The sequence below is a fragment of the Cydia splendana genome, chromosome 10 (assembly GCF_910591565.1).
Source record: "Cydia splendana chromosome 10, ilCydSple1.2, whole genome shotgun sequence".
In the NCBI taxonomy this organism is placed as follows: Eukaryota; Metazoa; Arthropoda; class Insecta; order Lepidoptera; family Tortricidae; genus Cydia; species Cydia splendana.
In genome coordinates, this window is record NC_085969.1 from 14,846,825 (window position 1) to 14,991,003 (window position 144,179).

The window sequence follows — 144,179 nt, forward strand, 5'->3', positions numbered from 1 at the left end:
GTCACGGGCTCGTCTAATTACGGCGTGACCAAAAACAACCGCGCGCCGGCCGCCTAGCGCGCGAATGCGGACTGTGATTCATTCTAGGGAAAAAAGTTTATTTAATCTGTACTAGCAAACTTTGTACGCAACTTTTTCAGTAGTGAAGTTGCCTCGTTGTTGTAGTATGAAGTAGTCGCGTCAGCTACGGGCAGCATGGCGCTACGTCACACGCGCACGATCAGCCGACGCGGCGAGCCTCCGCGCCCACGTGCTGGCACCCACGCGCCTCCGCCGGTGCTCAACCATCACTACACTTGTGCGCCGCGCGCTTTTCGCGCGCCTCCCTTCATCGTCGCGACGCCGCGCCATTTCTGCGCACGTGGGCGACGACGGCTGAGCGAGGGCGCCTGGCCCGCTCGCCATTAACGCAGCCGTCGTGAATGAACGCCGACCTCGACCGGGTGGCTGTCCATTGAACAGTACTCGCGGCCGACGACCGGCCGGCGCTCCGGGGGCGGCAGCACGCCCTCGCCGCGATCACGCCTCAGTCGAGGATGTGGCGTTGACGACGACTCTCTCTCACTGCGAAATCTGTGTTCATTTACCAGTAGATTCTGACTAAAGTGATTATCGTGCCGCATATTCGTAGTTTCCTAAATGTTCTGTGATCGCGTCAATTTCGTTAGGACGTAGGTAGAGATAATATATTAGTGAAGTGTCGTGCGAGTTGATGCCGGCAGGTGCCGGTGGTGAGTGAGTGCGCGCGAGTGCATGTTGTGTTGTGAGTCGAGCGGGGATGCGCGCGTGCGATGCTCTCGGTGATCGCGATGCGTCGGCCCGAGGACGAGGAGCTGGGGCGCGGCGACGGCGACGAGTTCGTGGACATCTCGCAAATGCAGCTGCTGGTGGAGGCGGGCCCGAGCGGGCTGCACTACGGCGGGCCCGCGCCGCCGCTGGCGCAGCCGCAGCCCTACGCGCAGCCCCCGCACCCCGCGCCCGTCACCTCCACTACCTCCGTCGATGATCTCTTTGCGCTATACTTCACTCCGGCGCAGCATGGTAAGCTAAACCTTCATGTATTCAAATCTCGCCGCCATGACACCGTCCATGTAAAACCGGTTATAATAAGGTTAGGTTAGACTATATCTCTTGAACTACATGTGCGCAAACGGAACTCGTTTGGCGATAGGAAGCATTTATCACTGTACTAATAATATCGTCGACTTGGACATACTTGACTACAATGGGAGTTTTACATACATTTTGCGGTCACTACTTCTACAGTGGAGCATTTCAAATGATATGGAAGTACCTCCTTCAAATCGACTTTTTTTTTCGGAACGACAAATACAATGACAGATTATTGAAAGTAACAAGTTAAAAAATTATAATTAAAGTTATAGTATTAGAACTTTATAGTAGGTATAAGTAGGTGATGAACTCCTGAGAACTACCCTCTTTCAAGACTGAAATAATAATCTACAAGATCCAAAACTGGCTAAAAAGTCGTGTGTAGCGATTCAAGTTATCAACAGTTTTTACAAAGTTTTCAGAGTTTATTTAGAAGTATATTTAGAAATTTAAAATTTTGCATGTTTGCATAGGTTAAGGCACTCAAGCTGACCTGGTGATGGACTCCAAAAATGCCATAGCGACTCTTTATAAAACACTGTTTCGGCTCGTAAGTATTGTTTTTAAGGTGTCGTGGGTTCAGCTTAGCTAGCAGAGTTTTTGAAAAATCGTAGCGCTTTTTTTATATCACGGTTACACTGTTGCCAAAAAACATGAATAGGCATCTGCTTTTCACTAGTAACTTCATCGATTCGAAATCTGATTAAACAACTTTCGCTCGATAGAAAAAAATCACGAGCATTAGGTCTAAAACGCACCATAAAAAAATTATAACTATAGCTGGTCAAGCAGATCTTGTCAGTAGAAAAAGGCGGCAAATTTGAAAAATGTACCTAGGCGCGAAGGGATATCGTCCCATAGAAAATTTGAATTTCGCGCCTTTTTTGCTTGACCAGCTATATTCCAAATTTTATATTAAAGGAAAAAATGGAAAAATTTACGCTTCCGGCAGGACTTGAACAAGGAAAACAATCAATCAATCAAGAAATCAGAAATCAATCAAGGAATCAGTCAATTGGTTAAGAGCAACACACGGATTGTGGAGGATGCGGGTTCAAGTCCTGCCGAAGCGTAAATTTTTCCATTTTTTCCTTTAATATAAAATTTGGAATATCGCTCGCAGACGTATCTGCTTGTTAAAAAATTGATTTTTGACCAGCTATATTTGCTCAAAAGCGATTAACTTCAAACTTGCTTATCGATTACTTTTTCTTTGTTAAAAATAACTAAAAACAACAATGATATCCGCTATATTATACCTAGACTTCTTTTTATACGAGTTTGGGAACCTTCGGTGAACTGGAGAGTGGTGACCAACCTTCAGACCTTGAAAAATATTGTTTCTACTCGTCGACTGTAATTCTTGAATTAAGATTTCTTATACCAAACTGCAATTGGGTATTTTTAATGTATGGGCTCCCAACTCAACTATAATATTCATTTCGATACAGTTTAGTCAACTATAATGAAATTGACCAATCACCAGCTCGCCGCGATCAAGAGGACGAAACAAAACCATAGCTCAAATTTATTATTCATTTTAGATTGTATAGTAGAAACAATTGCTTCATAAGTCAGAAACACGCATGTGACACCCTTAATATAGCAACATCCATAGACTACGAAAACCACTTAGCGTTGCTTGTTAGTCTCCATAGGCTACGATGGCCAAAATCGAGAAAACCACTGTCTAAAAATTGAATTTAGCGCGGAGCAAGTACCAGGGCCTCATGAGTTACGAGAAGGTGTCGTTGACCAACCCGCCCCGGGGTGAGGCAGCCGGGGCGCGTACCAGTATGAAGGTATTCGCGGCTGCTCGCGTATCTTAGCTGTATACTTTTGGTTTGTTTGTATGATTCTACTAGTTAAAAGTATTATTTTTGTTGACTCGTTGAAAAAGTATTGTATACAATAGTGATATAATCAAGCTTTTCAATCTCGTACCTGACTTAGGCACTGAAAAGCTCTCTATTATATCACGATTGTATAAAATACTAATATTTTAGAGAAATTCTTCTTTTAAATACTCTAAATCTACGCACTCTATGAAAATATATTCTAGCTAGGTCTTAGAGCATTTAGTAACTGGAGATGTCATCGCTGTCATTTTCTTTACGAAACAGTCTGCCGATTTTTGCGAGGGGGGGGACGTCAAATGTATTGCTATTTTTACATGATTTGTACGTAACGTCCAAATAGCCATGTCAGTCCATACAAAAGTTTTCACAATTGTGCAAGTTTTTCGGCAGAGCGGTAAGCTCTCAATGGCCACTCCAGTTATTAAATGCTCTAAGAGCTAGGTACTATACATAAGTCAATCCGAACCCCAGGAAAGGAAATTTGAATTTATGTAGGTACATTATTTAGCCGCGTTATGGATCCTGGCCCGACCACGACATGATAATAAGATTTAATAATTGCACAAAATCAAGTGCCACCATCACATGAATTTGTGCCGCTTAGTTTTCAAGATATCGCGGTACAATAGGGAATATTACGCAAAACTCTGCGTAGAGGGCGTCACTAACTCAATCACATGGCCTACCGTGAAACACGACAATCGAAAGGATGATGTTCCGCTCCCATACAAGTTTGGCCCAACACTCGCTAAACATGGGTGGTATATTGTTAGGCTCCAAACATGAAATGAAAGTCCCGATAGTTATTAGAAATTCACGGACACTTCACAGAACAATATAAAAGCGGAATTTCTCTACGATTTTGAGGTTAGGAATTCTGCCTAGTATCGGGCCATGTTAAATATTATTATGCCTTATTACAAGGAAATAAGGTTCCGTAAATAGTGTAAACATATCGATGATATTGGGCGTTTAAGGGCTGTCAAGGAACAAAAATCGAATGAGTTGGTATTAGGTTAATACATTTTTTTTAATAATATACTTAATACGACTTCCTTAAATGAATAAGACATAGCATGCGAACCGGAATAGACTATAACAACTAGAGCTGTTTTATAGTATAAATTGTTATAGCATCAAATGTAAAACCAATCACATACTAAGTAAACATATTTACTTCAATTCCAGAGAGAGAAGAAATACAGTAACAATCACAGGATTGTTATAATGAATTCGATAAGTAACTCATTCCAAAAAAGAATTTTTCAAAAACCAATGTTTGCCTAAAAGGCACTTAATAATAAACTTAATTTATTTCAAAGAAGTTAGAATTCCTATTTTGTAGGTTTATCATATAGGTAATTTATAAAATAAAGTTAGATATATATTTTTCCCTTTATTTTAATGTATTTTTAAGTTTTAACCTATTTTCGTGTTATTCATATTCATACCCTGATATCAAATAAGGTTTTATGAAAAAAAAATAATCAATTTTAAAGAAGTAAAAAACGACTTCATTGGGGAAAACCGGTGAAAGCTAATTGTAAATTGGTGTATTTCTAGATTTCATACAATACTATCAGATAAATATGTAATAATTAATATGAAAACACAATCCATAGGACTCTATTCGTTCCATATTCGTTCGCTATTCACTTTTGACGTAAGTCATTTGGGTATGTTACAATTTAAGTCATTTGGAATAAAAAGTTTTTACTGTATCGCAGTTCTTTTTGCAATTTTGATACTTAGTGCTTAAAACAGTATATCGTTAGTGGTATGAATGTTTTTCTTTGAAGTGAGCGTTATTAGCATCAACAGAAACATCGTAGAAGAGTATTTTGCTGCCATACTTTTTTGTTTGGCTCCGGACGTCCATTTATGAAATGTCATTGATTTTATCTAATGGCGTGGGATGTGTTTATTTGGTTTAATTACTCTTTAACTTATTTTCTTTACTAAGAAGTGTCCGTTGGAATCTAATATATGTATGAGATTGTAAGAAATATGATTAAATTTATCGTATATATAGCATGCTTATCGAATCGTAGGCCAAATTCGGCATGATCCTTTGGTTTCTGCCTCTCTATCACTCTTGCTTATTTGATCGATAGAGAGGCAGATAACGAAATTTCGATTTTCGCGTTTCGCGGTAGACCACCTGTAAACAAACCGACTTGATGGATCAATGTCATAGTAAAAACTAGTCAAAAAACCCTGTTTAATGCGTATTAGTAGATACCTATGTATAAGTTACTCTATGGTTTACTAAACAAATTAGTGCTGCTCTCTGGCGGCAGAACATTGCAGTAATACTCCCTATTGTAGTCGGCAGGGTATACCGGGATGCTGGCCCGACCACACCACCCTAACAAGATTTGGTGAATGCACATATTCATTATGTTTTAGGTCCTATTTATTACGTACACAGATTACGTTGATTTAGACGCTGTCACAGTATAATAAATAGTACTAACGTACAGTATGGACACTCTCTGCCTCCCGTTGAAAGTGCCGCCCACCGTCCGCTCTCGGTTACCTCACAGTTACCGGCTGGCAAGGACGCGACGACGCGGTGCGCAGAGCGGAGGCCACGTAAAATATTCAAATATTAAACAAATATTTACAAAACCTATCAGATCACACTGAAAACAACAAAATATCTATATGACCAAAAAATCATGTTTTCAACTTACGTAATATTTTTGTGGCCTGAATTTCCTTACAAAAATTTTGTTACTTCGTTTAAACTGATTCAAAATAGGAAACTATTGTATAAATCGAGCTTAGATACCCACCTTACAGCATAATACGATTCTTATTTCTTCCTAATACGCGCAATGAGTTTTGAGTCATTGATGTCATCGAACTTGACAACAAAATGGCGGGAACCCTAGCACGTCTTATCTCACTCACACAACACAAGCAAGGTACGCGTTCACCTACATGAGCTTAGACTGTGTGCGTAGGAACGAGTTTGTTTCATACATTTGATCGCCAGTGTCCGAGGTGTGCCGGTGTCGCCGGTGCCAGATTGCCAAGTCATTATATGTATTACTGGCACTGATTAAAATAACCGACTTGGTTTCACATTACATCACATTACATTATATATATATATATATTGTTTGTATTTTTCTATGTATTTATATATGTATGTGATATATATTAAACTATTTGGTTGTACCTATTGGTACATATTTATTTTTATATAATTGTATATGATCGAATGTGTAATCTTCTTATTCCTGTAATTTATTTCGTGCACTACCTGTTTTAAAAGTTTTCTATTCTTTATATCCTGCTACCCCAAGGTTGTCTGGAAGAGATCGCTTACAGCGATAAGACCGCCTGTTGCTACCTTTATTTACACTGTAAATCTGGTTTTGTATTTTTTTTTTCTTTGTGGTGCAATAAAGTGTATTTACTTACTTACTTACTTACATCTCAAAACTTTTTTGTAGTAGAAGTGTTGCGAGACTTGCACCTTTTTACATGTAATGTTTTTGATGGGATCTCGTCTCTTTTTGTAAGCAGTCATTGTTTTCGGGTACTCACACCTATACTATGTATACACATATCATAACTAAACACATCTTCATTCATACTCACATCGTACATCGTAGTGTACCTTTACCTACTATTTGTATTAACTGCAACAGTAACTTTGTAATAGCATATATTTATATGGAATTACAAACTTACTTATACAGTTCTTAGATCTTTAAAACGTGACTGATATTGCAATATTTTTAGGTTTTCTATGGCTTGATACACTGAAAACTACCTATGTTTAAATTTTAAAGCTTGTGGGTATGCTAGAAGTACCTTAGAATTATGATGATCGGTGAGTATGTCAGTGTCGAAATTAAGGAACTTTGACGTAAAATAATTTTTAAACTACAAGTTCAAATTGAATGTTTTTGAGATTATATGCAAAGCATGTTAACCCCTATATGTCACTGTAAATTCAGGGATCTAGCTTTAGCCAGCACAAAATTACAGGACGTCGAAAATGGCCTGAATTGCTTCGAGAAAAGGATGGTACGGCCGTCCCTCTTTGTATTGCTCGACTTGGCGGGGGCACTGCCGTGCCCCCAGATTAAAGGTCCCTTTTTTTAGTTTTTCGTAAATAACTCCTAAACGGTGGCGCATAGCAAAAAATGTTCTATTACATAAGTAATCTGCATAAAATTGTCTACAAGAAAGATTCCGTACAATTTTTCGCTAGGATCTATTGATATTACTTATTATTTGTTATTTATTATTCGAGATTATTATTTATTATTACTTATTATTTATTATTCGAGAGATATTAACGCGGGAAATTTAATTATAATCACTTCTAAGGCCCCTTTTTTTACTTTTTCTTAAATAACTCGTAAACGGTGGCTAATATTAAAATAATCTTGTTAAACGTTAATAATCTACACAAAATGTTCTAAAAAAAAGATTGTGTACACTTTTCGCAGGGATCAATATTTAAAAAGATAATAAAGAGGGAAAGTTAATTGTAATAAATTCTAAGATTCCTTGTTTTTACTTTTTCGTTAATAATTTGAAAAGTATGACTCAAAGCAAAAATAAATCTTGCACATAAATAATAAACATAAAATTTCCTACAAGAAACATGTAGAACACATTTCGCTAGGATCAATATTTAAAAAGACAAAGCAGCGAGTAAGTTCATTATAATCAATTTTAAAGTCTTGATTTAGTTTTTTTTAAATAACTCGTAACCGGTGCCCCATAGCAAAATAGGTTTTATGAATAAATTATCTACATAAAATTTTCTCCAAAAAACATTCTGAACACTTTTCTCTAGGATCAATATTTGAAACGATATTAAAGGAAGAAAGTTAATTACAATCAGTTCACATGTCACTTTTTTAGTTTTTTGTAAATAACTCGTAAACGGTGGCCCGTTGCAAAAGAATATTATACATAAATATTGAACATAAAATTTTCCATAAAAAGACAAAGCAGCGTGAAAATTTATTATAATCAATTTTAAAGTCTTTATTTAGTTTTTTGTAAATAACTCGTAAACGGTGTCCCATTGCAAAATAGGTTTTTAAGAATAAATTATCTACATATAATTTCCTCCAAGAAACATCTTGAACACTTTTCTCTAGGATCAATATTTAAAACGATATTAAAGGAAGAAAGTTAATTACAATCAGTTCACAGGTCACTTTTTTTTAGTTTTTCGTAAATAACTCCTAAACGGTGGCCCGTTGCAAAACAATATTATACATAAATATTGAACATAAAATTGTCCGCAAAAAAGGTTCTGTACACTTTTTCACCACGATCAATATTTAATGAGGTATTAAAGGGGGTAAATTAATAATAATCAATTACTAGGTCCCTATTTTTAGTTTTTCGTAAATGACTCGTAAACGGTGGCCCATAGCAAAATAGGTTCTTAATGTTCTTGTAAATAAATAATCGACATAAAAAAAGCTATTAAAGCGGGAAAGTTAAATAATGTGTAGAGTTGATTATAACTAACTTTCCCCCTTTAATACCTCATTAAATATTGATCCTAGCGAAAAAGTGTAGAGGACCCTTCGGTACACGGCGGGAAGAAGTTGATAACTCGAGATATTTTATTCATAAGAACATTAAGAACCTATTTTGCTATGGGCCACCATTTACGAGTCATTTACGGATAACTAAAAAAAGGGACCTGGAATTGATTATAATAATTAACTTACCCCCTTTAATACCTCATTTAAATATTGATCGTAGCGAAAAAGTGTACAGAACCTTTTTTGCGGACAATTTTATGTTCAATATTTATGTATAATATTGTTTTGCAACGGGCCACCGTTTAGGAGTTATTTACGAAAAACTAAAAAAAGTAACCTGTGAACTGATTGTAATTAACTTTCTTCCTTTAATATCGTTTTAAATATTGATCCTAGAGAAAAGTGTTCAAGATGTTTCTTGGAGGAAATTATATGTAGATAATTTATTCTTAAAAACCTATTTTGCAATGGGACACCGTTTACGAGTTATTTACAAAAAACTAAATAAAGACTTTAAAATTGATTATAAATAATAAATTTTCCCGCTGCTTTGTCTTTTTAAATATTGATCCTAGCGAAAAGTGTTCTGCATGTTTCTTGTAGGAAATTTTATGTTTATTATTTAAGTATAAGATTTTTTTTGCTATGAGTCATACTTTACAAATTATTAACGAAAAAATAAAAACAAGGAACCTTAGAATTTATTATTATTAACTTTCCCTCTTTATTATCTTTTTAAACATTGCTCCTTGCGAAAAAGTGTATACCGGGGGTGGCCTGTAATATGAGCAAAAAATTAAACTGTAGGCTGTACTCCTCATACCGACCAGCATTTGTTCAGCGACTTTTAAAAATAACTTGTGGTTTGATTTTTAATACACTTTAAAGTTTATTCTAAGACGCAATGTATTGCGAATTTTGTTATGTTTAAGGCGTGACAAGCAACGTCAATCACAATGATATAGCGTGGCGATGGCGTCCATTGAAGATAATATTTATTTTGTATGAAAAATAGGAAGTCTAAATACTTCATAATTTTTAAAAGTCGTTGAACAAAAGTGTTACCGTTTGAGGAGTACAATCTATGTTTTAATTATTTGCTCGTGTTACAGGTCACACCCGGTAGAATCTTTTTGTACTAAATTTTGTGTAGGGTCAGTTGTGGTACATTGAAACAATCGGACACAGTGTAACTTTGCGATATCTCGGAAACTAGGTGCTACCAGCTAGTGCCGTCTGTCAAGCAAGGGCAGGCTCAGGGACCCCCAGCACCTCCCCAAAACACGAGCGCGCCTCGGAGTAGGAGCACGTTGCTACGAGCATTATTGTGAATTCGTGCAAGAAAAGTTTTTTTTTTTTCATTTTAGTTTCGCAATTTTTTACCAAGATATAGACTAGAGTTTGGCGTTTTTTAAGTTTTTGTTATGTTCTATGTGTATCAAAGTTTATTTGGAGCTAAATATTTTTAAATTTCTTTCACTTTTTGGTGCAGTTTTTATTAATTGATTCAAAAAACACCCCCTAGTCTCACAATGAAACATTTTTATGTAGTATACAATGAAACATGATGATCACTGAACACCGCTACCAGCACACAATGAAACAAACTCATTCTTTTTTTTTAATAATTAAAGACTATGTGCAAAATTTGCGAAACTAAAATACCATGAAAATTGGTAATAATTTGTCTATCATATGACAAAATATAAGATACTTAACTTTAGGAATGGCTGAGATAGGATGGTTTATATGTTGAATGTTTCATTGATGGCAAGGTTAAGGACACATGTCTCACATTGAAACAGTCGTTTATAAACACTATGTTGCAAGAAAGTGTATGGAATCAAGCATGGAGATGCTCAAAACCCTCCCGTGTCTACCTAGTTGGCAATCATGCTCCGTGGACATAAAAGGCGCCTTTTTCGCAGCATGCCGTACGTGCCGACCAGATTTTCAATTCACAATGAAACTCAGGTGTGTGTACAATGAAACAAGTCTTTCGCTTTTAGATATTTCAGCAATCTTATAATGATTCCATATCTCGGAAACCTTTTAAATAACTAATTTCAGCCTACCACTATTTTCTCCTTTCCTTTCTCATTAATTGAGTGAAAGCATATATGTATTAATGTCATTTATTTATTACACCGTTTCAATGTTTATTAACGATGTTTCATGGTAGACTATAATTATTACATTTGTTTCACTGTAAAAATCAGAGTGTTTCATAGAAAACATGCACAAGTACACAATGAAACAAAACTCATTTTGATGGCAAAGGCTTATAACACAGGAGCTGTTACAGATAAGTAGAAACCAAGAATGCCATATGATAGCCAACGAAATTGTTTATCTTCATACGAAATCTCACACTCATAACTTTAAAAACACCAGAGATAGAAAGGCTTGAACTTTTAGTGTTTCATTGATCAAAAAGTTACCCTAGATTATTAACGTTTAACAACATTTTTTGATATTGGCCACCGTTTACGAGTTATTTACGAAAAACTATAAAAAGGGACCTTAGAAGTGATTATAATTAACTTTCCCGCGTTAATATCTCTTTAAATATTGTTCCTAGCGATAAATTTTACGGAATTTTCTTGTAGGCAATTTTATGCAGATTACTTATCTAGTTGAACATTTTTGGCTATGAGCCACCGTTTAAGAGTTATTTACGAAAATCTAATATCTCACTTCCGGTCAAGAATTCGATCAAGCAACCGGCAAAATCGGATTCAGCGGGGTCTAATTAGGTTAAAAAACCCGGTTGCCAAAAAGTAATATGATTTGCCAGTCGAAATCGAATTTTACAAAAATAAGACCAGTCTATACTTCAAAGTTAACAAATATGAAATATAAATGGGATCTCTTTATATTCAATACTTAAGAGGGGGTAAAGCCAGGAAATTAGAAAGGAACAAAAGACGTGGCGCGGCGCGCGAAACTTGCAACGGAAGATTTGGCGATCGCGCGGATTTCAACATTTTACCTCAATAACTCTGAAAGTATATTTCGGTTTAAAATTTTGCTGGTCAAATCCCTGTGATTTTTTTCATGGCTTTTGGCTTTATGAAAACTACAATTTTTCATCAGCACACTCTTAAGTGAATATTCAATAAAAAAATGCAGCAAATTTAATAAATATTAACACAAAAGGTCGATATTCCATGCAAGATTATAATTTTATGCCTTTTTCTATTGACAATTTGATTTGCCACGAACACCTACATATAAGTAGATACCAAATATCATGTCTGATCTCGAGATATCAACCTTTGTCTTATCTCGATTATAATCGTATTAAGTATGTATATAAAACAAAGAAAATATCGACTAATATTGTGTCAGTATCGGATCCATAATTCTAACAGGTAGTTGCCGTAAAAGCCCCAAACAATAGTTTAGGAACTTTAGGAGAACAACTACGAACCAAAAATACTTTGAATGTAAATACACACTTTCTTTAACTTTTGCGCCTTCATTCAACTAAGGGGCTGTCCATAAATTACGTCATCGATTTTTGACGATTTTTGACCCCCCCCCCCCCCTATAATCATCCAAAAATCATGCTTCAAATGACCCCATTTCCTCCTACTTCATGCTACCGTCATCCGATGTCCAGACCCCCCCCCCTCATTTGAAATGACGTAATTTATGAATAGCCCCTAATATCAACAAGTAGGTAGTTTTAATTTTAGCACTGTTAAACATTTATATTTAAGTTTATGTTGCTAGGTAATTATAAAGTTTATTTTCATTGATTCATTATTATATTCATAGTAGTATTAATAAAATTATTCTTGTAATAACTAATATCATACATAACTAAGAAAACAAAGGTACAGCAAGCTGCAAAATTGTCTGAACATATTTTATTATCAATGAAATAATTCATAAAGTGATGGCTGAGTGTAGTTATTAGTAGGGTGACTGCTAGAGTCAGACCAAGAATAGTCTGCAGCGGATTTGATAGCCCACGCAGTGAAAGTGTTATTTTAAACGTCAAACTTCTATGAAATTATGACGTATAAATGACACTGCAGACCGCTGCAGACTTTTTTTGGTCCGACTCTATATAGTTATTGGCCACTACATAGTAATTGGCCACTCCTTACAAATCAGAAAGAAACAAGCTAAAAGTCTTATTGTTAAAGATTAGTTATTGGCCTATTACTATATAGTGGCCATCCCTATTAAGAGTCAAAAATATCATTTTTGAACCATACGAGCAGAGTAGGTAGTTGAGAGCCTTTGGATAAATTGGACTAAGTATCTATAGTTGGGAGGTTTTGCGGTACCTAAGTAATGACGCACCTTGTAAAGCTTGTAATACAGAACATACAGTTATACAGAAGGCGTTGTTGCTCGAATGTCCTAACAACGTAGGAAGAGATTAAATCATAAACGTTAGAGTGTGTTAGAGAGCGCGGCCGGCGCACTGATAATTAGACCTAATTGGAGTGAACCCGAAAATGATAGCTCAGATTTAAAAAATCCTTTAAATTTAAGATCTAAAGGTGGCCACTGGACGAGCCTTCCAACAGTCCAAATAGCGTGGCTGCAATCCAAAATCGGTCCGTGAATGTCAAAAACGTACAATGTTTAATATTAGAATGCCGTCCATTTGGATGAATCCATTGTAACGGCATCCATTTGGAAGGCTCGTCAGTGGCCTGCTTAAGGGCCACTAGTGGCTAACCCTAGATGGTGCAAGTGAAGTGGCCTTTTTTATATTAAGTTTTAAGCTTTTTGGCAGATAAGACCACACTTGAACATTTATATTATAATAGTTCCTACTTTTATAAAAACATTGAGAAAAAAACGTCATCAAGGAAAAATAATTTTAAGAAAAGAATCGATAGATGTCCTTCTTTTCGAATATTATCATCTTGATCTGAGAGACTGTTATATGCATACAAATTGCATTCGTGTAAGGAATTAATTCAGATCAGCGTTCTGCAAAATGTTATCTGAACTGAACCGGACGGCGCTAATCGGCGTCAGCGCAGCCTTATCAACTTAGACACATTATTATCGCTTTGTTTACAGCTCTAAAGTCCCCCCTCCCCCCCTTATATCAACGGCACAGAATAAGAGGCCAATTCAAACTTACATTGTGATATCAAAATGATATCTAAATGATGTCAGTGCAGTGCGTCTTGGTCGCGCCTATACGGTACGGTAATTTAGGTAAAGTCGGTCTTGACGACCGGTCTGGTCTAGTGGATAGTGACCCTGTCTGCTAAGCCGATGGTCCTGGGTTCGAATCCCAGTAAGGGCATTTATTTGTGTGATGAACACTAATATTTGTTCCTGAGTCATGGTTGTTTTCTATGTATATAAGTATGTATTTATCTATACAAGTATGTATATCGTCGCCTAGTACCCATAGTACAAGCCTTGCTTAGTTTGGGGCTAGGTTTGATCTGTGTAAGATGTCCCCAATATTTATTATTTATTATTTATTTATTAAGTACTATAATAAGAGACAAGTAGGCATTTCAGAGGTAAAATAAACTTTATGTTATACAATCTACATAGGTACTATTCATAAATACTTCATATTAAACGTATGCCAAATCATTTCGAGATTTTAAAGTAAACTAACTAAATAAATGTCCGGACGACAGCGAACCCAAATTAAAACTGATAGTCATTTGGGCCGAATTAAGTAGTTACTTAATCTAGTTAGATTAAATTAGACTAAGGGCCAGTTGCACCAACCATAGTTAACAGACTGATCAACGTCACGCAGCTGACGCAGCAGAGATATATGAAATATATATTCCCATACAATAAATATTTAGCGAACGCTTTAACGGTGACAGATGGTTTGGTGCAACCGACCCTTAAGAATCAGTAAACAAAACGAAAGTTGATCTGTAATAAAGGCCGAGTTAGAAAGGTCATAAATTGACGTTATCTAAGATACAGAGCGCTGAATAAGAATTAGCCGAACTCATTGAGTAATTCAAAAAATATCTGTACTTAATTACTAGGGTAATTCGCCAGTAACTGGCCAGCTGTTAGTAACTGGCCACCCTAAACTAAAAATGAATTCTATTCACCTTCTTCTTCCTCGCGTTTTCCCGGCATTTTGCCACGCCTCATGGGAGCCTGGGGTCCGCTTGACAACTAAACCCAAGAATTGACGTAGACGTAGACTTAGAAGGTGGCTAGTTACTCGTATTGAAGGCTGGCCAGTTATTGAAACCTTATACTATAATGAATTCTGTTTATAGGTGAATAGAATTTATCTTTAGTTTAGGGTGGCCAGTCATTAGCCGGTGGCCAGTTACTGGCGAATTACCTCATCATCATCATTGCCTCTGACTTAATGATACGTTCTTAATAGCACTAAATATTATCGTTATTTCGATGGTTACCAAATTGATTGTATAAACACTGAATTCATTTTAGTATAAGGTGGCTAGTTATTGAATTGAAGGCTGGCCAGTTATTGAATCCTTATACTAAAATGAATTATGTTTAAAGGTGAATAGAATCCATTTTTAGTTTAGGGTGGTGGTTATTGGCCGGTGGCCAGTTACTGGCGAATTACCCTAGTTCCCGAGTTATGGGTGCTTTGTATGTATTTAAGTATTTATACATTATAATGTATCTGTATGTGCCTATACATACATATCGTTGTCTAAGTACCCACAACACAAGCCAAGGAACTTGCCGTGGGACTTAGCTAAGTCAATTTGTGTGGTAATGTCCTATAATATTTATTTTAAAATCATTTATTTACATACAATATATATACAGTGGTACTACTAAACTAATAACTAGCTTAAATCTAAAATAGGCCCTTGAGGCATTGTACCAAGGATGCTGGCGGCATTTCCTCGCTGTATCGCAATGCTGATACGTTGTGCGAGGTAGCCGCCAGCTCTTCGGTCACCAGTTAAGTCAACCAGACGCTTCGCGATTTCTGCGAACAACTTATGCGCGCTGGGACCCCATGGACCTAGAGTTTCAACTCCAAATGGTACAAAATGGTACTCTCTACCGAGGCTCTTATATTGGTTACGTTATATTTATTTAATTATTTTATTTATTGAACCCGTCGAACGTCCACCATACAAATTTCTAATAAGTGATGCAAAGCAATTTGACCTATATTGATCTGTGGTAACACATGTCTGATACTGAGTCGCTACGACCCAAATTGAGTTAGTGTCACACGTGTGATACTAGGGCGCTCCACAGGTTAAGTACGACTAGGTACGGTTGATACAGCTCAAATAGTTACGAATAGAATAGAATAAAATAGATAAAAAAAAAGAATGTTTATTTGCCAGAATACGTTACAATTAGGTCTTAATACAGTTTTAGTTTCAGTGTTCAGTCGACATAAAGTCGAAATCGAATCTTTTAAGTGAGCTTTTCAAGAGGAAAGAGAAGCGGTGCGCAGCCTATAAAGATGATTGTCTGCGATGCTGCGCCCTTGAGCAGATACGGGTACATTGTATTTTTTGCATCAAAAGTAGTTTATTTTGTCATATTCTTTCAAATAACATACAAAAAGTTTGCACTTTTGAATCATTGTGAAAAATAAACCTATACAAGATATTCCTAATTTCATTTATTCTTTCTAACAACAAATTGGTGCATTCTTTTGCAGATGCATATTTAATGCAGATCTTAATTATTTCCTATAACATATACCTAATTCAAAGATTTTATAGGTATTCGTAAACATACCAGAGATTTATCAATTACTAATTTTAGTGTAGGCTGTTTTGTTTCTAACGTGGTTCTTTTTTATTGGTAAACCAGGGGTTGGGTACGTACGGTTGTAAAAGAAATAATTTAATAATAAATTGTTGTCTGCTAACGTGAAACAAATCGTCACATCAAGCGCTGTAGCAATCTGATGAAATGGAGTTAAGTTAAGACTACATATAATGCAGGCCCTATAACTTAAAGTGATATAAAGAACTCTAAACATCGGTGTTTAAATTTAAATAATATGTCCGATTTATTTAAATGAGATAATAAATAAAAAAAAGGTTGTTCGTCAGACATTGTGATGCAATTAAGGTTTAATTTAATTGTCAGGCTGTAACAAATGTAATGTGTCCTACCCGGGCTCGGTGGAGCGTTGAGCCTGCCATTGTTTCCGAAGGAGCCAAATTGTCGCACCAAGGCGCTCCGTTCCCATCGCTTGAACGGCGGTGCCAGTATTTAACTCAGATAAACTGGAATAAGTCCTTGTCTCTGGTTGACGTTGCATAAAAGATGGCAACATTTTTATTGAAAGTGATGATGTACGCGTCGTATGGCATCAAACGGAGACCAAGGCTTGTAACAACCAACTTTAGACATTTACTCGTACCAGTAGGTACATACGTCTACCGACGGTAACCTTTGACCACGTCGACATGTCGCGATTCGACGTGTCTCAAAACAGTTCTGTTTAACCTCACCAATCATACTTATCATCTCTAAGGCAAACATGCGAGATCTGGAAGGCAGAATTAGATCTGACCTTACCAAAATGAAGCATACGACCACGACCTCGGATCGGTTAATCGGTGTAATTCTACTGTAACTTAGTGTCATGTATTTACTTATGTCGCCATGTTGTATCTCTTTTCTGTATTAGCTGTGTTAACTGTGTGTAATTTATTTTTCGGCTTAAGTATTTTATGCTTCTTTCCTTTATGTCTCTTCTCTTTTTTTTGTTGTCTGTTACCTTCCGTGATTATTTCTCACTTAATGGTCTCATCGGAAGATCAGCGCTGGAAGTCGCCAGCAACATGCTGAGATGGGGCCATTTCGTGACACTTTATTTTTCACTATGTTTTTTATATGTATGTCTATTGTCTGTGTATTTACGAATAAAAAACTATTCTATTTTATTCTACCATAGCCCTAAGCCATCACCTAGGCAAGGGTGCCAGTGTAAACAGAAAATGAAACCAACACACGACAACCAAACCTAACACCCGCCACCACACCTGAAAACGAAAAAAGAAGAAATTAATAGGTGTGTGAAATCTCCAATCATATTACGGATTACCAAAACCCTCTTGTCTTGTATAATGAGGGGAATTTGTGTCCAGCAATACATCAAACATCATACATCAACATTTATTCAGCAAATAGGCCACAAGGGCACTTTTACACGTCAACATTGAATTTACATCCAAGCAAAAATAATAACAATACATCAACATTTTTATAAAATACAACTAACAATTCAAACTAACGTATTACAATTACTTAGAGATGTATATGGTCTCTTAATGTCGAATTACATAAAAAAACCTATAATATTAATATAAAAAAATACAGATACAAAAACACAAAAAAACTATAATATTTAGAGGTGTAAATGTCTCTAGGTGTCAGAACTATAAGATTATATAGTTTATCAAATTATCCTTAGAGATGTATAGGGTCTCCAAGAGTCAAAATCCTGTATAATTAACACATTCATTAAGAGAAAAGAAACATACGAGAGCAGAATGAGGCGTCTCACTGTAATTAATTAATAAAAATAAAGTTACTAAGTATAATAGCTCGTGTTAGCTTAAACAGACCAGTCTCCACAAACAGCACCTGTTCACGAGTATGACGCGTATCTCGTCAGCCATCGCCTCCCTCAACCTTCATTCGGGAAAGTGGCGACCCGATCAACGACGCCACCGTAAGCAAAGACTTTTAAGCGAGCACGACATGTTCAAACTACCGGCCTATATTAATATTAAAATAGTAATGACATGTACCTGTAAGACAAAGCATTTTGTGCTCGTATGTTACATAAAAAGATAGTATAGCTTCACATAATTACTAGCCTAAATTGACTTAGAGATGTAAAGGTCTCTGTGTCAGAAACATTAGAAATATAGGTATGTACAATCAAAAATAAAAATAAAATAAATAAATACTTAGAGATGTATAAGGTCTCCAAGTGTCGAAAACGAAAATTAAATTAAACAATATAATCAAGCGAGAACATCATTGTCTCATGTGTCAATTCTACTGGACACTAGCATATTTAATTCACAATTAAAAAAATATATATATTTAACTCTTATTATACTAATGAAATCAAGCTACCGGCTTAAAGGCGTCTCTATCGTTTATAAAATCTTTTACAGTGTAGTACGCCTTACTTAACAAGGAGCGCTTAATGTGCGACTTAAATTTGTGAATTGGTAAATTCACTATATCAGTGGGGACTTTGTTATAAAAACGTGTACAGTTCCCGACGAAAGACGTACTAAAACCTTACGGAGGCGGTGGGCGGGCACGGCAAGCTTATGTTTGTTTCTAGTGTTATAGTTATGGATATCACTGTTAACCTTGAATTCGTGGATGTTTTTCCGAACATACATAATATTCTCTAGTATGTATTGAAATGCAACGGTAAAAATGTTAACTTCTTTGATGACTTAGGGATACTCGAGCGCCCAGTCCATAGATGGAACGTACAGCTCGTTTTTGCAGCACTAATATTGTCTGAATGTCTGCCGCTTTTCCCCACAACAGAATTCCATACGACATAACACTATGGAAGTAACTAAAGTATACCAGCCTGGCCGTCTCTACGTTTGTTAGCTGTTTGATTCTCCTCACTACATAAGATGCATGCCATTGCAGTTTGGAGTCTAGAGTGGAGTTCAATGGGACATAAATCTGGTCAATATCTCAGGGAACTTTTAGACAGCTTTCACAGCCACAGTTCGCAAAAATGTGCAGGAAGCCCCGCCGCGCCGTTAGCCCTACAAAACATTAAATTCAGGGTTGTTGTTGGATAAATCTATCTTAACCGTAACATGAATTCTGTACGACACTTTAAAAACTCTGAAAATATGATATGTAGGAAAATGCACATTATTATTCGCATAAATTACCTATATGCGCTTCGTATAGATTAGTGTAAAATAATTTATATTGTAATTTCATGTTATGAATTAAATAAATCGAAATCTTATGTAAATCTATTAAATTATGATTACTACAGAAATTTTGATCAACGGGAATATCTGCTGATTATGTTATCCTGTATTGCTTTGCCATACAGGCGTAGATACCGCGATACAGGCGTAGCCTAGTGCGGAGACCCCTGCCATACTCTGTTATGTGTTCTTTTGATAATAAATTTATTCTTATTCTTATTCTTATACAAACCAGAAAATATGGCTTTGCATCAGGAAAGAGTCCTTGTGCTTCATGCGCAATAAGGACCATTCTATCAAAATTTCTATTGGAATTTCAGATTAATTGGACCTTATTGTACTTGAAGCATAAGGATCCTTCTGTGATGGAAAGCCACAAATATTCTCGTAAGATTCTTAGCGCCACTTGCACCATCCCACTAACCCGGGGTTAAGCGGATAACCGTTAACCCAGTGTCAAATTGATTGACCGGTTAACCCCGGGTTAGTGAGATGGTGCGAGTGGTGCTAAGAAACAAAATGCATAAACTAGGCTAGGTTACGAATCTAGTTTGTGAATTTATCCTAAACAACCGTGGGAAATTAGAGTCTTACTTCGTATTAGGTATAGTACATACCTTTTACAGCTCATCAAATAGATAATCTATGAGATGACTACAGCTGCTGACGACAAAAGCTCGGTAAGCGATTAGAACAACATCCAAGGGGCTGTCCATAAATTACGTCATCGATTTTTGACGATTTTGGACCCCCCCCCCTATAATCATCCAAAAATCATGCTTCAAATGACCCCATTTCCTCCTACTTCATGCTACCGTCATCCGATGTCCAGACCCCCCCCCCCCCCTAATTTGAAATGACGTAATTTATGAATAGCCCCCAAGGTCTTATGGTACTCGCATGGCAATCGCCCAATTCCCCGTTTAGGGTCGGTTATTTTGAATACAGCCAATTAATGTAAATAAATTCTTTTCTTGCCTTGTTCGTGTCAAGGTACCTACTCGCAGCTTTGGACGTATTCGAAGCAAACTGGAGCTCCGTGTAAAACATAGATTAAATAACTTTAACTGATACGCCAACAGTAATTTCCACTCTTAGGCTAATGCGTCATCATCATCATCCTTAGATTTCCTCAAGCTTCTATAACTAGATTAATAAGGATAGTTAATGTTTTGAAAATGTCCAGTAGGTATAAACCAGATTAAAAAAATTAAAACTTCATGACAGCCATTTTGAGAATCAAATAATTCTAAAGTCTGTTTTCGATTTAGTCTCATTTGGCGGTATGACGGTACAGCCTCACAGACAGGTGTACATCGATTGAGTGAATTGCATAAAAGTGTACTTTCCACAATCAGAAATGTCCTCAACAATTAAATATCTGTAAAAAAAAAATATTGCACATACAATCATTTTAAACACTCTTACATATAGTGTAACTCAAATGCTAACAGGAATTTTACACTTTTACAGTAAAAAATAACGAAAATGTTGTATTTTTTTCTCCAATACAATATACTTATGTCCTCGCAACACTCCACTTTGAATAAGAATTCATAACTTTTGTGTAAATTGGCTCAGCGTGTTTTTTTGTGCGCGTTTGAAGGAAAAATATAAACGCATGCGTTAATTATTTTATACTAGCCTATTGAGGTGTCCCACTGCTGGGCAAAGGCCTCTCCCCTTGTCTTCCACGACTCCCGACATAGCTCCTGCTCTGGCCAGTTACTGAGAAAGGTGTCTAGGTCGTCCCGCCATCTCCGTCTAGGCCTGCCGCCTCCGCGCTCTCCTTTTGGCATCCACTTGGTAACTACACTAGCCCATCTGTGTGGATGCATGCGGCAGACGTGACCGGCCCAGTCCCATTTGAGCCTAGCAGTCTTCTCGCCGACGTCAGCAATACGGGTTTTTGCGCGCAGCGCGGTGTTCCGGATAAGATCAGTCCTCTTTACACCTAAAATGCTGCGCTCAATAGCCCGTTGGCAAACCTTCAATTTGGCCTTCTGACTCTCTGTGAGTGACCATGTTTGAGCACCGTAGGTTAGGACGGGCAGGAAACACATGTCGACGAGTTTTCGCTTCAGTGACAATAGAAGGCTACCCTTCATCAGCGCGTTAATTATTTCTTCTTAAAAAATTTAAACCTACGCCGGCGCAAACCCACGTGTCGTCAGATTGTTGGTTTTCGAGCAAAATATGTGTTTTAGTATTTTGTCGCAAAAAAATTGGAAATTTGGATAGCAGTTAAAACTGATAAGCTAACCATTTTCTACTACTGTTTTCACATTGTTCTATAGATAAATTACTTGGCTATCGGCATGGTATTTGCGGATTCCTGAATTCGACGCCACTTTTATTCTACACGCGGTGAAACATATTGCGGCGTCGATTTTGGCTTCCTTTAAGATAAGATAAGATAATCATTTATTGCATAATTATAGGTGTTACAGAAAGGTGGATTACATAATATGTATTTTAGTGGACTCACTATAATTTGCCTGTCAGGCGTACAATATTTGTTTACTTAAAATCTATACTAACTAATAACTATACCTACTTAATCTATATTAACTATTTACAATGTTTGTAATTGCCATATTTTTCCTTTTTAGCCTAGTTTTACCTAAGAAGAAAAAATAAGGCAGTGCTATCAACTATCCTATTATATAGTGGTTGAGAAATCTATATCAAAAAAATCATTAATATTGTAAGGCATCTTCTTTTTCAATATGTATACTAAAGATTTTTTAAACGCCTTTGCATCCTGATCTTTAATTGAGTCAGGTAATTTATTAAATAATTTGGCAGCCATTACGTATAAGCTTTTATTATAATAGGCGGTTTTTACAGGGATTTTTGGGAGTATCTCATACTTATTTTGATAATTTCGGGGCAAGTTTTTTTCTATTTTTCTAAAGAGATTTATATTATCTTTGACAAATATGCACGCTTCCAATATAAACATAGAGGGGAGAGTTAGGATATCAAGTTTATTGAACAGAGGCTTGCAACTATCATTATATCTGGCTCTTGCAATAGATCGAACACATTTTTTTTGTAGAATAAACACGTCATTTTTATTACAAGAATTTCCCCAGTGCAGTAAACCATATCTCAAGATAGAAGATACTTGGCCATGATACGCACAGAGCGCAGTTTTTTGGGAAGACATAGTTGAGATTTTCCTAAGAGCATAAACATATTTACTTAGGTTTTTACAAAGATTATTTGTATGTGCTTCCATGACAGTCTAACGTCAATCCAAGAAATTTAATTTCTGTTACTTCTTGTAATGGAAGATTCTCATATTTTAGTACAATCTCTTTTGGCTTTGACTGTGGCAGGTAGAACTGCATAAATTTTGTTTTGCTTAAGTTAACAATGAGTTGATTCATAGTGAACCATTTCATAACATTGTTTAATGCCAAGTTTAGTCTGTCCTGATAGGTATCGCTGTCATTTCCTGTAACTAAGATAGTTGTATCATCAGCAAAGAGAACCGTACGATTTTTAGTAACGTTGGGCAAGTCGTTGATAAATAATAAAAACAACAAAGGCCCCAATATACTACCCTGCGGTACACCTCGTTCTACTGTTCTATTTATCGAGTTCGAGATAAGTTCTGTTTTGCTTTTTTTATCAATGCGAGTTATAACGGTGTACTGCTTCCTATTTTCTAAATAAGATTTGATGAGGTCGAAAGCAGTCCCTCGTACTCCGTATTGATATATTTTATTTAGTAACAACTTATGGGATACAAAATCGAACGCTTTAGTCATGTCCATGAAAATAGCTGTGACAGGTTGACGGGTATTTAAGCATTCTGAGATTGTGTTCATTAATTCGACGATAGCTAAAGTGACTTTCTGTGACGTAACATAAAAAATCACATACATACATTTTCTTCATATTTGTGTTACATTTTTGTGAACATTCCATTGTTTTACCTACGCTTTTTTTGCAATTCACTCAGTTACACATTGAAATCTAGTATAGAATAATTTGTCCCAGTATTTAGCAAAAGTTCTCAGTGTAAACAGACTGTTTATTCTTTCATTATCATTTCCTCAAACACTGAAAATCAGCGTCATTGAGTGTGTCCTACGACTCATTTGGGGATAAGACCTTTTAGCACAATTCTCTATGTCCCATTAAATATTAATCTGTATGTAACTTTTCCGTGCTAACGAATATTTCTTATATTATCCTATCTTCTTATCAAATGAAAGATTTCTTCTTTTACGATATTTATAAATAAGTCTAGCCCAGTCAGTATCAAAAACTATATTAAGAATAAGAACCAAGAATAGAGGAGACTATAGATAGATATTTACGTACCTAAATGAATCGAATCGTGCTCGAGTTTATTTATAGTCTGTGTCTGTAAGTACCTATCACATAAAATAAAACGTCGCTGTACAAACAAAAGGCAAACTTAATCCCAAGGGCATTCAGCCTGTCAAACTTATGTTGTAGACACTAAGACCTAGGGCAACGTACACACTTTAGTAGGGCATTTCGCCAGTAACTGGCCACCTGTTAGTAACTGGCCTCCTTAAACTAAAAATGAATTCTATTCACCTTCTTCCTCGCGTTTTCCCGGCATTTTGCCACGGCTCATGGGAGCCTGGGGTCCGCTTGACAACTAAACCCAAGAATTGACGTAGACGTAGACTTAGAAGGTGGCTAGTTGCTCGTATTGAAGGCTGGCCAGTTATTGAAACCTTATACTATAATGAATTCTGTTTATAGGTGAATAGAATTTATTTTCAGTTTAGGGTGGCCAGTCATTAGCCGGTGGCCAGTTACTGGCGAATTACGTACTCTGACTTAATGATACGTTCTTAATAGCACTAAATATTATCGTTATTTCGATGGTTACCAAATTGATAATGTAGTTACCTGAGGTGAAACTTTTAAAGCACCCATAGCTCATAAGTAATTAATAATCTACTTATACATTTATGAAAAAAATGGTCCAAATGCATTATAGCAACCTTTAGACGTGCCATCTTTCATCAAGTAAATTGGCTGTGTTAGACTGACAGAGTGGTAAGTAAAATCTGAATAGAATAAGAGGGTGCGAATTATAAACATAATAATATAGCAGTATTCAATTCTAGGTATATCATAAAATATAACGACAATAGATATGCAACAAAATATTGCGGTACTTTTCACCGTAAAAATAGGCGGAGCCAGTATATTTTGCTTGTCGCCGATTGGTTGCGTGAGCCACGTTGAGCGAAATAGACGTTTAATACTTCTCTCTAAAAACTTCCGAATGGTAACTCTTCCCACTCGACGTAGACATAAATCAGAGGGTCTACCGCGAACCACGTTCAACGTGTTGTCTCCCCGTCACACTTACTTACGAATGTACAAGTGCGACAGAGAGGCAACACGTCAAACATGGTTCGCGGTAGGCCCTCAGAAGCCCGATTCTGATTTTATTTCTTGTTCTGAAACTGGGCTATAACCGCGAAAATCGAAGTTCGCAAATTGCGGGCATTTTTCTCTGTCACTCTAATTATGCCTTCATTGGAGTAAAAGAGAAAGATCCCCGCAATTTGCGAATTTCGGTTTTCGCAGTAGCCCCTCTGTTGCGGATTTGATCTGTCATCTGTCGAAAGTTACATTTCTGGACCAAAATTGTCAATGGCTCCAGGCACAATGGCTAATACTACACTACGTAAAGTCAACTGTAAAAATATGGGTGTAGCAAACTTATTCAAAAATATGTCCCATAGTTCTTAATTCGCTGACATAAGAGCTATGGCACATATTTTTGAGATGATTTGTGCACCCATATTTTTACAGTTGACTGTACTACTGTATTAGGTTATGTTTTAATACTTATACCGGGTGTGGCCTGTAACATGAGCAAAAAATTAAACTGTAGGTTGTACTCCTCATACTGACCAACATTTGTTCAGCGACTTTTAAAAATAACTTGTGGTTTGATTTTTAATACACTTTAAAGTTTATTCTAAGATGCAATGTATTGCGAATTTTGTTATGTTTAAGGCGTGACAAGCAACGTCAATCACAATGATATGGCGTGGCGATGGCGTCCATTGAAGATAATATTTATTTTGTATGAAAAATAGAGAGTCTAAATACTTCATAATTTTTAAAAGTTGTTGAACAAAAGTGTCACCGTTTGAGGAGTACAATCTATGTTTTAATTCTTTGCTTGTGTTACAGGCCACACCCGGTATAAGTAGTATGTAATATGTGTTAGTGTTTAGTAGTCTCCATATTTAGATCCTTGCACTACCTGTTGACTTTTGTATGAGTCCTACATTTCCTGCTACCCAAAGGTTGTCTGGAAGAGATAGCTTTTTAGCGATAAGACCGCCTGTTGTTACCTGGTTCTATTTTCCTTTAAAAATTCTTTGTAGTTTTGCATGTATGTAAAATATATAATTATTGGTGCAAAAAAGAATATTTACTTACTTATTACTAATACTGTAATACTGTTAAATTCCAGTATCAATCTTTAGGTTTTCAGATGTTAGAGGTACTTATAGAAAACTTATCCCGAATATAAAGAGGGTCATAAAATATTACATCCAATATAATATTAATACTTTACTATGTTGACTACAAGTACGATAAGATATATGTACATATGTATTGATTGACAATTGGCCACAAAAGCAAACTGAAATCATAACCAATATGGTTCTTTCCCGTAATCGTGTAAAATTAAATAATATATATATTTACAAGGGCAAGGACTAAGAGCAAAAGAGGCTTCGTTATCAATACTACTGAAGAATATAAATAAAAGTCTATCTGATATTTCTATTTCGATACTCGTGTGGTCCCATTAGAAGCAGAATAATTAATAGGCAGGGACACCTTCCGTATTCAGGTAAAATAAACATATGACCTTTTGAACTTTCTGGACCTTTGACCGGGCCGGATAGAGATATGAGGCTGGCAACGGCAACTATGGTAAGCCTTTTTCACGCCGAAGCATGTACATATAGAGCTTTTCTCAAACATGCAATGAAATAAAGAAAAACAAAGCAAAATCGAATTATAAAAACAAAAATCAATCAAATCAAAATGAATAACGTTGTGCATTATATTAAAATTTCAGGCCTAGGTGACCTAGCTCTAACCTTCAACTTTGTACACTTTTTAGTATTTTTATTACATCTAATATAACGGTAGACATATATGTAAAGGAATGTCAAACAAATCCTACCCAAGATTAAAAAGCATAGACGCCTAGAGTTCCGAGTATATTTTGGCCAAATTTGCATCTTGCCGCTATGGATCCAAGGCTTTGCAGTTGTATGAAGAGAAAAAATATACCTACTTTGTATTATATAGGTATTATTTGTTAATGTTATGACTGACGCAGCATTCTGTAGGGCTCGTTCCTGTCTGGCCAAACAGTCATGAGACTAAAAAGTTTTGCACTTCGGGTACACTTACCATGTATGGCTATGACATACAGACAGACAGATGCACATGACGAAATTGTAAGGGCTCTATTTTTGCCATTTTGAACTGACTGTTAATTGTAAAATACGTACCTATCTTTGCCAGATCAGGTTATCTTATCTTACAATAACATCGCTTGTACCTTTGCTTGGCATCATGAGACAAATTAGTGATAATATCTGACATCGGCATGTTACATAATAAAAGCCATATTTATGGTACAGTCAACGCACACAGCGCCAAGATCTAAAACAAATGCCGTAGATATCTGTTCATCTTAGCCAAGACGTGGCGCCGCTGATGTCGATTTGTCAAAAAGCTTCTGGTTAACCGCTGATACTGTCACAAAGGTGGGCATCCCACGCCTCGGAACCACAGAAAAGGCGGCTTGTCAGAGGTGCCCACATACCGGGCCATAACACCTTCAAGTGACTCTCGTGAAAGACGGAAGTGTATTTAGCTTTCTATATATACATATGCTCTTTTAAGTAGGTTTGTTACTTCTGGACGTTACTAGATGCTTGATAGGCGCTCTCTTTGTGGCGGGACATGCCGCCTCGCGTCACCGCACATAAATTGACAATCTAGCCTTCGCCAGACGAATACCAGCAAGTTCCCGCGCTACCGAATGTATGAAATCATACGTACGATCTCGTGAATTGCAAAACACTTCCGAAACAACTTAGGAGAGTTGCTTAGAGCTTTTTTATGACCTCTACATTTTTTGGCATGAGATTTAGGTAAATTAAATTGTCAGCACAATACTTTCAATCTTTGACTTTGGCCAGAATTCCATTTCTATGGAAATCCTCACCGCCAAGCTCTATTATTATAATTTTTTTTTTTGTCAACATGTTTGCCAATTTGAATGTAATGTTTTTCAGAATATAGAATAAATGGTCTAAATTATCTATTTTTTTTATGAAGTAAAAATCGGTATACTCTTGGGTCGTCCCATTAGTTTTTTGTCAAGTTCTTAAATTAGTCCCATTCTACTTTCGTCACCCATTCTACATTCGTCGAGTTCATCGGTGGTCTTTTTCATATTTGGTTATACTTGGTTGTTTGCCTTTTTCTTATTTCGGCTTATTCCGGTATTCGTCATCATCTTCTTTGGGCATGTACGATGTTAGTCAATTTCTTTTTTTAGTCTCATTCGTTATTCGTCCTATCGTCTTTGGTCTTATTCTAATTTCGTATTTTTATTATTTAGGATCTTTTGAAATTTGGACACATTCTCTATTTGTCCCGTTAAATATTCGTCCCGTTCGATATTCGTCCCATTCGATATTCGTCCAATTTACTATTTGTCTTGTTTTTTGTTTTGATTCCATAAACAATAATCCTTATACTTAAATATTAATTAAATGTATCCTAAACAATACACATGTAGGGAAGATTAGTCCAAAACGGGGACACAGGGCTTACTACGTCGTGCCGTGCCTGGTCTTAGACCAGGGCACAGTGCTATGGCTACTTAGATAGTTTCAGACTGATTAAAGCTTTGGTAACTGCTGTCAACCTTCTTCAGGGCGACTTCTATGACACCCACGGGAACGAAGGGATGATGAAATTGATAACCACACTGGGAAAAAGACAATCAACAAATATGGCCAAAGATGACAAAGACTACCAGCGAAAGTGACGAATGAAGAATATGACAGAATACAGAATAAGACAAATTAAGAACTTGTTAATAACCGAATGGGACCAATAACGAACGTGTCGAAGAAAAAATTACGAATAATGTATGAGACTGAAAACGAGATAGACTAACATCGAACATGGCCAAACAAGATAATGAAGAATACCGGAATGGGTCGGAATAAGAAAAACCGGGCAAGTGCGAGTCGGACTCGCGCACGAAGGGTTCCGTACCATAATGAAATAAAAACGGGAAAAAAATGTAAAAAAAAAACGGTCACCCATCCAAGTACTGACCACGCCCGACGTTGCTTAACTTTGGTCAAAAATCACGTTTGTTGTATGGGAGCCCCATTTAAATCTTTATTTTATTCTGTTTTTAGTATTTTTTGTTATAGCGGCAACAGAAATACATCATCTGTGAAAATTTCAACTATCTATCACGGTTCGTGAGATACAGCCTGGTGACAGACAGACGGACGGACGGACGGACGGACAGCGAAGTCTTAGTAATAGGGTCCCGTTTTACCTTTTGGGTACGGAACCCTAAAAAGGCAAACAACAAATATACCAAAGGTGAGAAAGCCCACCGACGAACGTGACGAATGTAGAATGGGTGACGAAAGCAGAATAGGACTAATTTAAGAACTTGGCAAAAAACGAATGGGAGGACCTAAGAGCCCAAGACGATACCTAAAAATCGCTACACTGTGATTGTAAAAGCCAAAATTGTTGAAAAAATTACGTTATTTTTTATGCACTAAAATCATATTTTGTAAGAAAAGGTAAAACAATTATTACAAAAATGAATTCCTCGTAAATTATACGAAAATGATACATAACTTGCCCTAGTTGCTAACAGCTGGGGAGCTACCCTTTCCCCCCTATTGTGTGTGTGTGTGTGTGTGTGTGCTTTTTTGACCTAAGGAACAATCGTGCCAAGCGGCATCGCCTAAGAAAATCGTGTCAGATACACGATCTTATTAGTATATAGAGCCATAAGAGCGTGTCACATATTTTTGCGGCCTTCGAATAGTAACATATTATTGCAGGTGACTGTACAACGAATCCCTGTATCTATATAACCGCACGGTGCATAGAGTACTAAGCGCCGAAAAACCAAGGTTTCTGCTTCCAAACACGTAAACCGTACGCTTATTTTTAACTATTCCAACATAAAGACTAAACTTGTGTGTAGTATGTATGTAGTAAGAGTTAACTCTAGCTTGTGTATGTATAACCAGGAATTAACTCGAAAATAAATGCTAAAGAAAATTATATCATCACGTTTCTCACCTTAAGACACAGTCAAATATTTCCTCTCCCCCGGTTCACGTCACCATATTGAACAAAAAACCTTTTTACGTAAGTAAGTAATGAAATTCAACTCCTTAGAAATTCTAACAAATGAACTTTTAACTTTTCCTTAAGTAATTATGGTTTCACGCTTTGATAATCAATTAATTTTACGGAAATTAGGTACCACTGTTACGTAGAGCGCCTAAAGTAAATCTTGTTATTAACTTTTCAAAAGATTAAGAGACTTACTAAAAGGACTTCTAATTATGAACTTAAAACGTAGTAGAATTGGTCCTACTTTGCTCCCCTGTGAGTTAATATGCTCCATATGTAAAAAATGATTTAATGTCTAATATTAACTAATATATTCAAATATGATTCTATTTTTTATTATTCGTATACCAGACGATTTGTGGGCCAAGTTAACCACTGAGTGGGAGCCCCACGAGTCTAACCGGGGCTCCGACAGACCTCATCGGCGATGGCGGGATAACTTGGACTCCTTTTTGAGAAGCTTGCCAGATATATAGCACAAAACAGAGACGAGTGGAAAAAGAGGGGGGATGCCTTTGCCCAGCAGTGGGACACAGTGTGCTCTGAATAATATATATTATGTATATACGCGTCGAACGTTTAATATGTATGTACATATTTTGAATTACTACATTGGCCATAATCTAATCTCTTTTTTGGCGTGCGCCTATTGATTTGGCACAACATGTAACTGGGAAAAATTAAGTAAAAGTATCTAAGACATATATATGTAATATAGGTAGGAACAAAGTTACCCCAATGGGTACCTATATTTTGCTCCTTGTTCGTTGCTTCAGGTGTATGATGAGATATTCCATAATTTGACTTACCGATAAAAATATGTTTCTGATAAGATGTTCTTCTTAATATCAATTTATCTGAATTTATTTATTTAATGAATAGGTACTTAAAAATAAACTAAATTTCCTTGATTTGAAGCAAATATTGAAGCAAAATAGAACCATTTTACGGCTACAAAAATTTATACACTTTTCGAATTATCTCTTCTCCCTCGCGTTTGCGGGTTTGCTTGACTACTAATCCCAAGAATTGACGTAGGCACTCGTTTTTACGAAAGCGACTGTCCTGCCATCTGGCCTTCCAACCCAGAGGGGAAATTAGGCATTATTGGGATTAGTCCGGTTTCCTCACGACGTGTTCCTTCACCGAAAAGCAACTGGTAAATATCAAATGATATTTCGTACAGTATAATAAGTTCCGAAAAAATCATTGGTATGAGCCGGGGTTTGAACCCGCGACCTCCGGATTGCAAGTTGCACGCTCTTACTGCTAGGCCACCACCGGTTTTTTACTACACTTATACATATTACACAAATATACTTTTCGGCGTATTGTATGAAATAATATGCAAAAGTGTAAGGCAAAGAAGTTTCTGAAGACGTAAATTTTACATATTTCCCTTACGTCCGAGGCGCACCTGCGCGCGTCCAATGATGGAGAACAATTGCTATCATTAGGGACCATCGCCCCGCGAGCCCACACACTAGTTACATATTTAAATAATGCCAACTACAATGCGAGTTTATTCCAAACCCAATAAATTATCGCTAATGCCCAATTTGCGTCGACCGGTTAACAATAGTAGTTCCCGCAATTACTTAAACGCGTGTAACTGCATACGATACGATCTGGCCGTGTGTTTCCATTACAGAGTGCAGGGGAGTCGATCGTTCATGCTAGCAACTTCTAGGCGTCTTATCAATCAAAGCATTTATTTTCAGTCAACTAAGGCCCACATACCTTACAAATATATACAATATTACAATAACAAAAATCTTAAATACTAAAAAATCATTTTCGTGACGCAGTTTTCTGTTGCGGCGTCACCTGCTCAGCCGGCCTAGCCAAGGTTACAATCGCTATCGCTTCGACAACGAAAAGCATTATGTCTCTCTATCACTCTTCCATATTAGTGCGACAGTGACAGTTGCGTTTCGATCGCTACGAACACGTCTGATCATCACTATACGTCGAGAACGGGCCGGACCCGTGTGTAATTAATATCCGTGGATCCGGACATACGGGTAACACGGGTACATGGATCTTAATTACACGGATCCTAATTACCCGTTCCGAACGGGCCACAAATCCGGTTTCGTGTAGCACGAGAACGGGGCCCCGGCAACGGGTACCCGAAACCCGGACCCGACCGCGAGCCCTACCAGAAACCCGTGCTCGCGATGGCTTCCAACAGCAGCCGCGGCACGCGCACCACAAACGAGGTGAAGTGTAGGTACGTAATGACGCGATCACGTGTCAATGTCGCGTTGTATGTGTACCCCATAGGCATTGCTCACGTATGTGAGTCGTAGAATTTTGGCATTATGCGAACTAAATACATGAACAAACCATGGCTCTCGAGCCGCATGCGACTCTTTCGTTGTAGGAATAATTTTGGCTTCAAATTTATCGAAAAAAGACATTTAAACAGGCTTTCTTTCTCATCATCGTTGTTATTTATTTAGCAGTGCGCTTAATTTTGCGGGTATTAATGCTCCGAACAACGCGGAGCATTTAATGTAATCTCTATACACGGGGAGTGCCCCGTACTATAACGAGTAAAGTCAGTAAAATAATCACTCCAAGATAATAAGAACCCTACATTACCTTTAGCAAGGTCCTGGCGAATTGCGATCTTCAGATAATACGGATATGAGCTGTATGAACGCAGTAGGTACCTTCTATTGTTGCATTTATGGTAGACTATACAAGGTATCTATGGTCCTCTGTTACCTGAAAATAACGATATTTGATTATTTCTTTATCTATTCGCCACACACATGTAGTCACACTAGTCTACCTTTCCGTTCGACTCCATATACAATGAGAACAAAATGGCCCGCGCTCGGCTGCGACGTCATTGTCTCTCGATACATGCTCCGCAATTACACTGTATCGATTACAGCTGACTCAACCGATTGAACCGATGGACTGCGCTATAAAACATACTTTTTAGTATCTGTAATTAGTCCGGGTAACAAGATTAGCCTTCTACGTCCACGATCCTCCTTTTGAATCTCGAATAAGCCTTTTGTTGGCCGCCGTCTTTTGTTTGGTGAGTCACGCTTGATTTTATTCAGAAAACGTAGCTTTATCTTTAAGGCTACCGTGTGTCAAAATCTTGTTAGGACAGATGATTCAAGCTATTTTGTTATCCTTTTGATCGCCGGATGTCATTTACTTATACATTAAGATTCTTGTGCTGAATCGTGTATAAATATAAATATAACGGCACTTGTAGATGGCAATGATGGAAGTTTAAGAAGCAAGTAAATCCCTACAACAAAGCAGTCACATGCCACCCGGCTACGGACTACCACTGCGATAATTAATTATTGAATAGACTTACCTAAAATACAATCACTCTAATCAATACACACAACATACTAATTAATTGTTTTGTTCATGATAGTGTCATTGTTTTTGTTCATGATAGTTCTTACTATCATGAACAAAAACAATTACCTTGGGTTGCATATTGCATATGATACCAGCAATAAAACCATCAAAGGAAGCGAATGCCAGGGCTACCGAGGTATTCCATTGAATAAAACACTTTAATATGTAACGGCCAAGTAAATGGAGAGACATACTCCGTAACAACCAGGAAGATGAAAGATAATCTGGCACTGAATTCCTTTAAGTGCGAGAACTGTGGACGACGTGACATCTCGACGGGACCATTCACCACGCACCGTATCATTCAGCCACAAAAATATATACCTACCTCTAAACACCTCGCCCTGTTTTCCGAAATATTTGTATTTTATCTCTTTCTTACCCAGTGTGTGGCAGTCTGGCAGTCATATTCGCAAATGCTAGATTAATAGCAAAATACGAAATAAATTATAACTTCAACGACGCACACGTTTGACGTTACTTTTTTACCCGACTACGGTAAATCAAAAGTTTTTTTTTGTCAAAAGTGTAATTTTTTCAACAAATTGAGATTTATTTCTTGTTTCATACTTTTTAAAATGCGAGCAGATATGTCAGCCACATCACATGATATATATACATCTAGAGATTATAAAGTCGTATAAGGAACATAATTAGATCATCAGGATGACTAGCTAATGGAAATGCAGCAATTGTTTTTGAAATATTTGTCATAATTTAAAGTTGTAAACACTAATTATATGAATCTGATTTCTGCAATACCGGTATGGGGACCTACTTAAATATTAATTTTATGGTGAATATTTTCTTAATAGAGCTATGATAGGGAGGTCCCGGATTCGTTTATTTTAGCTGATAAGTGTTTTGGAATAGCTGAATTTCTAGTAGTTATACTTACTTCTCTTATTATGATACAATACATTACAAATTTGTTATTTTTTTAACAAAATATATAGTTCTATGTACGTCATAACTTATTTATTTTACACTATTCTATTAGGTAAGTAAACACGGACATTAATTTGTCGTAGAGAAACAATATTGTGCACCACTGAAAACAAATTTATCTACGCATAAAATGTATGTCTCCGCGATTTCCTGAGCTATTTCGTGTGTGCTCGACAAACGAGATGAGGACAATTTAGTATTATCAGTGTGCCGACTGGACGGGAGCCAAGCTGTTTTGTGCAATCGCCCTATTTTTCTAAACCGAAACAGTTGCACGCGACACGGTGTTCACGAAATGGGGCCCACTTTCGTTATTACACAGACGAATGTTACATTTTCACAATTTCTACGATCTTAAACACGATGATACGATAACGAACATGTTTATGTTAAAAGTATTTAACGGAAGAATGGACACAAATTATTGCATGTCACGCCATATTAGACGTGTGCATATACGCCAAAAAAGAGTAAACATTAGTAATTCGCACTTTAGAGGGCCTCGAAAAACGTTATCTGCCTCTATCGCTCTTGCCCAGCTGAGCGATGGAGAGGCAGATAAAGAAGTTTCGAATTTCGTTATTCACTCAGGTTCCTACGTTTGCAAGTCAATCATGGACTGATTGATTACCGCATTAATTTTAGTATTATTGACTTCAATTGACCTAGACAATTGAAAAATTTAATTAAATTTTAGCTGATTATTTATTTGTGAATGGCGCTCAGATAACGCTAACGAGTGTGCACAAATCAATCTTACACCGTTACATTAATTTATTTCGAAATCATAATATGTGTATTAGACATTCGTCAAGTCGATATAAAATACAACTTTATACCGACTTGGTAGAATATCATACAAATTGATACATTTTAAATTGGTTATATTATGTTATGGGTATTAAGTACCGTTTACCTCCCACATCGCCCGTCTTGCGAACCTAAACAGTGGCGTAATTAGTACATGCATAATAAAATTGTTGATTTATAGTTTGAAATCAACTACTATTTACCAGTTTCTAACTACTATTTACCTTATAATTAATTATACATAGAAGTAAGCTAACTTTTATAAATTCTAAGTTAGATGAAAGTGAGCATTAAGTAGGTAGGCCCTTCATACGTAGAATTTCGTTTCGTTGAATGTTTTATCACCCATGCAGAATTTTTATTTTGATGAATTCTTTTTTTCTGTTAACTTTTCAGAATTTATTAAAACAAACATAACTGACTTGACTGGTTAGAGAGTGCTTTTAAGCATTACATTGACTTTCATCTACCTACTTACGTAAGGCAACATTTTACTACAAAGGTGTTGTTCTCAACTTTAATTTGCAAAGATTTAGTAAGAAAAATGTCCAAAGGTTTTACATAGGTAACTACGTAAGGCAAAGGCTCTGTTCCCCGGTTATTTATGTAAGCGCTGGGTCACGCTGGATACATAATCAGCTCGTATACGAAGACAGCAACGTATAAAAGCATGAGACGTAACCTTAGCATTTTTTTTAAATGCGAATGCCCGCAATCGTTAACCGACGGGAATGCACGAATGCGTTAAACTAATTATCGTTGTCGCGTGCCCTCGCGTTTGACTCACCAGCGTCCTCGAGGAGCACTAATGTAATAAACGGCCTAATAGAAAAAAAGCGGATACTCTAATTGATGGGCAAGCGCAAGGCCCCGACGGACTACAGACAAGTGACAATAGACATGTCTAAGCACAGACAAGACATCCTCCAGACTGAGCATAGTAGCGCTCTGCTCTGCCAAAAATATACGGTAGTTTTACTCCATTTTCGAGTCAGTGTCTTTGTGTGACGTCCGTGTCTTTGAACGGACCAATTACCATAAATCTATAAAATGTGCTTTGCAGAGCACGCGAAGATTGATAGAGTTAGACCAAAATAACTCTACAGCGAATTTGATAGCACAGAGCGTGAAAGTGCTATCATAAAAGCCAAATGTCTATGAAATTATGACGTTTAAATAACACTTCCACAGTCTATGCTACCAAACGTGCTGTAGAGTTATCTTGGTCTAACTGTATGCGTTGTCTACCGGCACACACGTCTGGTCGTCTGTGCAAATAACTAACCTTGAAAGCAAAAAAAAACTAAAGCATAGTGTAGGTATGCTCCGTTTGAACTGTCACCTTGTCAAATAGATAATGACTGAAGAGAAATGACTTGTTTATATACCTACTCCGAGATGACAAGTCATCAGTCACAAGCTATTACGCTGACCGCCACAGACTTCCCAGTATTTCGTAAGTGTTGCAGACTAATTTTGAACAATACTGATTAATTAGTACGAACGTAAGCATGCTACAATGTGACAAGGTATGAAATGTCATGGACGCGAGATATGTTTTGGTTAAGTGCCTATTTTGCAAATCTCATTCATACAGTAGGTACTTACGTAATGTTACAATGTATAATATGTATGCTCGATGAGCATATGCATGCATCGAGTGCGTCAGTCAAACTTTGTTCGAATACCTAGTTAAGGACTGTATCGTTTATTATGGGTACAGATTGAACCTGGTCTAACTGTTGACGTGTGTATTATTTTGTATTACTATGTTCTTAAGGTATAATCTGAGGGTATTTTTAGGCCATATCTGATATAAGAAGGTTTTACATTTATTTTATTTTAGGGACTTTATGATGATTTTAATACCGTCTAGCAAATATAATTTGGACAAGCCTATCGAGCTTAATTTGAGACTATTTCACCGATTCCTTGGTACGATTTAAAGAAAAAAAAGGTTAATATGCTGCCAAAATATGCCACCAAAGTGTCCTTTTCATGATTGCTCAATTGAACATCCACATAATAAATGTGGTGAATTTTTATCTTTACATGAAAACGACTTTTTATGCAACAATTTGGATTCCCGTCAATTCCTGACACAAGCGAAATGAGGGAAACAGCTAAAAGAATCTACCGAAATCCAAAGCCTAACGGACATTCATGGCGTTGAACCATGGCTAGAACAGGTCGATAGAAACGCTCCATGATGGTTATATTGTATACCAAAGTCGGGGTTGTCGTAAGTAACATGCCATATTCTCTAAAAGGCCACCATGCACAGATCCAAAACTTTTTTTCCAACTAAAAGAAATGATTAGAGTATGCCCAGATGTTTCGCTTTACGAATCATATGTAATTGCTGTTTACATAGCACGATTTTTTTTGTGTAATATCTCGTCTTGTTCGCAAACCGCAAATTTTCTTGTAGTATTTGTCCAAAATCGTTGTAGTTACTCGGGAGGATTAGGTAAATATTGTCCAAACCATATGCTTTACGTGATCTCCCAGGACGAAATGTTACTTATTATTAAAGCACTAATTAAACTATATGTGTAAGTTTTTAATAAAAATATAATACCAGAAAAAACGGCTAAGTAAAGTTGTACGCATAATAAACGATACAGTCCTTATATATGCGTGTTTTCGTCTAGCAAACTTGATTAGACATTATAAACTGAAATAGATGTCAAATACCAAAGAAAAAGTGACCAAGCCCTTCAGTGGCGGAGGCCGCGCGGAGGATATGTGTGATGGTCACATGAGAGATAGTCATATCGACTTAAAAAACACAAATCAAAGCATATCGGAACAGAACGAGGGACTTTTATGCAAACGGGTAATTGTTTGGGCTACGTACTTTATTTTTCACTTATTATTATTAATCACGTTAATATTTCTAAAACCGTTTTTGAGATCCAGTTTGTTGTTATCAACAATGTTTAAACATTAGTGCAAAAATCTGTACATTTCAACCCTAGCAAGATTATCCTATTAATGACATGATATGTGTCAATTTAAAATGTAAATAACTTTGTAGGGTTGTCACTGATATAAAGATTTTGTTTTACTATTTAATTAAATAATTTAATAATCGTAAAGCTTTTCGATTATTATAGCTCGATTGCAGATCACTTAGACAACACTATCCTTTCAGCTCAGTCCCTGGAAATGTTCTACCCTTTGTGTATACATAGAGAGTAACTACCCGGTAATTAAGGGATAACCTTCTAACCAACGAGCCTAGGGCACCGGGGTGCACGATTATCTCGAAAACCACGAAACTTTTACTAGACCTATAAGTCCACTTTCTGGACCAGCTTAAGATGCCCTGTCGGTGGTTAGAAGGCTATCCATGAATTACTAAAGACCCGGTACAATAAAATAATTTGATTCGTTCCCAAAGTAATGATGAGAAATGCTTTGTGAATTAGATGGCAGGACTGCGCCATGTGACATGAGTCAGAGTCAGTGCGTCCTATATCGTTGATGTACGGGCCGTGGCTGTCGTGTCGTAATTGCGGTCCCGACCCCGCGACTTACGGCTCGTTTATCTAATTAGCGAGAGCGGGCGAGTCTACCGACACGTCTGCTTATTCCACTGTAACTGTAGAGAATCCCGACAAGTTTCGAGCGGACCTGCCGCGCCGACGTAAATGTTCCTTTATTTATGACATAATATCTATTTGCAAATAGTAGTAGTAGTAGGTAGCGTGTAATTAGCGAATTCTAATTAAGATATGTTTTAGGTCATCATCATCTCAGCCATAAGACGTCCACTGCTGAACATAGGCCTCCCCCTTGGACCTCCATTCGTCTATATATATTTCTATCTATGTCTATGTATATGTATACTTTAGGTACTTTGACTTTAAATCGTATGGAATTACATAAGTACTTACTTACTCCCAATGTGTATTCCAATAGCAGCCAATGCGTATTTCAAATACATAGGTACACGCACCGTTGGATAATGAAAGAATAATTACTCGTAGGTAGGTATTTTAGCAGTCACCTTCTAATGAAAATGATGTAGGTGTTACCTGCTTAGTTCATCGATACTGGTAATTTTGATATTAATACAAGTACCTATCTACTTCAACAAAAATAATTGGAAGCACATACGACTTGAATAAAGTGAAGCTATAGTTTGCTATACATAATACCGCGGTGATGTCACATGATTACCACCTTTATTGCTATTAGCAAATCGGTTATTCCAAATAAATCCTGTCAAGTCAACAAATACAAAACAAGTTAGATGAGTAGGTATAGCCTCTCCAGCCTAACAATAGTTGCTCGTTTGACTCACAATCCTGATATTCCTGATAGGTACAATTTACTTTGCATCCGGGCAACTGTAATGGCAATGATCTCTCGGCCCATTTGTTACAAAGTTGAGATCGCAACACTAAGTTGGCTTATCAGGACACCGGGCCGAGCGGCCGCGAATCATTTCAACTTAGAACGAGGGACAAATGTAGAAGTAATACATACGAGTACCTGCTAAAGTAAGGTTTGTTTGATAGGTATCATAGGCCTCGCCTCTTTTAATGATTGCTAACCTGGGGACCTTGACCAGATCATATATTTGATGCTTGTGTGGAAACATAAATCTATTGTTCCTTGTAACCTATTTGGTGAATTGTATATTTGTATTGATTTCATTTTTCCGCTTGCTAGACATTTGTGGTAGTATAATTTCTACATAAGTGATTGCCATTGACATGGACGGTTTCCGGGCAGATGGCAACAAGTGTGTTGGCGGAGACAATGCTCTAATCTGTGCGTGGAACCTGCAGGCCTTACCTTGACTCCTACGCCCAATACCTCCTTTTACCGGTCGACCGAACCTTGTCTGCAAGCGCTTAGATTACGCACTATTAACTTAATCCAAGGCTGAATTCAGTTGGTTAAATTCAAGACAAGTTAGATGCGAATATCTTAATTATAACATAGCTTAATTGTAGGAGCTATGCTTGGACGAACGTGTTCAGATTTTCATTAGGCATCGCAATTCTCGCAATGTTACCAAAATTGGCATGTTTGACCTTTTGTCGCAGACAATAAATACAAACACTCCTTCATTTAATTACAATGTACATATTCGGTTTTTATCCTAATAAAAGAAAGATGAACGGTGGAAATTTACAGGCTCAGTGATAATCATGGTGGAAACCGTGGGGTGGGGTATGAAATAATAAATAAATAAATGATAGAGCCTATACACGTCCCACTGCTGTTATTCCTCTCGTGAAATTATACTTTTGTAAAAAATACGCTAAACAAAACGATGTCATCCTAACATTCCAAACTGTGACTGCCGTCCCATAGCCGATACTGTTATGTCCCATTCTTATCTCTGATACAGAAGCTATAAACACGATCAGCTGCGTTCTACCTTTAGTGTTATCGTCAAGTTTGTTGTGCTATTATTTATAAGGAATGGCCTCGAAGCTAATGAATGGGCCACGCTTGCCGCCGCCCACGAGTTAGTTCATTCATACTTAGCCCTGCGTGGTCGCGCTCAATGCCGCCTTGCACTGTCGCACGACACACTATACACACGAAACACGTGGCGCCACAATTCAATCAAAGATTTCGTAATTTACTAAATCACCATTCTCGTAGCAAAGCGTTAACAACTGACAACGCAAGCCCACACACGATGGGGTACGACTAACAGGACGAGCGCCCGCGAGCGGTAGCAGCGGAAAATATTCGGTTAACTTTAAATGTCAAAGCTTGCGAATGATAAAAGACTCCCTAAAGCTTTTAAATGATAAACGACTCCCTAATGCAACCCATTTACCATTCTGCTGGTCGTCCCGTAAAGGTCAAAATCTTTAAGACAGAAATATCAAAGTTCGAGATAATATAGGTGAAACGTTTACCGGCAGCGCAGAGCAGCGGGCATCACCCCAAATGGCTAGCATGATCGATGCGCTTGCTTCCGAAGGCGAGTAGAAGGATGGGAGATCGTAAAGATTTGTCTCGTTTGGATGTGATGCTAGGCGGGTGGATGGGCGGGTGGCTCCGATGAATGGGGCTCAGAGGATGGGTGTCCTCCCTGGTTGTGTTTGGGTGTGGGGGGGCGGCACGTGTTTGGTGGCCATGGTCACGGGATGACGTCTGACATTCAACGGCGCGTGCGCGCGAGCGACAGCGGCAGGGTTCAAGGACGGCGCATCGATCGCACTTAGTGGCGGGATGCTCGGGGCCACGGCCGGACGCCGCTCCGCGCCGGATCGATGCCTCTGTCGCCATTCACATAGACACACCGCCTTTCACTGGACATCCAAATATCCTTCTTCCTAGTTCAAAAACATTATGATCCGGTTGCATAGACCAATAAATGTAATAGGTTTATCTACTTCTTATGCTCTAGCTAGTTCAAAGCAAACGAACAAAACATATTGAAATGATCTCTATTGAAAGCAAATGTTTGTTTAATCCAACTGGAAAGAACTGTGCAATGTTTGTAATAAATGTAACATTTTACATAGGTACATATATGGGACTAGGGCCAACTCACCATGGCAATTTAAGAGTTTAAATCATGAGCAGGTAAAGAGAACTTGGTATAGTAGATAGGAACAGTAAAGTTATAGGTAGACAGGGTATTCCGTTAATAACTGCAAAGGAATACCTTATTCATAGACAAATTAACAAGTCTGATATTTGTTCCCACCCAAGTTATGTAATAGGAGATTCGACTGCAGAGTCGGATTCTCAGAATTCAAGATTATAAAATCTCTAGATGATATGAAATATCATAACCAATTCTTATGCACCGCTAGTCGCTACTAAAACTTGATTCCACAGTAATCTCGATGACATTATAGTTATAGCTGTCATCAAGCGGTGGTCTTAAAATTATATTATAATAAACAAACTTGCTCAATATTCAAGAATGTACCAGTTATACATAATGTGTAAGGGGCAATTCAACCAAAATGACAAATCGGTTACGTACCGCGTATGGGAACGAACTACTATATTAAATTAGGTGATAAGCTCGAAAATACACTCCACCGATAAAGGTAAGCCTCTCGGCTTCGTCACAAGTATTTTAAAAGTAACGTTACGGACGTGCCGATAATAAATTCTAGACTACATAATACATGTACCTACTTTAGAATACACACATACTTCATTCCGAAAAGCTCACTCCGGTTAACCGGGATTCAAACCTGCAGTTTGAAAGTTGCACGTCTGCGCGTCTGAACTAATGAGGAGTAACTGAGATGAGATTAGATATATTTTCATTTAGATACAGTTACAATCATGCATTGTTTATAAAGGAATAACGTCATTAGGGACTATCGATTTTGGATTAGCAAACAAGTAGATAATTATTGGTAGGTATTGGTTGACGCAATTGGGGTTTACCGCTACTCTGAGTGCTTAGCAATGTAGTGAACAATATGGAATGGGCTTAGTCTAAAAGTTAGTTTCGCTTTGCTGATTTAAGATTCAGGCAATTCTTTTCCATAGGTTACATCCCCGCCCAGTAAGTTCCAGAACAAAACGTATGAGATAAGAACTAAAAGTGAATCGTTATTACAACATCTTCATTAAAGTCTGATGTCAAAAGCACTGATAGTAGATCAGTTTGTATTGAATTTGAGTGTACTTTTCAAGCACTTGTTGTAGGACCTGAATGGCTGAAAGGCAAACCTACTTACATGATCTCGATAACGATGAAATCACAGACAATACGTATTAATAAGGTAAAAGAAAATGCTTCATAGTATTCCGTGGATGAAATTACATAGGTCTCTGCAGCACAGAATAAGTAACATCATCTTGGTATAATTAAATGGAAAAGCGATCAGATTAACTCCCGAAACTAACTCCTAAATCATACATGATAAATCCATCATGGTTTGACTTGTCCAAACCCATTGGTTTAATCAAATTCCGCCTGCAACTTCAATTTCATCCTGAATCGGAACATCAAAATGGCACTCCGATGTCCGCAGATGAATTCACAGATCAAAAGTAACGACACATTGTGCGCGGTGTCACACGGTTTGTATTTTTGCGGGAGCGGGCTGATTGCGCGCGCATAATCCGCCGTAAATAAGAGACGCGTGCGCCGTTGATTACACTCAAGGACAAGGATGCCGAGAGTCGCACTTTAGAATACTTAAATTAAAATATAGCAGACTCGTAAGCACAAAGTACAGACAAGAGGACACTTCTGTCGAACGCCCCAAAACAATGGGCCATATACTCAAGTCACTAAAGAAACCCTGCAAGATGGTTATTGCAGCAAAGGCAGTCGGAAAAAGTGGGATAAGCTGAACGCTTTCCGTAGTAAGCCATTAAATTAGGACGGACAGAGGAGGACGGTATCCAGAAAAGAGGAAGCGCAAGGGTATAACAACATATCTATCGTCGTGTCATCTTTTTTCTCATACTAATATTGGTATAACTACGCTACGCGTATAGATTACGATCTAGGGCACTTCTTCCCACTTCATCTGTAAGCATGATAGGACAATGCCAAGTTGCCAGAAGTCCGCATCACTTGGTAGAAAAAAATTCAATTTTGAAATTAACTAACAAATAATTCTACAAAGGCATGTCAGTGTTCGCGTGCAGTGATTGCGAATGCAAGTGTCGCGAGTGCGTGTCAAATCGTTCTGCGCCCACGCAGCACATCCCGCTGTCGCGGAGATTCGCCATACTACCCTGCTCTTCAAAACGACGTATATCTCCTTTAACACCTTACTCATATACGACTGCCTGCGTTACTGGCTTCTATTGAAAAGACTGCGTCTCGTTAAATTTCTTAAGCATTTAGGTCTCTTTGGACAGGCCGGCCTGCTTAGCATAAATAGACGGCATGGGACATTAACGTCTCTTTAATTACGATTGCGTGCGATCGAGTACTGTGTAAGAAAAACGTCGACGGTAGGCGATTTGTCCTTTGAGATTCAATAATTCGTCATCAGATCAGGCTAGATAGAACGGATTCTCATCATCGCGGGTGGAAATCCCTTCAGGAGTGCCCCGCCCAGGGAGAGATTCTTGGACCATTTTTATACAAGATATTTCCCAATATTCTTTTATTTGTGGACGATATGAAAGTCTTCCGAGTAGTCAATAACACTCTTGACGCAATTTACCTTCAAGAAGATCTTCGTAGACTAGATGTTTATTGCGCTATCAATAAACTAACTAAACTAGATAAAAATGTGTCCAAATGTTTTGCCATCTCCTTTACTCGGAAGCGTGATGTCTTTAGTTGTAACTATTTGTTAAAAAATGAGGTTATTTCCTAGTTTAGTGAAATAAGGGACTTGGGTGACGTAATGGACAATAAGTTGATCTTTGTTCGGCACGTTGATTCAAAGCATTTAAGGCACTTGGTTTTATCTTAAGATCGTGCAAGAACCTCAAAAGATTAAAATCAGTTAAAATTGTCTATTGCGCATTTGTAAGAAGCCACCTAGAATACGCCTCTCAGGTTTGGAACTCCTGTTATGACATCTATATTTCATCAAAAATTGAAAGAATGCAAAAAAACAAAATCGTTTTCTGAGATTTAAATTCAAACAAACTAAGTTATAATCAGCATTGTGCCAAACATCATCTGCTACCTCTCTACGTCCGGCGTAATATATCTGACGTAATTTATATTATGAAAATTGCTCAGAACCATGTCTAGACTGTCCTGATCTATTAGCAAACTTGACGTTCTCAGTCCCCTCACGCATATCCTCTCGCACCAAAAAAACGTTCCATATTCCCTTTGTTCATAGTACCTAAATACAGAAGAAACTCCTTCTTCTAAGAACTGCTAGCAGCTACTAATCAGCTTTGAAAACATTATGATATCATCGATCTGTTCTGTGAAAGCTTTATCTCTATACGCAAACTAATGAGCCAAGACTTCTCCCACTGTTAACACTTGTGTATTTCTATCCTGTTTTTTATTTTATTTATTTATTTTTTCTCTTTTGTTCTTCTCGTTCACTGCGTGCATCCATTTTCCTTGTCAAGCAAGATAAGCAAATAGTTATTTGTTTTACAAGGGGGCAAAGTTGTTGTTTAACCACTCGTGCTAATATTGATACCCGAGCCAGCGAAAGATTCCAAAATTGAACCACGAGCGTAGCGAGTGGTTCGAAAAATGGAATCTTCAGCGTTGCGAGGGTTTCAAAGCACGAGGGTTAAACAAAATTTGCCCCCGAGTGAAACACAAAATCATTCACCACACCAACCCGAAGCAAATATTAAATGTAAAATATCAAACAAAATCAAATCCAAATGAATGTTATTAAATATTTAGCCTCCAAAATCATCATTTAAAAGTCAATTCTACCAGCAAACATAAGAAAACAACTAAAAATTTGCATTTGATTACTTTGCCTAACATGTGAATAAAATGCAACTTTGCTATCAGTTTTTAAAGTGCAAAGTAAGCCTTTCCGAGCTGGTGTGGAGAAAATATAATAGTAAGTGAAGTAAGTATTATTTATAAGACTTTTAAGTTCGCACGCCATGTACTACAGTTTCTACCTGTGGAAACTTGTAATTGGCTTACTGTTTCTATGTTGTTACCTAACTTGTTACTCTAGCTGTAAGTTTTCCTAACAAATAAAAAAAATAATTTGCTTTACCTACATTGCCCCAGACAACTATCGGACGCTACCCTTACAAACGGTTTATTAGTTTATTCATAGTCCCATAATTGCAATATGAAAAAAAATCAATGCCTTGCGGATAATTCAAACTTTTTTTATTTATTTTAGGGAAATAAAGAAGAATACAGAAGTTACAAGTACCTATTTGTAGAGTTAGAATTACTGTAACTCTACAAAGTGATGTCAAAATCAGAACTCCACATCGAATGGTCCCATTATTATTTGATCAATATACCTTTCGGTAAATGACTTCATTTATCATTTGGAAGTTAAGAACTTCAGTCGTTTCTAATACAGTTGTTACTTGGTGTTGGTGCAACTGTAACCTACATTGTCAAACCGTACGAGTACCTACCTAACAAAAGGAAATTATTGGGTAAAGAAAACTCCTCGATTAAACGCAATAGTTAAGAAAATAAATTAGATAATGTTATGAATTAGAAACAATGGGGATATAAAAACCCACGCCAGTTGCGTATTTCAGATACACCCACTATTCGTAATTATTATAAACAAAGTTGTAGGCTACCCACCCACATAATATCCCTTGAATCCCTTCTAGAGGGATGAAAAAGGACGTTTGGCTCACTAAATGAAGGGCACGCCCTTTTACCCAATTTCCTACTTGCAAAGTAAAGAAGTCTTTTTTGTACCTTATTTTTACTGCTGGAAAAAAATACTCATCTGATGTAACGAGAGGTGTTGGGTTATTAGACTTCTAGACTCCACTCTGGCCCAAGTTATTGAAAACTTTACATACACCATTTAAATTCTTCGCGGAAACTATTTCTTTATGTTTTCAGAATCTTAAATTAACATTCCAATGATACCTATTCCGTACACAACTTTCGAAATACGCAATAGGTCGAAATAAACTTCGTAATGGATATGATCTGTCAGCTGTCAAAAGTAACATATCTGGTTGAAATACTGGGACCCGAACCCGCGAATTCCGGTGTGCCAGCCGCAATAAAGTGACGAATCCCCCTCATTATATAACTACGACTAAATTTTTCCTAAAATAGGTATTATACGTTCATTATTAAACGTCCTAATAACGTAATCAGGGCGCAGACATGACCTGTAGTGGCTGTAGTGGCTGTAGTGGGCGTTAAGTAAACAACTGATTTGTTAAAAGTTAACAGTTTTTTAAATATACCCCACCCCCCACCCCCCTTTTCTTCTCCCTTTCCCCATCCTCCCTTTTATATGCGCCAGTAACTAATATGTATTGTTAGAAGGTTTGTAATTGTTTTTGAATGAAAATGCTTGATTTGTTAATGAAAATACAAAAATTGCTATACGTGTGCTTATAATATTTGGGGAGTTACTTTAATTCCTCATGGGGCAAACTTAGAACTGTATTTACTTTTGAACGAAAATAGTTACTTGTTATACAAGGGTGCAAAGTTGTATTTTACCTGTGAGTGTGGAATTGAAACGCGAGCAAGCGAAACGATTTTATAGTTAAAATAGAATCCTGAGCGTAGCGAGTGTTTCAACACACGAGAAGTAAAATACATTTGCACCCGTGTGTAACACAAAACTTTTCACCTCACTTTAGCGAGGAAAGTGCAACATGCAAAATAAGTTTCTATTTGTACACATTGCGTACTGTACATCGCTGTATACCTGCAGCCTTCGAGCAACACCGGCTTCCGACACATCGGAAGGGAGGGGCCCTAGCGATATCTCACCGTACAAATCTTTCTGCCATTTTTCGCGGGGGGAAAGGTGCACACAGTCGCACTTCTCACACACTTACATACAAAATCCAATCTGTAATGACGACACAAATACATAGAAAATGACACACGTCAAAGACAAATCTTGCAAACCTCGATCTCTTTTTGTGTACGGACGAGTGACAAGTGTCACAACACGCACACTAACACATTTTCGTTGAAGTATGTTATTGTATTCTGAGAGATGAGAAGTCGGATTTGTCGCTCGACCGATCCGCAATTTGTACTGAGCGAGCAAAATCGATAAATCCAACAATTACATGAGACTAAATATAATAATTGTGTTTGAATGTAATTAAACGTATGATATGTAAAAAAAAATATTACATGTGAAATGTAACACTTTCTTTTTGTAAATTTGATGTCCCCGACCTCTTTTTATAACAAAAAACCGAGCAAACAGGCATTTTTGTGCAGCAGTGTTCACGCGCGCGTCTGGACTCGGTCTAGTGAAAAATCCAAGTGCAACTAGTTTTATTACCCGCGCTAGATTAGATTGACGCGCTAATCTTGTACCTCGGCAGAGGGGAAATAGTGCGAATGCCGCCTCCCTTCCGTGTTGCTCGAAGCCTGCAGCTCATGGTCGAGATACACGCAGCGCTCGATCAATAAATTGCGGGTGCAATATAATGACGCTTTCAGGGTGCTGTTGCGGCTGCCGCGGCATTGCAGCGCGTCTGGCATGTTCGCGGACGCGCACGTTGACGGTTTTCATGCGACGCTGCGCAAGCGCTGCGCCGCCACGCTCCGCAGAGTCCGCGACAGCCGCCACAGCCTCCCGAGCGTAGTAGCGGGGAGGTGGGACAGTGGCCTAGTCAGGCACTGGAGTAGAAACTATTCCCCGATTCTGGCCCCACCTCTCAGTGGTCACCGATCCTGACCCCAGGGCCGATCCACCGCCCCCGGTGAACCTAAAAAAAAAAAAAAAAAAAAAAAAAAAAAAAAAAAAAAAAAAACAAATAGCCCCCCATTTGAATTGATTGCGCTAGGTCTCAGCAGTGCCCGGCGCCTCCTTCAGGTACTTACGAAATACGCTAATTAAACAATACACCTTGCTCACCACGGTAACAATAGGCTTATCGACCCTTTTCTATTGTTCGATCTCGACTCGGGCGCGTTATTGTGTTACCGAGAATACTACCTGGACCCTTCACCCACCGACGTCTTCATTCATGCCTTCTTTATGTGGTTATTATACTGTAGGTGTTTGTGATAGGTATTAGCGATAGGTATTTGCAATAGGTATTAGCGATACGTATTTGCAAAAGGTACTTATTTGCGATGCATTATCTTATTATCTTACAACCTCTTGGAGCTATTTCGATTTATAAGGAATACAGTTCTAACCTAACCTAACCTAATTAGATTTTACACAAGTAATCCGTCGGTAGCCTAAACTAACCTAAACCTTCTTTTACCAAACCTAACTTGACCAAACCTAACTAAAATCAACCTAACTTCTCATTTCAAACTAACCTGATTTCACCTAGTCTTCGTTCAAGTTATGTTTTAACCTAAATACCTAAACTTACCTATCCAAACTAAAGCATCCTACATATCGTATACATACTTACCTATATTGTGCATATTGTATTGTGTTATTTTATTTAGTTTTACCTATTTCTAACTCATTATTTTTGTCTGCGATAAATGCAATTCAACCTAATGTAGCCTTTTTTTTATTCTTAAACTATTCTATCTTCTTAAACTTAGTATGTAAGTATGTCTCATTATCTAATACTATATATTTACTATACATTTTTATGTTCTTTGTAACACGATAGAAAGTAAACTCGTAGCTACTTGTTTCTTTGTATTATTAAAATAATAACGAGGCGTGTGAGGCATTTCTTGTGCACTTGTTTTCATTGTTATAACAGCTTAATTGCTTTATTGATAGACGTGTATTATATTTTATGCTGACAATGGATTATTATGTGGATATAATTTGGGTTTGAGTACAGGGAGCGTCTGTTTAGATGAACTTGTTGAGACATGTTACTTTGTATGATTTTAAAAAAATAACGAGACGTGTCAACTGGTTTCAACATGATTTAGTCTAATACGTCGGCATTTCTTGTGTGTTGGTATTCATTGTTATAACAGCATAATTGCTTTATTGGTAGACATCTATTATATTTTATACTGACAATGGATTTATTGTTTCCTATTATGCTTTTGAATTTCGGTTTTAGTAAAGAGAGCGTCTGTATTAGATGAACCTGTTGAGACATGATTTGAACGATACTGTATCCTGCTCACTATCACAGTATAAAAGCCGAAGAGAAATGGTTTTGAGTAAGTATTACTGTCGTGGCAGTCCTCTGTATCAGAGCTCCTTGTATCTACTGCAGTATATAGAAATATAGTGTTAATTCAACAGTGAAGTGTTTAAGTGTTTATAGAAAGACCCAACAATGGATGTAAGTATGTCTTTTATTACCGTAACTTACTTTGTTTTGTTTTCACTTGTGTTCTTTGTGTTTTAATTATCAAGATTGTAGACAGTGTGTAAATTATTGTTTTATATTGTTTCAGTTCACTGAAAATACTTTCAAGAACTATTACTACCCGGATGATAATAAAGACGAATCAAGCGATGAAGAGGGTACGCTTGGTCTCAAAGTTAAACAAGCCATCGCAAAGAAACGTTCAGGAAACAATATCGATAGCTTCTTTGAACGACCTAAAAAGCAGTCTAAAGTTGTGAAACGGTCTTCAAATGTGAGCAAAAGTTCACCAGACGGTGTTGCAAACTTGTCATCCGGACAAGACGACGGGGCCTATGCATCACATTTGATTAAAATCGAGATATATGATATGCATAAAATCAAAAACGTCCCACCCATGGAACACTGGAAGCATGCGGACTTCAGATTGAAATATTTTGCGTTGGAAGACGATTTGGAGCTACAAAATACGCGAAATATTATTTATAACATAACAAAGCAATTAGCTTCTAAGGACAGTAGTGTGAAATATTTTATAGATAATAAGAAACAGTGATAGTTATAATTATTAATGATAGTAGTAGCTTAATGATTGTGTTAACGTATTTCTCATTTTTTACCTCTCCTTAAGTACATTTTCCATGTAACAGATTTTTTTGTGTCGTCTCGTTTTTTAAGTAACAAAGAATGTTAAGAAATATTTTGTAAATAATAAAATTTAAAAAAAAATGTGTGGTTTAAAAGGTCTTTGTATTATATGAAAAAATAAAAAATCTTATTTAAGTACACGTATTATTTTATTTCACAAAAAATGTTTTAAACATATTCCTTAATATAAGGTCATTACATACAGAATTATCAGAAAACAAACTTAGCATATCTGTCATAGTTTTTCCATGATATTTAAAATACAAATAAACTAGACAATATTCACCACAAACTGAAGTAAAATGGTTTTGAAGAGGTTTATTGTTATAAAACCACTGTCTGGTGTTTCTTTTTAAAAATAAGTTATGGTAACCTGAAGGTTTCCGTCCGAAGGAATCAAAATATTCTCCTATACCAGTAACATCAATGTGTATGGCAACCCAGTGGGAGCCTGGTTTCGTGTCAGGGTCCAAATTACTAACAATAAAGACAGGTAGATCGACCCAAATAGGTATTTTGTTAGCAGCAAAAACATTTGATTCAAAAAGTGGGTTTAATTTCTTCATACAAAATTGAATCTCATTAGTATCCATAATTACTTAATTAATAACAATTTATGTCTTGATGATGCTGCAAACAATGACTACAACAAAATAAAGTAAACGAAAGAAAACATTGTATTTATATAATTATGTTTTTCAACTATTATAATCTACAGATACATCACGGTTTTTGTTTATTTCAATAATGTTGTCAAATTCTGCATACACGATACAATTAATGGTGCTAGTTAGAGCCGAATCAAAGCGTACTTCTATCCGAACACTTCCATGTCTAACAAGATTCCAGTGTGAAGTTGAACTAGCAGATAAATCAGGGGTTAAATCAAAACATAACAAACAATATCCTCCACCATAATCTGTTCTACTTATTCCATTACCTTCGTTGTGAAAATGAATACCAGTTCCAGAAAATAAGGTGTGATATGCCGCCGCTATTAAACCAGAACTAAATGACGGTTGTAATGTTTTAGAAGGAATTTCATGACCATCTACAAACAAGCTAAATGAATTCATATTATAATTTTGAAAATTAAATGGATTCAAAGCTAAATTTCCATTAAAACCTGAATTTGATACAAATCCAATAATACAGCGTTTAGGAATTTGTCCGAGAAATATATTATCCAATGTTTTACCCTGGACCCCTGTTGGTATTGTGAGAACCTTAACTTCTGCTCTCGTAATGGGGTACTTCGCAGTCGTTGTTGCCAATACTTTTTGATGGGCTATCAAAACACTAGGATTGATTTTTGTTCTTCTAACAATGAGACTAGCATCTGTTATTTGTACTTTAAGTTTTTTATCTTGATGACAAATTAAATTAAATGATTCTTTTGATCGGACTAACTTAATACGCAATTCAACACCATTTATCAAGAATTTCTCTTGGTTAAATATATCACCATGCAAATGTCCAATCATTTCCACTTCCTTACTCTCTTTGATAAATTCTAGTCTTTTCTGAAATCCTTTGTTGTTGGCATCAACGGTATCCATAAAACCTGGGGTATCCTCATACCATAACCCACAAGTAAGATGGGTTTTTTTGGCTGCCGGTCCATAGTTGAGAAGATTTTCCATATAAGCACGGTAAGCATATGTATTGTTTGGGGGTGATATGAGTTTTTGATTTAAATATACATCAAGTTGGTTGAAAAGGGAATGTAGCCAGTTATTGGTGGGTCCAACTCCGGCATCTGCTTTTAATTTTGTCCCATCTTGATTCAATACTTTAGCAGTAATATGTAACATTGTGTGTGATAGATCAATGTAGTCATCTCCTGATCCAGGTACTTGAAATTCAATGGGGCCATCATCACTTAAAGATGAAATTGGTTTGTAATGAATCCAATGTCCGCTTTCAATACTTGTTTGAGTTGATGGAAGGGCAAATATATCTAATTCAGATTTTGCACATTCACATGAATGACTGTGTAGAAATGACATTATTTAACTTGAAAATATATCGTTATTTTTATTATTATTTCTACTTCCTCTTCGTCGCGATGCTTTTCGAGTAATGAGCGGTTCTCTTCTTTTATTCGACATTTTATACCCAGATCCTGACATGAGAGAATCAATTTTTTCATCAGCCTTTCTTTTTAGGTTAGCGCTCGCTTCCTTAAATCGTGATCGAATGGAACTATCCATAGGACGAGAATTTACCATATCAGTTAACAAACCAACCCCTGCCCCTAAGGTTTCTTTTCCAATGGTTTTTAAACCGCTAGATAACAAAGGGAGCACTGATCTAAATAGTCCACCCAAAAAACTGCCTATACCATGTCCTCGTTGATATGGAACTCCCTTATAGACAATACCTATCCCAGAGCCGGCTTGGTGTGAATAATAATGTTCGTAAGGACAAGAGACTGACGATCTGTTGTAAATCATTTTACTCGTTGAAAGTGTAGCTTCACGCAAGAAGATCCAAATTGAAATGGTACTCTGACACCAGTCGTTGTTCTTATATCTATTTCAATGGTATCGAACTCTCTTCGTAAAACTGGTACATAATGAGCGGGTGAGAAGATGTGAGTTTTATAAGCTCCATAAATGAACTTAGTTGGATCTAAAGGTATTATTCTGAGTAATGAAGTAATAACATCTCCGACTACTTGTGGGTGTATTATATCAGTATAAACAAATATTTGAGATGGTAAACCTAAATATAAATTTGCAGGGCTTTTTCCTAATGTATTTTGTTTTAAATTTGTTTTCGGTTTAAAACCCAATTGCAGACTTAGTATCGGAGTTGTAATGATAGATGTTATTTCTTTATTTGTTGTTGCTATTCCAACCAGTTTTGTTAATCCATCATATCGAAATTTTACGTTATTTTTTAACTGTGGGTTTTCATTAAACGCTTGAAGAAAATGATCTATATTATCATATGTAGTGGCTGGTATATGAGTTTTTATATCTACTATTTTTGTAGTTTTATCGGTGGGTGATAACACCTTTTTCTTTAAATAAATGATGTTTTCGTGCTCTTGAACATTATACATGGAACAAGGATATTGAAATTCCACCAACCCAACTACCCATTCTCCATCCAATTTAATGGTCTTTGGTAATTTAGTTAAGAAATGTGCAGTCGTGTTATCCGTGTAGTAATCTGATGAACTATTACTTAACAAAGTTAGATAAAAACTATTTTCACTCATATTTTCTTTAAGTTTGATTCAGGTATCCAAGAATTAAATTTATTAGGATAACCTTGCCACTTAACTAGTATTTCCTTTCTGCCAGCAACTCGACGCGAGCGTATTATTTTATCAATTTTATACTCGTTGGAGGGGAGGTAAGTTACCTTTTGTAATTCTTTAGAATAAAATGTACCAATGATGGGTTCACCTTCTAAATCCTTTATTGTATAAACAACTCGTGGCGATCTGTTAATAATCGAATCAATAATAAATATTTCATCACTCCAATTACTTTCATAACCTTTTTGAAACACATGCTTATATTTAGTGATTCTAACATGATCACCTACATTTAGTTTTTTAGTTTCTAATGAAATTTGCCTATCTTTTTTGCGATCATATAAATTACACCAAACAGTCATAATATTATTAGAGCTAACATCAACTGGGCGCATTTTAATGCTAGAATGATAGCTATGGTTGTAAGAATGTAGAAGATCTTGTAATATATTTGTGTAGTTATATGTATTCTTATGAGTGAAGTAACGCCACATTTTCATTTTAAGTGTTCTTTGAAATCTTTCTACTATACTTGCTTTAATGTCGGGGTTATTAGTGGTATAATAATTAATATTTTTGCTCTTAAAGTAATCTCTAACCGCCTTTGAAACAAATTCTGTACCTTTATCAGATTGGATGTGACGGGGAACAGAGTTGGCTTCAGTAAATATGCTTTCAAAACATTGTTTAACAGTTGCTGAATCCTTCTTCTTCATGGCTCTTGCAAAAGCATATTTACTGAACACATCAATAACACAAAGAATATATTTGTACCCATCATTATATTGACTATAAGTACTCATATCACTTAAATCAGCTTGCCAAAGTTCATTAAAGTTCGAGAGAATGTATTTATTTCTAGTAAATCGTCTATGAATAGGTTTATGCAGCGTGTGCGTATCTTGAGATTGTAACCATTTTTTCACTTCCTCTTTGTTCATTTGACCTTTCATTTCCTTTGATAAATTATTTAAACTGCTATAGCCAGCTGGATTAGAGACGTCATAATAGATTCTGTTAATATCTAATAAGGAGTCCATCTTTCCCACTCTATTTTCTTTCCGGATCGCTTTTGCTCCCGTGTAGCAAGAGGCGTAGAAGTGTTATTATCTTTATCTGTTGAGGCTCTCGTCTTCACAGATGTGGAGGGGGTAAAGGGTTCAATCAAAGGAGTACCATTAATAAATGCTAAATTTGTAGGATTACCTATGCATGACCTAGGAACTTCGATATCTTTTAAAAGTAAAGCAAACACTTCCCATCCAATTGGCTTAGGACGTTTAAGACATCTAACGGTGTCGCTTACCAAATCAGTAATATTACTATTTTGAATGGTTTGGTTATTTATAACAACTTCACCAGTCTGTTTCCACCAAATTTTCGGTTTACTTGAAACAATGTAATCTAACAACGTTCGAGCTTTTTTTTCATAAGATTTGGGTAATATGTTTATAATTTTTGACGGACTAATTGGCATTAGTTCTTGATTTATTTCGCCAGGTGGTGTATTAAACGATGACGGTGTGGCTGCTTCAGTTACATTATCTGTAACTGACTCATTATTTTCAATCTCCTCCTTTTTGTTCACTTTTGTTTTTATAATATCATTACTTTCGTTGATGACTTGATCTACCCCCTCCATCACGATGGGTATTCTAAACGGTTTTCGATCTGTTTCAATAAAATGTAGAAATCTTTGTAATGCTTGAGAATATAACGTCCACTTTTCGCGATCATTCATTTTACTTTTAAGGATTTTTTGCATCTCTCCATCTAGCCGAGATGAGGAATTTTCGGGTGGACTCTCATTCCGTTTCAGCCTTTCAATAAAATCTGATTCAACTAATAACATTTTTTTTGTGTTTTCCATTTTGTTTATGATAAAGAGTTCACTAAAGCACTTAAAACTGCACCTAAAATAATAGGTAGAAATGCACCTCCTTTTTGAACTATAACAGTTTTTCTTATTTTATGTTTCCCTTTCGAAACTAATTTTCTTAAAACATCTTTATATTTTTTTAGTTTCGTCTTTTCTTTTTTTTCTAATGGAATTTTCCCATTTAGGACGTTATAAATGCACTCACAAATAATGTTGATCTCTTCATCGTCACAAGATTTAAGTAATGCAGTACGATATTTGGGTTTAAGCAACTGCAATGCTTCAAGTAAATGTTTATATGTGTTTACTCTTGCATGCATCATGTAGAACTGACTAAAATATGGTGATTTTTATCATATTTAAACCCCTTTTTAGGTACATACACTGTGCAATGCCCATCAAACGGAAATATTTTTGTTTTAAAACGGCATATGTCATTTGTATTTTGTTTCAGGTCAATCATGAGGTAACCATGAGCCTCCTTTGTAGCATCTTTGTAGGCTTCGTCCACAAACTTTGAGTTTTCTGGGTAAACTTGTCGTGACAGGTAGCGTATTTGAGTTTTATCCCTGGGATTTTTAAAAAATACAATGTAGCTTGTATTCAATGAAATATCACGTTGACCTCTACCTTGATGAAATACGTTTTGTGTAATATAAAAAACACTTAAGTTTCTATGATGACTACCTTTCGTAAAAATGTCAACGATTCGTCCATCCGATTCTCTCATCAAATCATCTATAATAAGAAGTTTAGGTTTCTTCCCATCAAAAATTGAAAAATCTGGTATTCCTTGACTATAATTTATATTTTCCAGATTGTAGAGAGGTTGCATTTCATCATAACACCAAATAATTTCATCAAATTCAACATTACATATCTCTTTGGAGTTATTCAAAAAGTTTGTAACAAATTGCGTTTTACCACACCCACTAGGACCTGCGACAATGGTGGTGAAAGGATGATAAAAGTGAATCATTATTAAATATCGTAATCTATGTCTATGTGTGTATGTGTGTGGGTGAGTGTTGATATGTTAACGGATGGACTTTAAATGGTAATATTCAGAAAGATGATTACTATTTAAACAACTCAGATATAGTAGACAAAAAAACAAAACAAAATGATTACGTAAATTTTTTTTTATTATTTATGATCACACTTTTAACATTATTTTTTTTTGTTTCATATTTACAAAAATACCTTAAAAGATACAATAAAATAAAATTCATACATTTTTTTACATGTTTACAAGTAATACCTTAAAAATATACAATGTACAAACAATAATTTTGAATTCGAATGTTCTGTGTGATTATATTACAACTTTGAAACTTTTTCATTATTGCGGTATTTTATAATGACCCCACGCTAGAGTGTCAGAAGAGTTTTCTAATAAGTACCGTTTTGTATCTTCATGCGATAATGATATTTTATTTATTTTTTGAGTGAATATTATATGTTTTATAGACTTAAATCTTAGCATTTGAGCGCGTTGCAAATTTTTATTAAATAAACACGTTTTGTAATTGTCAAGAGTAAATTTTTTTGTAACACATTTATTGACTCCTTTGGCTTTTGATAAAACACCGTATTTTTCAGTTTTCTCATCATTCTCGTCATATTTTTCAACATCTAAGGTATACATTTTAGATCTCAGACCTACGAACTCTTTTAAAATTCTACCATTATTTTCATCTTTGAAAAACCCTAATCGCTTTTTATTTATTAACGGCAAATCATATTTATTGTTAGGAGGATAGTCAGATGTATCAAAATATAAATTAAGATCTGATTTTATATCTGCGTAATAATTTTCCGTGAAAATTTGATATACTAAGCTATCAGTATCTGTATAAAGAAGCTTAAGGTTGTCTGGATATTTGGTTTTCATGTAGCTGTAGTGAAAGTCATACATCAAAGTTTTCGATATATCTAATACGCAAAATCCCAGATAAATCGGTTTATTATAAAATATTTTAGTTTTATTCAATTGAACGGCCACTAAATTCTCAGAGAATATGGATAAACTATGGAACTCAGGTTTCGCTATCAAAGATTGAACCCCCTGCGTTTTTCCTCGATTTTCCCAGTGATTTAATAATTTGACATTTACGCGTTTTGCAACATTTTCCATGGTTTTACCGAACACTGAATTATTCATTAGTTTAAAGAAATCTTTTTCAAAATCGGATGATGCCTGTGATCGCATGTGGGTGTTCAAATCTATGTAACTTTTTAACCACATAGACTGCTGAAATTTAAGAATGCGATGGATTTTACTCAATTTCAAACCATTCTTCAAACACTGTTTTAGATTTCTATAATGAATGACATAATTCGTTTTTTTATTTAAATTAGGAATTAATTTTTTTTCTTTGGAATTACCCAAACAAACGTTTTCAGGACAAAATGGCAAATCTGAATGAGAGTCATGCAACTCGTTAGGGTATTCGAGATCAACTTCTAAAATTAAACCATGATCAGCGTCATCAGATATATTAAAGTCAGTATCTGTATTTACCCATTCAAATTTACCGGTAGGAAGACATTGAGACATAGCCCACCCGTAAAGGTTATTTGCATCAAAGTACATAAGAAATGACGATGGGATATTTTGATTATAATCTTCCAAAAAAATATTATTAGCCTTCGCGTATCTATTACTACATTGTGATATGCCACCTCGAATATTTTTTGATATAAAAGCTATTTTATCGATATCAGTTAGGAGTTCTAGTTTTATTTTTGTAGTTCTTAACATTGCATCCCAACTTAATCCCGGAGCAGTATAATAATGAGCGGGGTCTAATCCATACGTCTTAAGACAAAGGTTTCTAAAATTTTCAAATATATCAGTTAGTAATAGAACATCAGTTTTTAAATATAAATCAGAATAATCACCCATATTTTTGCATTGAAAATGAGACCAAACATCTTTTGCGTGATCATAATCCTCTTCTGAGATGTGACTATCAGACAAGGAACTAAAGAAATCATCTTTAGAGGGAAGAGCTGTTAAGTTTAAAGAATCGTATGATGCCATGTGTTCATAGGGATAGACACCCTTTCGTAATAAGCGTTTAAAATCCTCCTCGCATGAAAAATTCAATTTTAATTCATGAAATTGTTCAGGCAACAAGTTTTTTGCCAATTTGTCAAGACTACTGGACATAAATTTAAGTGAATCGACAAATCTCAATTTAATTGTGCGATTATTTATTTGTAAGCTCTTAGAAAATGAAATGTATTTCTCTTTGTTCTCTGGAATCAGTTCAATGTCGCCTTCCGCCAAACCAAGCCCATGCACTATAAAATGACTATCATAGTTACACAAATTATGGAAAAATACAGGTACAAAATTAGGTGCCCTGTATTTTTCAGAACAAAATTTATGTGCCACTCCTTCATAAAGACCAGTATGGTAATTATAGGAAATGACTGAATCCTCGTTTAAATTTTTATCACAAATATAACATGTACTACTCTGAGCAATATGCACATTATTTGCATTAGATAAAGGCAATGGAGTTTTTACAAAAGTATTTCTCCTACAAATAGCCTTTAAGTCTTGTTCCATATACTTCATAAATTCCTGGGTGCAATTTTTGCCTTTATATGTTCTGTACACTGACAATTTATCATTATAAGAACATTTAATGTAGTATCCAAAACTATATACCTCATGTTTTTGTACATTTGTTGTTGAGGATGTAGTAGGATTAATTGTACCTGTTTGAATCGGGTTTAGAAAGGCCTCGAAATCAGCATAAATAACAAAAGGTACCCTTAATTTACGTTCATAATTATCGAAAGTAAGTATATTGGAGTAAACGTTTTCATTGAACCAGTTTTTCTTTTTATCCTGTTCTGAAGGTAAATGTGTACAAACATGGAAACAATCGTTTCTTTGATGATTCATTAAATTGTCGCGAGTTGTAAAGTTCGACAAACAACCATCACAAATATGTGCAGCATGCTGTGTATTTGATAATTGTTTAGATACTAACCTAGATAAATTTTTGATATAGCAATAATGCCCCTTACTGTCTTTGGATATGAACAATAAATTCAAGTGGGTAGCTTTTTTGCACTTTGTTGAGTGTAATGGGCCTACTACGTCATGTTTTTTACTTTTCGAATTGTATTCAAGACCAAAAACGTTTATACTTATATCATTCATTTTTTCAAATTTCTGAATATCTCCAACCTTAAGTGGGAAAGTTAAATTTCTAAAATTTAATTTATTTTTATGCGCTATATACGATTTCGTAGTGTTTGAACGATGACTTGTAGGTGGATACAAGCCTGACAATACAGCCCATCTAAAACATTCATGATCATTATTTTTTACATTAATAACTGCTTTTCTGTTCTGAATATCACGTGGTAATTCGATATAGGAAGAACCACGCAATGGATTAAATTTGTTTACATTGACATCTAGATAATTAAATTTTACTAAACTCCATCCACTGTCTTTTCTCTCAAAGTTAAATAATTTTGTTAATATATCTTTAACAACTGACTCGAAAATATCATCTTTGTCGCTGCTAACATCAACTACATTGTTACATAATTGGAAATCAAATGTATTATTTACTTGTTTGCTCTCTTGAGTAAAATCCGCATTCAAAATAAAGTTTACTTTTAAAGCATGGTGATCAGTGAGGGAACGATCCAATAATGCAAAGATTTTATCTTTATTTCCTAGTAAAATGGATTCGGGAGTAAATGGTTGGTGAACATTTTCATTTAATAGTATTCTGTAAGTGGCCACCCTATTCTTAAAAGCATTTTCAATTAACTGAACATTAACCCATTCAATGTCAGCCCTTAAAACATTATTTTTGTGAAGATTACTATTTAAATGATTTTTAAAATATCTTTTAGAAACAAACTTATTACACACAGAACATTCAATTTCATGATTATTATTTGTACTCACAATGACATCGGGAACTGGTTCGGATGATGTTGGTTCTACAGGTTCAGCAGCTGCTGAACGGTTTTTCTTCACCAAGAATTCTTCTGTCTCCAAAACTGCAGCTGTCCTTTTTACTCCCCGTCCTATTTGAGAAGATCTATAACAATACATAATAAACATAAATATCTTAATGTCAGATAAAATAAAAATAATTACTAAAACGGTTGGTTGTATATACTAACGTAAGTCTTTTCGACACTGCTGACAATAGGCCCGCATCATCAAAACTCCATCAATCACATCTGATGACTGAGTATTCCCCTTGGAATTTTTGATATGCCCATCACATGGTGTATAATACGGTATAATATCAGAATCTTCCAGTAACGAGTGAGGTAATTTGTTTGATATATACCACATTCTTATATTTCTATGAAAATATGCTAAAATAAATTCTTTACTTAATTCCTCAATCTTATCACGAGGCAAAGTGAGACCAATATGATAGTAAGTAAACACCATTATATGATAATAAGGAAAAGGATATCACAGTACAAGCACGGCACCAAAACACTGAATGATATGAACTCGAGATACCCCGCTTATATAACCAGCACTCTCCCACCCCACGTTTATCCTAACAATAAGTTCTGGTCACAACAAGTTAGGAAGAACCCATCCTTTGTTAAACAGGTACTGGTTAAGAGTTATAAACATGTATGAACAGGAATACTTTTACTTACGCCTCTCGATGTAGTTGGCTCACAAGACGGGCAGCCTCGCATAGATCTTCATTTTCTTCTATTTCTTCACAGAGTCTGATAAGTTCAAGATCGTAGACATCACAACTCAAAGAGTCCATTATGAAATGAGAAATCATACAGTGCTTTCTTTCATTTAAATAGTTGACTACAGGTATAAGATTTCTAAGAGTGGGGACTGTAATCTTTACAAATGAGAAGTATTAAATTAAAACTTGTTGTAATGTGATACAATAAAAATAATCTGTTACATGGAAAATGTACTTAAGGAGAGGTAAAAAATGAGAAATACGTTAACACAATCATTAAGCTACTACTATCATTAATAATTATAACTATCACTGTTTCTTATTATCTATAAAATATTTCACACTACTGTCCTTAGAAGCTAATTGCTTTGTTATGTTATAAATAATATTTCGCGTATTTTGTAGCTCCAAATCGTCTTCCAACGCAAAATATTTCAATCTGAAGTCCGCATGCTTCCAGTGTTCCATGGGTGGGACGTTTTTGATTTTATGCATATCATATATCTCGATTTTAATCAAATGTGATGCATAGGCCCCGTCGTCTTGTCCGGATGACAAGTTTGCAACACCGTCTGGTGAACTTTTGCTCACATTTGAAGACCGTTTCACAACTTTAGACTGCTTTTTAGGTCGTTCAAAGAAGCTATCGATATTGTTTCCTGAACGTTTCTTTGCGATGGCTTGTTTAACTTTGAGACCAAGCGTACCCTCTTCATCGCTTGATTCGTCTTTATTATCATCCGGGTAGTAATAGTTCTTGAAAGTATTTTCAGTGAACTGAAACAATATAAAACAATAATTTACACACTGTCTACAATCTTGATAATTAAAACACAAAGAACACAAGTGAAAACAAAACAAAGTAAGTTACGGTAATAAAAGACATACTTACATCCATTGTTGGGTCTTTCTATAAACACTTAAACACTTCACTGTTGAATTAACACTATATTTCTATATACTGCAGTAGATACAAGGAGCTCTGATACAGAGGACTGCCACGACAGTAATACTTACTCAAAACCATTTCTCTTCGGCTTTTATACTGTGATAGTGAGCAGGATACAGTATCGTTCAAATCATGTCTCAACAGGTTCATCTAATACAGACGCTCTCTTTACTAAAACCGAAATTCAAAAGCATAATAGGAAACAATAAATCCATTGTCAGTATAAAATATAATAGATGTCTACCAATAAAGCAATTATGCTGTTATAACAATGAATACCAACACACAAGAAATGCCGACGTATTAGACTAAATCATGTTGAAACCAGTTGACACGTCTCGTTATTTTTTTAAAATCATACAAAGTAACATGTCTCAACAAGTTCATCTAAACAGACGCTCCCTGTACTCAAACCCAAATTATATCCACATAATAATCCATTGTCAGCATAAAATATAATACACGTCTATCAATAAAGCAATTAAGCTGTTATAACAATGAAAACAAGTGCACAAGAAATGCCTCACACGCCTCGTTATTATTTTAATAATACAAAGAAACAAGTAGCTACGAGTTTACTTTCTATCGTGTTACAAAGAACATAAAAATGTATAGTAAATATATAGTATTAGATAATGAGACATACTTACATACTAAGTTTAAGAAGATAGAATAGTTTAAGAATAAAAAAAAGGCTACATTAGGTTGAATTGCATTTATCGCAGACAAAAATAATGAGTTAGAAATAGGTAAAACTAAATAAAATAACACAATACAATATGCACAATATAGGTAAGTATGTATACGATATGTAGGATGCTTTAGTTTGGATAGGTAAGTTTAGGTATTTAGGTTAAAACATAACTTGAACGAAGACTAGGTGAAATCAGGTTAGTTTGAAATGAGAAGTTAGGTTGATTTTAGTTAGGTTTGGTCAAGTTAGGTTTGGTAAAAGAAGGTTTAGGTTAGTTTAGGCTACCGACGGATTACTTGTGTAAAATCTAATTAGGTTAGGTTAGGTTAGAACTGTATTCCTTATAAATCGAAATAGCTCCAAGAGGTTGTAAGATAATAAGATAATGCATCGCAAATAAGTACCTTTTGCAAATACGTATCGCTAATACCTATTGCAAATACCTATCGCTAATACCTATCACAAACACCTACAGTATAATAACCACATAAAGAAGGCATGAATGAAGACGTCGGTGGGTGAAGGGTCCAGGTAGTATTCTCGGTAACACAATAACGCGCCCGAGTCGAGATCGAACAATAGAAAAGGGTCGATAAGCCTATTGTTACCGTGGTGAGCAAGGTGTATTGTTTAATTAGCGTATTTCGTAAGTACCTGAAGGAGGCGCCGGGCACTGCTGAGACCTAGCGCAATCAATTCAAATGGGGGGCTATTTGTTTTTTTTTTTTTTTTTTTTTTTTTTTTTTTTTTTTTTTTTTTTTTTTAGGTTCACCGGGGGCGGTGGATCGGCCCTGGGGTCAGGATCGGTGACCACTGAGAGGTGGGGCCAGAATCGGGGAATAGTTTCTACTCACTGGTCCTCGCTTCACTTAGGTTTAGGTACTAATATAGTTGTTTAAGCATTTTTCATATCTCATGCTCTGAAAGTGGGTCGTTGTTGTTCTAAAAGGTGCGCAGAAAGTGATACGTTTATGCTCTAGAGCAGAAAAGTGGTGTACTCCTCTGCGTCTCCGTCCCACGAACAACTGGGTGGAAACAAAATGGAAAAATAGTGTCTTTATTTCCTCGCCTGGAACAATTGGTAATTGTTTAATTTTACTAATCCCACGTTGATCCTTTTTGTATAAAAAATGATGTAAGTAAATTGTTAAAAAAAAATATTCTTGATTTATTTCGTTGAACTCTATTTACTCGATTTCATAAGGCGGGAACCAAAAGGAATACACCAAAAAATATTTTTTTAAACCTTACACTTGCGTAAATGAGCAAAGGCAAAATCTTATACAGCCACAGTTAAACGTTTGTACGATATTAAATTGATTTTTAAAGTTATTTAGCACTATATTCATGAAAATAAAATAAAATACAAGATAAAAATGTCTTATATTATTAATTATATTGTTATTTATTATTTAAAATACTTTTATTATGTTATTACGTGGTAGATATGAGCGCCGATAGGCATTTAGCCGGCGGCGGCGCGCCGGTCAAAATCGGTCGGCGGCGGCGGCGAATCGGCGGCGTGGCCTTGAAACACCTTTGATTAATGAAAAACTAATTCAAACTAAAATTTTACCGAAAAAACATGGTTTTGCTGTAAGAAAGCTATAAAATAAGTGAATTTTTCAATTACAAGCAAAATTGATTGAATAAAGGTACGAAAAAAGTTTTATATAGCATAAACGGTATCGCGCCGATCGCGCGGCAACAGTGGCGGTCTTAATCTTGGCAAGGCCCTGGCCGGAAGATCTTTGCGAAGCCCTTATCTTTTGTGCTAAGTAAAAAGTAGCGGATTGACTGTATCAGGGGAACGTCTGGTCGACATTCCAAAGAGCCGAAGTGAGGAAAATTCAAGCACCGTCATTAGCCAATATCGACCCAACAAACCGATTTATGTCAAAAAGTGAGGCCCAAGGCCGAGCTCCAACTAAAACCGTAGACCTGATTCCGACGCCTTCCCATGCGAGGCCAGAGGCTGAGCAGCAGGTAAGCATACAGCTTAGAATCGAACGCCAAATATGAGCTTGGCTGACGGCCGAATGCCCGGAGCGCCTTTTACGGCGCGCTTCTATGTGAGGCCGAAGGCCAAGCTGCAAGAGAGCAGAGCTTGGAATTGAACTATTGGTCCAGTGTAAGCAATTCCGAAGGCCGATAAAGACCGAGGCCATAGTGTTAAAGACCTGGAGCTTTTCTGCAGGTGCATTCGTGTGAGACCAAAGGCCGTGCTGCAGTGAAGCTAAGATCGGAGAAGAACCAATGACCAGGCATTTTAAAAGCGAGCCCGAAAGTTAAGCTCCAAACAGGGCCGAAAACTTACGAGGTTCCGATAGCGTCTTCTATGCGAGCGATGCGAGGCCAAAGATTGGGCTGTAAGAGAGCAAATTTTGAAATTTGAACAATGGCCAAGCTTAAATGAGTAATTTCCGATGCCCTTCCGTGCGAAGCCAATGGCCGAACCTTTGGGCGTGAAAAGGCTTAATATCTGAAATTAACCCTTTTACACCTTTTAAAAACATTCAAACCATGCTTGCAATGATTAAATTCGCGGTGAATGACGGATGAGCTAGCCAGCTGGCAAAATTAGTAATTTCGTTGCCCTAACACTAGCAGCGCGGTTACCAAACAGAAAAGTTTGAATTTACCATCAATATTTTTGAATTATATGGACCTAAAATACCTTTTGAATGTCTATAAGCTATTCAGAGTAGCGCCGTTAAACATCTAAACTAGATAAAATATATATTATCTGATTCTGAAAGTAGTAGTATCTAACAAGGTCACGCCGATGCCACGCCGATAGGGCAGCGTCGGCGGCGGCGGCGCGAAAATTTTGTCGGCGGCGGCGGCGCGCCGGCGCGGCGCTCATATCTATTACGTGGTGCGGCGCACCAAGGTCGCGGTGCGGTCCGGTAGTCTGTTGCGGTTTTTAGAACGAAAAAGTATAAAATTAAAAAGTAAGAGGCAATCCCGCTGATTTTCATACTTTAATGAACAAATAATTTTAAAATTACTGCAGTTTGTTAAAAAAATTGTGTTTTCGTGAATATTGCAATCTAAATGATTTTCGCTAGGGGTTATTAATCTTAAGTAAGTCCTAAGGAAAAAAATGATGGCCGTAGGTCTATTAGGTAAGTACTTCAATTACTGATTTTGCGAAATTGCCTTGTCTTGTTTGGTTTCCTCGCATTCGATATGAAAAGTAGAGTGTTTAACTCGGGTGAAAGGCACCATTTCCGTCTCGGACTATTCGGACTGCGTTCGAGCGCCAAACTACCTCGACAGAAATGGGTGCCTTTCAACCCTTGGTTAACAATCTACTATTCTTGTTACTAACACACTATGGACACTTATTACTCTGAAATAAATGCATTTTTTTTTCATTATTATAACCATCATCAGGTTAATTATTATAATCATTATCAAAGAAAAATTTTGAAGTAAAATTATTGTTGACAATGTTGACATTTCTGACGATGCGTTTTGAAATTGCATCGACTCAACATGTGCGTTCAGAATTATATTCAAAATCATTAAAAAAAAATGTTTCTTATGGAATTTTAAGGTTTATGACCTAAAATCATAAAATAAATTTGGTATTTTTTATTAAATTCTCAAAATATTTATTTAATGATAGGTAATTAATATCGTACGAACCATTATTATGAGCGTTTTACGTTTTGTTATCTGTCAAAAGCTCCAAACACGCTCCAAGGTCAAATTACTTTCCCCACTAGTGGATAAAATGCGTTTTTACCCGCTTGTTTTAAAGGATAAAAGATGGCTTTCCGAGTGAGGTGAAACAATATTTTCCTAATCGGTTCACACATGACGGAGTTCTGAGGTAACAAACATACAAAAAACGGTCGAATTGATAACCTCCTCCTTTTATTGAAGTCGATTAAAAAGGCCTGACATTATAAATTATCTACGCTATTTTATTGGGCACCATTCACCTTTTCCGACGATAACAGATGTCATGAAATGTACATTGTACATAGTGTGTGGCGTCATTCATGAATTTCCACCCACTACAGGAGCTTGGGAGTGGTGTGGGGCCCCCCTTTCGCGGAGTAAGGGTGGGGGGCCCCCTATTTCATGAATGGGGTCGTACGTCATCGGTATCGATTTTTGCAGAGGGTAAGGTTACGCAAGGGCAATGTTGGGGACGAAGCAACAGGTGGGTATACTGACGCACGCGGCAGTACTTTCCGCGGCTCGCATTCATCACTTTTGTCACATGACGTCATACATTGATAAACACAACCTTCGTATAATGAGATCGTATCGCATTTATTATTCAATGAATACCTAGGTATCATAAAAATAAACAGAGCCAGATTAACTGTTGTTGACTTACCACGTTGTCTATATTTGTTTCGATTGATTTAATGTTTCAACATATGTAAACAAACAACCAGTTTAAACTTTAGACAATCCGTTCGGGATTCGCGATAAACTTAATTCACGGAATTATCATCTGAATCTTCAGCAAAGTCAAGTTTGTTGCTGAGCGGAGAACTCGTAAACCTGAAATTATTTGAAACTGGCCTGAACTTTGATTTTAACAATAACTATATTTACGTAATAAATAAACGTACTACACTACTGGTACTCATCCATTGACCGTTAGGTTAGGTTATTACTAATATTGAGGGTTAAGTAATATCCCCATCTCTCCATAGTAAAATTTTAAACCTACTATCCATTTAATGAATAACCCTAACCTTATTAGGAGTAGGTACCTCATTGGTGGATATTATTACACATAACCTATGTAGTTACGCAACGCAGCGTAAAAAATGTAAATATCGGAAAAAATTCTAACCGTGGAACGGAAAACACGCCCTAACAAAATGAATGACCCATTGCACCCTGTTTGTTTAACAAGAAATAGTAGTTTGTGTTACAAGGGATCAAAATGATATATTTCCATCAAGGGCGTACATTGAATCCTGATCGTAATGAGGGATTCAAGTGTTAACGCCCAAGACGAAATAATTTTGATTCCGTGTGACACATACTGCGTTTCACATCACCTATGAGGAAATTATTATGTTCCAAAATATTATTTAACCTAAAAAAAGAGTATGCAAAAAAGGATCAAATCGTGTCCTAGAACAGAAAAGTCTCACTTTGATCCCTCCTAGCAGGGAAGAAAAGTCTCACTTTGATCCCTCCTAGCGGGGAAGAAAATGCCATTTTTCGAATAGGTGATGTGAAAAATAATAGCCTCTGCAAGCAGATACCCAGACCTCTACTTCCTGCTCTTTAAAATCGTCGTCGAAAGCACAATAAACAATCTACAATACGTTTTCTTGTTTGGTACGAAGCGTTTACCTACGAGCTGATATCTAGCAGTGGCGGCGCGTCCATAAAAGCCGATTCCCACCGGCTTGTCTGTTTTTGGACGTTTGAGCAGAGTTGTAAAGGAAATATGTAAGCCAAATTAGCCCCGGCTTGCCTATGGATATGTTTGACGCGCCGCCACTGATATCTAGTGATCGCACGATATCAAATACACAAATGAAAATTTTGTCTTTGGATATTAGATTGGAAGATTCAATTAGTCAACTAAAAAAAGGTTGAATATAAATTTAATTATATAATGTGTACTTACATTGTGAGTGTTAGGCCCTATCTTCATACATCGCAGCGGGGTACGCAGGGGGGGGGGAGAGTGGACTGTAGAAATTCTCGTAGGCGGCAGAGGATGGAGCAATAAAACAACGCAGCTGGCTTCAGATGCAGGAGGGTCGAGGTTGGAGCAGTGTTGCCAGGGCTCTGGAGTCATAAGTTACGTTTCGTTTCCCTAAAAGTCACGTTTTTGCTGCTCAAGTCACATTTTTATATTATTGTATTGTATGGGTAGGTAAATCGATTTTGTTAGAAGAAATTCAGAAAATAATATATTTGACAAAAAATCTACTAACCTTTTATGATGTTTTCTCAAAAGGAAAAAACGGAACCCTTATAGGATCACTCGTGCGTCTGTCTGTCTGTCCGTCTGTCACAGCCTATTTTTACGGAAACTACTGGACCAATTAAGTTGAAATTTAGTACAAATTGGTGGAAATTAGTGACCCAAAGACGGACATGTAAGTCATGTAACGTAAACAAATGAATTTTAAGCATGGGGGCTACTTTTGGGGGGTCAATGAGAAAGTTAAAAAATTAAGATTTTCAATAACCCAAGCAAATTAGAAAAATCTGCGGAAATAATTCGTGTAATAGTTTTGAAAATTGCTTACAGGTATACCTTGTGGTGTCCAGATAAACATACTAAAAGTCCTCGAGGGTAGGGGGTGTGCTGAGAGTGCAGGGAGGGTTAAAGGTACCTTTTTTCTTCTTTTTGCTCATATCTCGAATATATGTACAAATAGCATTATAATTACTTCGGACAAAAATTTTATCATACAACAATTTCCTACAAATTTGGTTATGTTTATTTTTACTTTACGATCAATACTTTAGGAGCTTCAGGCTGTTAAAGTTAAATTAGAGCTAAAAAAAAACCGGCTTAGAGCATGTCGGACCATGCTCAGTGTAGAGTTCCGTAGTTACCCGTCTGTCAAAATAGACTATTCGCAAAAACTCTAAAACAGCTATACCGATTAGGTTCGCTATATTTTTCCTTGAAAGTCTTTACTAAGCTATGTTTTTATGATTTTTTTCATATTTTTTGGACCCATGGTTCAAAAGTTAGGGAAACTAAAGGGGAAAACACAACTTTTTTGCTTTCAGATTATTTCCGAAAATATTAAGTTGATCAAAAAATGGTTCTTGAAGACCCGTATCCGTTTTAAAAGACCTATCTAACGACATCCCGCACTATAGGGTGGAAGCGAAAAAAAATTCATCCCCACTTTAATGTAGGGCAGCCACCATAAAAAAATATATTTTTCTAGTTTCTATTATTAAATTTGGCTTGAATATATAAATTTGTTACACTGACAAAGTCGTAAAATATAAACTAGAAAAAATATTTTTTTAGGGTAACTCCCATACATTAAGTGGGGATGATTTTTTTTCTCGCTTTAACCCTATAGTGTGGGGTGTCTTGGATAGGTCTTTTAAAATGAATAAGGGTCTTTAAGGACCATTTTTGATCAACTTAATATTTTCAGAAATAATCGATCTGAAAGAAAAAAAGTTGTGTTTTCCACTTTAGTTCCCCTAGCATTTTAACCATGGCTCCAAAAAATATTTAAAAAATTGTGAAAGTAAAACTTAGTAAAAACTTTCAAGGAAAAATATAGCGAACCTAATCGGTTTAGCAGTTTTTGAGTTTTTGCAAATAGTCTATTTTGACGGACGGGTAACTACGGAACCCTACACTGAGCATTGCCGGCATGCTCTTGGCCGGTTTTTTTTTAATATTATATGAGCAGGTCGATTAGCTTGCTTATCCTAAACAATTTTTTTTTATTTATGATGAACAATTACGCAAAAAACGACGTTTTCTTAAACCGTCTATTTTTTATCTCTTATTTAACTTTAACAGCCTGTAGCTCCTAAAGTATTGATCACAGAGTAAAAATGAACATAACCAAATTTGTAGAAATTATTGTGATAAAACTTTTGTCTGAAGTAATTACAAATGCTATTCGTACAGATATTCAAGATATGAGGTTAAAAGAAATGAATCATACACAAAAAAAAAAACTACTACTATCAAACTAAATGACACCGTCATGTCAAGGTAACAAGTCTCATCTTGCCACGACTATTATAATAAACATAATGGTGGATGTAACGTCAAGGTGTCAGTGCAAGTGTCAACTTGGGTGCGTTCACCGCGTTCCTAAATAATATAAATTGCAGAACTAAACTTGTCCAAAATTCGACTAGCTTAAAAGTCACAAAAATTGCCTCAAGATCGTAAGTCACGCACATGTCACACGAGAAGGCCAAAAGTCACGAAAAATGTGACTTTTGTGACCATCTGGCAACACTGGGTTGGAGAGGTTTCTTCTTTTCCTTTTAGTTGTTTCCTAGTCGGCTGCTGGCTCTGGACTGACGCTGAGCGGGGCGACGTACCGGCTTTTATTACCGCCTATTTTATGTACCTCGTCCCCCGCTACCCGCGTGGCGCGCATGCGCGGATCGTGAGAGATCGGCGCATGCGCGCAGACTTCCTATCTCTTTCTAATAAGATACCTCTCTTTCTAATATGATACCTCTCTTTCTAATATGATACCTCTCTTTTCCTCGGCCCTCATGCTTTCTTTATTTAAATATTTATTAACTTACAAGTTTTTATTTCTTATGCTATTCTACCTAACTTATTTTTCTAATTAGACTTTTCCTAATTAGCCTATTATCACATTCTTATTTGAAAGGCGCAAAGTGTGTGTCGCCGCCGGCGACCCACACTTTGCCCCTCCCGTTATGCAGAGTTACGTAATGAAACACAATAGGAGGATATTTTATTATTCACAAACTTTGGCTTATCTAAATTATATCTTAATTATTTTATTATCTAATTACATCTTATTAATCTAAACGCGCGTCGTGTACATTTCTCCCGCCGTCGCTTCGCGAACCTACTGGTAGCACGACGATCTTCTTTGTCGGCCTCCTCAGCACGTGTCCCTTGCTCGTAGAGACGTCCACGACTCGAACCACGCCATCCTTGCCCGGGTACGTCCGCGTCACTATCCCCCGTGGCCATGTGTTACGGGGGAGGTTGGAGTCGCAGATGATGACGACGTCTCCGACGGCCGGGGCGACTCCTCCGTCGTAGGGCTCCCGCCGGTGTTGGAGTAGCGGCGCGTACTCGCGAACCCAGCGCTGCCAGAAGGTGTCGGCGAGCTGCTGGGCGCGCTTCCAGTGTTGTCGCGCGTTGGTGTCGCTCTCCTCGAAGGTGCCGGGTGCAGGTGAGTAGCAGTCCGGCCCCAGCAGGATCATGTTCGGGGTCAAGGCCGGCGGGTCCTCTGGATTCACGGCCACGTAGGTCAGCGGTCTTGAGTTGACGGTTGCCTCCGCCTCCGCCAGTAGGGTCTGCAGGGTCTCGTCGCTCGGGTACTTCTCGTGCAGCGTAGCCTTCATTGCTTCTTTGACGGTGCGCACCATACGTTCCCACACGCCCGCCATGAATGGGGCGGCGGGGGGAAGGAAACGCCAATTGATGCGGCGTGCGTGGGCGGCGTCTCTCATTGCTTCCGCCAGCTCTCGGTGTGCACCTCTGAAGGCAGTCCCGTTGTCACTCCACAGTTCGGTAGGGCACCCGCGCCGAGCGATAAAGCGGCGCAGTGCGTTGATGGCGGAGTCGGTGCTCAGTGAGGCAACCATCTCCAGGTGTACGGCCCTCGACGTCATACAGGTGAACAGTGCGACGTACCTTTTCTCTCTATGACGGCCCACTGTAACTTCTTGCGGCCCGTAGTAGTCCAGACCCGTGTATGTGAAGGGCCTAACGTGATGTGCTAGGCGCGCCGCTGGCAGGTCACCCGTAGATGGCGCCGCGGGCTTGGCGCGACGCAGGCGACACTTTGGGCACTGGGCGATCACTTGTTTCACTGTCGGTCTTATTTTCACTATATGCACACGCTGTCGCAGATCGTTAACCACTATTTCGGTGCCGCCGTGATGTAACTGTTCGTGAACGTGAGAAACATATAACTTTGTATAGTGATGTTTCCCGTGTAGCACTATAGGTCGCACTGTCTCTTCTTGTAAGTCGCCGGCCGCTATTCTGCCCCGCAGACGTATAATGTGATCGCCGTCCATATAGACACTCAGCTTGGCCAGTCGGTCGTCCTTGTCTGGCGCGCGGCCGCTTGCTATGCGCCCTCTCTCTTTTTCGTAGCTATCTTCTTGTGAGGCGCGTACTAGTAGTTTCTCGGCGGCACTTAGGTATTTGGCTTCTAACACTAAGTACTTCTTATCTTCTTGTGGCGGCTTAGCGGCGATCTTGACAGTTGTGCGTGTGTGAGTGGCACGCTTGTTCCAGGCGCCGTCTTGTGTCTCGTTTGCGCGCGTTCGTTTGCGCCTGGCCGCCGCGATAAATTGTGTCGCGGGCCGGGCGGGGTCACGGGGTCGAGGGCGCACGAGGTCGATGAACTGTAGCACACGTGCGGTCGCACGTAGTAGTCGCGTCCACTTTGAGAAGCGCTCGAACTTAGGTATGGCCGCGTGTTTATTTTCAGGCACGGCGGCTGTCGCAGCACACGTCTCTTTTTCTTCACCGGTCACGGGAACTTCGACTTTATTTTCACGGGGCCAAGTCGATTCTTCATTGTACAGGAATGACGGGCCAACGAACCATCTGTGGCTCGTATCGAAGTCAGCTGGTGTGGCGCGGGTCGCGTCGTCGGCTACGTTGTGTGCTGTCGGTACCCATCTCCACTCGTTTTTCTTAGTGTGATCTTCTATCTCGGCGAGTCTGTGGGCCACGAACGTCTTGAATGTACGGGGTTCGGCGCGTATCCATGCTAGCGCCGTGCGAGAGTCGCTCCAGTATATTTTTGAAGCGATCTCGAAGTCGTGCTCTTCTATCACTGTTCTTGCTAGCCGTACGCCTAGGACGGCCGCCTGCAGCTCCAGTCTAGGTATGGAGATAGGCTTCCTAGGTGTGACGCGACTCTTGGCGGCGGCCAGGGCTATTTTGACTGACCCGTCGGCTCGCGTCATCCTCCAGTACACGGCGGCGGCGTATGCTTCTTCACTAGCGTCGACGAAAGTGTGTAGCTCGCGCACGGCGGCAGGCGTTGCGTCGTAGCATCTAGGTATTTTTAGGGTACCTAGGTCTCGCAGTTGTTGTAGCCACTCGCTCCAGCGCTCCCGCAGATTTTCGGGTATAGCTTCGTCCCAGCTCGTGTTATGTTGCCACGTGTCTTGCATTATTCGCTTGGCCGGCGTAGTGATAGGTGAAATCAGGCCGAGCGGGTCAAATATTGACATTATGATGCTTAGGGCTTCTCTCTTCGTCGGAGGCCGGAGGTCATTGACCACCTCGGGCTGAGCTCTTCTAGTGTTGAGGCGAAACCGGATGCTATCTTCGTTTGTGTCCCACAGCAGGCCGAGCGTTTTTTCTATCTCGCTCCCGCCGATAGGGACAGTGTTTCCCTCTCGCTCTTCGCTGCCGACGACGTCTCTTATTGCTTCATATTCGTTCGTAGCCCACCCACGCAGTTGAAACTTGGCTTGTTGGTGTACATGATCGACGTCTCTTGTTACTTGTCTTGCCTCTTCTATTGTGTTGAAGCTCTGGAGATAGTCGTCCATGTAGTGGTTGCGCTCTATTGCTCGCGCAGCCTCCGGGTACTGTGTCGCGTGCTCTCGTGCGTTTCTATTTTTGATGTATAGAGCGGTGCACGGCGATGACGACGCGCCGAATATAACTGAAGTCATGCGGTATTCTTCTGGCTCTCCCTCGCGGCGATCGCCCCTCCATAGGAAGCGGAGTGCGTCCCTGTCCTCTTCGCGTATCTTGATCTGCATGAACATCTCTTTCAGATCAGCTGAGACTGCGATGCTGTGTTGACGAAACTTCATGATGACGCCGGGTAGTGATTGCAGGAAATCTGGACCCGTGTGCAGCATGTCGTTGAGGCTGCGGCCGTGTGAGGTGGCCGCAGCATCATGGACCAGTCTTATCTTCGGCTTCTCTGGGTTGCAGACAGCGAAGTGAGGTAGGTACCACGTCCTGCCGCTTGGTGGCGTGGCCGCGCGCTCGGCGTAGCTTGAGGTAAGTAGATTGTTGACGCGCTCGTTGTATTGTTGTTTCAGGTTTGCGTCTCGATCCAGCTTCCTCTCGAGCGTGTGTAGCCGCTTCAGTGCGTCGTTGCGATTGTTGGGTATTCTTTCTTCTTGGTTGCGCCACAGTAGCCCCGTCTCGAACCTGCCGTCGGGTAAGCGGCGGCTCTTTTCTTCTAATATGCGAAGCGCTTGTTGTTCGGGATCGCTTCTCGGTCGCCTCGGCTCGATTGATAGGGACTCGAGAGCGAAATATTTCTTCATTGTTTCTTCTATGTTTTCGTTCGACTTGGCCCGCGTGAGGTGCGCACAGCAGTACGCGATCGGCTCCGCTCTAGTGGTGCGGCAGCCGTGAAGTACCCATCCTAGTAGGGTTCTTGAAGCGACGAGTTGATCGCGCCGTCCTTTTCTTATTTCCCGCGACACGATTAGCTCCCAGTTGTCTTGACCGATGAGTATTTGTGGGGTTGCGCCTTGGTAGGTTAACTTGTGCTTGAGTCCTCTGAGATGTGTGCAGCCATCTATCTCGCTCGCACCTATGGATTGTGTGGTGAAGCCCAGACTGCCGACGGTGTGCGCGTTTGGTATGCGCTGCTCCTGCCCGCCGTACTTGTTGCGTATGTAGACCTCGACCCTCCTGCTCTGATTGTGCTCCATCTCTTTCCCGCCTATGCCCTGCACCCACATTGGTTCGGTGGGGCCGTTGAGCCCGAGTGTGTCCGCCAGCGCCGAGTCGATAATTGTCACGGTGCTGCCTTCATCTAGTAGAGCGAAAGTGTCTGCTTCCGCCCGCGGGCCGCGTAGTGTGACTGGTACTATCTTCAGGTAGGCGCGTCTTGTTTGTGCTGTCGCGCAGGCGATCTGGTTCACTGCCGAGGCCACGACTTCTTCTGGCTTGTGTGGTGGGGGTGGCTCGGCAGCGGCTGCAGCGGCGGCCGCGGGTGGCGACTTCTCGTGGTGTAGTAGGCGATGATGTTTCATGGGGCAGCCCTGCTGGCCACAAGGCTTGGCGCGGCAGGCGAAGCGTCGATGCTTGCTGACGAGGCATCGGTAGCAAATGTTGTTCTTCTTGGCCACTTCCCAGCGCTCGTTCGTGTCGATCTTCATAAACTGCGGGCACGACGGCAATTGGTGCGTAGCGTGCTCACATAACGGGCACGCCGGCTTCTCTTCTTTTGGCTTCTTATTGATTTCGACTGCGGCGGCGTAGGTTCGCTCGGGCTTCTTTCTTGCACTTCTTACTTCTTTATGTTCCGTTGTATTTTCAGGCGGAGCGTAAGGCGTGCACTTGTCGGCTTCACTATTCAAAAAGTCGGCAATCTTCTTAAGTTCGGGCGTCTCTTCTCTTGTAGCTGCGTAGTCGTACCACTTGTTGCGAATTATCGGCGATAACTTGTCAACTATCGACCGCAGTAACTCGGGGTTGTAGAGATACTGCGGCTTCTTCAATATCTCGATAGTCGTCACTGTGTTGGCGATCCGGCTGGCGAATATGCACAGATCACGTGGGTTGTCGGTGAGGCGCGGCAGTCCCTTTAGCTTCTCCAGTTCGTTGACAAGTAGTGCGTCAGGCCTTCCGTATCTTCTTTCTAGTGCTTTGATGACGTCTTCGGGATGCGGCTGGCTGATGAGGAGGGCGCTGACGGCCTCCCAGGCGACACCTTTCAGACTTCTTCTTATACGGGCGACGTTTTCACTTGCGGAGAAACTGGGCGCGGACTCGTTGTACGCGGCCTTAAATTGTAGCCACTCGGTACACAGGCCACTAAACGTCGGCAGGTCAGGTATGTACTTCTTGTAAGACTTGCTGGCTTGAATGGCTTCTGTGAGGGCGGCGGTTAGCGACGACACGTCCATCGCACGAGCATCTTCGTATGTTTCCGGTCGCGCGCGTCGTCTAGTAGTGCGCGCGGCGGGCTCTTGCGTTTCTTCTATATGGGCGGCCTCTTCTAATGTTGTCGCTCGTTCGGGTCGGCGATTGAACCAGTCAGCGATGCGCTGTGGAGCGAGGTCCTCTTCCTCTTCTGACTCCTCTCTTGATGACGCCAGGTCTATTCTTTCTTGACGTATTCTCGCTAGCTCGGTTTCCGCTTGCACGCGCTTCAGTTCTAGCTCGGCTAACCTCTCCTTGGCCTCCAACTCCGCGAGGAGTCTCTTGCTGGAGGCCTTGGATCGGTGTGACCGAGCGGGCTTCGTCGGCGGTCTCGGTGGCGGCATCAGTTCGACGGGGTTGCGCTCGACGATCGTGGCGGCGAGGCTGGCCGCAGGTGTGGCCTTAATGCCCGACGTGTCAGCGGGGTGGACGGCGTTGCTCGGCCCGGGTAGGTCCTCTGGTGTGGGACGCGTCTTCCTGATGGCGCCCGTACCCGACGATGCAGCTGTGTCCAACGTCTTCGCTGAGTCCGACGTTGCGCCTGTGCCCGACGTAGTGCCTGTGCCCGACGTAGTGCCGGTGCCCGACGTGGTGCCGGTACCCGACGTGGTGCCGGTGCCTGACGTGGTGCCGGTTTCCTCGGAGCTCGGAGATTTTGCGGTATTTTCTGACGACTCTTCATCTTCCTTGTTGTGGTTGTTTCTTGTTACTACCATCTTGCTGTGTTCTTGCTTCAGAGATCCGGCTTCGACGAGGACCAAACAATGTGAGTGTTAGGCCCTATCTTCATACATCGCAGCGGGGTACGCAGGGGGGGGGGAGAGTGGACTGTAGAAATTCTCGTAGGCGGCAGAGGATGGAGCAATAAAACAACGCAGCTGGCTTCAGATGCAGGAGGGTCGAGGTTGGAGAGGTTTCTTCTTTTCCTTTTAGTTGTTTCCTAGTCGGCTGCTGGCTCTGGACTGACGCTGAGCGGGGCGACGTACCGGCTTTTATTACCGCCTATTTTATGTACCTCGTCCCCCGCTACCCGCGTGGCGCGCATGCGCGGATCGTGAGAGATCGGCGCATGCGCGCAGACTTCCTATCTCTTTCTAATAAGATACCTCTCTTTCTAATATGATACCTCTCTTTCTAATATGATACCTCTCTTTTCCTCGGCCCTCATGCTTTCTTTATTTAAATATTTATTAACTTACAAGTTTTTATTTCTTATGCTATTCTACCTAACTTATTTTTCTAATTAGACTTTTCCTAATTAGCCTATTATCACATTCTTATTTGAAAGGCGCAAAGTGTGTGTCGCCGCCGGCGACCCACACTTTGCCCCTCCCGTTATGCAGAGTTACGTAATGAAACACAATAGGAGGATATTTTATTATTCACAAACTTTGGCTTATCTAAATTATATCTTAATTATTTTATTATCTAATTACATCTTATTAATCTAAACGCGCGTCGTGTACATACATGAAATATTGAATCGATGCAGGGGGGCGATTTTTCAAATTCGTTCGCTCGATTTCGTCACTCGAAAATCGGTGGAAAATGGCGAAATGCTAATTTTTGAAATACGACCGATAGAAATTTGGAATCGAGTGGTATTGACCACTCGTTTTCAATTCTATTAGTAGAATTTAAATGCCTAGTAGCGGAGATATTATTGAACGAAATGCACGAAATCGAGCGGTTGAATTTCAAAAATCGGCCCCCAGGAACAAAAAGAAGGAAAACTTGTAATGTTAAAGATTAGTAGATATTGTTATTCCTACCTAGTTATGGGTAAGTATTACGGCGTACTTCCGTTTGGGCCAGATACCTTTAACCAAATTTCACTTCCCAACAAACTTATCGCAGTAGTTTCATTTCCCAAATGAATTTTTAGCAAATTTACACTTCGCATTTAATTTATTTGGTCAAATTATCATTTGGCATGATTTTACTTTGTAACATTTTATTAAACAAAAACTTATTTAGCAAACTTTTTTTATAGGCTAATATTATATTCCAAAAATATATTTGATCACATCGTCACTTCGCAAATTTGGCAAACAGGCATCTATTAAAATTTGTACCTAAATTTGTTGTGCTAAAATTTTGAATTTATATAGGTATTATTTCTACTCTGAATTAGCTTTTTCCATTTTTACTGAGAAAAAATGTATCCAATAGGGTATTATACTGTATTTAAAATAAAATATTTTACACCATGCATGAAATAAAGCACCAGATAAACACAAAAAACACAGAAAAACACAGACAGAAGTTATTTTTAAACACAAGTTCTATTTAATAAATCGGATAGAAATATAAAAAGTCGGTGAGTTGACCGTGACGTCACGATGTAATGTTTCATATAAATTCCATATTAGCAAATCGTTTTGACAGTTCTAAAAAAGGAACTGATTTGACTAGTAGGAAAATACCCTATTATTTGGTCCGTTTAGATACGTTTTCAACTTCTATAACCATAACATATCGGACAAACAATAAATTGTATGAAATTTTGGGGACACATTTTTCTCGTATTAGGGTCGAAAGACCTCGTGATTCTGATTGGAAATAATATAAATATTCATAATTCTTAAATGCAAGTTGAGGGTAATTTTCATAAATGAAGTCATAGTAATACCATGTTTTTTTAATCATTAAATGTCACAACCATATTTATTTACATCAATTGACGTGGTTCTGCAAACGTGAAACACCCCAAATATAAATACGTTTCAAAATTGGAACCACCAGTATCCGTACCATAAGTCACTGACAGTGTCAACACTGACATATATTATATTAAAATTGTACGTAATTTGGGTGGGTTAGGTTTGAACTGCGATCTTCACAAAACCGAACCGCTATCAGAAAAGTGGGTTAGGTTGGGTTAGAGCAGTGACCCATACAGAAAAGAAATGCTACTAGAAAAGTGGGTTAGGTTAGGTTAGAACTGTGACCCTTACAGAAACGAAATGCTACTAGAAAAAGGTCACAAAGTGGATCAATTAATTGAATAGGATAACGAGATGTTAAATAATTGCATTATTGGGTTAATCTGGTGTATCTGGTGATCAGTTAAATACCGGCCAAATAAAAATACTGCAGGGTCTCTATTGGGATGTAAATCATATTCCATGCAATATTTTGGGAAATGTTAGTTATGCCTAACGATACATTTGACTAAATAATACTTGGTAAAAGTTATTATTTGTTACACAATAACTAGCCAAAAAAAATTGCTAACTGCAAAATTGCGATTAGTTGCTTATGACAAATTTTTTTTTGGGAAATGATAATTTGGGTAAAATAGTTTGGGGTGTGATACTTTGGGAAGCGTTTTTGGCCCATTCATTAGTAAACCAAGTATTACATATTCACTGCCAAAGTTTTCGTAGTGCTACACTCGTAGCCGATCCAGCGTTTTCCCGCTTTGTAGAGCACATAGAGTTGTTCCTCTACAAAGCGGGAAAACGCTGGGATCAGCTACGAGCGTAGCGCTACGAAAACTTTGGCAGTGAATACGTTAAAGATTAAATGAAAAATGGTAAGTACTTAATCTAGATTATTATGACGATATTTGATTGAAAGGCAATTTACTCTTACGATTTAAGTAGGTATATTTAACGTTCGATGCGTGATCATAAACCACATGACTATTGTGATACAGCCTTTCGCTATAAGTATACCTACTTATTTATGGCACGTATTTAACCGGTCAACTAATTAATCGAAATTGGGTAGTTTAAAAAAATAGATATTAGTACTAAAATTAATAGATTGGCAACAAAAACTGAGCCTTAAAATATATCAATACGAGTTGTATTTTAATGCCGTTGCAGCTTCTGATTATTTTTAGGCAGGTACCAAGTATTTATTTGGCCACTGAATTATTATATTGGAGACCATTTATGAAGCACATTTTAAAAAGAAAACGGCTATATCTATTAATTCAATAATGAAGTTCTTTTAAAATATTTTGTTTGGTCACTACACGGTCAACCTAACACGCTCCTCCTCGCTTCGCTCGTCGTCGCACCTATCTTTTGACTCTGGCAGAACACAGTGGTAACTATTGAAATTAGTAATTAAAAATTTAAAGATCGAATTGTATAATGGCCATTAGGTGTTTCATGATTAGGAATTTCGACTATAAGTATACTGACCATTGCGCATTGGTCAATTAATTTGGGGTGGGGTGTTTTGTGTAAATAGTGACTAAATATTAATTAAATTTAACTGCTTTCGTATTAAAATATTTACTACCTGAAACGATATGCTCAATATGATTAGGTACTTTTAGATGTAAACAACTAGATGGCAATCAAATTTTATGATCGCTTTTCAATATTAGTTGCCAACTTATTATTTTAGACTTCAATTTATCACTTCAAGTTTCCTATAAATTATTTGGGTGGCTTGATTTTGCTGGCAGTTTTTTAATAATATGATGCTTATATTTGAGGCTAATATAAATGTATTGGTGCTAAAATATTAATGCACAGCCAAATTATATTATTATATGAGCAATGAAAGTTCCTGTTTAATATTTTAGTTGCCCGGTTAATAATAAGCCCTTATTTATTACGCAAATATTTATTTCTTCTGTCGTCGAAAAGTAGATTGTAATCTAGTGACTGATAGGCAATGATACGAGGTTGTGCGTCACAACACTCCCGGAGGGCGGTGGGCCCGCGTGACGTCAGGACACTTGCCGTTTCGCTCTATCGCCAAATATTTACAGTATTTTTTAAGTCAGAAACCTAAATCATTCTTGCGATTTATATTCCCTCGTCGGTCGTAATTTAGAGATATGGGGTAGTGAGTAAATTCGCTGTCAGGCCCAAGGGTGGGGTGGCAGGCCGTGTGACGTCACGACACCATAGTAATTGTTTCATTTAATAAGTAAAAAATGTACCTGCGGTTTGACGTCACGGAATCGAACGTGAATATATGATGTGATAGAACAACATTTAGTACACTACGTAGCGTAGGTAGATAGTCGGGCATGAATACAAGTATAAGTTAACGTAATAGTTAGAAAAAATAGCATAATAACTAAATCTAGAAATAAAAGAAGACTAAAGCTAAATTAGAAGAAAATAAATCTACATATACCCTTCCCCTATTAGTACAGTTATCACTTAATTGTTACAGCCGTTAACTGACCGTTCACAAAAAATCATCATATACATAAAATTGAAAAACCAGAACGGGATAAAAAACGAGGGAAGAAGCGAGATGGCGCCTTACAAATTTCTAAAAAAAGTTTTTGACACGTTTCTCGAATACGACACACGTATGATAAGAAAAACCTGTTCAAATCAATTATCTACATATGGGAATAGAACTAGACCATAAAAACTATCGCTTCCGATGCGTATTTAATTTACAATAAGGAAAAGAAATTTTCATAACAATCTTCATCGGCCATTTCTCGGCAACTCTAGGTTGCTTTCGTTTGGCGGTGCTACAGATTAGACCAAATAATCCGTAAGTTAAAGTAAACTAAATTATGTTTGTCATGTTGGTATACAGGTATTTCTGAGTTTTTTTACACGAAGTAAAATAAAAAGTGCTGCCAACCTCAACCTTAGTCTATAGAGCCCATACGAGTGATTTATGTCATATATGACTTATCATTCTTATCAATCAAAGTAATTACTATATTATTATTATCAATTTGTATTTTGTTGTTTTAAATTTATTTTTGAGTTATATTATTCAGATTGACTTTCACGGCTTCGGCAAACATTGCCATTCGTCCGGGGAACGGGCTAAGAATGCTGAGATGGGCCAAAAATACAAAGTTGATAGTAAGTTATGTAGGTAGATTAAAGTGCATGTTCAGATATTATTGAGCGACCTGATAAAAATAAGCAAATGTACAGTCAGCAGTCAGCCAAATATAGTAATATAATTTTGTTGCCATAGAAATAAGGATGTGGTCCGATGGCGAAATATTGAGAGACAAAAGCGGCTAAATTCAATGGTGGCTCGGACACTTAGAGAGAATGAGAGAGGATCGTGCCGTGAAGAGAGCGCAGGTACTTGGGACAACAAAATGGGAGACGCCCGAGTGGACGTCCTAGGTACCGCTGAAACGACGTAGTTGCTCAAGACCTGCTCAACCTCGGCCATGGCGACTGGCGAGAGCTATCGCAAGACCGAGAGGACTAGACTACCTATGTTTGTATGAAAAGGCGATTTAAGGGCGGTGGTCATCCATATTCGTCTTAAGGCGAAAATTAATCTAAGGAACGTTTTTGCAACTAGGCTTATAAGAACAAATAATAATTTTATCTTGAAACAAGTTTTAAATAAATACGTGTAGATGAAAAAATACAATCTTGCCTTATATCAAATCACGTAATTTTTTGACAAATTTGTGAATTGAATTATCCAAATAACGGCTACAAATAAGAAATCCCTATTACAGTTTTAAACCATGGCAGGGTTGAATACATAATAATGTCGGTATTTAACTAAACATAAGACGAACTCTTTATTTCATTTACGCGAGCGGAGCTGCGGGCCCGTCTAGTATATATATAAAAAAACTCCCAGATTCAATTGCTTTTCTGCAGATACACAAAGCCCATTTAGACTTTCTATCTACTACAGTTCGCCAATAGCAATGCTAAACGAGGCGCTACCATTAACAAGTCGTATGTCCCCAACATACCTACCTATGCCTTATCTGAAAGTTTTAGAGTATTGTCTCGGGATGACGAGAGCCCGGAAGTGCGGAACTCAAATTAGTATCTACATGCCAAACACGGCAGTCCCGTGGACGGTATCGTCGGTATCCAGATATCGCAGTCAGAGGCTACGTATGTAGCGTAGGAGTGGATTACGCTCGATTACTCAGACTTTAAATGAAACTAACATTTCAGGTGTCGCGTACGTCATAGGATCGAGATTAGCTTTCGAGTGTTGTCGTAATTATAACTCTGCTGTATATTCTGATTGGTTTCGCTAGCAATTCTTGTTGAGACCAGTATTACGTGAACCCGTAACCGTAAGTATTATTAAAATAGTGACAAATGTTTTGTTATGAATGAATTGGTACCTGTTTTTATTTATTCATGGTACCTATCAATCGATTTTGTTGTATGTATATTAGATAGGTACTTAAGATCAATTTTATTTATCTAAATAGAGTGCTAAAGTTAAACTGAGAGTTTAAATCGGTCGTGTTCTCAAAGCACCCAAAAGCGCTTATACTAAACGCAATACCAACTGGCGACTGAGATCATAATGTTATCTCCTTTACCCTTGTTCAGATTAACCAAGTGTGAAAGAGATGGCGTTTTGACCTGACTCGCCACTTAGTCTTAGTTTTGCGGCAAGTATAGTACCTACTAAATGGCCGTAAATTACGTATGTCTAACCGTGACGAGCGAAACTCAATGGTCGTAAAAACAACTATGTACAGTCAACTGTAAAAATATGGGTGTAAAATCATCTCAAAAATAGGTCCATAACTCTTATGTCAGTGAATTAAGAACTATGGGACATATTTTTGAGTTAGTTGTCTACACTCATATTTTTACAGTTGACTGAACAACAATAATGATGTTTTATTTGCTGACTACTGCGTTTAAGTATAGAGTTGATAGATTCGAATTGCGTAAAATCTAATACTTATTTACCTTTACATTTTATTTTGGAAGATAAATGAATAGGTATATTTTCTTATTTTCACATTAAAGGTCGCTCCAGTTATAAAATTCAAAATATTATATTAATGCTTAATCAGAAAGCGCTCTCGAGATAATAATAGGGTATTACACTGTATTTAAAATAAATTATTAAACACCATGCATGAAATAAAGCGCCAGATAATTATTTAAAATCACAGATATGAGTTATTTTTAAACACAAGTTCTATTTAATAAATCGGATAGAAATATAAAAAGTAGGTGAGCCGTGACGTCACGATGCAATGTTTCATATAACTTCCATATTAGCAAATCGTTTTGACAGTTCTAAAAAAGTAACTGATTTGACTAGTAGGAAAATACCGTATTCGGCCCAGCGATCAACGTGGTAAGCGATTGCAATGTCGCCGTGTGACGCGCGGGAGATGTTGCCACTGTTGCCAGCATTACTGTCCGATGAGCGCGCGCTATTCCGCGCGTTTGCATCACTGCGCTATTTCGGCGCGCGTTATCGGTCAACGCTGGGCGCCCGCGCACCCTGGGCGGGCGGCAATCCAAGTCCTATGTCCTATATGGCACTTCGGTTGAACCATGACTAAGCAGAGTACATAGGTACTCTGCAATAATAGCTACGGTATAATTTCACTATTTATTATTTCAGAGAATTATACAATAAAGTAGGTAAGAAGTACATTAAAAGATGAACAAGTTCTAAAAAGTTTTCAATAAATTGGGAAAATTCTTGGAGACTCGTGGAAAATTTACAAAAAGGGAAATGGAAAATCCACAACACAAGTTCCTGAGACGTGCTGGGAACATAATTATATGACTCTGCACTTTTCTACTTCATACACTGAACTGCAAACATCCCCTGAAAATTAATAGACAAAACAATCGATAACCGATATTGCATTCTATGAATAGAAACGTTCAAATATAAACGAAGGCAGTGGTTCTATTTCAGTTCGCTATTGCCATCGTGACCGCTTGCAGTGGAAAGGGGAATTGTTAGCTGTAGTTAATACTTCCGTCGCTTACCAAAACCAACATAAGTTTGACCTCGAGCTTCGAAACAATAATGTGCAATCGGAGAAAGAGACTAGAAGGAAAATTTAACTTTAGCATACCGGACTGACGTTCGAGTCCTCGCCATCGGAAGGTCAAACGGCAGTCACATTTATAAAAACTAGTGCATATGTCAAATTTTTGGGATCAGGTTACCAAAACTAAGCGCCAATTCGAGATCGATCACGTGTCTCAAAGTCGCATTACACTGGTCTACCCTATAACTTGATGCCCCCGCGCTCGCGCAACCAATAAGAATCCACGGCACTATTTGCGCTCGCTGCATAGACGACTTTAGTGCCCGATAAAATGACTTGCGCACGTGACACGGGAATGATTCATGTGATCAGTACACAGCTGGTGACTTTACCCAGACTGCTGGTCTCTTCGCCTACTTTGATTGCTTTCACGATAGGGACTGTTTTATCTTTATGATTGAAATCGACTTCATAAATGACTAAGAAGGTAATTATGAAAATACTACCAATTGCTTACCTACATGAGAATTTCTATAATGATACTTCGGTGTAGAGTTCTACCTAGAAATTCTACACGTACCTACGAGTAGAACAACTTTGTATTAAGTGTGATATCTTAAGCAAAAAAAAATTAATTTCACGCCTGGGATATATAATTATATATGTACATATGTAACACCTTGACAGTAACGTCAAGCAAATTTATGAATGATATTCCATGACCTATCAAAGTTTTGCCAAACCAAGACTATGAAGGTATGAACCTATTTCAACATTCCGTACGTCCTCGATTTTTCAGAGCTAATGTGATGACAGACTGCAAGAATTGAATCTCGCGGTATGTGAACGTGTTCTAGAAATATTCTGTTGAACTGTCACATCATTGCAAAAGTTGTAGCCTCGGAACTCATCCAAAAGCTATTCTAATGAACTATCAAATATATTGTCAAATCACTACTACTATAACCTACATTGTACGTCCTCGATTGACCCAGTCGGCCACCCACCACCGGCGCTTGGGCCGTGGGAAGCGCCCGAATGCCCGCTGTTTGTATACTCATTGAACACACGAGGTGACAAATATGACTCACTGACTACTGGTTTTCAAACCTACCACCCTTTCTCTGACCCGTTGTCATAGTCCAAAATTTGAAATGACGCAGCATTGCGACCCGTCCATTATTGCAAATCTACGCGACTACATAGACTACCTGGTAGCGCAAGTGTGAGAATTAGTTAGGTACCTAGTTGTTAATACATATTTTTCTACTCGTCGACTGTAATTCTTGAATTAAGACTTACAAATTATTTACGTGGATATCGACTTTAATGTTAACTTGGTTTATATTCAATTGTTTGACATGTTTTTCTTTGTACATGACGATCCTTATTGGGAGACACATTTAATCTTATTATTTTAAATTTATAATGTAATTTTTGACGATCATGATGAGAAGATAAACATAATTTTGACGAATGTAGCAAATTTATAGTGTAATTTTCATCTTGAAATAAAGAAATCTAATCTAATATAATCTAAGATTTCTTATACCAAACTGCAATTGGGTATTTTTAATGTATGGGCTCCCAACTCAACTATAATATTAATTTCGATACAGTTTAGTCAACTATAATGAAATTGACCAATCACAGCTCGCCGCGATCAAGAGGATGAAACAAAACCATAGCTCAAAATAATTATTTATTTTAGGTTGTATAGTAGAAACAATTGCTTCATAAGTCAGAAACGCGCATGTGACGCCCTTAATATAGCAACATCCATAGACTACGAAAACCACTTAGCGTTGCTTGTTAGTCTCCATAGGCTACGGTGGCCGAAATCGAGAAAACAACTGTCTAAAAATTGAATATAGCGCGGAGCAAGTACCATCAGGGCCTCATGAGTTACGAGAAGGTGTCGTTGACCAACCCGCCGGGGCGCGTACCAGTATGAAGGTATCGCGGCTGCTCGCGTATCTTAGCTTTTGGTTTGGTTTGTTTGTATGATTCTACTAGTTTAAAGTATTATTTTTGTTGACGCGTAGAAAAAGTATTGTATACAATAGTGATATAATCATGCTTTTCAATCTCGTACCTTACTTAGACAACTCAGCAAGCTTCGTTGTCTAAACACGGTACTCGACTGAAAAACTCTCTATTAGTTATATCACGATTGTATAAAATACTATTTCGTTGTAGCTCCGCTGCACCCGGCGGCGGCCACTAGTCGAATGCAATTGACCTTACGGTCAAGCTCGTTGTTAAAGGACGATAATGGGATTAGTAAAATACCTACATTCTTTTAAATTTCTTATTTAAAATTGTATCAAATTTTAACATTATATTTTTTTATACAATAAACAGAATAGGTACAACCTAATACAACCTCTCCTGAAACTACTATACAGAAAAATACGAGTAGAGTAGCTATATAAGAAAAATGCTTTATTCATATACCCAAAGTAACTATGTAATACGAAATAAACGAAAAGGAGCAATAACAAGTCCCTAAAGTACCTGCGAGAAAAACAACTTTCCGAAGCTGTTTACGCAGACTGCGAGAAGTATTAAGTTATCCTGCCCAGCCCGAAACAGCAACATAAACTCGCGTTAGGTACCTACTCAGTTCACAACAATAGCAGACTTGTTTACGCAATTAAACATTCATAACAGGCCAAGTCGATATGAATAAACGCGTTCGAAATAGACAACGGTCATTGAAGCGCTGTGGAAATAGCACCCCGCCTCCGGACCAAAAGCAGTCAAGTTAAATTTAGAGCGATTCCCACAGAACCGTTTTCATCTAGTGATTCACCTGCTGAAAGCTCGATTGTTCGCATTTTACGTCAATTGGTTGCGTGGTGTTTACGAGCCGGGAGCGTCAGCTGACGGCCAGGAATAGCCCTGACATCGCGGCCACGCTATGCCGGCTGCGCGAGCGCACCCACAAATAGCGCGCTATAATTAGACCGCAGTGAAATCGTGGGTTTGTTATTTTTCTTTATCGTCTCCGTTACGCGATAATTGGGTTAGCGGCTGCATGTGGGCCCGAGGCGTCGGCGTGTCTCGTGCGCTGGGGCTGCCCAGCACCCACCACCGAGCGGCCGTTGTCGCCCGCCACCGCAGCTACTCGTCTCATTGCTTATTAATGTCGCGGCGACATACATTTAAAAGTAAAACCATAGACCACCCCGGAGTTACAGTACTCAAAACTCGTTAGGGAGCCGTCCCAAGTTGCAAGATTCTGCGTAGACATCTAATGTCCATGTTTTATCGTATTTTAAAACGGGTTACAGGTACCATATTCACCCATAAACCCATATGTTTGTAAACAACCCAATAACTTGGAATAAAATAATAATCATTTACCACCAGCAACATGCTATCACTCCCTCAATATAACGCGATTAGGTTCGTACGATTTGTACCTAGGTACTATAGAAGTCGTTGAATACAGAATATCGTTTCCTGCTCGCAATGGCAGATTCCGTTAGTTTTTACAATGTTTACCAGCCTTATTGTGTCAACAGTTTGCGGTCATGGAGGTGTAGGATTCGAGTGGGCGCGACCTGCTAATGCGAACAAGATCAAGGCGATCCATGCCAAACAGTTGAAAGGATAACAATCAAGCATACATGCATATTCATACTTTAAAACGAGCTCATGTTTAGGTATTGGTTTTATTTTCATTTATTTATTAGGTACCTAATGTACCATAATATTTATTATTTATTTATTTTTATTCCGCGCCTTGCATATTTAATTCCAACCTCATATGAATATGAAGTGTTTACGGGGTCTTGAATATCACTATCATAAACCAATCCGATTTCAATTTAATTTCCATCGAGGTACTTGGCACTTACTTGATTAAATATTGTATATTGAACTACAATATGACACGCTCTTGAGGCTCAGCTCTACAAATAAGATTGCGACGGATATGTATTGTTAAAGGGTAGGTACGCTAAGACTAGAATGAATGAATGAATGAATGAATGAATGAATCGATTATCCAAAGACCAGTCTGGAAATTGTGTTTAATAGGTATTTTATCTAGGAAAATGGTTATTGTTCACCCTACCAGCTCGGAAAGGTTTTCAGTATAGTTGCGCATAAGGCCAGTCAAATTAGATCAAAAAAATTTTTTTGAAAAATCTGATTTATAATCATCGTTTTTGGAAGGGTTCTTAACAACAAAAAATATACTGTACGAGCCACCACTGTACTTTTTATAGTTAGCTAGATATGGACGTTTAAAGATCGACATTTGTATGGCACTATTTAGCCATTCGTAAGGCGCTTTTGACATGTATAAGGCATTTTTTTGACATTGTATGACAGTATCAACATGTATATGCCACTATTTATTATTTTTGTTGCATTTATAAGACCCTGACAACATTTTTATGGCACCTTCTCGACATCTGTTATATATTCGGGTGCCGAAGGTGGACGGTAACTAATTAATTAATTAATACACATCACTACACTTGAATATATTTTATTTCATTTACAGAGGAATTCATTCCCAGCAAGCTGGAAATCCTTTATTATAAGAATAGAATAAGAATAAGAATGATGTATTGCAGTACTGTGTATATTTGTGGATGGTAATCATGATACAATTAGTTTCAACAGTTACCCATTTCGGGTATGCAATACTTAAATAACTTATGAACTAAACTTAAATAACATTGCAAAGATAATTACATACCAATTAATGCTCAAAATATTCTTTCAGACTATAAAATGTTTTATCTAATAGCCAGTTTTTCAACCTTACCCTGAATCGGTTGTCTTCAAGTGCCTTAATATCAGCTGGAAGGTGATTAAATACTCGAATAGCTGTTACAAAAGTGCTCTTTTTGTATATAGACGTGTTTGTTTTTGGTAGTATAATGTTATATTTATATTGAGTCCTAGCATTGCACTTAGTTGAAGAGTGAGCTGTAAAATAATTAGACTGTTTTTTTACAAATAAGCATACTTCTAGGATGTAGATTCCGGTCAGTGTAAGGAAGCGTTTCTCTCGGAAAACGTCTCGAAGTGAGTCTCTAAAATTCATGCGATATATTATTTTTAGGCATCTTTTTTGCAGGATGAATGTTTTATTCACATCCACAGAATTACCCCAGAAAATAACTCCGTAGGTTAATAGAGGATACACGTTTCCATAGTAGGCACTAATTACTATATTTTCAGAGCAATTTTCTGATAGTATGGATAGTGCGTAACAGTTTTTATATATTTTTTTGTTTATTTGTTCGATGTGAGCCTTCCAATTTAAATGAGAATCAACGTGTACACCTAGAAATTTTATACTGCTTACTTCCTCTATAGTGGTTCCTGATTCCGATATACTTAGACAGACAGGAGAGGTCCCATAGTTCCTAAACTGAATAAGCTTGGTTTTATTTAGGTTTAATTTAAGATTTAATTGGTTAAGCCAATTTATAATTTTCGTGAGAGCTACATTTATATCCCTTTAAAAAGTAATATTCGAACGATCACAAGAGAAAAATATGGTGGCGTCGTCGGCAAACAGAACACACAATTGGTCCGCTATAGTGGGAAAGTCATTTAAATAAATAAGGAATAAAAGCGGCCCAAGTACGCTTCCTTGCGGTACGCCAACAACTACTTCCTCATAACATGACAACAATTGCTCTATAGTTTTATTTTGCTTGTTGTATCTATCCAATTGTAGAGCCTGCTTTCTACCACACAAGTAACTCTGGAACAATTTTAGGGCATTTCCCCTAATGCCAATATGCTCTAGCTGTTGTAACATTATGTCATGTACAACACAATCGAACGCTTTTGACATATCAAGCCTTAAGGCAACGCAGGCGTTTCCAGAATTTATTTCTCCCATATATTTTTGAATATTGAAAAGATGGCTAATGTTGTTGATTTTCCTTTTTGAAAACCGAACTGTGATTGGTTTAATATATCATTCTTTAATAGGAACCGTGTCAGACGTTCATGTATGACCTTTTCAAATATCTTACTGAACGTTGGTAATAAAGCTATTGGCCTAAAGTTTCCCATTTCGGTTTTTGCGCCCTGCTTGTGCAATGGTTTTATAATAGCTTTTTTTAAGTCATCCGGGTAACATCCAGTTTCGAGCGTTAAGTTTATTATGTACACGAGAGGTTCAACTATATAATGTATACATGCTTTTACAATTTGTGTTGGTACTTCATCGTATCCTGAACTTTTTTTATTTTTTAAGCTATTTACATATATTTAAGCTATTTACATATATTACCTTCATTTGGTCCTATAAATGGGTATAATCGGAGTTGGCTCCATCTCAGGAGGTGTGGTGTGCATAAATTTGGGAGCTTTGGATTGACTAAACCACTCGATGTAGAACGAACCCAACATGAATTATCTACTACTACCATCAAGGTTATTGTGGATCAGACACTGGTGAAAAAAAAATCTGATTTACACGGTAATACCAAAAAAAAAAGAAATACAAAGTGACGGCCATTTTTTACCATCTTTAACTACGAATTCATATTAAAGTATCTTTCGGATCCTCAGATGACAATTTTTATCAGGATAAGATCAAATTTTCCGTCGGACGTACCGTATTTGGACTACAAGCAAAACAGAAAAGAGCAAAAAATTTTCCACCACTCCTGGAATGGATCAAACTCGGATTACACTAATTTAGAAACAAATTAAGGTATTAAGACGATTTCCAGCTTGCTGGGAATTAATTCCTGGAAAAATACTAATTTGACTGGCCTATTTGCTAACATTAAAATAATGTTCCTATTCAACCTATAAGTCGAACGATTTGATAACTTAAGTTAATTTTTTTTTTTAATCAGAGTAGATACCTATTACTATGTTAATAACATGGATTTACCGGTATGTAGCGGAAATGCTTCGTAGAGGCAAAACGACAACGCGTCGTGATTAGCGCTGAATGAGTTAATAAAAATACAAAAATCACTAATATGTCTATAAGATTTTAGGAGTTCCCTCGATTCCTCATGGATCCCATCATCAGTACTAGGTTTTGACAAAAACGGCACCAATCCGATTCCGATCAAAATCGATTGAAAAATTACAGTTCTGAGGTAACAAACATAAAAAGAAAAAAAAAACATACAACCGAATTGAGAACAATTTTGAATTTTGAATTCGGTTAAAAAAGGAGGAAATTCTTACTAATACCTATAAAATCGAGTCGGAAGATAAGATTAGATTGTTACTCGTACTTACCTCTACTTTTAAGACTGATTTGTACTGTGTTGTTTACTGAGGTGTGCAACAAACTTATTTTGTTGAATACTTATAAAATTCAATTTTATAACTTACATTTAATAACGAACAATTAATAGCAGGTGCCTACATTAGTCATTCTTTTCAAGAAATGATTCACGCAACAAAGTGAGTTTGCCTTCCTAAGTAGAGCCACTAGGTAGAGTCATGTTTTAAAGGATCTCAGAAAAAGAAAATATTTTTTTATTTTATAAGGTTATTAAAATATTGTGATGTTATTAAACCAGGTAAATACTACTTGTTGTCACAACGCTTCTATTTAAAAGTAAAAAAATATATTTACATAAATCGTGCCCATAAAACTACATATCGATACAGCTCTATCGAACGGGCCAAGTCAAAGTTGAATGAAGTTGCGGTCCTCGGAAGCATACGCGACGGAATCGGAGGCTGCTCGGCTCGTGCCTCGCGGCGGCGACAGCGAGCGCGGCGGGCGGCGGGCGGGCGCCCGGGGTGGCGCGGGCGGTGGGCGGGCCGGGCGGTGACGTCAGCGCCGGGGGGGCGCAGCGCCGCGCGATTGGCGGAGCGGCGCGCGCCGCTACCGAATATGGGACCGCTTCTCCATTGATAAAACTGCGACGCGGGGTCGCGCGGAGCCAGTCCCCTTCGCACAGGCCGCGCGAGAGGCCGTTTTCACGCTGGCGTTGTTCGTAATTCCGCTCGGCCAGTGGGCCGAGGAGCAGGTGGTGCCCGACGGCATGGGCACGGACGCGGAGCCCCCGATCGGGGCGCACCTACTGTCCCTTGCCGACATGGGCCTGGGGTTCGACTGCCCCATCAAGCCGGCGCCTGCGCCCGCGCTGGGCCACATGCCGGCGGACCTCAACACGCCGGTGTCCACATCGGACCTGCCGGCGTTCTTCCCGAGTCTACTGGAGCCCCCGCCGATATCAGGTGCGACCCTGGTCACTCGTATGCGCCGGGAACGTAGGCGGCCCGCGCCCCCGCACCCGATAACGTTGTAAATAAACAATGCGATTTCTTCCCGTTGCGTGTCCTTCGCTGTCCTTCACCTTCATTGAGCCGTAATATTGCCTCGTTTATAAATTAATTCACGCGTTGTTACAAAGTTTAGTGTTTTAATGTTAGTGTGAAATGGAAAGTCCTATCCCGTGGCCGGTCGGATCGATGCGCGACGTTGAATGAAACTCGAGTTTGTGAATCTTCTGCTCTCTGACTTCCTCCCTTCATAAATTCCTGAATGTGTATCTTCGTATAATCATTTGTGATGAAATGTGTATTTTGTGGCAGTGTTTATAGTGAAAATCACTATTCATGGTGAAACTTAAGACCCTATTGGGCAACCGGGTGAATATGCAAAGATTTTTTCTGATTTAGACTTCAACGCGTTTTCAAAACCGCTTTCACATATTTCCTCATTCAGATTTTCCTTGCGTCAAAACTTAACTTAGATAACATTCTTAAATGATGTTTTGAATACTACTCTTTTAAAGTTTATATTTTTAATACACTGACTTATACCGAACTGAAAACAATTTTTAATCATTTTTACAATTTTGAAGATTTATAATTATTTAATCATAAATGTAAGCATGATTTCAGTTCAATTTGGCCTACGAATCCGAATAACGTTCTAAATGCAAGATTAGCATTTGAAAGTGCCTAATAACGTTTTAAACTAAAACAAAATATCCGTTAAATTAAAACTTAGGTACCTATTCATGTTCAATCATTAGTAATGTATAATGTGATAGTGGCACAAATACCGTAGCAGCAACTCTGTTTGCCGTTTAAGAATTTCCGATTAGGATGTGAAATCTGACAGATGGGTGCGTACTTGCGTAGCCCGTTGGCCGGGCGACGCGACGGGCGCGCTGGACGTCGCCGTCGTCGCCGATACCGATGCGCGCAGATACGCAGCATCCTGCGGGTTATCACTTATCAGCTCTTCCGTTCGCAATCCCAGTAAATAAGTTGAAAAAGAACAAATGGGCTAGTTTTGATGGTAAAAACATGCTTTTAGTGTATTTAGTGACAGCTTGATTATCAAATGATTTTATTTTTTGAACTTGCTAATAGGCTATGCATATTATGGCATATAGGTACCTACAAGGTGTAAAAATGTGTTTAAGATCGATCATGAAATAGTTTCATTAAAAGGAAGTACCCGAAATTAACCGAAAAACAACATGTTTTTCTTCCAAATGGTTTTGTTTGAAATAACAAAAGTAGTTTAAACTAAGCCATTAGTGTAAATACCTAATGTTTCCCGACGGAATAGTCATCTGGGTATATTAATAAAGGCTTAATTAATTAAAACATGGGTTATATGAAAATAGTAATGCAAAAATAATTTTAATACATCAATACTTTCAAGTAGGCTGATATAAATAAATAAGGTAGGTACCTAGGTGTAGTCGTAAAATCCGTGAGGAAAAATAATAAAAGTGTAACATGAAATAAACGAAGTAAAAAAAGATGATCAGAAGGTATGAATGCTACGTACTCGTAAATTTGAGTTCTCGTTCTGTCTTTACAATTGAGTAAAGGTAGAGGTCCTTTTAGTAAATTTGATTTTATACGTAAACGTTTGTTTTAACTTGATCCGACCGTATCGTGTATACATTTTATAGGTATATGGTGCGTTATTTTAGAACAAAGTTAAAATAATTTAATTGCATTTTGAAAATTATCTCAGATTGTTCTGACAAAAGCAGACTACTCTCGACTGAAGTGTGTCAATAACAGTGCATTGTTTGCTTGTTGCAGGTAGCCTACCAGGCGATGAGTTGTCACTGGGTTGTTCCCCGCGACGCCACAAGCACGAGGCGTCGCTGTCGCCCGGCGCGCGCGCCGAGGACGCCAGCAACGCGTCCAGCGCCAGCGCCTCGCTGTACGGGCCCGCGCAGCCGCCCGCCGGCAAGCACGCGCCGTCGCCGCCGCTGCAGTGGCTGCTGCCGCCCGGCCCCGGCCCGGGCGACAAGTACTACCAGGAGTACGAGGAGCGCATCGACCTCCTCCCGCCGCCCGAGTGCCAGCCCTCCTACTGCGCGCCGCCGCAGCCCTCCTGCCCCGTGCCGTGCGAGTACCGCGCGCCGCCGCAGCACTGGGAGCAGGAGTACCAGCCCGCGCCGCAGCCCGCGCCCGGCCCCTCCGGCCTGCCCAAGCGCGAGCCCTACCCGGCGCCGCCCTCCGACCGGCCCGTGCAGCTCGCCGAGTACAACCCCTCCACGAGCAAGGGCCACGAGATCCTGTCGCAGGTGTACCAGCAGAGCGCGCAGCCGCTGCGGCTGGTCGCGGTCAAGCCGCGCAAGTACCCCAACCGGCCGAGCAAGACACCGGTGCACGAGCGGCCGTACGCCTGCCCCGTGGACGGCTGCGACCGCCGCTTCTCGCGGTCCGACGAGCTGACGAGGCACATCAGGATCCACACGGGCCAGAAGCCGTTCCAGTGCCGTATCTGCATGCGCTCGTTCAGCCGGTCGGACCACCTGACGACGCACGTTCGCACGCACACGGGCGAGAAGCCCTTCGCCTGCGACGTCTGCGGGCGCAAGTTCGCGCGCTCGGACGAGAAGAAGCGACACGCCAAGGTGCACCTGAAGCAGCGGCTGAAGCGCGAGCGCGGCGGCGCGCACGACCACCCGCCGCACCTCTAGCAGGCGGCACCCGGCTCCGCGTCCCCACATTCCAGTGACAGTGAGCCCTCCACCTCCGACTCGGTGGACAACTGAACTTTTACTTTCACGTTGAAGTTATGAAATAATTTCATCGCCTAGCCGTAAGAATTGTCTTTAACGAAGCTTTATTAACTCTACATATGTAAATTCATTGAAATTTATATATCTTTTTATACATATTTGTAATTAATATGATAGGAGATGATCAGCTCGATGTATTTATTTTTAATTTAGATAGGCTAATTGAATGAAATCGACTGGGAACAAGGTACGAAGCGATGTGGCCTAAAGTGTCCTAGTAGCGCTTCTCGCAACCGATGGGTACTCGGACTCGCCCTCGCGAGCCTGAAACATATCTTCTGTCAACCGACAAGTTTGTAGCTTAACTAAAGTTGTCTCTTGCAGTGCATTGCATGCTAGTCGATGCACGCGTCAAAACTATAGCATGAGAAAGTGATACGTAATGAGCCTATATCCACAGGTACGACCAAGGTTAGAAAAAGTTTACCTACTAGCCTCACACAAGTAAATATTATAAAATTGACAAAATTCCATTACAGGTTTAAATTGTCTTAAAATTAAGATAGGAGTAATGTTATGTGTCAAAGAAATGAGGTGGTGAACCTTCTCTGACCGCGACTACCTAACTTAAGTATTGTATGTTTAATATTCTTGTACTTGACGAAACTAACGTGAAACTGTGCCATTAATTTAACTTTACAACGTGCCACTGCACTTATTGTTTAATACTAAGTGTAACACGACTGCTGAATACGTGATAAATATTTTATTTTATATTTTCTAGTCGAAGATATGGTAGAATGTCGTCTACAATATCTTACGCTGTTTTTACATATATGTATATTTGGTACCTTTTTCTATTTCTCGCGGTGCACTAGAGAGCTGCTGTCGAGTCTTCTCTTGCTCAAAGATTTTTTTTAACAACATTTGCTCAATCCGCTTCCTCTGCAGGTAACAGACCTTTTCGACTAACCACCCTATTAACTTACTATTCTTTCTTCTGCACTTCACCTGTTCAATCTCGCTATATTGTCTTACGGATTTCGCTAAACATTTTTGGTATTTTCAGTGTTTTCCCAGTGGCATATATGTTTTTAATGTTCGTATTATAGACTAATCTAGTGAAGAGGATAGTGTTAGCGTTTAAATTATGATCTCTTAATCAATATTAATTAATTTCAAATACAGCGAGTGCTCCTTATTTATAATACTCATAAGTTTTTGTATAGTTAACATACGGTGTAGATAGGTAATTTGTACAATGTAGGCTTCAGTAACTGTGATTATGTTGATTGTTGCGAACAGTTTCTTCCGTGCAATATGACATCTGCAGTTCGATTTTCGAGTCATAGCTGTAACTGCATTATTAGATTTCCTTTATAGTACAAAATTAAGCACAAATAGCCTTTAGAAATCGTTTAACGTGAGAACGAGAGTTTATGAAATTGCCTTCAATACCATATACTGTTAAAAATCACTAGTTATCATAAAGTCATAATTGTTGTATTAGTCATCGCGCGTCTATTAGACTAAAAAGAACATAACTCAAGGTAGTGCAATTATACTGAATATAAAGCCGTACACGTCACCACAGTGATAGGTACCTAATAGAAAACAGGGTGGAATTCAGTGATCAGTCTGTATGAATTTAGGAGAACTGACAATAATATTACTAATTCTTGAGCATAAACAGTTTTGAAAAGCGAATAAATTTGATTTCCACGCAAAAGTAAAGATAGTCCCGAATTGCCAAGTACTCCATTGTCAACCGCAGACGCGAGCGGTGTTCACAATATACAAGAGAGGTGTTCGAGTTATATCTAACGTTTTTACTGTTGTAGGCGAGACGACGTCTCCGATAGAGAAGGCTAGAGTAGATAGGTTTTAATAAAGTGTAATCTGTTAGTGAAATGAGTGACAATTGAAACGGAGAAGACTAAATTCATACACGTTTTACGTAATGTTGCATCGCGTTAAAGTTATTCATATACGGTGTTTGTATGAAATAAGAGTTGCTTGGGCCGCGGGTCGCTGGGAAGAGCCAGTGACGTAACGCGCACTCGGAGCACTGGATGACTATGTCCTACCTACATGTTGCTATTGCTACCTACCGAACCAACTCTAAGTGAATTATGACTACATTGTGGTGTTCACTCGAACCACCGAGTTCACCAGAATGAGAACGAATTCTTTACGAATTTTGTGTACCTATGTTTATAATTTAAGCTATCTTATATATGTATTTCACCGGTGTGAAAGTTGTTGATGTTCTAAGATAGTTTTAAGTATGTAGGTATTGTTAAATCTCACTAATTTTTACTAAATTCTATTTAATATATTTGTAAATACACTCTGACTAAATTTGAATTTAATGTGTATATAAGAGAAAAAGAAATTTTTTATTTAATATGAATTCACCTAAGGTGATAAAATACAAATTGTTGAAAACTTGAACTTGGATTTTAATGATTTTATTCCAAATCCCCAAATGAAAAAGAAAAACAGAAAAGAATATATTTTTAAAATTAATCTTAGTCTATACTAAATAATAACGATTATACTATGCATATTATTATGCTATTAATGCTGGGAATAATTTATCAGTCATTAAAAACCGGGCAAGTGCGAGTCGGACTCGCGCACGAAGGGTTCCGTACCATAATGCAAAAACAAAACGAAAAAAAAAGCAAAAAAAACGGTCACCCATCCAAGTACTGACCACTCCCGACGTTGCTTAACTTTGGTGAAAAATCACGTTTGCTGTATGGGAGCCCCATTTAAATATTTATTTTATTCTGTTTTTAGTATTTGTTGTTATAGCGGCAACAGAAATACATCATCTGTGAAAATTTCAACTGTCTAGCTATCACGGTTCGTGAGATACAGCCTGGTGACAGACGGACGGACGGACGGACAGCGAAGTCTTAGTAATAGGGTCCCGTTTTACCCTTTGGGTACGGAACCCTAAAAAAAATAGTGTATGAAGTTGGAGCAAGAGTTAAAAATCGGACACTATTTATTTAAAGTAAATTCTTTATTAAAATCACACACTTGGCACAGAAGGTGGGATGTTAGTTAAATTTAGCAACAACAGAATATTGGCACACTTCAATGAGTGTCCGTATTTTTAACATTTGTAACAAAAATCTAACTCGTGGAAACTCACTAAATTGCCGTGCTATATTTACCTAACCTACTTGTAATAAGTATGACAGATGTATGGATGGAAAAGGGTAAGTATCTCAAATGACTTGAGTAAAATATGCAAGATCACAGGAGGCAATTTAAATGTTTTTTTTTTTGACCGATAAAGTACTGCCATACGTACATTTAAAAGAGTAAAAATTATATTCTATTCTAGTATTCTATTCCATAAAAATATAACATTAAAATTGAATCGTAATTGTAGTAAATTAGGTAAAATAAGGGTTCTTATTTATTTTGATCGAGCATTCCTATGTCGACATATAAAAATTATAAAAAAATGGATGATGATGACATTGATGACTATTCACATTTTTGCACACCTCTCTACATAATAAACCATAAACAAGGTAGACAGCGACATCTACCATCAGCAACGCGCCGTAGTGACTCAGCGAGGGAGCTTAAAACTAGCTACACGCTATAGCGAATGCGATGTGGTCCAGTTCGGTGTGTAACAGTGCGGACGAAACTCGGCAGATGGCGCGCGCTTCTAATTCTTTTTTTCAGATTCTTCTTTTTGATTCTTCTTTTCAGAGGCTCTTTTGTTTCCAAACTTTTATTTCACTTTTCACTTTCACTTTTGGCAACTGTCAAAGGTTTGCATAGATGGCGCCATCATAGCTTGCCCCTTTTTCTATGAGATTTGGCTTAACACATTCAATACCACTAAGTGCTACGGGTTACGCTCGTAGCGCGTAGCCACGGTTTCGTCGTATGTAGCGCGTAGTCGCTACGAACAGTGTACCCGACAGTCGGGTTCTTGGTGTTGAATGTGTTAAAGGGCTGGCATCCAGGGTATTACAGGGTAGACCCTATACATCTCTAAGGATAATTTGATAAACTATATAATCTTATAGTTCTGACACCTAGTAGACATTTACACCTCTAAATATTATAGATTTTTTTGTGTTTTGTATCTGTATTTTTTATGTAATTCGACATTAAGAGACCATATACATCTCTAAGTAATTGTAATACTTACGTTAGTTTGAATTGTTAGTTGTATTTTATAAAATTGTTGATGTAGGTATTGTTCTGAATAAATGTTGATGTTTGATGTTTGATTAAAAAACAAAAATTTGACACAATTCTAGGGATTGACAGGGCAAGCTATGATGGCGCCATCTGCTAAAAACTTCGACCGGCAACCCCATTCAGATCATTTTAAATATGACCCACTTTTCAGTTTCCAAATGAGTAGTCATCTTGTCAGTGTAAGTAAATTGGATGATAACGTAATATTATTGTGGCATGTGAATAATCTGACGATAGGGCCGAAAATGGTGGCAACGGAAACTGCATCATAAAACACGCAACCTCATCTCATTGCTCGTTCTTGTCGTTCTTTATTTTCATCCATTGCCAGTGGTCGGATTCATTCCCTCGAACTAATAATAAATAATACCGTGTAAGTATAAGTAAGTATGCTGTACTGTGCTTACTTTAGTTTGGAAAATACTGAATTTAATTAGTCATAGAATAATACACACGTGCGAAAAAGAGATAAATACTTATGTTATTCGGAAAAATGCTCTTTTAGAGCATATTAATTGTCCTAAGAGTAGTAGTATAGTTCCTTATTTATTTTTCTGATATTGCGTTTTCCTTTTTACATCAAACAACCGATCCCGCAGTCAAACAATGAATGTTTTATATTCAAGAATCGCAGGTATTTATCTTCCACAATTTTATTATTAATTAATTATTACACTTTGGTTACAGGAAAAACAAGTCATTAATAAACAAATTATAATAATTTATTTCATAGAAAAACTCCACTTCAACAAAATCATACTATGTATATAACTATACCTATTCTGTATACACTTAGGTTTAGAGTAGACGCATCCTCCACTACATTGTCCGAATAGATACAGTGTTACACTGACTGATGAAGTATAATGGACAAAATTTTAATAAATAAATCGTAAAAATAATGTCTTATTTACAAAATAAGCTTTTCCTTGAAGACTGAAGACAGGAACATGTCATATTTATTCAGCTTAAAAATATCACCAATGAATGCGATTTGAAATATGTGGTGCCACAGGAATGATACAATTACGTAAACTCTAAATCATAATTAGATTCCAAAAAAGGTAAGAAAATGTTGCCACTTCAATGATTTGTTTGTAAAATAGTAAATTCCTTTTTATACATAAATACGCTAAGATAATATTATTGATAATTTATTTATTGGTAATTTTACTCCTACGATTTAAAAATGTACTTTTATTTACTTAAATACAAGACGCGCTAGTAAAAAGTGGCAACATCGTCTTTTTTTATTGGAATCTAATTATGATTTAGAGTATAATGACCATAAAGTCAAAGTCAAACCATAATTAGGAACAAACCAAACAAACAATCATTATTCATTAGGAATTAGGAAACGACTTTTTTCTAAGCACCCAAGTGACATCAGTCTTAAATTTTAAGCTAAATTAAATACCTACTACTGTAAGTAGTTCATATGCTATATACCTCATATAAGTCAAATATACAAAACATATACAAACATAATAATACATATATGCAACTCTTTTAGTCCGATACTGTAATCTTACAGGCACTAATTTACGCAAGTTTTTTTCTATATTTTTTTATCCTAAAATGACATGTGGATTGCCAAAATAGGACCAACCGCTATGTCATTTCAGTACAAAGTACAATTTAATTTTGTACTGACTGACGACAGCAATGTGTTTATTTTATATTATTATTAAAAGTGTTGGTAAATTAAGAATTAATATTTCTACCTGTTCATTTACCACATTGTTTGGGTACTTTCAAACAAAACATTATACATAGTTTGTCATGTTTCTCAGTAGCTATATAAGTCAAAATATATCAATTTACTTATTTATTTTACTCATACTTAAAACAGTTAAAACCCGCAGAATATCATTCCGTCAAAAATGGACCAAAGTAGAAATAGAAAATGTCAGGGTGAGGAAAATATATAACCCTACAGAATGTAAATCCTAATAGGTAAGTATGTGTGCTTACGTAAAATAAAATCTGATTATAGAATCTATTGTGATATAATAAATTAATTTCTCTGAAGTGTGTTAAGAATAATAATTAATAACTTCTTAAACCGTATCACGTAGGTATAGAGCACAAGTGTTAGACTAGACCGATCGGATTAAACATAAATAAGTTATTATAGTACCTAGTTTTAATAAATCTCTTTAGACTTGACATGCACAAAGATAATGCAGTAAAATCTAGTCATCCCTGACACTTGCCGCAAAAAAGGTATTGAGGTTAAGTGCCGCAAAATGTCACGTAGACAATGTCCTGTCGATGAATGTCCCGTAGAAACCGTCTTAGTCGAAAGAGATCCACTAAAGCCTTAAGCCAGGCTTATACGAGCGGAATACCTGGCTAAATGCACTGCTGGAATTCTGGCATCATAATACCTATGCTATACGAGTGATGCTACGGGTGACCAGAGGGCTGGTTACTTCCTTGCCCAGCGGATTGGCATCGCCATTCAGCGTGGCAATGCCACCAGCCTTCTGGGCACCCTACCATCCGGCGCCGAGCTAGCTCCCATTTTTTACTTGTAAATATGTGTATATAGTTATTAGAGTTTAATTTTAATGTTTAGTTTAAGTATTTATTTTGTTAATACTGTTTTGCTTTCAATAAAATTTTATTTATTAAAAATAAAAAAAATAGTTTGTATTTTTATTTTTGTATGTTTCAAAGCTTTTATGAGTCATGTTACTTGATTTAAATAAATATATACAATTTCATAGAGTCAGACCGTGAAAAGTCTGCAGCGATTTTGATAGCCCACGCAGTGCAAGTGTTATTTTAAACGTCAAACTTCTATGCAATTATAACGTATAAATAACACTTACACTGCGTGGGCTATCAAATCCGCTGCAGACTTTTCTTGGTGCGACTCTACCACGTTTCCTTCAAAACTTCTTCGGTGATTTTTTCCCCGGAACATGGGAAGTCCGTGGCGCAACGGCCGGTTTTAAAGAAAACTCAGGATCAGTTGTACCAACCATAATTGACGGATTGAACAACAGTGGACAATAACATTTCCCATACAATAAAAATTAGTTAACGCTTTAACGGTGACAGGCGGTTTGGTGCATCTGCGACCCTCAAACATTTTTCGTACCTATCTATCGACTTGGGAACATATATAAAACTTTGAATATCTATTCAGGTTTTTGTAAGTTCATAAAAAACGGTACCTACAACTATGTCAGATAGTACAGTAAAAAACTATGTCAGATTAATATGTTTTGCAATATGAATATTATTCTAAGATTCTTTTCTCTAGAATTTAATTTCTTACTATGTTCTGAATTGCAATGGATTTTCATTATTTTGATTTTTGTAATTAATTTTGACAATTACCGGTGGTGTAATGTTAATATAAATGTATTTGCATGCATTGTACTATGCTTTTATCTGCAAATAAACGATTGATTGATTCAGAATTCCACAGCCGAATTTAGCAAGTCATTCCGGCATCCAAAAGGATACTGATAGACTCGAGCAGAACATCGAGCATTTGCAATTTTAAGCAGATTCGGCTATCGTTCTACGAAAGCTTGTACATTCTTCTGTTCGAGAGATGCTCATCACAAGTGAACGCTCAAGTCTATCATCACCCAAAAACAAAGGAAGCTGATATATGATACCGCTATGCGGGCTCGTCGTCGTCGACGGTGGCGAGGTTGGGCTCGGACTCGGAGCGGCGCGGCGCGCGCTCGGCGTCCGGCGCGCGCGCGTGCGCGGCCGGCGCCGCCGCCACGTCCGGCGCCGAGCGGCTCATGTCGCCCTGGCACACACAATCTTATTATCTTACAGAAAGAAATGTAAATTCTGTGAAATAAATCGTGCTTCTTGCAGCAATGTAGTATTTAACTATAGCGATAGCGGTACAGCCTGAAATTCGGGAATCAGCTGCAAATGGTGTTAAAGGTCATGAAAATCGGCACGATTAATCTTTAGGCCATTTGAATCAATTTGACCCGTAGCACCAAAAAAAAAACAAACGGAAAGGAGTTATGACGTCATCTTTTTTTGTATGGAAATAAAAAAAAAATTGTTCAGAAACCTATCGTGTGTGATATTAAATGAAAGGGCATTTTGGGCCGATTCTAAAAATATATCACATTATTATATTTCCGTCACTTGCATTCAATTAAAATAAAAATAATTTTCAAAACATACGAAGTTTGGGCTCCTCCAGATACGAAACCGTTGCATTATTTTTTGTAAAATATACCTCAAGTAATACCCAATATCCTCATATCTAACCCTAAGAAATTAATTACGAAAATATTTAGTTTTAGTATTTTTATTTTATCTTTTATTATTACAAATTGTGACCTATCAATCTATCAATGAAACGGCCTCCTTGCCTAGTCGATAGTGACCCTGCCTATGAAGCAGGAGGTCCCAGGTTCGATCCTGGTAAAGACATTTATTTGTGTGTTCATCATCATCATCGATATATGTAATATACATATATACAAGCCCTGGTAAGGGCATTTATTTGTGTGATGATGATGATGAACATTCAAATAAATGCCCTTACCAGGATTCGAACCTGGGACCTCCTGCTTCATAGGCAGGGTCACTATCGGAGGCCGTTTCATTGATAGATTGATAGATCACAATTTGTAATAATAAAAAATTTAAAAAAAATACTAAAGCTAAATATTTTCAAAATTAATTTCTTGGGGTTAGATATGAGGATATTGGGTATTACTTGAGGTATATTTTACAAAAAATAATTCAACTGTTTCGTATCTGGAGGAGCCCAAACTTGGTATGTTTTAACAATTATTTTTATATTAATTGAATGCAAGTGACGGAAATATAATAATGTGATATATTTTTAGAACCGGCTCAAAATGCCCTATCATTTAATACCACACACGATTGGTTTCTGAACAAATTTGTTTTATTTTCCATACAAAAAAAGATGACGTCATAACTCCTTTCCGTTTGTTTTTTTTTATGGTGCTACGGGTCAAATTGATTCAAATGGCCTAAAGATTAATCGTGACGATTTTCATACCTTTAACACCATTTGCAGCTGATTTTGGTCAACCGCTAGTACTACTACTGAAATATATGTCTCTGTACTGCGCCATGTGGTCACTGGATTGTCAATAACCAACTATTATGACATTTCCAATATAAGTATACTTTCTAATAAAAACATACAACCACTTTTTTTTTTATATCGTAGATCAGCCAACGGTGGCCTTAACCCTTTGAATGCCACCCTAATTATACATAACTAGCTGTCGTAAACCTTATTGGAATGCATGAAGGTAAATGTTACACGGTATTCGTGCGCGTGTGGCCATCTTTGAAAGTCAAAGGGTTAACCATTGGGACGCCCTGGACGGTAATTATTTGAGATGCTCTTGTCTTTTGTGCTAAGTGCTATTTAAGCTAAAAAAACTGCTACGGTTGTAGTGCGAGGTCCCTGAAAGAGCAAGGCCATGGGCGACTGCTACTCGCCACCCCCTAATGCCGCCTCTGTCAAATGTAAGAAATGCAAATACAGCCTGGCAAAAAAGAGTAGAAATTAAAAAGTGGCAACACTGTAGTGTCGCCCCGTTCTCTTATATAAATTGATTTGAAGGGGACGACACTACAGTGTTGCCACTTTTTAATGTCTACCCTTTTTTGCCAGGCTGTACGCGAATATTATGTGTCATTGTCGACACGGCCATCCTGCAAATAACACGCCCTTGTGTGTTCCTCCTGCCTTTCTTACTTTAAATTGTAGTATACAAACAGATAGTATTTGGCAAAATATTGTAGAAGAAAGCGAGTTCTCACCAAGTCGGCGTCGAGTAAGTCCGCGGGTTCCTGCTTAGGCTGCGGACTCATCTTGTCGTTGAGGTAGCACACGCCGTTGATGTCGATGGCGCTGTTTGAGAAGATGGCCGCTGCGCCCACTGATACGTCCACGAGCGCCTCTGTCTTCTAAATTAATAATATAATGTTATACCTAGAAACTGGAGTTTTCGCGTCATTTCATTGCTAACTATAGATATCCGAAACGTCTCTGGTTGTAATAAGACTAAATATTTTAGAACAGTTTTTATTCTACATATAAACAATAATGCTTCACAAAAGTGTAAATAAGTGTAAACAAGACCAAGTGCGGGTAGTTAGAAACATGGTCTAATAAAACATGGTCTTCTATTCCCAGAGTGACACAGGCCTACGTCACAATAACATGGCCGCTATATATAGCGCTATCGCATATTATCATATAGCGCTGTCGCATGATGACGTAGGCTTGTGTCAGTTAGGTGACCCAGAAAAGACGGGAATAGAGTACCAGGCGGAGTATATTATTATACCATGGTTAGAAATACTCGAGCAGCTAGATGTTGATGTCAACTTTAGTCAGTGTTCTCCGAGACGACGTAGACAATGCCGTCCTCGAAACGTCGGTGGTAATTTTAAAACTCAATAATACGCGATTATGTCCCGTTTTCGTTAAAAATAGGTATAATGAGTAAAAATTGTGAAATTTTAAATCAGTGTAAATAAACCGATTGAGTAAATCGAGATACAATTTGATGATTTTATAAAGTGGACATAGAAATACTTATATTATGTATAGAAAAAGAAATTGATTGAATGACTTAAACTCACAATAACTTCCTCAGGTTCCTCGAACTTTAGCTGAACAGTCTTCTTCGCGGGCGGCACTTCTTTCTCGGGCGTTTTAAAATTATACGAGCAGGGGGTTTCTTTCGGAATGAAGTCTTTTGGTTCCCTGGAACAAATTAAATAATGTAAGCGACGTTTCTAATTATCCTAACTTACAAACTTTAGATGACGCTTGTAATATTTGTAGGATGGGTTCAGTCGTTAAGCCGCAGAATAGTCCCACTACGGCGCAAGATAAAACAATAAACTGTATTCATCCTTACTTGTCCTATCATGTAAACTTGTAAACAAACACTGTTCGAAGACATTCTCACACTTTTCTCTGGAATTACACAATAATCATCAATTGAAATGTTGTTGTATACTTAAAGAAACTCACAAAGTATTGAAATCAATAAGAAAAATAATCAATAAGATTTTCATCAATAATCTCAGTAGGTAACGAACGGATCACCTCAAAAACATCTGACATTACGATGTCTAGATTGTCTATGAATCGTATTGTTGGAATGACACTTTGACGTTACGTTTGTTTACATGATAAGACACGTAAGGTTGAATACACTTTACTTGTATTTTTTTTTCATTATTTATTAACACAAAATATTTATATACATTCAAAGAATCATTCATTCATTAATTCCCTCTTCTATGAAAAAACAAAAAACTAACTTGGTTTGCTTAAGTTTGTAGCGTGAACATGTGTTTCCTGAGCTATAAAATTTGTATAAAATAAACACTTTCTAAAGTACCTAAAGCTTACACAAACAATCAAATATACGAACTTTTTAGGCGTCGTATGATGGCTGTCGTTTTTATCGGTCTGGTGCTGCGAGATCAAATCACACGCTTTCCCCAAAATGACGATGGACACAAGCACCCTGATCGATATCAGGGACAAATACGCTATTATTATCAAGAACACCGCTGCAAATCTGTAATAAAAAAGAATAGTAAGAAAGTAATAAAACAAAACGCATAAATATGAAAAGTATTAGGTAAACAAGACACTTATATCGGTGCTGTAAAAATGTTTTCCATGGGATAATATCCTTCACAAATGTGGGTCATAAAACAAGTCTACATGTTCTATCTTCGATCTGTAATTTAACTTTCGGGTATTATTTCCGTCTTATGATTATACTTTGTACTTTATTTTCCAGCCAAAATTTGTTGACGATCGATACAAGATAATAATACCCATTAGGTGTGATAGGTAATTAAAGGATGATGAAGCCTATCTATTGACTTCTATACGCCACTATGTTTCTGCCTGCTTAGATTTAATACAGCGTGAATGTATCCTCCGCTCCGTGCCACCAGGTCCAAGTGGTCGCTGAACGCGTATTTCTCTCGCGTCGCGTCTAGTGATGTGCCGTTCCCGAGAAAATTCCCTTGGTGGGATTATTCCGGGAAACGTTCCCGGGAAATATTCCCATATGAAGGGAAAGTAGGGGAATTTTGAAATTGCGCATAGATATACTATTTTATTATCAGAAATTCAGTCAACACTTAGCATCTTAAACTTTATTTAAAAACATTATAAACTGTACCTATCTCATCCGCCTACGTAAATTCCCTATACTCCCGGGAAATTCCCATTCTTCCTGGGAATTTTCCCATAGTTGCTGGGAATGATTCCCCGGCCAAAATTTTTGTTTTAACAATAATACGTCATTATTCAACAAAATCGATACAAATCAACACAGTTTAATCAGGGTCAAAATAAGAATAGTGGAGGTTTTAAGAGTAAGCTTTTTACCAAGAAACTCTTCTACATACGAGTGTTAAGGACGGGTTCTTGTGAATGTTTTTGCATTACATTATCAAAATATCCAATAAAAAAAACTGTAGCCATAATTTTTAGGAGAATTTTTTTTTTTGTATCTATGTATGGAGAAAATTTCGAAATGGTCTGACTTCGTCCAGATTTCGCATTCAGGTACATAGGGTGCTTAAAGTGATGTCATATTTTTTTGAAACATCCAAAGTGGCGAATGTGGTAAGCAAATCCACTTTCCAAGTTTTTTTTTGGGAAGCCACTTTGGGAAGGTATTTGTAATATGGGCCTTGTTGCCTGAATTAAATTTCTAAATAAAAATTTTTAACTTACGGTTTTTGGCTACTTTATTTTACTAAACGCAGTTACTTAATTAAAATTGTAATACACTTAATGTATGTTTCAATATTCCCCTGTTTGGGGAATATTCCCGGGAACACCGGGAAATTTCCCAGGAATTTCCTATGTGGGAATAATCCTTGTTCCCGGGGAATTCCCACGGCACATCACTAGTCGCGTCAGCTAATACCATGGACTCACCCGTCAACTTTAACAGCGTGAACCAGCACTCTAGTAATGACGACGCCGAGCGGCAGCGGGATGAAGCCCATCCTCCGCGCCACCAGGTCCGAGTGGTCGCTGAACGCGTATTTCTTTCGCGTCGGAGTCAGCTAATACCATGGACTCACCCGTCAACTTTAACAGCGTGAACCAGCACTCTAGTAATGACGACGCCGAGCGGCAGCGGGATGAAGCCCATCCTCCGCGCCACCAGGTCCGAGTGGTCGCTGAACGCGTATTTCTCTCGCGTCGGAGTCAGCTAATACCATGGACTCACCCGTCAACTTTAACAGCGTGAACCAGCACTCTAGTAATGACGACGCCGAGCGGCAGCGGGATGAAGCCCATCCTCCGCGCCACCAGGTCCGAGTGGTCGCTGAACGCGTATTTCTCTCGCGTCGGAGTCAGCTAATACCATGGACTCACCCGTCAACTTTAACAGCGTGAACCAGCACTCTAGTAATGACGACGCCGAGCGGCAGCGGGATGAAGCCCATCCTCCGCGCCACCAGGTCCGAGTGGTCGCTGAACGCGTATTTCTGTCGCGTCTGCGCTACGTCGTACGCCAAACTGACCGTGTATTCGCGGTACACGCCGAATGGGATCTCGTTAAACCTGGATAATGACAAAGTTTTTGTCTGATGAAAAATGATTGTCTGATAGTTGGCCAAAATTTCATTTGACCGGACCCGGTGTTTACAACTCATAAAGTTTTCTAAATTTTTTCAACAAGCATGCTGTAGATGCCGGTAGGTTAGGTTAGAGTAGATTTGTAACCCTTCTAAAACTCCGAAAGTTTTTGAAAAAGAAATAAATGCATTCAGTCAATGAAACAACGGACAATAAATGTTTCGAGTTTGCCGTATATCATAACGGTATTTTGAAACTAAAATAAAATCCATAAAGACAGACTATTCTGCTTAAACAAACCAGTTCTATTAATATGTACCGTTTTTAATAAAAAAATTAGTACCATATTGAGTTGAAAAAGCTGACTCCTAATTGCATTCTTATGGCAGTAACGCCTTAGTAACAATCGACAACAATTTATCTTTTTTCTTAAAAAAAGTAAACACTAGGTATATTAACTTGAGTTACTGACGAGCTTGGTACGTAATGTCAAGGTCCATTAGTCACAGATTGTGACTATAAAAAAATATTTCCCAGATAATACAACAGACATAAATAAATAATAAATAAATAAATATTAAATAAATATTAGGGGACATCTTACACAGATCAAACCTAGCCCCAAACTAAGCAAAGCTTGTACTATGGGTACTAGGCGACGATATACATACTTGTATAGATAAATACATACTTATATACATAGAAAACAACCATGACTCAGGAACAAATATTAGTGTTCATCACACAAATAAATGCCCTTACTGGGATTCGAACCCAGGACCATCGGCTTAGCAGACAGGGTCACTATCCACTAGACCAGACCGGTCGTCTTAGGTCGACATGATACCAGAACTCAACGAGAGATGAACTTAGACAAAACAAAAGTCATGACAAACGTCGCAGAAACCATGAGCGTAAACACTGTAATTACTGTGGGCCAAGTTGTAGTTGAAAAAGTCAGTAAGTATGTGTATCTGGGACAGGAGATTGTCATGGGTAAGGAAAACCAGGACAATGAGATAGCGTGACGGCAGAGACTAGCATGGGCAGCGTACTCCAACTTAAAATTCGCCTTTGAAATGAACCTCACAGCACTACAAAAGGCTCGCATATTTGACCAGTGTGTCCTACCAGTACTTACGTACGGAGCGGAAACTTGGATCTTTACAAAAGAAATCTTGCACAGATTACAAGTAACCCAAAGAGCGATGGAAAGAAGAATCGTAGGAATTTCACTTAGGGACAGGAAAACAAACAAGTGGCTTCGGGAACATACCAAAGTCACTGATGTCACCAGACGAATGGTGAAACTGAAGTGGGAGTGGGCTGGACATGTCGCCCGGAAAGACGGCTCGTGGTGTAAGAGGCTGGTAGAGTGGAGACCCTGGGGAGAGTCACGCCCAGTATGAAAGATGCGTTGGTATGACGATATCAAAAGAACAGCTGGATTAAAATGGGTACAAAGGGCACAAAATAGATCAGAATGGCAAAAATTGAAGAAGGCCTACATCTCAAAGATTGAAAAGGGCTAAAAAGAAAGAAGAATACAACAGAGTGAAACTTATCCAATAGAAAAATGACAATCAATAGTGCAAAGTCCGACTACGCTACGTTTGTACGGACTGGGCAGTAACAATGCATCGATACACATTCCATAGGAGCGCCATAATACTTGACACTTCGCATGGAAACATAGCGTGACGAATTCTATTTTTGCTAGTTATTTGCCCCGTTTTAATAAAGGCAACTTGCGTGTTTTTGCAAGATGGCGGAGGCAGAGGAGACGCCCTTACACATCCTCGCAGAGTGCCCTTGCCTAATGCGCACTCGTGACTTAATCCTGGACAGACACATATTGCGCCCGGAGGAGTTCAAGTCTCTCGAGATCAAAAAGATCCTGCAGATGTTTGAAGTTGCAGGTTTGGATCGAGAGTTGTAGTAGGTGGCGATCACAATAGATCAGGGATGGTCGCAGTGATACATAGGGTGTGGAGCCTTATATAGCCTAACAAGAAGAAGAAGAAGAAGACCGGCATATCTATATCATTTAGGCATAATATCTGCTGTTTTCCAAAAAAATACCCCTTTATCATAAATTTACCTAGTAATGAAGGCATGCTTGACCCAGTCAATGATGACCTCAAAGGTGAGTACAAGCACACAGTCCGGCGCGAGTATCCAGAAGCGCTCCTCCCGCCACGTGTACTCCTTCATGGTCTGCAGCACCACGATGAAGAGTAGCACTGACAGGTGCAGCCGCTCTCTCACGTCGCTGCATGATACTTGGAACAGGTTGTTCTTGTCGAATTTCTTAAATACGCTGCCTTTCAGTTCGACGAACTGCAAAATCAAATGATTTTTATTCTAATGATTGGTAGCTGGGCAAAATGGGTACAAAGGGCACAAAATAGAACAGAATGGCAAAAATTTAAGGAGGACTACATCTCAAAGATTGAAAAGGGCTAAAAAGAAGAAAAAGCATATTTCTAATACAGTGTTCTAAGAATATCTGATGGCTCTTGCTTTTCAAACAGACTTTTGCAACATTTTTTTGCAACACAACAGATTTTATTGTTTGTATTACTTAGTATGGAACATGCTAATAGTACTTAATCATTTTATTCAACAACAGTAAATTGGAAACCATTCACTATAACTCACTGTACACCAGCAATAAATATTATCATTATCACACTACTGCACCTGTTATCATTGTATTTTGAACCTTGCGACTAATTTTATAAGGATGATAATCAGCATGCTGCTCGACAGCTGTTAAAAACCAGTTTAGGTACTTACGTTATTAGTCATCATAATGATGAGGAGGCTTTTATTGTTAGAGTTGAATGCTACATTCAGTGTTGTCGCTTGAAACAACACCAATAAGCTGTGGAGGACTGAAAATGTATTTAAGGAATTTTTTTAATAGACTAAGTATAAAAGTTTTTAAATTTTTCCAATATTATGTTTTTTAACTACACAGTTTGGTTACCGAACTATTTAAACTATCCTTGGAGTACTTTTCCCACATCTCCAAGTGTTACAAATAATTATAGATTCTGAAGTTCCTTTGCAAGGATTTACAAATGCTTAGTAAAAAAACCATCCAAGTGTGAGTCGGACTTTGGAGAAAAATGGCTAAAAACCACAGACAAACGGACGGACAGTGGATTCTTAGTAATAGGCTTCCGTTTTTACCCTTTGAGTACAGAACCCTAAAAATAAAAATGAAAGCCAACCCAGTAATGAGACCATGTTTGGTCTTCAAACTTATGTTAGTATTTAAAAAGGATACACACATAAATCATGGCAAACAATAAATGAGGAATAACCCCCAAATGCTCCCTTCTCCTGTCTCTAGGTTCCGTGGCTGTCCAGAACAGAGCATCTATTGTATCCTGTCCAAATGCTGAAAATAACCGGTCTCCAACCTCCAGCATATTGAAAAATATATACAACTTCATCACACTTTGACTTTTTACTAAATGATACATCATATTTGTATCAATATAACACATTAAAATACTGCAGATTAGTAGGATGAAGCCTTTTAGTACATCACATGTCTCTGCAGGCTTTAAGATGCTCTTCCATGGGTGAGGATGGATTCTGAAAGGAGGAAAAAATGAGTAAGCTTGCTAGTAGTAAATAGTCTTACTGCAAATATTTGTCTCCAATGTCTTTGAGTCTTGGATGTTATCTGTATTTAACCCCTCTATTCCAAGCATTCAAAATTTGTAGAGAAACAACCTTGAAGTTTAAAATTTTGATTAATTTTTCTGATCCGATATTATGTCAGTGGGAAGGAAGGGATTAAACAACTAAAATTTATTTACATTTAATACTAAAGAGTATATGGCTTATTTTTATTACTATTAGAAGTATTAGAACAAATTAAATTACTTTAATGGGGATGGGGTCGAAAAGTGCTCGAGTGGAGACCATGGACTAGCAAGCGCAGCGTAGGACGTCCACCCACAAGATGGACAGACGATCTTGTTAAGGTCGCCGGAAGACGCTGGATGCAAGGGGGAGGCCTATGTTCAGCAGTGGATGTCTTATGGCTGAGATGATAATGATGATGATGAAATTACTATCAGAAAATATTTTAATTTGTTTTTTATCAATTAGAAACACTACTATATAAATTATAAACTGAAATAAATGTCATATATAAGAAAAAGTGACAGCCTGCCTCCAGCCTGCCAGCCTGGGGCACTGGAGGCCTTGGTCACTTTTTCTTAGTATATGACATTTATTTCAGTTTATTATTTTTATTAGTTTGGAATTTGTTTGATTTATGTAAGATCCTGCAATGTTTTTAAACTTACCCAAAACATTTTCTAAACAATCGGCTAAAGAATGACCAAAAAGCCATAATAAATCTTAATGGAAGAAAAGTGTACACAAACAGTAGGGAATCTGCACATTGGAAGAAACCATAAGCCATGAACTTCTCTAGTTCCTGAGGGATTTTTATAAACGAGTAGACTTTCTCGCGCCGCGCAGAAAACCGCTCCTCGTCATGCTCCAGCATATAGCCCCTCGTCAACTCAACGTGTAGAAAAGCAAATAAAGAAGCTGATTTGCGTCCATCTGTAAAAACCGGTTTAATTCTGTAAAAATACATAAACACATCCTTATATCTCATGGTAAAGATGAAGGAATAGTCGAAGTTCATACCTTTGCTCTTTACTTCTTTCGCGCCTTTAGCTTCAAAGTTATTATCACTAGTAAATTGTTGAACATTGGACACAGGTTTAAAACGTAACTTTTTAGTTAGTCCCTCCGATTCTTCACTTTTCACGACCATGGTGAAATCGAACTTTAGTATCTAATAAACATAAACACATTTGTCAGAACAGAAACACAAACGATAATCTTGTAGTATTGTGAATTTTATAAATACAAATAGTAAATGATACAAGATCGTCGGTGACAGACAATGACAGAATGTGACACTCGGCACAGTGGGGCTACCGCGAATACCGAAAATCGTCAATTGCGGGCAATTCTGGGGCCCTACCATGAAAATCGAACGATAGAGCGCCTGGACATAAAACCGGTAAATTAATAATTTACTTAAAACTGAGTTAGATATACTTAAATAATTAGTTTTACGTACTTATAACGTACAATGATACTAAAAACCTTCGTAGAATAAGTTTTAATACCAATTTAACATTTTTTGCTGTTTTTCGAATATAATTTTAATAGATGAAGCAGTAGTGTCAAGACTGTCAATGTCAAATACTTTGTTTACTGTCTTATGGCTGTCTTGATGTCGCCGATGTTTGTCTGTTGTACCACATATTTTAATATTATAAAATTTGTATTTACATTGAAAAGGTAAGAAAATCTTTCTTGTCTTTAAAAAAATACTTACTAAGCAGAAGAAATTACGCTTTATAATTGAAGTACTTGACGACTTTTTGAAACTATATATCACAATGTACCTACTTTTGATTATTTTAGTTGCTTTTATCAAGAAAATTATACGAACCAAACATATAAATTACTTCCTAGTACCCGATGACTTTCGAAACTACATAGTTTCGTTGCATACTTTTGGTTACTCTCCCTCGACTTATGAAACAAATAGTAATAAGATACTTGTTAAACAGTGAACAGTTACATGTACAACTTTTTACATAAAAAAATATTTTAGCAGTTTAAAGGATAACTTTCAATCTACCTATTATTAATATTATCTCAAAAGTAATTTATAATATTACTTTGTAAGTTCTTAAGGTCAAATAGTCTATTGATTTTCCGCGGCTCCTGTAGCCGGTTATTTTAGGGAAATATGCTCTAATTCATGTGTTTTTTAGTTCCAGACTAGTGGGAATCACAATGGACCTACAGTGAGCACCCTGGCAAGGAATATGTTGAAGCTTATTCGCTTCCAGCTATTGCTGGAAAATGGAAATTTCTATAATGATATGGAGGCCAACAAAGGTAGGCATTTTTACTGATTTGGATCACAGTAACGTTTCGTACTCATGAAACTATCCTGATTGTGTATGAGATAATCAACGGTTTCCTTTCGCTTTCATACTTTCTTTGAAATAAAAGTGTCTGCCCAACGCCAACACCAACATGGGTACCTACTTACCTAGATGCCAAGTAGGCTGGCCACATACTTATATATCCTATACCTCATGCTTTAAAGGTCTACAAATGTCTAAATTATAATAAATAAGAATAATAAGATTTGACATATAAACTTAATTTCAATTTCACACCGTTCACTGAAGTATGGTTTAATACAATAATTTGTATATATCTAAATATAATTCTTGTTTTATTAACATTTCCACAGACTCCAGAGCATGTCTGGCAGCGCCTCATAGGGCTATCCTGCCCTCGACTCCCAGTCTACCAGCCGCGCCAGTCCGTCGCCTAATCACAACTCCAACCCGGTCAACTGCAACAGGAGCCACAAGAAGATGAGGTGGTGCTGGAGATGAAGGTGATCGAAGCCAACGACCACTTATACACCCGCGAACTGATGCGGTAGAAAAAACTTTGGTCTTTTTTTTAACATTAATTTTATAACTTTATTTGCTTAGACTGATTTGAAATATTCTTTATTGAAAGTGTATAATGTATATTGAATTTTGTCCTATTTTTGTTAAAATAAAAAATAATAAAATTATACGTAAAGTATATTTTGTTGAATTTAGCTATTTTTATCAGTACACGGAAGCGTCGCGACTATATCTCGCAGATTGTCGGGCAGTGGTCGAACACGTAGTTGGGAGATTTTCAATAAAAAGTTTGTCTTCACATTAACATTGTTTTATTTATTAATTTGTGTAAAAAATTTAACAATTTTACCAGGCTAAGGGTTAAGGGTTATATTTCCCACGTATGGCACTTCAAACATCTGTTCTATTTTTGATGAGTAAGACATTCAATTGTCATTTTCGAAATGTCAGCCTGGTAAAGGGTTAAAATTGTATAATTATATTTTAAATATTAATATAATAAAATTCGGGACTAGCTGAATGCAGCACATGCACAAACAGGCGGCAAATGGGCAGAAGCTTCCTCCTCCTCCCTTATTGTCTACATTCGAAAAGAGTTAGTCAGACCAAGATATTAAGCGATTTTTATAGCACAGACGCGCAAATGTTATTTAAATACATAATTTCATAGAAATTTGGAATTTAAAATACACTTGCACGTTTGTGCTATAAAAATCGCTGCATACTTATCTTGGTCTCACTCTAATGTCATTTACATATTATTGACTAATCATTGACTATGTTTATTTGCACATACAAGAGTAAGAAATAAAATAGCCTACCTAACCTTATACAATTATTTATCATAGGTACATTTATAACCGTTTCGGTGCGGTATAATGATTTCAACGTGTGGCGCATGACACGACAGGCGTGCGATCATATTCTATGGCGTAAGGCACGCCTGCCGTGTCATGAAATAATTGTTCGCCGCCACAGCCAAAAGTTTTCGAAGTTTACACAACTCAGATATAATATAACATTTAGATTTTTACATTACAAGTCTTATATATTTCGTTCGTGTGTAATTATTCCTTTACGAGTAACATGTTTGCTTATCGTTATATACTATACTACTACACTGATTGTTTTGTAACAAAATTCTGCCATGGAATTTTGAACAATACATACATCTTAAAAAATAAACACACGCATTATACATCTTTAAATTTTAAAGTATTCTATCTATCTATCTTTGTATATCTACATCATTTATATCGATGGTCAAATATTCAGAACTATACTAGACAAAGTTATGCAATCATAGTTAATAACACAATCGGCACAATCTGTGTCTGGTTAAGACACATATTTTAAATCACCCAGAAACAAATGTAATTTATTGTACCTGCTAGGTATATTACTCCGTAGTCAACTTGGCCAATACAACTCTTAGTGCTGCTAATCGTGTATTAGTTTAACTAGCAGGTACAATAAATTACACAATTTATTCCTGTAAAGGAGGCGATTCAAATATATGTGCCTTATTATCCTTATGCCTTACATTAGCTTTCTAAGGTGAATTTAATAATTACCACAGCATGGCCTCATAGGAAATAAGACTAGTTTGCTAGCCTCTGCTTATATAGTAGATAAGTCTTAGTCTTCTTCTATACTACGTAGGTACGGGGCATTGGGTAATAGTTGCATTATCAGCTGGTAATGTAGCTCCTTGAAAAGCCGGCAGTGTTATTTTCATCGCCGTCGTCGGGAGTACGGTCTTCGCGTATAGGCACAGCACGGATCACAGATCAGACAGTAGTGGCCATGGTGGTGGTGTAACTGAAACATCATAAGAACTGGTATTAGAATTATTACTATACTTACTATGTACTAATATTACTGTTTGACATCTTCATTACATTACTAGGAATTTCATTATTATTTAGAACAGCGGTAGGCAACAGGCGGCCCGTGAACCTCTCACTTGCGACCCGCGAGTCCCCTTGGCTATTTTGTATGTAATATTGACAAACGACAATGTTTGATAAAGTAACACATAATAACAAAGTGCGGCCCGCTTCAACTTTTTAACTACTATGTGGCCCTTGGCTGCTAAAATGATGCCGACCGCTGATTTAGAATACTAATTTTATGATTCTTATTTTCTTTAGACGCTAGTTTACAATGACTTCGCCATTTTGAAAGTTTTCGACGTGTAATAGTTACATGTCGTTGAAGTGTCGCCGGGAAACAGACACACACCAACAATGCGCGTGCTATCCCTGGGGAAAGCGTATCTAAGTATAAGCCTATAGTAGGACCTATGCCGATGGTTGTTGGATCTGTCGGCGAATGAAACAGCTTTCTCGTCACCCCCCAATGCAAATCTAGACAATGGATGGTTAACTTCATAGCTACAGTCCAAAACGCAGACATATTCGCAGACAAGTGGCCGTCCCTACAACGTAGTATCAGGATTTTTTTAAACTCTGCCTATGTTACTTAATATCAGTTTTTTTTTAATATCTAGGTAACTTAGTAATACATAATATGTATGTTAGAGATAGTTCGAAAAGTGTATACATATTTATGAATTTTATGATACTGACTATGTATTATTAATAGTGTCCGACCGAAACATGTTTTTTTGCCGAAACCGAAACCGAAACCGAATGTTCGGCTTGGCTCTAATTTCGGCCGAAACCGAAACCGAAACCGAACCTTTTGTAGACTTGTTAAAATCGTTGAAAAAATGTCATAAAACCGCTTTTACACACATATTATGGGGCTGTCAACACCCAATGTCCTTGAAATTGATGTTACTTAAGCAGTTTTTTAAGAAAATTACTAGAGTTAGACCAAGATAATTCTGCAACGATTTTGATAACACACGCAGTGCAATTGTTATTTTAAACGTCAAAACTTCTGTGAAATTGTGACGTATAGATAACATTTGCACTAGTTGCACTGCATATGCTATCAAAATAATTGTAGAACTTTCTTGGTCTAACTCTATTCATTCACCAGTCAAGCCAACATGTAGATACAGGGTCAACCAAAAACGCGAGCGCAGCGAGCGCGAATTTTTTGTTGACAATATCGCAAGGCCGGGTACCGATCTTCACCTGGGCCTAAACGTCCGAAGTGCCCCAGTGAGGCGAACTTTCATGCGAAGTCAAAGCCGTGCTTCAGGCTGCAGGATAAGTAGTTGAGCACAGACTCCAACCAATGTCAAATTCCGGGATTACGCGAGGAAGATGATGAGTTTTCTTATCATTCTTTTCCCCAGACCCAGTAATATACGACAGTGCTATCTCATTTACTCCGATACAATTGTATCTGAGTAGATGAGTGTCTAATTAGACAGTGTGCGCGTTATAGGTATTAACAGCCTTTTAAGACTGCATCGACCGTCTATATAGTGGCGCCCTCATTAGTGGAATTGTGTTTTATAATAAACCAATTCATTTCTGTACCTATACATGAATCAGTATATGTAGGTACATATTAATATTGTTGTCCTACTTATGCCCCAACTTTTGGTCTTTGTCACATAGTTTAGTTTCATAGTACGAAGTACCATTTCGTAAGTTTCGGCCCGGCCGAAAGGTTCGGCCGTTTTTTGGCCGAAACCGAAACTACAGCTGAAACATGATTTTTTGGCCGAACCTGGCCGAAACCGAAACCGAAACCGAACCTTCGGTCGGACACTAATTATTAACAGTATAAGTGTCTTGGCATCTTGCAGCTGTAAACTTATACTTAGTGTTTGCCTGAATAAATAAAAAATAATAAAGAACTGCAAATCAGTGTCCATAACACTAAGTTACCTTTTAATATCCCAAATGTTAGCTCTATAGTGGAGCGCGCCTTCTTTTGTATGGCGTTATAGCCTCGGGGATTCTTCTGCGGCGCCGCTTGCAGAAATCATAAGGTGTCCCGTGTTCCCGCAGTGGATACCCGGAGTCTTCTAAAATTATAATAAGCACATTATATTAATAGTGGGTTAATATCTGCCTAAAAACCATCGCTGGTGTTACGGAACCTTTCCTGAAGGCCGCGATGGAAACATTTATTTGTAACTAACACAAACAAACGAAGAGTCTCTCACCCTAAATGCATATACAATAAGCGGCAATTATTGCCGTTCTGTCAGGGATAATAATATAAAATAAGACACAATTATATTCCTATTATTTCCGTCCTCCACATTTTGCAACTAGAGTTAGACCAAGATAAAGCTGCAACGATATTGATAGCATGCACAGTGTAGGTAAGTGTTATTTATGCGTCATAATTTCATAGATGTTTGACGTTTAAAATAACAGTTGCACTGCGTGTGCTATCAGAATCATTGCAATCTTTTCTTGGTCTAACTCTAGGGTCATTCGAAATATTTTGTAAATAGTTTCCGTGATGAGCTAAACCTTTTAGCAGCCAAGGGCCACATAAGTACATAGTTGTTAACAATGTTGAAGTGGGCCGCACTTTATTAATATTTGTGAATTTATCAGATATTGTCGTTTGTCAATATTACATACAAAATAGCCAGCAAGGCTCGCGGGCCGGGCTGCAAGCGAAAGATTAGCAGGCCGCATGCAGCCCGCGGGCCGCCTGTTGCCGACCGCTGCGTTAAACCATTAATGAACCCCTGACGTAACATGTGCATCTATGTCTGTCTGTAGTACGTAGCTCCCAAACACACATACACTCACACAGGCTCATTGATCTTACTGTAGGATCGTTTAGTGTATGATTAAGAACACAATATATATTTATATAAATTATTAAGTTATAACATACCTACCTACCTAATGTGCGCTATTTCGCTGGTACCACATGTCCGCTGCTCGAAGTAGTCTTGACTAATGCTATTGCTACATATGAAGGCGTCGTGGGTTGCCCTGCCGTACGACGCGTCCATGTTAATGATGTAGTTGACTTGTTCCCATACCTGAAAACCGAACGTTACATAATGTTAATTTATATTTCACCATAGTACGAATTTAGTTAGCTTAGCTCCCTTTTGCTTGTATTGTACAATTCTAATTTATTCCTATTTTTTCAGTCATCCACATTTTACATCTAGCGTCATTCGACAATTTTGTAAATCATTTTTTCCATGATGCGCTAACTAAACGATTAATTGATTGTGTGTGTGTGTGTGTGTGTGTGTGTGTGAATTAATAAAAATGAACACACACACACACACATACACATACATGCTGATTAATATTACTGTGGTATCGTAGTGCGTGATTAGAAACACCAAATATATTTATATAAATTATAACACATACATACCTAATGTACACTATTTCGCTGGTGCCACACATGCCAGCTGCTCGAAGTAATCTCGACTAACGCTGTTGCTCCTTATAAAGGCGTCGTAGGTTGCCCACCATACGACTTGTCCACGTAATTGATATGATCCCGTATCTGAAAACCAAACGTCAGTTGTTGTTAATTTCTGTTTCACTTTAGTACGAAGTTACAAAAAAGGAAGTCAAATTCAAATCATGAATATTTTAGAGTAGGTATATAGTAGTATACACATCTTCTATAAAGTCTGGAAATAAGTAATGTAAGGCTTAGTAAATTAAATAAATTAATAATCCATACTTTCATACTAATATTATAAATGCGCGTAAAAGTGTGTCTGTCTGTTACCTCTTGACGCTTAAACCCCTGAACCGATTTGGACTAAATTTGGTATGGATATAGTTTGGGCCCCGAGAAAGGGTTAGTTTTTTTCAATCATCGTCATCATCCCACGCAGACGATGTCGCGGGCAGAAGCTAGTAATTAATAAATATCTTGGACACGGCGCGTATAGTACCTACGTCGATTCCTCTCACTGCGGCCTTGACCACCGGCAGCTTGGGCCTTGCCCCGCTGCTGGCGGCATTCTAGGTTAGTTTTTTTAATAATATGTTTATATATTTTTTATTGTTTTGTGATTTTTTTTATATTCTACTTATATATTCAAATCGTAAAAAACCTGAAAGCTAAGACAGAAATCGACCTAGTCCAATAGAAAGCTAAATAAAGCCTGTATTGTGAGTACTAAATGAAGATATAATTATACAATAGATAGAATGATATAAAACATTCATAACTCCGGATCATATATCTGTGATAAACACAGAAATAAATACCTTTACCAGGATTCGAGCTCGAAAATTCCTCTTTCATTGACGGGGTCACTACCGACTGGGCTAAGAGCCAGTTTAAAATAAAAATATTTTGGGATTAGAATAAACTGGTTAAGATTATTATTCCACAAAATTATTTTTACACACATGGAAAACATGAAATATACTGATCAATATATCAACCTCCTAACAGGATAAAGAGGCAATCTTTTTTAATAAGGTACACTAAACATTATTACAATAGTATACAGTAGTATAAATAAGAGGTAGGTTTTTTTATAAAATTGCCCTTCAAAACAAGCACAGAAATAGACAAGCTGTTTTAGCTGCTTCTATTAGACTAATAATAATAATATATCTGCCGGAAATAAAATTGCGTATCATTTTATTAGGCAGTCGTCCGTTTTATACAATTTATATCCCTTAGCCCAGTACTTATCATCACCATCGCTTGCACGCATTAGCCTAGTTAATTTTAGATACCATCAACTCTCAATAGTCCTTACACCCTGGCGGATGCTGCCTCTGCGTGTGTTCCATGACGCGGGCAAGGGCAGCATCCGCTCGGTTTACCCCTTACATTTCATTAAGTGTCAAAAGGGACTCACGTGTTGCCTACGGCTCCGCGCACGCCTCCCAAAGGTCCGGAACACCATTGTTCCGTGATGGAAAATATATACAAGAAGCGGTCTTCATATTCCTATGGCCCATGAAGGGTCACATGTGTGCATCGAAAACCCCTGGAATGCAGAATGAAATTATTAGTACTTAATTTATGAAATATGATATAAGATTAATGTGCATTACTTCTAATGTACAATGTATGTATAACTATTTTTTTGAGAAGAGCCCTGCTAAGTATTTACTGAAATACTGGTTAAGTACTACTTAGCATCAATTATGTATATATGTAAACTTCTTTTAGAATTGGGTAGATACGTAATTATTGTATGTAGGTAAGATTACCTACATATAAGGAACACTGTGTATAGATAGAGTGGGGGCTAGAACAACCTTAACTGTAAATGTTTTATGTATTTATTTATTTTAACATTTCAATCAGGTAAGAAGACCCATATATTACAAATACAATTTGACTGGACAATTCTTCTTTTTAAACCCAAGATTTTTTTTAACAATATCTATCAGTATATTTTATAAATTTATATTCATTCATGGTATATTAAGTAGTACGTGCCAGGTACTCACAGTATTATTTTATCTGATATGAGGTTATTATAAATAATGTAAACAAATTTCACTTACCCGGCTTTAATGATAGCCCATACTGATAAGACCGGGGTAATTTAGCAGTTGGACACCGCTTGCTGAGAAACAGGCATCCATTTGGTCCCGGCTCACTTCATCTTGATAATCTGCCTGCCATAAAAGTTTAAATGGAAAAATAACGTAGAAGTACAGTACTTTGCGAACAACTCAGTTTGAATCTCGGCATTATTTATTTATGTGATGAGCACAGATATCTGTTCCTGAGTCATTTGGTGTGTGTTTTCCATGTGTGTATTTATTATATATCACAACATAAGCCTTCTTGAGCTTATTGTGGGGCTTTGTCAATTTGGGTAAGATTGTCCCATAACATTTATATACATATATTATTAAATTAATATCTTCTGTATAATACAAAAATACATTCTATCAAATGGTATATTATTTTAATTAGATACTGACAGACACTACATAGCTTCCCATGAAGGTAGAACTTTGAATACTTGAAACATACATCTTGCAATGTTCTAGACCTTTTATTGTGAATGTTCAATGTTTTGACTATTTGATTAATGACTTACGAAATAATCTAAAACGTATACCTTATTGAACAGAGTCCTACAGCTATTTCGTCGTGGATGTGGAAATATGCAGCGTGGTATTTACGAACTCCGCGTCCAGAACTTTCACTTAGCGGAATTTTTCTCGCATTAGGCACCTATAGAAGCGGCTTGTTGCCGGATTTCTTCAGCCAGGTTCTCTTGCGACAGAAACATCTTTGTAATAGTTCACAAACAAACAGTACAATTTCACGCACCACGACACAATCAACTATAATAATAAGATACACGAAGGGCATGATACCCTATTATGACAGAATGAAATTGCCAGGTCATGAAATTGAAAAAACAGGAGCACTGCTTTGAAACTGCGAGTTGATCGAGCATAATCCCCAAATATCTATTTATTCATCCCGCTGCAGTGCTCAAAAACCGAGGACATTCAAAATATTTGCAAAACAATGCGCGGATTCACTGCCACAAAAACGGGATAAAAAGCTGAAAGGTGAGTTATCTGGCAGCACTGTGATAAACGAAAGAACAACGTTAGCTCTTGAGGTAACGTGTGTTTTGACAGTTCTTTTCGAATTTCGTGCTGTCAAAAACTCCGAAAATTGCGTTTCGCGGTAGGTCTATGGAACGTTATTCGATCCATAATCGTCTTTCGAACGGGCCGCTCGATGACGTCTGTCTTCGCGGTAGCAAACCGTGTTTTATCTGTCAGAATTGCCCGCAATTGACGATTTTCGGTATTCGCGGTAGCCCCACAGGCCTTGATCAAAACTCATCACAGGGGATAAGGCTGATTACACACATGCAGTACAATTTTTTGTACTTGCAACACTAACAGTACTATACTATTCAAGCGTCTTGTTTTACCGCTCTCAATAGAGCATCTAGAATGTAGTTGTCTATGGAGCTTGTCAAATACGTAAAAAAATAAAATTTAGTTTATGCCTATACATCCATGCCACTAGCCGCGCCATCCCGCCACGAAATCTACAAATTTTGTGAGGTGAAATAGTTTAAATTCAGGGGCAACAGTGCACTACGACTCGAGTAAAACTATTTATCATTACCATTATTTGTAGACGGCACAACAAGGGTTACTATCTGCGGCTGAAACATGGCATCGAGTGAAGGACAGACTGCCAAGTCAAACTTGCATCAGCAAGACTTAACCAAACTTGTAAGTACAAAAAAGAGATAAAGCACCATTTCGCTTGAGTCCAAGTGATTTCTTTGAAAAAAAAGCTTAAAGTCCAAATTTGCTAGTGCGATACGTTTTGACAATACATTTTTATGTTGAATTTCGAAAATAGCACATGAAATTTTCATTCTCTGAAATTCGTTGAAAATATAGTAGAAACATAAGTCTGGATTGGTTATTCATTGCCTCTACTCTGTTACTTACTTTATTTTAACTTGGTATACATTGCTATACTATTCTGTTCTGTAAGTGTGACTAAATTCAGTAAGGTTCTCAAGATATAATTATTTGGTGTCTTAGAATCATCATTGCCTTATTAAATAGTTAATCATTACTTTAACTATTTCAGGATATCACAAAATTGTCAGCTCTGTCTCCTGAAGTGATCTCCAGACAAGCCACAATTAATATTGGTACCATTGGGCATGTAGCTCACGGAAAGTCAACAGTTGTGAAAGCAATCTCAGGAGTGCAGACTGTCAGATTCAAGAATGAACTGGAAAGGAATATTACTATCAAATTAGGTATGTATTTATTTACCAACTTTAATTACTGTATGTTTTGGTTCATTGTGGTATTTAAAAAAAAACACCATTGATACCTAATCTATTTTTACAAAATTCTGTCTTAAGCCTTAACCTATAGCTGCCCAGAAACCTGTAAAAGTCTCCCATTCCATTCTAATTTGAATCTTTTTTGGAAAAATCAAAATATCATTTGGCTTGGCATGTTTTGACGTCTGGGTAGCTAGAGATTAATCTAATATTGCATCTGCTATTAAATTTAGCATTCCGTTCAGCATTATGGTTCTATTAAAATAAACTAATTTCATAATTCATCATGCCTTCATTAAGGTATTGCATCATTATAGCAACTAATAATCATTAACTTTTTTTTTCTATTATGTACAATATTTTTTTTATTTCTGAAAAATTATGCTTTGCTATATGAGCTTCATGTTTCATTTTAATTGAGTATGGATATTTAGATTTAATGAAGTGTGAGCTAGTAGATTATAAACTCACAGATAAGAATCAGTTTTACAGTATCTTTTTTATGGCTTGCAAAATTATGCAGTAGTTGTACAATGTACCATGTGAATAGGTCTATAAGTAAGGTAAATGTGAACATATTTACACTGTAAATTCTTACCTGAGTTAATCTAGCATTTACTAAACTTATTCACATGGTATGTTGCAGAGCGCCTGTCGGACTCAGTGTTGAGGTTGTTTCGTGAAAGAGCTGATGAGAAAGATGAGAATATGTATGCGGAAAAGTTGAGAAAATCAAGAAAGAGAAACCATTCACTAGAGCCTGGGGAAGATGATATGCCCGTTGCCAAGAAACAGAAGAAAGGCAAGGTGAAGCAGGAAGATGACTACATAATAGAAAAAATTGTTGACATCAAATTTGAAAATGGCCAAGAATATTTTTATATAAAATGGAAAGGTTTTGATGATGATGATAACACATGGGAACCGCTGGCACATCTTGACAACTGTCCAGAACTTCTGCGAGAATTTCTTACTGATAAAGAATTAACATACTGCGAAAGTATTGATAAATTAAAAAATGAAATATCATTTGGAGATTTACTCAGTGAAGATAACTTAATAGCTAGAATAGATGAAGTAGATGAGACTGACATATACAAATTAAAGGAGGCATTAACAATTAAATTGCTCTCCATGATCATTTTACCTCTGGAAGAGGAACAATTTGCCACAGAACTTGTTCAAGATACTAGAAATATATATCAACTCTATGTGTTGTGTAGAAAGCGATGCCGTCAAATGATGTCCTTAAAACAATGGGAGCAACACATAAATCAAGTTGATAAATCAAAGAAACTTACTATAGAAAATGAGGTTGATTTGGCTGGTCCACCGGAAAACTTCACATACATAAATCAGTCTATTCCTGGTGTAGGTGTGACCATTCCAGATGACCCTCCAATAGGGTGTGACTGCACTGCCTGCAACTGCCGCTCTAAGTCCTGCTGCGGAATGCAGGCAGGCCTGTTTGCATACACTGTCAACAAGAGATTACGCGTCGCATCTGGGACACCAATTTACGAGTGCAACAAAGCCTGCAAATGTTCAGCAGATTGCAACAACAGAGTTGTTCAAGGAGGAAGAAACATCAAGCTATGTATCTACAGAACGGCCAATGGCTGTGGGTGGGGGGTCAGAACAGAACAGAACATAAAACAGGGACAATTTATCTGTCAATATGTAGGAGAAGTAATTACTTTTGAAGAGGCTGAGAAACGTGGGAGGGAATATGATGCTAATGGCTTGACATATCTGTTTGACCTGGATTTTAACTCTGTAGAAAATCCTTTTGTAGTTGATGCAGCGCATCTTGGGAATATATCACATTTTATAAACCACTCCTGTGACCCAAACTTGGGAGTGTGGGCCGTGTGGGCTGATTGTCTTGATCCTAATCTTCCAATGCTGGCATTGTTTGCGACACGGGATATTGATGCCGGAGAAGAAATATGTTTCGATTATTTGCAGAAAGCAAATGATAATGATGAAGAACCTGGCAGCCATGCGCCTCGGAGACCCATGGTGGAGGCAGACGACGCAAGTATTCCGAATGGTGATGAAGCAACCACCGCAGACTCCCCTGCCTCTCCTGCGAAGTCCAGATTTGAAATTCAACAGCAAAATATGAGCATGCTAAGAAACAGAACGGAATGTAAATGTGGCACCATGAAATGTAGAAAATACTTATTTTAAATTGTACAAACAAGTAGTTCAGTTTTACAAAATGAGTATAATTTCCAAGTGCTTATTTTACTTACAATATCACAAGTGTCTACACAAGTACACACTGAATCTCTTTAAGTCTTGAATTAAATTAGTGCCTTAGTCTAAGCGCCTTTGATCTTTATGAAATAACAATCACTGTTGTGTTGCATATTTTTATGTAACAGTTATAGACTTTTTTATAAAACTTTTCCCGGTTGTTAGCTTTTACGTCTCTTACAATACTCTTGTTATATATATGGTTATGAAATGAGAAGTTTACTGTGTGAGATAAAATAGGTTCATTTTCACAATGTATAACTGAACAATTATATACATTTTTCAAATACTATAAGCGTTTGTTAAAATAGTGACATGAAAGATATGTGTAATAGGGTATAATTAAGTAATAAAATTGGACGTGTAGAATTTCGGTATTTAAGCTGAAATATTGAGTTCTTCCTTAGATGTTTCATTTTAGAAATATGTTTATTAATATTAGGATGATTATGATTTCAGAACCATTGGTTGTTGAAGCTACAGTCAGCAGCAGAAGTGACTAAGCGAACGAGGTGTTTAAAATAATTTGAACATTACTTTTTGGCAGACAATAAGAAGTAAAAACCTGTGTTGATAATTATACATAGACAATTGACCCGCTTAGCCACTTCTGCCATTGTCTCTCTTTGTAACATGCTCTGTGGTGCATGTTTTAATTTTATGGATTGTATATCAAGTATTATGATAATAAATTTATTAATATTCATTATTGTTTTATTCTTTAACAGATGACCGTCTTCATGTAAATGTGTTAACAACAACTCATCAATACTACTTAGAAGTAAAATATTGTATGATTTTGCATTTTCATCAAAATAGTAAATTTTTATTAATCACATATTTCATTCAATACTTACAGACTTTTTTTTGCTTTATAGGTAATGTCTCCATAAAAACCCCCTTTTTAGTGAAATAACTTCCTCGGAGAAAACTAGTTTTAATAGCGATTTTTTCAGTTCGAGTTTTTAACGGTAACAAACATAAAGCAAAAATGTTGTCTTTGTAAAGGATTAAAGCCAAAGCAAGTAAATTATCTTTTGAGCCAACTAGGTCAAAGATATGTAAAAAGGCCCAAATAGTATAATTTGAATGACGAATCATTTCAATTAAATGAATCAGGCCTGTTTTCTATAGACTTAAACACGCATTAACTAAATTAGACATGTTAACTAGACCAGGGGTCGGTATCTAAAGCGTGGCTCTTTGGAGTTATGATTGCGGCTCCTTAAGTCAGCAAGTCACCCACAAAAATCTTGTGAGTTCTTAGTCTACTCCACAAAAATCTTGTGAGTTCTTAGTCTACTTAAAACGACGTTCGAGGCTCCTTGAGATTCCTATAAGTGGTTATTTCTATTACGCTTTCTACTCTTCCTACCCTTATTCATAAAACGGCAAACTCTTACAAAACTCTGTTAAATGTGGTATTTTTCTAACAATAACAAACAGTAGAATTGTCAATAACAATGAGTAATGCCATAAATCTTAAGTACTTATCCATAATAAGTTAGATACTCATCGAGATAAAATAAACACCTGTAACTTTAGCAAAATCAGTATCATCGTCCAGTAATGGCAGTATAAGAACTACCGTGACTAACAGAAATTAGTAAAACTATGATGATTAGCAAAGATGATAGAGACTATGAATATGAAATTAATTAGGGGAGAGGGGGCCTGGTACACTTTTTACATTAATTGTCATAGTTCAAAATATTACTTATTGAAACCAGTTTTAAGCCTCTACACAATAACCTACGTTATTAACGTATGTAATTACTGTATTTGCACATATATAATGCTAAAGATAATAGTACAAATTAGATTTTTGCAACTCAAGGAATAATGTTCGATACTGCCCCAAGAGTGGGTAGCTTTGAACTTACATGGGGCAGATTTGAAAAATGGGCTGTAACGGCAATAATATCGAGATATACGCATTTTTTTTATCGGTACTTGGCACAGTTTGTCACTAGAAATAATCGTGTTAACAGTTTACTCGTATAATTTGCAGTTACAACAGAGATGGGGTAGTTTTGTACATTCATGTTTTTTGGAGTGTTCATAGGTGCCTCAATGGGGGTACCTTTGAAAAGTATTGTAATCTTACTAAAGCTACCCCCTTGAGGCAGTTTTGCACATACCATTTTTCAAAACTACCCCAATAATGTTTTAACAGTGGATTATATGAGTATTTATTATATTTTGGTTCTATGTGATGTGATTCTTACGTAAAATATTATTACGGTTTTAATTTACATACCAAATGCCAGTCAATATCGGGGCAGTTATGAACATTTCTTATGGCCGGGGTAGTTTTGAACAGACTGCTAATCAAAACTGCCTCCTATTTATTTTTCATAACTACCCCAACACCTACTTAAAAAAATAAACGTCGTTATTTTGTAGAAACATCGCAAATTTTGATTATTCATCCTTCGTCACTAAACATAATAGATTGTTCTATCTAATAAATTAAGTTTCACTAACCACTTCCTTCAAATACAGCCTGAGAAACCTTACAAATCTGCACAAATACCGCTAACGGGTAGCATCGAAAACAAAATAAGCTACTGGTTCGTTCATGTTCTGTCAAACTTCAAATATGTCAGGTGACAGTTGTGTGGGTCGATGTTGCAAGCCCAAAATATGGATTTGTATCATTATCGCATCAAAAATACATTTTAAAACGCATTTGTTCTAAGCTGCCTCCAGTGATAGCTGCCCCCTTCTCCCCTACACTTTACATACTATAATTGAATGGCTCAAGAACAATAATTTAACAATAAATCTAAATAAAACAAAAATAATGCATTTTTATCAAAGAAAAGTAATGAGACCCATTGATTGCAATTATGAAGGAACAGTTATAGAATCAGTAAGCAACACAAGTTTTTTAGGAGTCCAGATTGACAATCATTTAAATTGGACAGCTCATACTGAGACCGTTTGTAAAAAATTAAATAAATATGCTTTCGCTTTGTACAAGCTTTCCAAGCAAGTCAGTACAGAGGCTGTGATGATGGCTTATCACAGTTTCGTTGGCTCTACCTTACGCTATGGAATCATTTATTGGGGTAACTCAGTTAACAGGGAAGCCGTCTTTATGGCACAGAAGAAATGCGTGAAAGCGATTCGAGGGCTTCACCTAACAGATAGCTGTGTGCCACATTTTAAAGAACTGAAAATTCTTACTTTGCCGTGCCTCTACATTTTTGAGATTGCGATGTACATCAAAACAAAGCCAACACTATTCAGGACGGTCTCTGAGGTATTTGCTAGAGATTCCAGGTATCCTCAGAATCTCTTTCCTGTTTCCGCAAAAACTGCACTAATGCGCAAAAGTGTGTTCTGCTTAGCTAGTAAGATTTATAACAAATTGCCTGTCCCATTCAGAATGTTACCCATAAATCAGTTTAAGCACAAACTACTGACATTTTTAATTGATAATTGTTTTTACACTATTTCTGAATTTTTGCTGTATAATTTTAATGGTTCTGATTTGATATGATATGACTTTAATATTAATAATGACTAGGTATATATATATATATATATATATATATAGATATGTAAATTTATTTCGCATGTTAGTATGTAAGGAAATAATTCAAGTTTTTGTACGCCATCAGGCAGGATATAGTGCTACAAATATTTATTTACCGCCACTGTAATCAGTTTGACATATACTCACAAATAAAAACACTTTGACTTTGACTTTATGAGTAAATACATAATTATGGTCCCAAAATCTAACAACATTGCATTGTAACCTAGGTTACGCGAACGCGAAGATCTACAAATGCGACAACCCGAAGTGCCCCCGGCCCACCTCGTTCATCTCCGGCGGGTCGTCGAAGGACGACAACTTCCCGTGTCTGCGCGCCAACTGCTCCGGCCGCTTCCAGCTCGTCAGACATGTCAGCTTCGTCGACTGCCCCGGGCACGACATCCTCATGGCAACCATGCTTAACGGCGCCGCGGTCATGGACGCAGCTCTACTGCTCATTGCTGGTTCGTATCATAATAGACCTGCATGGTAGGGCTTCCACTTCCAACTTGTCAGACATGTCAGCTTCGACTGCCCCGGGCACGATTCATGGCGACCATGATTAACGGCGCCGCGGCTCTACTGCTCATTGCCGACGCCGGTACGTATCATTTCCTACAGACTGTATACGGCTTCCAGCTCGTGCCCAGGCATGACATCCTCATGACAACCATGCTTAACGGTGCCGCGATCATGCACGCGGCTCTACTGCTCAATGCTCATTACTGGTACCTATGTATAACTATAGAACGGGTAGAGGCTTCCAACTTGTCAGATATGCCAGTTTCGACTGCCCCGGGCACGATTTATGGCAACTATGCTTAATGGTGCTGCGGTTTTGGAAGCGGCTCTACTTCTCTTTGCTGGTATGTTTCAACTTTCATCATTAGGTGCAAATAAAAAATATACCCTTTTTGCGATGCTTCTTCACACAGAGAACACTAATAAACTCACGCTTGACCAGTTTTTAGTATTTGTTGTTATGCAGTAGGTAGGTAATAATCTAATAATTCAATTTATCTTTACTACCATACTTATACATACGGAGTGTGAGCCTGTGAGGTTAAAATCCCAAAAATATTCATTATTTTACACCCAAATTAATAAATTCACACGGTGCGCCTTTCGCAAACAAAAACATTTGCGTTCGCGGTTCCCCTAGATCTGGATAAGCCTTTAAGAGATAAGAATAGGGGCTATTACTGCAATGTTCTGCCGCCAGAGTGCAGCACTAGCGCCTATAATAAAATATGACATTGATGCAACAAGGCGGTTTGTTTACAAAGGACCTACGCCGGGGCGCGCAATTCTAAATTACTTATCTGCCTCTTTATCGCTCGAATACTCGTATGCAAGATTAATATAATAGACAGGTTAGATAACAAAATTTCGATTTTCTTGTTTCGCGGTAGACCCTCAGATTATAATGGATGGTGGTAGTGGTGCCCCCTACGCAGAGTTTGGCGGAATATTCCCTATTAATATACCACGGACCCTTGATACATTTATACGTACCTATTCCACAGGCAATGAGTCATGCCCGCAACCGCAGACCAGCGAACACTTGGCCGCCATCGAGATCATGAAGTTGAAGCACATCCTCATCTTGCAGAACAAGATCGACCTGGTGAAGGAAGGCCAGGCCAAGGAGCAGCACGAGCAGATCGTCAAGTTCGTGCAGGGCACCGTGGCTGAAGGGGCTCCGATTATCCCCATTTCAGCTCAGCTCAAGTACAATATCGAGGTAATTACATCAACCAACTGAAGTCCGTTGCTGGAGGTGAAGACCGCATCTAGGCAATACAACAAAAGTTGGCCCCCGGCCCCACGTGTTTTATGGCTTAGGCTATTACGTCATACCTTTATCATCCACAGTTTTTGGACTTGTAGGTTGAGATTTAAGGCACCCTAATGTAGAATGAGATCTGGCGAAGGAAGGTCAGGCCAAGGTGCAGCACGAGCAGATCGCCAATTTCCCAAGGGTTGGACTCTTCTTCATCCCTATCCCTATATCAGTTCAGCTCAAATACTTACAATATTGAAGTAAGTTTCGATAAAAGGGCAGAGAAGGAAACGCAAAAACTGATATAATAGGCCTAATTTTGTTCTTTACTTGTTTACTTGGGAACCAGGAGAGCTATTTTAGGGATAAAAGAAACTAAGGATGTAAAAAAATCCTCGTATCCACGCATACCGACAGCTCATTTCAGTTGCATCCACGATTACGACACGAAACAGCGTGTTTGCAAATGATGAAAAAAACCTTGGTATAAAATTAGTACTCTAACATTTTTCAAGCAAGAAGTAATTGAGAAATGAGTCAAATAACTATTGTTTTCTTACGCAGGTACTTTGCGAGTATGTCACAAAGAAGATCCCAGTACCGCTGCGAGACTTCACCTCCCCCCCTCGCATGATCGTCATCCGTTCCTTCGACGTGAACAAACCAGGTTGTGAGGTCGACGACCTTCGTGGGGGTGTCGCTGGCGGCTCCATCCTGCAGGGAGTGCTCACTGTCGGCATGGAGATCGAGGTACTGTCACTGTCCCACCTATTCGATCCATACGACCATTCTAGCGTAGCACGCTTCACCGTTTTGTATTTTTTTTACATATCACAGCGCTATCAAGCGCATCGCTTTAAAACTCTTGAGATCTTATAAGTATCTAACTTTACAAGCTTTTATTTAGTTTCACTTGACCAATATTTTGTAATCAAACTTTGCAGGCTAAATTTAGACTTACTTCCCATTATTTGATTAAGCTGAAACTTCACATAGTTATGTAAGTTGGGTGACAATACAATGTAATGTACCATCGAATCCAGCATCTGACGATGGAGACTGGAGGTGGCCTTAGGAACTCTTTGATAAAGCGACGCAACCTCATTTGTGTTTGTTGAAAGAAAAGCAGTCTGCAGTAAGTAAGGATGTGAGCTGCGTACCTCCCGCGTTCTCAAACTGACCATACCTTCTCACCGTACTGGTTTTATGACTAATTCTTTCGCCGTCCAGGCTAGTCGTCTTTGGAATTCACTCCCTCTAAATATTAGACAAGCTCCAAGTAAGTTTTCTTTTAAGCGGTTGTTGCGTAAGCATTTGCTAAAACAATAGTTCGAATAATATCCATCATTATTATATTTATAGTATGTATTGTATAAATATGTAGTAGTTTATATATATTTTATTTATTTATGTAGTTTATATGTATAATTTGCTTTTTTTATATTCACTGAATAGGTATATTTCTCTCTCTGCACCAATTGTAGATGTCTGTTTGGCCCTATGGTTGACTGGTAGAGAATGCCATTTGGCATTAAGTCCGCCATTTGTACATTTTTGTATATACTTTGTGCAATAAAGTTAAAATAAATAAATAAAGCTTGTATACTTTTTTTTTACATAAAACTTGTTTTAACCTTTGTATGTGTTACGCAGGTGCGACCGGGTCTGGTGTCAAAGGACGCCGACGGCAAGCTGACCTGCCAGCCAATATTCTCGCGCATCGTGTCGCTCTACACGGAGCAGAACGAGCTGCAGTACGCCGTGCCCGGCGGGCTCATCGGCGTCGGCACCAAGATCGAACCCACCCTGTGTCGCGCTGACCGACTTGTCGGCCAGGTTAGTTCACCTTGCTGTATACATCGTCTCGCTCTACACGGAGCAGAACGAGCTGCAGTACGCCGTGCCCGGCGGGCTCATCGGCGTTGGCACCAAGATCGAACCCACCCTGTGTTGCGCTGACAGACTTGTCGGCCAGGTTAGTTCACCTTGCTGTATACATCGTCTCGCTCTACACGGAGCAGAACGAGCTGCAGTACGCCGTGCCCGGCGGGCTCATCGGCGTTGGCACCAAGATCGAACCCACCCTGTGTCGCGCTGACCGACTTGTCGGCCAGGTTAGTTCACCTTGCTGTATACATCGTGTCGCTCTACACGGAGCAGAACGAGTTGCAGTACGCCGTGCCCGGCGGGCTCATCGGCGTTGGCCCCAAGATCGAACCCACCCTGTGTCGCGCTGACCGACTTGTCGGCCAGGTTAGTTCACCTTGCTGTATACATCGTGTCGCTCTACACGGAGCAGAACGAGTTGCAGTACGCCGTGCCCGGCGGGCTCATCGGCGTTGGCCCCAAGATCGAACCCACCCTGTGTCGCGCTGACCGACTTGTCGGCCAGGTTAGTTCACCTTGCTGTATACATCGTGTCGCTCTACACGGAGCAGAACGAGTTGCAGTACGCCGTGCCCGGCGGGCTCATCGGCGTTGGCCCCAAGATCGAACCCACCCTGTGTCGCGCTGACCGACTTGTCGGCCAGGTTAGTTCACCTTGCTGTATACATCGTGTCGCTCTACACGGAGCAGAACGAGCTGCAGTACGCCGTGCCCGGCGGGCTCATCGGCGTCGGCACCGAGATCGAACCCACCCTGTGTCGCGCTCCCGGCCAGGTTAGTTCACCTAACAGATGATAAATATTTACCAACTATCATACACAGATCGACCTAGCCCCGAACTAAGGGTATTGTCATTGCGTTTCTCTCTTCCATTAAGCAAAATGTGACACAAAATACACATTAGACAGAAATTGGACAGATGGAATTTCACCCTTAGCAACGCTTGTATGTACTATGGGTATGAAGTTTTTCTTTTCGTTTGGCTTTTGTCGATGTAGGATTAATGTCATCTTGGTTAGGCCCCCTGGTAAGGCAACCCTATACCTCCCTGTCTACTGAATCAACACACCGCCTACAAATAAGCATTATGTATTTCGGTCATATCATACACACCACTATATGAATGCTATATCCCACCAGGTCCTGGGAGCCGTGGGCGCGCTGCCGGGCATCTTCGTGAAGCTCGAGGTGTCGTACTACCTGCTGAAGCGGCTGCTCGGCGTGCGCACCGAGGGCGACAAGAAGGCCGCCAAAGTACAGAAGTTGACCAGGAACGAGGTAATTTCATCATCATTATCATATCAGCCCTTTATCGCCCACTGCTGAGCCTGCCTCTCTTCTAGTACGCCCCTTGACCCGGTCCTGAGCTAATCTCATCCAGAAGTGACCCGCAATTTTCCGGATGTCGTCCACCCAACGAGCCAACGGACGCTAGGCGCTTCTTTCATTTGAAAGCGGCCACCATTCTGTTAACATTTTAGTCCACCTGCCATCACTCTGCCTAGCAACATGTCCCGCCTAATTCCATTTTCAACGGGAAACCTTTACTTGCATAATCGTTTTTAGGGTCTTTTAAGTTTGAAAAGTGACTCTTTGTTGGTTCAAGTCTTTTGCCTTTGTGTTATTTTTACCCGACCACTGTAAGGTCGCAGACTCACGCGACCGGAGCGGGGCGGCTGCCGCAGTCGTCCAAAACTGATTCAGTAAAGTATACATTTTGATGGAGCCTTCTTAGAGACCAACCTTGGTTAGGGCACAAAGCCACAAATGAAATAAAATGTCCTTTATTCATTCATACGTTTTGTTTGTCGATCTAAACCTAAACTTCTGAACAAGTATAACTTTCGAGTGTATTCCCATTTGTTCCGCGGCCAACGTGACCACCGTGTCATACATGAGGCGGGGACCGATGGGAATGATTCGTATAAATGCACCTATTCCCATCTGTGCCCGACGAAAACAAGTGGGAATACACCAACTTTCGATGATAATTTGGCACAGAAACTTGTTTTCGTCAATGTAGGTATATATTGAAGTTTTTGATTGCAGGTGTTACTGGTGAACATCGGATCGCTGAGTACCGGCGGCCGTGTGATAGCCACCAAGGCCGATCTGGCCAAGATCACGCTCACCAACCCCGTGTGCACAGAGATCGGCGAGAAGGTCGCTCTCAGCAGGAGAGTCGAGAACCACTGGAGGTATGTGCTTTAGGTTGATATTTTTAACTTTAAGGTACGAACGACCAAAAGTGATAACATGTGCCTCTAAAGGCGGGTTTCCACCAGTGTGCGGCACACTAGTGGTATCCCGCCTTTTAACAATTTCAGTCATAACATAACAAGTTTCAATCGAAAATCAAAGGAGGCTATAATTATGTTGGTTTTAGGTTAACTTTTCCTTCTAAGTTTGGCTTCCAAGCGAAAGATCAAGTGTTTAAATGTGTCGAAAAGGTTAACATACCAATTTCAATAGAAAATCAAAGGAGGCTGATGTCTTATTGCACTATTTGCATTTTCTTTAACCTTTTCGACGCCGTGTCAAACACAAAAGCTGTCACTCAGACGCCACGTCACCGAAGTGTCAAAACTGAAATTGAACTTTATGCACGTAGGTCTATGTTGCTCTGTGGTCTGTGACCGATTAATCGGTCTTGTCTTTGGCGTTGAACCTGCGGTGCGGATATATCGGTCATTGGCGTCCAAAAGGTTAAATTCCATTTACCTGACTGGACTTGTTCTTGTATAGTTGTCCACAACTGCAAGCATAAAATCTCTCATTTCTCTCCACGTTTTACTGTGCATGTGTACATGTGCATTTTAAGGTCCACTTGCTTCAAAATGTACTTCATAATAATTATGCCAATGTTATTTTTGACAGGTTAATCGGATGGGGACAAATTCAAGGAGGCGAAACGATCGAACCAGCCAAGAATTAACTGTGTTGTCAAGTTAAACTTTTATATTATGCTATCATTATATTTAATAAAAAAATATATGACAAAACACTATTATTATTCTTTACAAATAAAAAGTAGATATAGTACATTTCATTAAGATTTTATTTCATTTTGTGTTGGTTTACATTATTTAAGGTGATTTAGGCCATGTATATAAAAGTGTTGATGTCCTCGTCGTCCCGCCGCATGTACTTGTGTTCGATCAGCCACTCTAATTGCTCTTTAATCATCTTTTTCGATGGCAGGAACATATTTTTCAATATTTCTATAAGTTCACTCTGTAACAAAAATATGAATAACTTAAAATTGGATTCATAAAAAATTATAGTAACTACTTACACACAATACCTACAATTAATATTAAGTAAACAATTTGATAGTTTTAAAATGCCACAGTAGTAGTCTCATACTTTATAGGTATAAAACGGAAAGCTGTCGTTATTTTCAAAGGAACCTCGATTGAATGCAATAAGCAAGTATTTTTACAAGTCTGTCTGATAGGAGGTATAAAGAAATCGCTCAACGTACACGTACAAAAATAGTAAACTGTTGGAAAAGAATAGCTGGTAATCTCACCTGGAGAGCAGTGTTGGTGATGCGTTTCCTCATCTTCAAGATCTTTATGATGGCTTCTTGCGTCCGCAAGATTCGTAGCTGCACGATCGAGTGATTGTCCTCCATTTGCGAGCGCTCAGTACTTAGCTGCAATCTTCCGATCAAGTTAATTTTGCCGCGTCTCTGGGGTTTCCCGTTTTTGATTAGAGCAAACTCTTGATTGACCCAAAACGTCGTGTTTTCAGCAAAATCTTTAGGGTTCTGCACGGCCGGGGCATAACACAGCAGTTGTCGCTTTAGTTTTGGGAATGCAACTAACGACCACAGGGTCCTTCTCAACTCTGGGTCGGGAAGTTCGGTAGCCAGACGCAAATTTTCGTAGCTTATTTTCTCCATAGGCCTTTGGTTCCACGCGAACAAAACGGCCATCTGGAAAGTAGTGACGTCGAGATCGAACCTTCCCACGGCATTTGCAAACGTTATGGTTCCGTTGCTCATGTGGTGGTACCATTGTAGTTTTCTGCCAGAATGTTTTTTCTTATAAAAGTCTTCAACTTCTGGTATGTAATCTTCCAGCTCTAAAGGAAGACTAACTGTGACCCTTTCAGAGCCGCGAGCCCAAGCTCCTGCGTTAAGTATTTTAATATTAATGGCGTCGTGGCGCGTCGTGTCTGCTCTGAACTGCGTATTGAGATCTTCACTAACCTTGATGTCCTGGAACATTCGCGCCAGTTTGTTCACATAGTCGGCAGGCATGCCAACTTCTCTTAGCCATTCTACCATGTCCTCCTCTCTCTCTGAATCTGCGCTAGAATCTAATATTAACCTTCTAGTTAAATGGGCCTTATGGTACCTCATAAACACATCTTTGTTTTCAATGTATTTCAACACTAACAACACATCCTTTAGTCTTGACTCTATTTGCTCTGTAGTTAAGCGTTTACTTAATGGCGTTTTTCGTAGTAGCATATCACAATAATTAGCCAGCAGTTCAGGGCACTTGCTCTCTGGAGCAGTGCCTTTTGTCCCACGAAGAAGAGCAGATGATGGAAGTTCAAGTTTGAATACTGTAGTGTCATTGACAACACACTTGTATGCCTTATCCCTGGCAGTTAAAAATCTAGGATCATCCATAAAAGCGTCCTTAGCTAAGGTACTGAATTTCTTAAATAAGTCTAATAACCTCTCTACATATTTTTCTGAGTCACTAGTTATAATATCAGCAGAAGCAACCATGTCAGCTAAACCGGCTGATACAATGTGGGCTTCGAGATCCCTTAGTATAGGTGTTACACCATCTGGCACTCTGTCCAAGAGCCGGAACATCAGTTGAAGCTTATCCATCTCTCCAGCTTTGATGAGAGGTGCGCTCTCTGCTAGTAAGGTGGGGAGATGTTCCCCGATCAGCACTCTCTCACAGCATTGAGTGAGTGCGGCCACACTGCCACTGCCTGGCTCCAGGTATCTGTGGGCCCGAGATTCTTCCTCCTTAAGTCTCTGGTCTGCGTATCTCATGTAAGATTGCACACCATTTGCTGACAAATGCTCGCTGGCTTTGAGTTTGTAAAACTCTTCCGTTGCTTGCATGTAAGCTGCTTCAAAATTGTCTCTATATATTTGTAATTTGTCAACAGAGTTGGAACACAAATTCACTGTAAGAGAAAAAAAAATTGATTTAGTGAACAAAATTATTAAGTAAAGGATTGACAAATAGGTATAACTATAAAATTCATTATCATTAACATCAAGCATTTGAATGCAAAGGTTTTAACCATTATGTACTGTAAAATAATTATGTATTTATTATCAATAATTAAACCAAACAGATATAACAAGAAAACAACAACAAACACTGTTGTATCCTTTGCCCAAACACATCACAAGACAATTGATTAGCAAATAATATTTATTTTTATGTAGATACATATATAATATTGTTGAGACATTAAGGATTGCAATAAGTCCTAATTTGTGCAGCGATGTAGGTTTATATTCAAATTTCGCCAAGTGTACAGAAACTATCTTAATGACCCTATCTCATTGTGGATTGGTCAAGAGTTAAGTAATAATTTCCATAAAGAGCTAGTTTGGACTTTGGTCATTGTAACTAATATTTACAAATTTTAGAAAGACAAGTTCTTGGAAGAATAGGGAATATTAGGCAAAGCTCTGCATAGGTGGCACCTTTGTGGCACATACAGTAAACAAACCACATTGACACATGGCCTACCGCGAAACAAGAAAATCGAAATTTCGTTATCTAATCTCTCTATCACTCTTGCATATTCGAGCGATAAAGAGGCAGATAACTAAATTTCGATTTTCGCGTTTACCGTAGGCCCTTGTTAACAAACCGCCTTGATGCATCAATGTCATATTTTATTGTCTGTGAAAACTTGTCAAAAAACAGTTTAAGGCACAGTATGTATAAGTCAGTCTATGAATTTACTGAGTCGGTAGTGCTGCACTCTGGCGGCAGAACACTGCAGTAATATCCCCTATTGAATAGAGGGGTTTTCAATTAGATGCTAGCAAGTAGCAACCAATTTGGAATGCAAAAGTAAAATAACATGCTATGCCGCCTTTGTAATATTTAACACTTTCATTGCCAGACAAAAAGTTACAACAGTACTCCAAAAACCTTGCAACATGTATAGGCATCTTGGCAGTGAATGTGTTAACAATGTTAACATATTCTAAAACCAATACTTTTCAAATAGTGGTTATCATAATGACTTACCATATGATTCCCTTACTCCTATTACTAGCTGAGAGTCAAAAGACTCTCCATTGCGTTCTGCCTGCACAAGTTTCATGGCAGAGTCCTGCAATCGCTGCTTTATGTCCATAAAGATACTTTGGTTCCATGAGTCAAGCATCAGCTTCCGCACGAGACTATCTTCATTGTTATTATTGTTGTTTTTCTTCTGTTGATTGGATGTATTTGAAGTAGACATTTTACTCATGTTATTGATTGTATTTTCCAACTGCCTAAATGGTGTGGGTAGATAATTACATTGTGTAAAAAACTTGCCCCATTCAGCTATATAAGCTTTTAACAGCGCTTGGTCTTCCCTTTGTGCCAGCACCCTCGCCTGAGCTTGCTTTATGTACATCATTATATCTTGCTGCAATGCATCTCTTAACTTGTAAGGCCCCCGATCGTCCCACAAGCACACAGAATGGACAGCTCCAAAAAGGTCTTGCCATTCCGGCTGGGTCACAGTCTCCTGCTTCAGTAACTTCAAGACTATAGGACGCATCGAAACCCACTTATCCTCAAAGGTGACTTGTCCTTTTTCCTACGGGAAAAGTAAACGTAAGTTATTACTTTTACTTATTTATTAAATCTCGGTCGCACTTCATACAAACAATAAACTACAACTTACCTTTAACATGATTATTTATTTTATAGAAATGGTTTTATTTTCCATACGAAAGTTCACTAATCGTCATTAATCAAATCAAATCAGTATTTTTTTTATTGAATGACCCTGAATTTTCTAAGCGATGTCAGGCACAGATCGTAGAACTATACAGCCATACAAGGGCTCGGTGCGATTTGTAGAGCCCATTAGGCTATGTACACAAAGATATCACGCGATGACTACAGCACTCGGAGTAATTAACAATGGAGCCGCCATTAACAGGCGTTCCCCTCTGTCGAAAAAAGGCGGCCAATGGTCAACCACACGTCAACCATATGTATGAACTGACGTTTATCTGACATGACGTACCTATACATTTGATGTGCCCCTCCCCCGCAAAAAACGGCAGACTATTTTGTACCGAAAATTTTAGACATGGCGTCTCCGTTGGTTATATCCTCTAAGCTACAGCAAGTGCATGGATAATCCACGGACGTAGAGAGTAAACTGGATAGTGTACACTGGCCAAAAAGTGTGTCCACATGAGATGTCAAACCTGAGCCCTCCATCTCTTTCTAATTAGGGTGACCATAAGTCATATGAATGTGGGATATTAGCATAAGATGGAATGTATAGTTTGGCCAGTAGGGCTACCGCCAATACCGAAAATCGTCAATTGCGGGCATTTTTCTCTGTCACTCTAATTACGCCTTCATTGGAGTAAAAGAGTAAGATCCCCGCAATTTGCGAATTTCGGTTTTCGCGGTAGCCCCTCAGGATCTTTTCTCATTCGTGCATAATCAGAGAGAAACATACTGTATTTTCCCTATGCTAGTATAATTGCCCCAGAAAAGAGATGGATAAAGTTTTTTTCTCTTCTGTAAAACGCTTCACACAACCTTACTTAATTTAGTAGTTATAAAGTTGTAAAAGCTGTTACAGATGGGATGGGCGTATTGGATCGCGATCAATGCGATCATGGTTGATTGTGAGGAAGGTGGTCCGCCGTACGTCCATCGTACGTATTGGGTGAAAACCAGCGTAGTGTCTTACAGACACTGCTTATGCTGAGCGGCATCCTATTTGGTGTATGTTTACTGTATTCTTAACTTTATGTTGTACTTACCGTAATCTAGGTATGTTTTTGTACGCCAAATAAATATTTTCTATTTCTATTTATTTCTATCAAAGACAGCTATAAGAGAGAGCGAGACAGATATTCAGGGTCGGGTAAAACGTGTTGGAAAGTGCTGGCTGTCTACGCTGTCATTGATATTTGAATTTGTTCTTGTGACATGTTTTTTATTTTGATGCATATCTATCAATCGTGTAACACGTAAGAATGTTTTCTCTCTAAATAAAATCATATTAATATTGCATCAATACACTTGTATTATTCTATCACTGCTTTCCACCATCAGTGGTAGCAGATCGCGGTTAGTAAAAAATAAAAGTGATAAATAATATGCAAGAATAAAAAAGTATAAAAGTG

General features: G+C 38.1%; 5 protein-coding genes across 7 annotated transcripts; 3 read left to right on the forward strand and 2 right to left on the reverse strand.

The window, feature by feature from the left end:
* Positions 1–306: 306 nt before the first annotated feature.
* LOC134794360 (early growth response protein 2-like) lies at positions 307–98,740 on the forward strand. 2 transcript variants are annotated; one of them, XM_063766157.1, is made up of 2 exons: positions 307–1,041; positions 95,355–98,740. In XM_063766157.1, exons 1-2 carry the CDS (start codon positions 792–794, stop codon positions 96,242–96,244), a joined length of 1,140 nt encoding a protein of 379 aa, XP_063622227.1. In that variant the 5' UTR covers positions 307–791; the 3' UTR covers positions 96,245–98,740. The 2 variants fall into 2 exon arrangements, with proteins under 2 accessions (XP_063622227.1, XP_063622228.1); XM_063766158.1 differs by lacking the exon at positions 307–1,041 and adding an exon at positions 93,059–93,518.
* Positions 98,741–103,419: 4,679 nt separating this feature from the next.
* LOC134794361 (protein TAPT1 homolog) lies at positions 103,420–115,100 on the reverse strand. The gene is made up of 10 exons (XM_063766160.1): positions 114,831–115,100; positions 114,479–114,743; positions 113,443–113,756; positions 112,947–113,044; positions 112,249–112,487; positions 109,944–110,132; positions 107,962–108,111; positions 107,159–107,282; positions 106,331–106,477; positions 103,420–104,306 (listed from the first exon to the last, which is right to left on the reverse strand). Exons 1-10 carry the CDS (start codon positions 114,958–114,960, stop codon positions 104,169–104,171), a joined length of 1,794 nt encoding a protein of 597 aa, XP_063622230.1. The 5' UTR covers positions 114,961–115,100; the 3' UTR covers positions 103,420–104,168.
* Positions 115,101–125,477: 10,377 nt separating this feature from the next.
* LOC134794390 (eukaryotic translation initiation factor 2 subunit 3) lies at positions 125,478–138,785 on the forward strand. 2 transcript variants are annotated; one of them, XM_063766198.1, is made up of 10 exons: positions 125,478–125,580; positions 125,657–125,754; positions 126,125–126,299; positions 132,366–132,602; positions 133,665–133,882; positions 134,486–134,671; positions 135,575–135,757; positions 136,949–137,086; positions 137,858–138,006; positions 138,686–138,785. In XM_063766198.1, exons 2-10 carry the CDS (start codon positions 125,692–125,694, stop codon positions 138,741–138,743), a joined length of 1,407 nt encoding a protein of 468 aa, XP_063622268.1. In that variant the 5' UTR covers positions 125,478–125,580; positions 125,657–125,691; the 3' UTR covers positions 138,744–138,785. The 2 variants fall into 2 exon arrangements, with proteins under 2 accessions (XP_063622268.1, XP_063622267.1); XM_063766197.1 differs by having other exon boundaries at positions 125,524–125,754.
* LOC134794388 (histone-lysine N-methyltransferase SUV39H2) lies at positions 126,837–129,297 on the forward strand. Its single transcript, XM_063766192.1, has one exon. The coding sequence runs from the start codon at positions 127,038–127,040 to the stop codon at positions 128,520–128,522; it is 1,485 nt and encodes a 494-aa protein (XP_063622262.1). The 5' UTR covers positions 126,837–127,037; the 3' UTR covers positions 128,523–129,297.
* Positions 138,786–138,848: 63 nt separating the features above from the next.
* On the reverse strand, positions 138,849–142,864 carry LOC134794362 (cullin-5). Its single transcript, XM_063766161.1, has 4 exons — positions 142,709–142,864; positions 142,060–142,621; positions 139,341–140,971; positions 138,849–139,042 (listed from the first exon to the last, which is right to left on the reverse strand). The coding sequence occupies exons 1-4, from the start codon at positions 142,715–142,717 to the stop codon at positions 138,905–138,907; spliced, it is 2,340 nt and encodes a 779-aa protein (XP_063622231.1). The 5' UTR covers positions 142,718–142,864; the 3' UTR covers positions 138,849–138,904.
* Positions 142,865–144,179: the final 1,315 nt, after the last annotated feature.

Excerpts from the sequence above, each read along its gene's own strand:
- LOC134794361 (XM_063766160.1), bottom strand. The coding sequence starts at position 114,960 with ATGGTCGTGAAAAGTGAAGAATCGGAGGGACTAACTAAAAAGTTACGT. Across the intron at positions 107,283-107,961 it reads CATCATACGACGCCTAAAAA|GGAACCAAAAGACTTCATTC; the intron begins GTTCGTATATTT and ends AATTTGTTCCAG. Across the intron at positions 106,478-107,158 it reads AGGAACCTGAGGAAGTTATT|AAGACAGAGGCGCTCGTGGA; the intron begins GTGAGTTTAAGT and ends TTATTAATTTAG.
- LOC134794388 (XM_063766192.1), top strand. The coding sequence starts at position 127,038 with ATGTATGCGGAAAAGTTGAGAAAATCAAGAAAGAGAAACCATTCACTA.
- LOC134794390 (XM_063766198.1), top strand. The coding sequence starts at position 125,692 with ATGGCATCGAGTGAAGGACAGACTGCCAAGTCAAACTTGCATCAGCAA. Across the intron at positions 133,883-134,485 it reads AGCTCAAGTACAATATCGAG|GTACTTTGCGAGTATGTCAC; the intron begins GTAATTACATCA and ends TTTCTTACGCAG. Across the intron at positions 135,758-136,948 it reads CTGACCGACTTGTCGGCCAG|GTCCTGGGAGCCGTGGGCGC; the intron begins GTTAGTTCACCT and ends ATATCCCACCAG.
- LOC134794362 (XM_063766161.1), bottom strand. Across the intron at positions 140,972-142,059 it reads AGGAGTAAGGGAATCATATG|TGAATTTGTGTTCCAACTCT; the intron begins GTAAGTCATTAT and ends TTTCTCTTACAG. Across the intron at positions 139,043-139,340 it reads TCACCAACACTGCTCTCCAG|AGTGAACTTATAGAAATATT; the intron begins GTGAGATTACCA and ends TTTTTGTTACAG.
- LOC134794360 (XM_063766157.1), top strand. The coding sequence starts at position 792 with ATGCTCTCGGTGATCGCGATGCGTCGGCCCGAGGACGAGGAGCTGGGG. Across the intron at positions 1,042-95,354 it reads CTTCACTCCGGCGCAGCATG|GTAGCCTACCAGGCGATGAG; the intron begins GTAAGCTAAACC and ends TGCTTGTTGCAG.